The sequence below is a fragment of the Chionomys nivalis genome, chromosome 1 (genome assembly GCF_950005125.1).
Source record: "Chionomys nivalis chromosome 1, mChiNiv1.1, whole genome shotgun sequence".
Taxonomy (NCBI): Eukaryota; Metazoa; Chordata; class Mammalia; order Rodentia; family Cricetidae; genus Chionomys; species Chionomys nivalis.
Genome location: NC_080086.1, coordinates 55,560,606 through 55,704,784, shown reverse-complemented (window position 1 = coordinate 55,704,784; position 144,179 = coordinate 55,560,606). Strand labels below are relative to the sequence as shown.

At 41.4% G+C, this 144,179-nt stretch overlaps 1 protein-coding gene and 1 non-coding gene across 2 annotated transcripts; both read left to right on the top strand.

Moving 5' to 3' along the window:
• The first annotated feature begins 58,665 nt into the window (after positions 1-58,665).
• Positions 58,666-128,943, top strand: LOC130871955 (small nuclear ribonucleoprotein Sm D2-like). Its single transcript, XM_057765729.1, has 2 exons — positions 58,666-59,084; positions 128,729-128,943. Exons 1-2 carry the CDS (start codon positions 58,670-58,672, stop codon positions 128,941-128,943), a joined length of 630 nt encoding a protein of 209 aa, XP_057621712.1. The 5' UTR covers positions 58,666-58,669.
• Positions 84,148-84,220, top strand: Trnak-uuu (transfer RNA lysine (anticodon UUU)). The gene has a single exon. It is a non-coding gene; the product is annotated as a tRNA-Lys (tRNA).
• Positions 128,944-144,179: the final 15,236 nt, after the last annotated feature.

The following is a 144,179-nucleotide window of genomic DNA, read 5'->3' as shown; positions in this document are numbered from 1 at the left end:
GTATTCTGCTCTGCTTACCCTTCAGAGACTGCTAAGTACCCTGACAGCACCAGATGTGAACTCCAAAGGGAGTGGCATCTGGTCCAGCGCATGTGGGAGTAGGCATGGCTCTCCAGCGTGCCTCGAACATCTGCAGGGATCTTGGAAACTTTTAGGACAGGACCAGCAACTGGTGCTCCGTGAGCAGGGGCCCTCATGGGATGCCCTGTAACTTCAGAATGTCGCCAGAGGGACTGTGAACTGCTTCCTCTCCTAACCTTTATTAAAGCGGTGTCTTCCAAAGCTAGCACTGTGTCCTTGGGACCAGTGCGTGCTACCAGAGTAAAACTGGAGATCACAGCTAAGGTCCTACCACTGCCACATTTTCCAGGGAAGCAAGCACAGGTTAGAGGCTGTGGAGGCTTGAAGTTCTTCCCTTTATTGAAGCAGGGCTTCCTGCTGCACCTAAAACTCATCAATTGCAGCTAAGCTAACTAGCCAGATGCCTTGGGAATCCCCTACCTCTGCCTTCTGTGTTTTGGGTTATAGGCAGTTGCCTGGGTTCATAAGCCTGCCTGGCAGGTGCTTTATCCACTAAACCATTTCCCCAGCCCTCCTTTAGTGTTAAAGGAAATGTATACAATTAATTAATTTGCTGAGGAAACAAGGATCACAAAACTTTTCATATAATGGGCCACCATAAAACAACACTGAAAACGTCATTTGCCATTTTTATTCTTGTGAGTTTCTACTCTTGAGAGTGGAGTCTGTAAATTTATGCAGGGGGTAAATATGAGCAATTACTTCTTCAGAAAGTATTTACTGAGGACAAACTTGATATGAAAATGGCACTCGGGTTGTCCCTTATAATGGAGATACAAGAATAATGTAACTTTTGATGCTTAAAACATAATTTGGAGTAAGATAAACACAGAATAATGAAGATTCAAAGAAAATAAGTGATCACGAGTCAAATTAGAGGGACACACATCCCCACACCTTGCTGCCATTCTACCAGTTTTAGAACTAAAAGAGATTAACCAAAGAAGTATTGAAAAGGATCTTGTCCTGGACAGCTTGGCCCATCAGGAAGTCCTCTCATCTATAATTAGATGACCATTCCTGCACACACGTCTAAAGATTTCTTCACTCAGTAGCTTAGGTATTATGAAAGCACAGAACATAAAATACTATAAGAAATTACCTCATAGTTGACCATTTATTTAGGTAATATTGTTATTAATGCTTATTGATTTATTGATTTGTTGATTAATAAACTATTTCTATGATGGGTGTGATCTGTAAGCAACTGAATTATCTGGTTCTTGGCAATGTTGAGGTGGAATTCCTTCTTCCACAATTGATCTTAGTGATAAAATTTAGTTGATATTATGAATTTTTCTTTTTCTATATATAAATTTATGTATACAAAAATACATTTATACATATACAAGTGTGTGTGTGTGTTTCAGACTGGTCTTGAACTCATTGTGTACCTGAGAATGACCTTGTACTTTCGATACTCTTATTACTACCTCCTTAATGCTGGTATTAGAGATGTGAGCCACCATGCTTAGCTTATGCAGTCCTGGTGATTGAATCCAAGGCTTCACATATTCTAGACAAGCCCTCTACCATCTATCCCCAGCCCCTCCCTTTATAATTTTAATAATAAAATGGTAGCTACTAGATTTGACTCCACCACAATTTGCAGTTTAGATCACACACATTCCATTTCCCCCCACTCAAGATTGTCAGTCAACCCAGAGATACTGACAAGACCACTGCCACCCTGTGTGCCTCCCTTTCTCTAAACCAGGGAAGCAAATGAACCCTGATACCCAGATCAAACCGGACTTACTCTCTGATGATCCCAACAACTCCAGCAAGCACAGGGACATTTGTTCCACATCACCTGATCACCAGATCCAATGCGCCATCTTCGGCAGGCGTAGCTACATCACTTCAAAGAAAAGAACCATTCCTCGTCTTCTCTGCCCCCCTCCACCAGAGCTAACATCCTTTAAAATACAGTCACTGGCTACTGTTCAGAACAGATTCACATCATCTGTGACTTTAGCCTTCTCCAGGTAAACTGCATAGTTCTCATGTACAATATGAAAATCAGACACTAGTTACTAAAACCTAACCAGCATTAGTTATTCACCAGTCCTTACTCTGCGTTCAGTATGTCTCAGGTACTACTCCATGTCATTTTCATGGATTCCCTTATTTAGTTCTTCCTTGGATCCATGAGGGGTATACCTCTTGACTGACATTATTTTGGTGAGGAATGAGGTCCAGACAGGTAAAGGACTTACCTACAGGAGTCCAGCTAGGAACTGGTAGAGGGTGGATGAGAAGAAGTCCTGGCCTGTTATTACTATGCTGCAAGGCTGGTGACTTATTAGTATACAGTAGCCAAAAACAGGTTGGCCTCCTTGCATAATTTCCCCAACTGCTGTGTCGTTTATGGAATAGTGTAATAAAGGTTAAGGGAACAGGCTCCAGGGGCAGGCTGATTCTTACATACTACTTAATATTCATAAGGCCTTTAGAGTCATTTAACCTCTCTCAACTCAGTTTCCTCTTGTTTGGGGAAAACAATGGAATCTTCTTGCCGAAGTGTCGGTGAGAGTGAAACCTGGTGAAAGAGGGTACGTACTTAGGAAAGTGTCACATGCTTAATAACTGTCCCTGAGCATTCCAACAGTGAAATCATGGAGCATTAGTGAAGTAAGGCTGGGACACTCCGTTGTCATGGGAGGGACTGAGACATCAGCGGGTGAAGGCTTGGAAAGGAAGACAGGAGAAAGGGCGATTTGATGTACATAAAAAAAGAATTAGAGCCAAAGGCGAAGTGTTTAGAAACAGGTGCTGGAAGCAGGGGAATCTGAGTACCGTTTCCAGTCCTGGAATTGTGATGGGTTTGCCTCCCTATCGTGGATTTGCATCTGGATGTAATGCAGATTTTGTCAGAAGGAGGGGGCACAGAGCTGCTACAACAGAGGCCTTGGCTGCTGTTCAGGGCACTCAGGCTGTATGCCTCCTGAATTATTTATCCCAGGCATCTGTGTTACATTATTTTTATGTAACGTCATGGTGGAAATGGGAGAACGCATGCTCCTTTCTCATTTGTCCACTGACAGCGAATGCTCCCTGCAGTTTCCAGGTGTCTTTTCTGCTTCTCTACACTCACAGATATCTGCAGCTAGCTCCCTGTCAGCTGGAGCCCATGCCTTCTCCTTGGGGGAAGAGTGAAGTCAGCCTCCAGCTGGCTCAGGGATGACAGACAGCCCTCGATTTGCTCTGCTTAAAGATAAGAACAGTTACTTTTGCCAAGGGCTTAGCAACTCACCAACCCTGATTACCTAAGCGACCTACATTGGAACTGGTGGTTTTTGGACACCAACACTCAAATGTCCTCTGCATGGGAGCTGGAATCCCAGCCCAGGTCAAACTGGAAACACCTTGGATACTTCGAGCATTCTGAAAGGTATTTCAGGAGACTCTTTAAATTAGAGTTTCTAGCCGGGCGGTGGTGGCGCACACCTTTAATCCCAGCACTCGAAAGGCAGAGGCAGGCGGATCTCTGTGAGTTTGAGACCAGCCAGGTCTACAAGAGCTAGTTCCAGGACAGGCTCCAAAACCACAGAGAAACCCTGTCTCGAAAAAAACCAAAATAAATAAATAATAAATAAATAAATAAATAAATTAGAGTTTCTACAACAAATCCTGAAACTGCAATAACAGTTCGACAATGTAATGATCAGTTGTTTAATACTTATTAGAAACCAAATTATATACTTCACATTAACTCACATAAACTGAATCATAACCTTAAAAGACATTTTCTTATCTTCATTTTAAACAAGTGGGAGAAAATTAAGTTCTGGCCAGTTAAGCAACCTATCCAAGTTCACCACAGAGTGAGTAAATACAAGAGCTCAGATTAAATCTCAAAATTTCTCTGCTGCCTTATTTCTTTTAGCATGTGTGCATGTGGGGTGCACATACATGGGGGGGTTTATTTGGCTTATAGTTCCACATCACTGTTCACCACTGAAGCAAGTCGAGACAGGAACTCTAATAAGTCAGGAGATTGGAGGCAGGAGCTGATGCAGAGGTCATAGAGGGATGCTGCTTAACCAGTTGGATTTTTATATCTTTTAAGGATAAAAGTGTTAGGTGGATCTCTTATACAGAAAATACTTACCCAAGGAAGGATCAAGAGCCAGTTTAGTCTTAGGGAATCCATTAAGTGTTAACTTTACATAAACATCAGGGTTTGGAGATAGGCAATGCCATGGTTCAGCTTCAAGAGTGGTGGTAGCAAGAGTGGTGAAGACAGCAGTAGTAAATATCAGAAAATAGGAATCTGGTAAGGTCTAAGCATGGTGCTAAGATCTTTACAGGTTCTGACTTAGCTAACCCTATCCACCATATAAAGAAGTGACTATTTGTATTACTATACTCAGTCTTGGAACATGGAGAATTTAAATATCTTGTTCAAGGTCCAAGAGTTATCTGCTAGTCGAAGTGGGATTTTAGCCATGGGAGATTAATCTTAGAGTCTATACTCTTATTTTGAAACAAACATTTCTCCAAACTTACAAACCCCAGCATCTTAGGTTTCTCTTCTTTTGGCTTCAAAGAAGCCATACTTCACTTTCTTTCTGCCATTTGAATGGATCTCATTCCATCAGAGCCAAAGGCCTCAGTTTGTGGTTCACCATATTAGCCAGGACCTTCCACCAGTCTCTCTTGCTGAACGTGTATAAGGAATATGTAAAAATGGGTATATAGAGAGTTCTAGTTTGGGGTGTTTTCACAATGGGATAAATTTGAGTCTGAAAATTGGAAGTTCTGGTCCACATAGATATCCATAGCTCTTGAAGCTGGGTGATGTGGGAGTGTCCTCTGGATGCTGTGATTACCATTAATAAATCAAGAAACTGCCTTGTCTGTTGATAGGGCAGAACTTAGGTAGGCAGAGAAAACTAAATGGAATGCTGGGAGGACGAGGACAGAGTCAGAGAGATGCCATGGAGCCACCATTTGGCAGACATGCCAAATCTTTGCTACCTGGCGATATACAGATTAATAGAAATGGGTTAATTTAATATGAGTTAGCCAATAAGAAGCCAGAGCTAATGGGCCAAGCAGTGTTTTAATTCATATAGCTTCTGTGTGGTTATTTTCGTTCTGGGTGGTCAGGACGTACAAGCTGCTCTCCTCCTACAAATTAGCATAGCACCCACATGACCAACTAAGTCCATGTAAAACATGAGAGGGCTTAAAAAGGAATTCGAGACACATAAATACAGAGTTTAACACAGCTTCTTGCTGTTTGCTGGTGGTGTGTCACAGCTCCTTTAAGAGAGGTCTTACCAATTCAGTGGTAGCAGCCATACAGTTTCAAAACTGCAGCTTCCCAGCCATGGGCTGTGGTGCTAGCAGGACCTCTGGCTTTTCCAGGAGGTGGAACATTTGGATGGATGAACAAGAGGCTCTCCTTCTACAGCTGAGTCTTCTGGAGAGCAAAATCTTCAAAATAAGTGGATTTGTATAGCAAAGTTTAGTTCATCATATCTACAAAATAAGTGGATTTATACAGTAAGGTTCATCACAATAGGCACAATGTGAGAACTGTGCTTCAGCAGAAAACACAACCATATAAGACAAGGTTTTATTGATATAGAGGTATTGATTAAAACTGACAAGATTTTTGTTAGCATGACATTTTTTTCAGATGCTAAGCCTATATCATTATATTAAAAAGGAATATTTTCTTTTTATCATCGTAGCTTGCTATCCTGGAGGCTCTTGGGACATAAAAAAATGTGTGTTTTCTTTTGTTTGGGATCCAGTTTTCCAGAGCAAAAGTTCAAGTGTTCGGCATCCTGAGGACTCTGTAGAAACCTCTGATAGACAGACACTCTGTGATGATAAGAAGCTTACAGCTGTAGGCCATTTGCAGCTATCTATAGGGACATTCTGGGGTTTATAACATAGAGTGTGTACCAGGACTTACTTATGGGAAAGTTGCAGAATGACCTGAAATCTCATTCCCTTGGGCCACTGAAAGCCTGAAATTCAACTTAACAACATGTTCCTTGTGGTATTTTGAAAGAAAGTGGCCCTGAAGGGAGTGGCACTATTAGGAAGTATGGCCTTGTTGAAGGAAGTGTGTCACTATTGGGGTGGGCTTTGAGGTCTCTTTTGCTCAAGTTTTCCTCAATGTTTACAGTCAGTTGACTTCTTTTAGCCTGCAAGATGTAGGAATCCCAGCTCCAGCACATCTGCCTGCATGCTGCCTTGCTCCCTGCTACAATGATAATTGACTGAACCTCTGAATCTGTAAGTCAGCCACCCCAATTAAATGGTTTATTTTATAAGAGTTTCTGTGGTCATGGTGTCCCTTATTTAGAAACCCTAAATAAAACACTTCTCAAATTTCACTATTTGCAGGATCCTGCCTATAATGTCAGGTGACTTTTAGTCTCTAACAAGGCTGGCCTGCATTTGGAGATGCATGGCAAAGGAAGAATGGTATTCCATTTGACTGGTTGTGCATGTGGGCATTCTTTTCTACTTTATTCTTTTGTTGTTTGTTTTAATTTTGCTGATTGACAGTCAGTACCGTTGTTCCTCTGTTCCGGAACCTGAACAAATGTTGACACCATCCATCTACCAATGCTGTATTATCATATACTTAATTAAAATCTTATTAAATGTTTGGGCAAGGGAATAGACCATCTACAATGACTAGCTATCTGAACTTATAATATGAATTCCACTTGTCATTAGCAGACTACTTCACTATCTTTGATCTTATACCTTTCTATAATGTTAAATTGGGTGGAGAATAAATATACAATGATATTCACTGTGTTCTTCTTGCTCCCACAGACTATCATAGACCTCAGAATCATTTTATGAATTGAAAACTATGATTCTGATGTAATCCCTCCTGTTATGATAGAAATATGTATTGTAAAATATTGATGATGCATGATACAATATTTAAGCAAGCATGGTTGACCTCAAGATTAAGAAAAACCAATAAGGATCTTATACTTGGATGAGCAGTGTTCTGAACCTGGTACTCTTATCTTAGTGGTATCACATATCAAAAACTGTAAAAAAATAAAATAAAATAATAAATGTGTGTTTTCTGTTGTTTGGGATCCAGTTTCCCAGACCTTTTATGTAATTCCCATCAAACCTCCCATTTATGTATACACCCTTATGCTGCCACAGACATAGGACACAGACGCTACTACAAAGGGTAGGGTTGTTCTGAGGGCTAGAAATGCTTCAGGTAGAGTCTGACAGAACAACTTTATAACTTCCTTTCTCAGATTATAAGGAAGGATTGGGTCCTTTTATAATAAAGTCATTTTCTAATCAGAGTGAATACTCATTTCCTTGATTGTCTTAGGTCTCCAATTTCTAGCCTGGAAAGATCTGCAAATTAGTGTAGAGTTCATACCACTGTAGAGCTGATGAATATTTTCTAATGTTAAGTTGTAGAAGGAGCAGCAGGCTGCATTCCTGCCGCCCAGCTCCCAGCTTCCTGGCTAGCTTATGCCCCGAAATAACAACACACAAACTGTATTCATATAAACACTGCCTGGCCCATTATATATAGCCTCTTCTGGCTTACTCTCACATCTTGATTAACCCATTTCTAATAATCTGTGTAGCACCATGAGGTGGTGGCTTACCAGGAAAGATTCAGTGTGTCTGACTTGGTGGTTGGCTCGATGGCAGTCTGATCAGAGAGAAGAGGCATGGCAATTGCCTAATTTCCCTTCTTCCCAGCATTCTGTTCTGTTTACTCCACCCACCTATGTTCTGACCTATCAGGCCAAGCAGTTTCTTTATTAATTAACCAATAAAAGCAACAGATAGACAAATGACCTTCCAACATCATTAAGTTGCCCATATTTGCTGTGGAACAATGACCTGTATCCTGTCAATTATATTTTAAATAAATGTTGATTGGCTAGTAGCCAGGCAGAAAGTATAGGCACAGTGATAACGCAGGAAGTAGAGGTGGGGCAATGAGAATTCTGGGAAGAGGGAAGTTTGATTCTGCAGTCCTGATCCAGTCACAGAGCAAGCAAGATGTGACTGCCTCACTGAAAAAGGTACAAAGCCACATGGCTAACTCAAACAAGAATAATGGGCCAATATAAGTTCTAAGAGTTAATAAGAAGCCTGAGCTACTGGGCTAATCAGTTTATGATTAATAGACTTCTGTATGATTTGTTTGGGGTTTAACGACGGTGGGAACTGGGTAGGACAGAAAACTCAGTCAACAAATGGTGCCCACATGGACAATTGTATCCACATAAAGCCTGAGAGAGTTTGGGAATTAATTCTAGATGAAAAGAATAGAGTAAAGCATGGCTTATTGGTAGCAGCATTTTCTCAGGTGGGCTCTGCTTGCTAGAGGCAAATCCTTTCATTTAAGAGAGATTTCCTGATTCAGCTTTAGCTGAAAAACCTTGCAGCTCTTTTAAGAGGTCCTGTCACAAAACACTTAAATGGTGTTGATGAAAAGCTGACCACATGCTTCTGGTGGTGGCAGGAACCTTGAAACATCCTAGAGTTGTGGCAATAAACATGGATCCAGCCGGTACCTCTGCCATGAGGCTGGAATCTCAGAAAGCTAAAGAATGGGCTGAATTCAGCCATCAAAGTTAAAGATTTAAACCTACCCATATTGCTTAGCAAATTATAGACTTATGTGGTCGTAAAAAGAGAGATATACAGTAAAGATAGATTCAAAGATGAAAAAAAACTCTAAATAGTTTACAGTGTGTTAAAAGTATATGCAGGCTTGGGAGATAAATGAAAAAAGGATAAGTCCTTAAAATAAAAAAGAAAGAGAGTAGGTGCATGTGGTGGCACACACCTTTAATCTCAGCACTTGGGAGGCAGAAGTAGGCAGATCTCTGTGAGTTCAAGAACAGCCTGGTCTACAGAGTGAGTTTTAGGACAGAGATACATAGAGAAACCCTGTCTCAAAAGCTAAACGTAAAAGAAATAGAATTTAAAGTAAAGCCACATAAAGAGTAAAAATATAGAGAGTCTGGATACTGTATATTATCATGTTGCTTTTGAATTGCTTGACAGCTAAGGAAGGAGCAACAGCTGCTAAAAGACATTTAAATATAAATGCTGCTGGATTAATAATATTTATTAAAATTATTTTGTAAATACCTTGACTTCAAAATTGAAATCTAAAGATATGTTATTCTGGAGAATAGGTTTTGCTTTTGTTTCCACAGAAAATGAGAGGCTATGAATTTATTCTGAGTTAAGAAAAATCAGATTTTATCAAGGAAGACCACCTGAAAAATCTCCAGTAGGAAGAGATGGCCCAGATGTCTGAGTTCTACATCCAGAACAGATTCAAGATGCTGCCTGAGATGATGAAGCCTCACAGGATACTCCAGTCAGGACTTGATCATAATTCTAAATTTTCTTTAGGTCCCCATAAGACTATCAGTGCCCCCAACCAGCAGAAAGTAGCCTGGAAAACTCCACCGACATTCCCAAAAAATGGACTATGGATATTTTTCTTTGTTTAGAATGTTGGTTACAAGTTGTTATGGATAATGGTCAGGAGAAAAGTCAAACAAAGGATATTAGATTGAGAGTTCTTGCTTTTTTTTTAAAGGGGGGGGTGCTGTGGGACAATGGTCTGTACCCTGTCAATTCTATTTTAAATAAATGCTGATTGGACAGTAGCCAGGCTTGAAGTATAGGCGCAGTGACCATGCAGGAAGTAGAGACAGGGCAATGAGAATTCTCAGAAGAGGGAAATTTGATTCTGCAGTCCTGAGCCAGCCACAGAGCAAGCAAGATGTGACTGCCTCACTGAAAAAGGTATCAAGCCACGTGGCCAACTCAGATAGAATAATGGGCTAATATAAGTTATAAGAATTAATAATTAATACTTGCTTTGGATGGTGGCTATATGTAGTGACGAGGCGAGCAAGCCTGCTTTTTGTCCTGCTCGACTCCCGCATGGTATCTTTACACCTGAAATAACAACACACAAATTGTATTCATTTAAACACTGCCTGGCTCATTAGTTTCAGCCTCTTATTGGCTAATTCTCACATCTTGCTTTAACCCATATTTAGTAATCTGTGTAGCACCACGAGGTGGTGGCTTACCGGAAAAGATTCAGCATGTCTGACCTGGCAACTGGTTCCATTGCATCTGGCCCAGAAAGGAGAGGCATGGCGATTGCCTTACTTCCCTCTTCCTCCCAGCATTCTGTTCTGTCTACTCTACCCACCTAAGGGCTGGCCTATCAAACGGCCAAGGGAGTTTCTTTATTAACCAATAAAATCAACACAAAACAGAAGATCCTCCCACATCAGCTATACTCTGCCCAAGAGACACACACCATGAACTGTAACCTTGGCAAGAATTCTTCTTTCCTTACATTATTACTCTAACATCTATGAGACCAAGACAAAAGAATGGATAGAATGCCACACAGATTTTTTACAAACATATTTTTGTTATGTAAAATAAAAAGTGTATGTAAAGGCATTTTCTCTATATTGTTGTCATATCAAAGTTAACTGAAATTAATTTTTAACAATGTTATTGAAAGTATGTAACAACAGAAGAATTTTTATCATATTACTTATTTAAATATCACTATTTTAATACACAGAATAATAGTTAAAAACAAGTATCTCCAGTGTAGTTTCCTACATTTTATTCACTAAACTTTCTCTTAACATGAACAGTCTATTTTATGTTATCTTTGCATGCTTATGTGCATGTGTGTTCATGTTTGCATGTATGTGGGAAGATGTGTAGGAGCAGGTGTATATGCACATGTGTGTGCTGTGCATGTAGAGACCAGAGGTTGATATTAGATATCTCCTATCATCACTCTTCACTTTACATAGTTAGGGTCTCTCATTTGAAGCCCTGGAGCTCGCCAGTTCTGGCAAGTTTAAGACAGCTTGCTGTGGGCATCTGAACTCAAGGCCTCATGCCTGCAGACAGATACTCTGTTCACATCTTCCACCTCCAAAGCATGCTTTCTCTCTCTCTCTCTCTCTCTCTCTCTCTCTCTCTCTCTCTCTCTCTCTCTCTCTTTCTCTCTCTCTCTCTCTCTCTCCCTCCCTCTCCCTCTCTCTCTTTCTTTTTTCCTTCCTTCCTTCTTTTTTCTTCCCTCCCTCCCTCTCTCTCTCTTTCTTTTTTTCTTTTTTCCTTCCTTCCTTCTTTTTTCCTCTCTCTCTCTCTCTCTCTCTCTCTCTCTCTCTTTTTCTCTCTTCTGTCTTGACAGCTAAGACTTCGTTGGCATTGATTCACTTTCCCACAGACCTTGTCACACTGGAAGTATTTGGGGTTTGGGAAACTTCAAATTCATTTCTTTATATGCCACTTGTGAACATGGCTTGCACCTCTGTCCTGGGACTTGCACAGCCCCTCCCCCATCCACTCTCCTCATTGCCTGCTCTGTTGCTGACTCTCCAAATCAACCAGTCTCTGTCTCTTGTCAGAGCCTCTTCTCCTTAATTTCCCTTTTGTACTTCTGCCTCCTCTAACATCAAAATGCTCCTCTATTTTCCAGCTCTCCTGGGTGTTTTCTCTGCCTGGCACAAAGGCTTCCTGACACCCTGAATGATCTCATTATGTCTCTTGCCTTGGCAAAGGGCAAGGTAGGAGCAGCAGGGAGACTCCAAGCTTGTCATTCAGTGAAAAGATGTTGGTTACTATAGACTTAGGAAATTAAGTACCCAGAGTTTTTTTTTTTTTTAAATCAGCCTATGCACCTGTTTCTTTCACATGAAAGTTTGAGATGAGCATTGTGTGCAGGGCATGGAGAATTCCCACTATGCATAGGTCCTTATTCTGTTAGTGGGGTTACTATGTTAAGTCGTTTGAAATTACACACACACACACACACACACACATACACACGACTATTCCTGTGTAGATTCTTGCTTTTCTCTGAAGCAATTTATCCTTCACTCTTTCTAAGCAAGCAAACAACTTTTCTATTGTTTTGTGCTAAGAAATTTTGGATGTCCTAATAAGAAAATGGAAGGAGGTAACTCTGCTCCCTCCCTTTTTGGTAAAGGCTTGAGCAGATGAGACTATGGACTCTGAAAATACCCAGAGATGGGGAGAAAAGAGAGGAATTTTCCTTCTCTTAGATGGAGAGGTAGATGGATGCTCATACTCCCATGAGCACTGGGGACAATGTCCTTCTTCAGAGATGTTTCTCACAGATAAACTCAGGGACTTCAGAGAATGACTGTTTTGTAAGTTTAAGAATTTGAAATGCAGGCATTATAAGTGGAGTTTACTCACCTAACCTGCACAAAATCCTGGGATCTCTCCCTAGGGTGTCCAAACAGTATTTCCACACAGGATAACACAGTTATTTCTTCAACAAGTAAGTGTGTGTGTGTGTGTGTGTAGACACCACATATTAGTTTTTTAAAAAATCCGCATATATAAAAGCCAACAAACCAAGTGTTTTGGCAAATAGTGAGGATTCAGGGTACCCTGCTAATGACTGGGAGTTCATCTGCAGAGGGTTCAGTGGAATGACAGCTCCTGACTGCATACCAGATCTATCTAAAACTGACAACTTCAGAATAGTTTGTGAATCACTGAAAAATTGTAGAAGAAGAAGAAGAAGAAGAAGAAGAAGAAGAAGAAGAAGAAGAAGAAGAAGTAGTAGTAGTAGTAGTAGTAGTAGTAGTAGTAGTAGTATTGGAGAGAGTCCCACGTATACTTCACCAAACTTTTCAATTGCTCTAATCTACTACTGCTTAGGAAAACTTGTTAGGATAGGAAACCTATGCAGGCACATTGCTATCTAACAAGCCCCTACTTTACTTGTGTTTCTGTAGCTCTGCCTCTATTCCCCCTTCTGCGCAGGATAGAGTCCAGGCACTACCTTGCACTTAACTCTCACATTTTTTTTAGGCTCCTCTGTGACAGTGTCTTGGTTCTTCCCTAGTCTTGACAGTTCAGATTTGGAGAAAATTCCCCCAGTTTGTGTTTTCTGCTGGTTCCACCAGGTTAGACTAGTTTGGGGAGCAAATATCACTGAGAGAAGGGTCCTTCTCACTGAATGGTGGCACAGTTCTTACACTGTTCCTCGTGTTCACAAATGTGCATTTGTATGCATGTGTGTGCATGCATGTGTGCATGTGTGGGGGGTAGCATTTATGCTCATGTATATGGAGGCTGAGGTTAGTGCCAGATATCCTTTTCAGTTTCTTTCTACATTGTTTTTGAGACAAGGTCTCTTCCCTGAAGTTGGAGCTCGCCAATTCAGCTAGCCTGGGTGAACAGCAAGCCCCAAGGATCCTCCTGGTTTTGCCCTCCCCAGTGCTCAGGTTGTAATTGAATACTATGAAGTCTAACTTTTCTGTGTGTTCTGGGGATCAAAGGCAGTTCCTTGTGCTTGCACTGTACAGCCCTACACTAGCTATTCTTGCACAGTAACACAAGCAGGTTAGGATTCATGCTTGCTCTGCTTACGCTCATATACTCAAGGGTTTGCCCTGCTGCTGCTCGAGAGAATCATTACTTACGTTGGTCCAGGGAACTTCCACAGCTCTTGTGATTATTCCTGGCTTTCATCAAGATTTTCATCAAGATTCCTAACTTATCTTCTTGTGTGTGCCACTATGATCTGGGGACTGTTTAGATAAGGATCTATTTAATACTCAAATTCTATTGAAATTTGATAGAAATCCTTACTTTCTACATTATTCAATGTAGTGAATGAAGTGAGCTTTATTTGAATTCTCATGAAAAAAAAACCCAACTACATAAATCAAAACTGTACCTTGTATCAGGGGTTCAAATATTCTTTTCTTCCACTGTGGTTCCTAGAAGGCAGGGCCTCAAGCAAAAGGACATATCTAGATCAGGTTTTACTAGTGTGGAATAAGTTACCAAGGCTATTAAAAACAATTGTTCCTCACCTCATTCTCATTACAAGTTCCAGCCTTTGGCACCACCCAGGTCACCATGCAGGCATTAATCAAAATGTTTCCTCCAGCCTAGCTGGAAATTTTGACCCGTGGATAATGATTGATGGTCTCTTCTTAGAAATTAGATGGCTGTCCCCCAGAGAAGCTGAGCAGGGCAGATAGTGTTCGCCAGGCTGAGCATCTCTTCAGCAGCAGGTGCACAGCAGCTCTGGCAGGAAGACACTCTGCCATTCTTTGTCAGAGTGTCTCACTCCTAGGAGAAAGCTCCAGTGTGCTCACTAATTTCTCTCTTCTTGGAAATCCAGAAACTTTAATGGAACAGTTACTTTAAAATATTATTATTTCAATTTTTAAAAAATTATGTTTTTAATTATACCAATGAAGGTATGTGCACATGAGTGATGTAGGCAGAAGTGGGCATCAGGGAGGTACAGGTGGTTGAGAGTTGTCCATTATACATGGTGGAAACCAAACTTAGGTCTTCTCTGTGAGGGCATTTTGTGGTCTTACCTGCTCAGCCATTTCTCCAACTCCCATTATTACTATTATTAGTTCAAATAGATGTTTTCTATCAAACATATATCCTTCATGAAATAGGTAAATGAATTAAAGGGACAGTTCTCAAAAGAAGTATAAATACCCATAAATATAAAGGGAATAGTCTTTGACATTTTCAGTCATCAGGGTAAATGCTCAGCAAAACTATACTGAGACACATTTCAACCAAGTCTGAATGATCAACATCAAGAAAACAAACAAAAATAAGTGTTACAAGGATGTGGAAAAAGAAGGACCATTCTACTCTAACAGTAAAATTAGAAATGGATGCAATTTTCTTTGCTTATGGTCTGGCTGGGCAATACGTGTCTTCTATATGGAATAAAAAGACTTTCTTGATCTTAACACTATCCATCCATCCATCCACAAGTCCACCCACCTATCCATCCACCCATCACTCCATCTATCAATTCACCCATGCACCCATCCATGCATTCATTCACCCACTTACTGATCCAATCCATCCATGCATCATCCATCCACCCACCCATTCACTCATCCACCCATCCATCCATCCATCCATCCATCCATCCACCCATCCATCCATCCATCCATCCACCTACCTACCCACCCATTCACTCATCCACCCACCCACCTGTCCATCTATCCACCCATCCACTCATCCATCCATCTGTCCATCCATCTATCCACCCACCCATTCATACATGCATCCATTTATCCATCCATCCATCCACCCATCCACCCATCAATTCACTCATTCATACATCCATCCATCCATCCATCCATCCATCCATCCAATCATCCAATCACCATCCACCCATCTATTCATTCATTCATACACCCACTTCTCCATTCATCCATCCATCAACCCACCCACCCATTCACTCATCCATTCATCCATCCATCCACCTACCAATCTATCCACCTGTTCATTCACCCATCCACTCATCCACCCACCCATCTATCCATCCATCTTGATCCTGCTATCATGTTGAACTCTTAAACCCTGAAACTGTAAGCTAAAATAAACTCTTTCTTTCTTAATTTGCATTGATCATGATATTTCATCATAGCAACAGAAAAATAACTAATACTTATGTTTAATCTTATATTGGTACCTGCTTCTACCAGGACCTGGATAGAAACAAACACCAATTCCTTATATTTATACACATCACATATATGGATGCATATTCATATTTGACTCATTTTCAGCTGTAACCTACAACAATTTCTTGAGTAGTACATCTGTATACACATGATACTCAGATTTTATGCAACATGTTCCAAGCTCCCTCTAAAATGTACATGCCCATGTATAACTGTTTAGCTGGCATCTTTAATTGATGTCTCCATATTTAATATCCCATATCAAGCTACCACTTCTATTGCTTATTCTGTTTCAGCCATATTGGTTTTCTGCTGTTTCCCAAAATATCAGAAATAACTCTAACTTAGGGGATTTTCATGACCTCTTCCCACTGTCTGGATGTTCTTTACCTGACATTTTCATGACTTGGTTCTCTCCTTTAACCCCATCTCTGCTTCAAACTCTTTCTTCCAGGAAACTTACCCTACACTAACCACACTTCTTCTCAGAGACCCAACTATGAAACACTCTCTGCTCCTACCAGGTTCTGTTTCCTTCATGGTACTTACCACTAACTGACTTTTTTTCCAGCCTTGAGTGAAAGCAATAAAGAAGAAGAAATGAAGGATAATATCAAAACTGAATGGGGCTGATAATTTATCATAGGGCTAATTCAGTCAATTTTGGATTTATAGTAGATCTGCTTGTGCTGTGAAGGCGAAGGCATAAGTCACAAACAAATCCCACACCAGTTTGGAATTATGATTAATAGAATTGTTATTTATTTAAAGGGGAAAAAAACTTACAGATCACCGTCACAGATAACAGCCCTCTGCACAATCAGGAAGGGAGTCTAGTTGCTGGAAGCGGAGCAGGAAGTAAGAGAGAGCAAGGAGGGAAATGGCCGCTTTTTTAAAGGGAGAGAGACCACGCCCCAATGGGTTGGTATCTCAGTGGCTATTGGCTGGAGGAGCGGAAGGACCTCCCACAACACCTCTCCCTTTTGTTTAAGTAAAAGAGTTCTAAACCTACAATGAAATTATATACAATAAGTACAAATATCCTATTCTAACTAGCTTAGGTCTTGTATAATAAATAGCTTGGCCAAATCATGAGTGAAAAGTAACTACATTTATATAGTCTTCAACCCATCGAAGATCTGAGAAGGGAAATAATGTTACCTGAGTAATTAGGAAGTGCAATCAAACAACTTCCAAAACATGCAACAAATCACAGAGACAACTAGCTACCTGGGCAATCACCTAAGGTCACGTTTGCAGCGTTGAAGCAACCAACTTTGGCTAAGGCCTAACATTACTGACATACCATTTTCAAAGGGAAGAAACTTGTCAAAACTATCTTACCCTGTCTTGGCAGGATATGACAGTCCTGTTTTTTCCATTCACGGATACTCTGTATCTCTGTCAGTGGTTGAGGTATGGGCATTTCTTTGCCCAAAGGCCAGTTCAGCCAAGAAGAAAGGCTCCAGGTGGAGTGTCTTTGGTGCTCAACATTCTCTCGGGAATAGAGCAGTGTTGCCAGGAGCAATTGTGTCTCACTACCACAAAACTCTGAGTTAGATTAAAGGTCATTTTCTACAGCTCTTTGAAGAGGTTGAAGATTATCTATCTATATTGAGTATAAACTCTATGTATCTAAAGAACATGATTTATAAATGACAAACTTAGATTACTATTGATCTATATAATTCTCAATACCTATCTAACTTAAAGACTAAGACAATAAACGACTGTGAAACAAATGAGGACAATGACCTCCAAATATAAACAATGTACAAATATACATTGCAGTATGATAAATATATATCAATACACAAACAATATATAAGTATCTTAATCAGAGGTAGAAATGTACACTGCAATATGGTAAATATACAATATCAATACAATGTATATATCAATACATAAGAAATGTTTTAAACAGAGGTGGAAGCATGCATGCATACAATAGTCAATATAATTTAACTTTGTATCAATATATAAGAATCGATACCAATATATTTGTCTCAAAACAATAACTCACAAGTACCAACAAGTACCAATCTATTATCCCATCATCCCATTATCCCTCTCTCTTTTTTTTTTCAAATGATCCCTGAGCTTATAAAATTCCTCCCCCAACCCACAACTGTATACTAATTATAATCAACCCCTAAATGATGTCTCTAATCCCAAGGGCAAACTTTACTGGGAGAGGGGACGTCGTCCTCTAGAATTACTTCCAGCTGTCATGGGGGCAATGTTCTTTCTGGGGGATCCTGTGAAAGTAAAATGATGGTTAAATTTCAAGATCAATGTCTTTTAAAATTGCAGATAGTCTCTGAGCATTTTGTGCAGGTCTGGCCAAAATGTTGTATAAGATGTGCACCATTTTAGCTAACCAAGTTGGAACTGTCTTGTGCAGCTAGTACCGAAAACAGGTCTTGTAGTAGTGCTATCAGTATCATGATATCATATCAACCAGGTGGAGTTGTTGTGGGGCCCCATCTTCTTCCTGGAAACTTCAAATGTCACTTCAGGAAAAACTCATTGTTCATTGTGAAAAAATTAAACATTAATCATATAGACATATATAGACATATATATATATATATTCAATGAAAGGCATGATAGATATATTCAATGAAAAGTATGATAGATATGAAGAAAAGCAAAGATGTTTTCTAAACTCATTATTTCTTTCTGTCCCATATCATGGCTCTTGACATGAGACAGAAACTCCAGAAACTCTGGATTTTTCTCTTACCAACAGGCTTGGTGTTGCGGGAGGTCCTTCTGCTCCTCCAGCCAATAGTGCTGGGTAAGAACTGGGGATCTGGGAAACTCTGAGGACATTTCCTGTCTATGCCTCATCTCTAAAAGGATCAGAGCAGAGGTACTACCAATGTGGGTTATTGTATGGCATCTGACACTTACTGAAATACAAGGAATGGAATTGATGACAAAACCTCAAAAGTCAGGGCTAACATGCTACACAAGGTTGTAAGATATCCAACACAAACATTATTTAAATTTGTTTTCCACAGTAGCTAGGCTCTGTTGGTAAGTCTTGAGGGTTCCAGGGCAATGAACTATCCCATGCCCTGACATTCTTCTCAGAACCTGCATCCATAATAGAAATATAAAATACTTAGAAGTATTCCTATGCTTTGACATATTGATTTACCCATGGGTAAAAGTTTTGCTTAGGTAAGGAAAACTATGTAAATGAATGTCTTTTAGTCAAAGATTAGAAACTGTTTACCAATAAAGGACTAACTAAATACATTATAGTATATAAAACAAGAGAAATTACTATAGCTGATAAGAATTATGTAGATTTAAACTTTCTAATATAACAACTTGGGTATGGTTTATTACATAAAGTAGACATTATATTTTTGAAGTACATGCTACTATCAAACACACACACATATGTGTATGTATACAGACATAATTATTCATACATAAATACAGAAGAAAAAGTAAAAAATTATATTGCTTTGACTATTAATAGGCTTTCAAATGTGGAAGTTATGAGTGGTTCATAATGTTCTGTTTTCCTTTTCTGTGTTTTGTAAGTATTTTACAATAATAAGATAATTTTTTTAATAAGAAGGCAAGAATATATAGAACGTTCAGAAGTCATTGAATGTTTTCTAGTCAAAGCAAGACATCCATTTTACAGAAGAGAGCACTAAGTCCCAGAAGAGACGCTGACCTGTTAGAGATGCAGATTAAAGACACTTTCTCTGACTTCAACAGCCCAGTGGGAGCTTAATGAGTGTGTTGATTGATGTGATTGGCTGGAATTGATATGGTGGAGTCTTAGGGTGACCTCATTCCAATGTTGATTCATGATAGACAGCTCACAGTGGGAACAGAAAATGTTCAGCTCCCCCTCTGTACCAATTACACAAGCCCCTGCTTTCCATCGATTGGAACATACCTCCCACCCCACCCAATCACAAAGAAGCTGATCGAAATTGCCCACAGACATCCCTCTATGGGAATATAGTAAGCTACATCTTTACAACCACTGTCTAATTTCTAGTGTTCACTGAGGGAAACATTCACCCTAAAACTTATCTTACTTAGATCTTTTGAATTATTTTATATGAAATATATTTTGATAGAGGGGCCAGAGCTGCAATTAATGATAAAAAATATTCTAGAGCTAAATGTTATCATTTTAATCATCATAGTTGGTGTTGTTATACCAAATGATGCTGAGAAAAATGCACTGATGATAAACAAGGCAAAAATTATCTTTTAAGGAGTCCAAGAGTCTCAGATACTGTGTCCACTAAGTCTGCAAAGCACTTTTCTCATCTCTGGATGACAGGCTGGGGAAAGTGGAGAGTGTGTGTGGGGGGAAACAAGATTTGATACTTCTTAATTGCTAAATGGCCATTAAAATGTAAGTCTGAAATAGACCAGAATGCATGCACCCCTGTCTGTCTTTCCAGTCCAGCAGCTCGCTCGGTTATGACAGACATCAGTGGAGTCCTCTGTTGTCTCGACCAAGGATAGAAAGTCATACGATTCTGTATGTCCTTATCAAAGAATCAGCAGAGACCCACAGACGTCCTTCCTTGGTCACACCTTCAGCAGGACAGGACATGAGCAGAACTGTGCACTCACGAAAAGGAAAAGTCTAAGACTGTGGGAGGAATGAAAACTTGCCAATAGTTTATTGCTTGCAAAACTATTACTCGGAGGGGAAAGTTTTATATTTAATAGGTAAATCAGAGTCAACCCAGGAGGTGTGTGACAGGAGACATTTAATTTCCCCCACAGTGGGACATCTTATTTAATAGATGGTGGCTTAGTTGATGCTTTACCCACCGCCTTCTGCAGGAAAGTGGTGTGAACTCTAAATTGATTGCATTCGTGTCCAGAACTCTGAACTCAGCTGTTCTGAGGTTTTTTTTTTTTTTTTTCCTGTTTTCTTCCTTTCTTTTTTCTTTTAACCTTCTGTGAACAAGCTATCTCCTCGGGGGTATGACTCACATGTATCTTCCCTTTGCCTTCCAGGATGTTATCTAACTAGCACAAAACATTCCAGTACAAAACTGTTGGACTGAAAATATGGTCTAAATGGTTTCGCTCTCCGAAGATCATTTAAAATTGCTCAGTACGTCTAAGTGTCTCAAATGTATGCTGCTCTGATTTATACAGGAACACAGACACACATGAGTGGCAGGGCTGAATACAAAGTATTCTAATTGTCTTGCAAACAGCCTTCCTATATACTTTATAATATAGTTCTTTAATCTTTCATAGGAATATAATTACACAACTATGCAACAGAAAGATCCTTGTAAATGCAGACAAAAATCCAAGTCTTTGTCTGGGCTCCAATTCTAAATAACTGTGTAGTCTACCACCATACCACCACCCTGAAGACGTCTGATAGGTCTGTGAAGTCTGTAATCCTCCCCCCCTTTCTTCTCCCTTTCATTTCTTCATTCCTCCTTCCCTTCCTCCTTTCCTTTGGAATGAATACAGAGCCCATTTGGTAAAATAATTCCGACACAGAAGAACATCCATGTAAAATTCCATCTGCCCAAGCCTGGGAAGTGATAAGCTGCCCTGGGTTCAATCTCTGGTTTTGAAGGGCAGGAGTTGCCAACAGAGAATAGGAACAAATGCAGGGAGGGTGACAAGCAAGGAAGAGAAACCTCAGCCCCAGTTTGTTCTGAGGCTTAGATGCTGTCTGCATGTTACTGTTCCAGATACTTAGCCTAGCCTGGGACAGCAAGACATAGCCATTGGGTTTTCCTTGGCAATACATTCTCTTCATCACACCTTGCTATGCTTTGATTCCTACTGTGACAATGAATCTTGGTTTTCAGTTAGATCAAATCTGGAATGAATTAAAACACAAACCTCTGGTCACTCACTCCTGTGAGAGATTTTTTTTTCTTGATTTGATTATTTAAAATAAGACGACTCTCTCTAAATACGAGCTGCCCCTTCTGGTAGCAGTCCCATTAAAAAGACGTGGAAGAAGAACACTTTGCTCTTTTGCCTGCTTTCCTCACTCTCACTGGTAAGTTCACCTATCCTGCTGCTGCATTCCTTCACCAGTGTTAAAACCAACTTCTTTGGACTTTTAACGTAGACAGAAGATCAGCTGCTTGCTAGTAATCCTCTGAACCTTATTTTCTAGATGGGAAGGAATAAGATGCCTAGGCACAGGGGCTGAGCATCTATCAGATCTCAGATATCAAGAGTCTCAGGCTCTCCAGTATGAAACAGCTATTGTTGGACTACCTCCTGTAAGCCAACCTAATAAACAATATATATATATATTTATATATCCACATAAATACATATGTTCACTCTCTCAGTTCTCTTCCTTTAGCAAACCATGACTAATACACTACTGGTTTAGGGCATTATTTATGAAAGTATGAAGAATTAGTATATTGGATATGAACTACTTGATAACCAGTTGAGTATAACAAAGCAGGCATGGAACCATAAATGTACCTGCTCGTATTTACCTTCCTTTCTTTGTGCACTTTCAGCACAGGCATGTTATTATCTAATAAAGTAAATTTGAACTTAAAAAATAATGAGAATTACCTGTAAGATTGGTCATGATGGTGTACGCCTTCAATCCTGGAATTCAGGAGGCAGAACCAGACAAATCTCTGAGTTAAAGTTCGGCCTAGTCTATTAGGTGACTTTCAGGCAAGCTGGGGTTATAGAATAATTATTCACAAATCTCCCTATTTTTAAATATCCCTGTTTCTTCTAAGGATAAAGAAGAACATTCCCCTTTACCACCTAAAAGCTATCCTAAGTGGTTCTAGATGAGAAAATTAAAATTTTAAACCATAGGGTAGAGTCAAGCTGTGCTTCAGCTCAATATATGACAGGAACTACAAATTTCCTATAATCTAGAGTTTCTATTATCTTCTTTGCTTACACTGTGCTAGAAAAATTAATAATTAAACAATCTGCAGGATAAATTCATGGCTCTGCTTTACAAAGCCACAAAGTGGTATGTCAGTGTGATGAGACTATTGCCATTACAAGACATCCTTGCTTTGCAAATGACCATTCATTACACCCATAGGAATACTATTCTAAAGAAATCAACACCAGCTTCTAAAACCACTTAATTATTCAGGAAACCTCCTTAATTAGGGTGCTTAAAAACCTTAAACCACCATGAAAATGAGTTCTATTTTAGCCTCAGAGAACTTCCAATATTTGTTCAAAACCCCCTCTTTTAGCTGCTTCATATATTCCTGGGATTATGAAACTGATCTCTACATGACTGTAGTCATTATTACTATAGTCCCATAAGCTCACTAAGCATTTCTCATACAATTGTGTGTGGAGGAGGCTAAGGAGATAGCCCAGTCATTACAATGCTTGCCTTGCAAGAGTGAGGACCTGAAATAGAGCATTAGACCCCATGGTTTTTTAGATAGGGTTTCTCTGTGGATCTTCCTGTCCTGGAACTCACTCTGTAGACCAGGCTGGTCTCAAATGCACAGAGATCTGCCATCTGCCTACTTTTGCCTCCTGAGTACTGGGATTAAAGGCAAGGCCCCATGTGGTGTGGGAGGTTCTTCTGTCAATGTGTTGCTTTCATTGGTTAATGAATAAAGAAACTGCCTTGACCTGTTGATAGGGCAGAACTTAGGTAGGTGGGAAAGACAGAACTGAATGTTGGGTGAAGGAAAGAGTCAGAGAGAGATGCCATGGATCCACCTGAGACAGATGCTAGGAATTTTACCTGGTAAGCCACTACACGTGATGATACACAGATTAATAGAAATGGATTAAATTAAGATGTAAGAATTAGCCAATAAGAAGCTAATGCTAATGGGCCAAACAGAGATTTAATTAATACAGTTTCTGTGTGTTTATTTTTAGGCTAAGCTAGTCGGGTGACTGGGCTAAACAAGCGGGCCCACCTTGCAACACCCATGTTTTAAAAAAAGAGCAAAGTGTAGTGGTACAAACTTGTTATCTCAGTACTGCAGAGGGAGAGGTAAGATGTAGGATCCCTGAAGCTTTCTGGTTATTTGAACCTACTTTCTAATACAGGTCACTAAGAGGCCCTGTCTCAAAACACAAGGTAGATGGCACCTGAGAAATGACACCTGAGATTGTCCTCTTCTGGCATATGCATCCCCCAAAATACACATATATGCAAGAATAAATAAGTAAATAACAGGTAATGGCAAGAACCAAGTGGATGAGCTATTTAGAGTAGAATCAATGGATTATGTAGTTTGTATATTAGTTGAAAATTATTTTGACCTCCTGGCTCATATTCTCACTCCTTCCACTCTTCAACTGGACCTTGCAAGTTCAATGCACTGATGTGGTTCTCTGCCTCTGTTTCCATCTGTTGTTGGACGAAGGTTCTATGATGATATTTAAGATAATCATCAGTTTGACTACAGGCAAGGCCAGTTCAGGCACCCTCCCCTCTATTGCTTAGAGTCTTAGCTGGGGTCATCCTTTTGGATTCCTGGGAAATTTTCTAGGGCCAGGTTTCTTGCTAACCTCATAATGGCTCTCTCATTCAAGATATCTCTTCCCTTGCTCTCATATCTGTCCTTCCTCCATCTCGACTACCCCATTCCCTCAAGTTCTCCGCAACCCTTCCATTCTCCCCTTCCTTCTACCCCTCTCTGCCCCCATGCTCCCAATTTTGTTAGGTGATCTTGTCTGTTTCCAATTCCTAGGTGGATCTATATATGTTTCTCTTTGGATTCACCTTATTACTTAGCTTCTCTAGGATCATGAAATATAGGCTCAATGTCCTTTGTTTATGGCTAGTATCCATTTATGAGTGAGTACATACCATATTAATTTTTTGGAACTGGATTACCTCACTCAGGATAGTGGAGGTCAAGACCATGAGGGGTTCACCCACTGAGACAGTTTGCCTGAGCTAATGGGAGCTCACCAACTCCAACTGTTCTGAGAGTGAACGAGCATGGAATCAAACTAGTCCCTCGAATGTGGTTGACAGTTGGGGCAGACTGAGGGGCCAATGACAGTGACACTGAGATTTTTCTCTACTGCATGTACTGGCTTTTTGGGATCCTATTCGTTTTGGATGTATACCTTGCTCAACCTAGATGTAGTAGGGAGGGCCTTGGACTTGCACAGGTCAGGGTGCCTTGTCCTCTTTTAGGATTGGAGGGGGAGGGGTGAGAGGTGTGGGGATGGAGTGGGAGAAGGAGAAGGAGTGGGAATTTGGACTGGTATTTTTTTAAAGCAATAAAATAATAATAAAAAAGAAAATTGCTTGCATTCAATTATCCCTTTGATTTCTTTAAGCCAGTCATCCAGCATTGGTAATGTTTAGTTCAACATCTCACCTCTTAGTTTGTCAATAAAGCCAGTTTTCCATGTATCATTGGAAATGATCACACTTTAAAGGAGTAAGATAACATCGAGGGTGGGCCATGTGTGCAAGTTAAATGTAACTATAATTCAATATTTATTGCCTAATAATTTTGTGATACTGCTGATTAAAAAAATGCATTAAGTTCACTCCTATCTCTTCATGTTAGACTCTTCCTGTGACATATAATTCTTTCTTGATTCAGTTAAGCTTACATGTGTGCATTCAGATTTAAATACCATTCTTATCTCTATATAGCAAAGACCAGTATAGCTGGCTTGACAGTCAATTTCTTGACTCCATGCAAGAGATCAGGCATTAATTTGGATGGCTGGGCACTCTGGGATTTAGGTCAGTGATTAATGAGTCTTTAAATGACTGGCTGCTTGTGTGTAACTCTGAAACCCAGTACTATCATGTATATTTATTTATAGATGCATCTAAATAAGGCTATAAATTCTGCAGAGAGGCTTCTTAAGGAGAGAAAGCACATGCATAGGCCATTTAGAATATCAATGGGCCCACCCTATCCCAATATTCTCATAATAATAATTTAGTGGTACTTTAAAGGCTACAATATCAGGGTGCTTGGTAGACAGTGATTTTGGAAGCATTTCAATGCACAGAGGACCTCAAGATCTCAGAGGAGACAAGTGTTGGATGCTGGCCTTAAAGAAAAGGCAAGCTTTTGTTCTCTGTTCTTGTCACAATGTTACTTTATTTCTTTCTTGTAGTCTGTTCTGACCAAATGCTTTTTCCAAACCACCACATCCTGAATCATTCCCACTGAATCCTACAACACTACGCTTTGTAGATCATGTATAACTTTTCCAGACACATCCACAATTCACCCATTTTATCCTCTCAGCAGTCAATACAGTCATAATTTTTAAGCTCTATTTTTTATTTAAGTGTATGTTTGTATGTCAATGTATGTGCCTCTATGTATATGTCTATATGTGTGTGTTGTTTGCATGTCTCTGTGTATGTATGTGTGTGCATGTCTGTATTTGTGTGTTGTCTGTCTGGATGTGTCTGTGTGTCTGTTTGCATTTGTGTATCTGTATGTGTCTTTCTGAATGTGGATATATGTTTATTTGTCTGTGTGTCTGTGTCTGTCTGTGTGTCTATGTATGTATGTCTGTATGTGTTGACTGACTTTCTGTCACTCCCAGTCCCACAGCTGTTTATTCCAAAAAAAAATACATAAAGGTCTACATTAATTATAAACTGGTTGGACTATTAGCTAAGGTTTCTTATTAACTCTTATATCTTAAACTAGCCCCAAATTCTTGTCTGTGTTAGCCACATTGGTACCTTTTATCAGTGAAGTATTCTCATCTTGCTTCTTCTGTGTCTGGGTGACGACTACAGACTGAGCCTTTCCTCTTCCCAGAATTCTCCTCTTCTTGTCGCCTTGCCTATACTTTCTACCAGGCTACTAGCCAATTAGCATTTTATTAAATGACAACTGACAAAACTTTACAGGGTACAAAACCATTGTCCCACAGCATGTATGTATATGCCACATGAGGATGCAAAGAAGAAATATTTTGATTCCCTAGAGCTGGAGTTACAGGTGATTGTGAGCTGCTCAACATGGATGCTGGGAACTGAACTCTGAAAGAGAAGAAAGTGCTCTTAGCCACCGAGGCATCTCTCCAACCCTGATGTTCCTTATTTTATTGATACAAAATAAGACCTCACTGATCCACATTTACATTTCCACAGAAATGCAGCTGTGGCAGGAACTAGGATACAAACATCCTAGTTTCTGACTCCTCTCTCCTTTGGTAAGGCTGAGACCTGGTGCTGCTAACTTTTGGAATTTTGTCCTTCAAAATAGTTGAAAGAGAAGATTCTGAATGTTCTCACCACAAAGAAGCAAGAGGTAATGATGGGTATGTTAACCATTCTGATTTAACCACTGTGGAATGTACATGCATTAAAACATCACACCATACAAACCTGATGGGTATGTAAACTACTATATGTTGATAAAAATAAAAAAAAACAAGAAAAACACAAGGTTATTCAAGCATTGTATTGTGTTTCTGACTCTTTAATACCAGTTACCCGATCACAAGTTTGAGGACAGCCAGGACAATATGACAAAATACCAGTCTCAAACAAAAACAAAAACAAAACAAACATCAACAAAGAGTCTCTGAGTTTCTGAAGTTGCCACAGAAAATTTTATCAACATCTATGTAACAGTCAACTTGACTTTCCAACTTGGTGGTAGATTTAGTGAAAGCCATGCCCCTTACTTTTCATTGCTGTTCATTATAGTGTTTTTACAGTATAGTTTATTGGGAGAACCATTGGCTTGGTGCATATAAAGTATGCAAGTTGATGACTTTTAGCTTGCACATACACTTGTGATACTCAAACAATATAATGAAGATGAAAATATCTGTAAGTCCCCAAAGTTTCCTAGTAGCCCATTGTAATCAACATTATATATCAAATGGAGCTTTTCATTTCAAATTCTTAATGTGTCTCTCTATCTTAGATATCCCTGTTATAGTAAATATATTGGTCAATCACTGACCTCTTGGTAAACTTACTATCCTGCTTCTCTATAAATGCTGTCTGTCAGCTCTGAATCTTCCCATTTCTTTTAATATTGGCCACATTCCTAGGAGGTGCTATGGTTGTGTTGACACCATTGCTGAATAGTATGCACTATAGATATAGTATGTACACTGACATGTTAAAATACAAATCTGCACCAGGGAGTGGTGCCACATGCCTTTAATCCCAGTGCTTGGGAGACAGAGGCAGGTAGATCTCTATGAGGTCAAGACCAGCCTGGTGTATAGAGTCAGTTCTAGGACAAAGAAAAACCTTGTCTCTAAAAATCAAAGCAAAACTAAATAACAAATCTACCCTAGGTGGTTTTCTCATCAACTTTATACAAATTAAAATTATCCAGAAAGAGAATCCTTATTGAGGAACATGCCTCTATTGGATTGTCTATAGACAAGTCTGTAGAGCATATTTCTATTAATGATTGATGAGAAAGGGTCCAGCCCACTGCAAGTAGTGCCAGTCCTAGATAGATGATCCTGGTTAGCAAAAGAAGGCAATTTGAGCAAGCCATGGAGAGCAAAAAAGTAAGCATTGTTCTTCTATGGTCTCTGCTTTAGTTTTGACCTCCATGTTCCTGTAGTTCTGGTTCTGACTTCCCTTGATGATGATAAGCTGTAAAGTGAAGTAAATTCCTTCCACTTCAAGTTGCTCTTGATTATTGTGTTTTAGCACAACAATAGAAAGCAAATCAAGCAAAAATCCAATTAAGCCTCCTTGATGGCTTTCCTTGGAATACAAGACACACTCTTCATTGTGCCTTAAATGGTTAGCTGTGGGATTGCCACAAGCCCACGAGAAGTCTTCCTTCTACTTTTTCCTCTACCTTCCACCTCCTCCCATCTGCTGCACTGAACATGCTTCTGTGCCAGCCCTTCCTTCTACATGGGAAACTCATTTTTTACCTTTAACTGGCTTGTTCCTTGTTGTTCATTCTCAGTTCAAGAATCGTATCTGGAATAGGCCCCCAAGATCTCCCCACTTCTGGTCCCACTCTCACCACCATCCTCCTGTTCCATGCTGTCACAACATCTCTACCGCTTCTTCTCTGCTGTTCTTCTGAAATGTCACCTCTTGGGGAACTCTTGTCTACTCTGCCCTTCTATGCACAGAATGCTCTGGAGGTTTTCACACATCATCTCATCCTATCTGTACAATATTCCTATGGGGAAAAGACAGTTACAACTACTATTTTAAGTTGTGGAAGCAGTGGCTCAGAGAATTTAAATAATTTCTTAAGCTCATTTAGTTATGACATAGTGAGCCAATACTAGCTAGTTTTTTTGTGTCAACTTGACACAGTCTAGAGTCATCTGGGAAGAGGAGCCTATGCAGAATTATCTTAATTAGTGAGTAATGTAGGAGGGCTTGGCCCATTGTGTGTGATGCCAACCCTGGTATTTGGTTCGGGGTGTATAAAAAAGAAAGAGGAGCAAGCCATGAAGAACAAGCCAGTGAGCGCACTCCTACATGGCCTCTGCATCAGTTCCTGCCTTGGCTTCCCAGGATGGTGGACTACAAATTGTAAGATGAAATCAACTGTTTCCTCCTCAGATTGTTTCTGGTAGTGGTGTTTCATCACAGTAATACAATTTTAACAAACCTTCAAGAAATGTCACTTTAACCTGTATGCACATTGTCTAAGCAAATTAATTACTTTCTGACTCTTCTATTACATAATATTCCTGATATCTGCATTCAAATAATACTCGTATGGAAAATAAATAGGAAAATGAGAGATATGAAAAATGATTGACTTGGCTCTGTCCAATTTAGCATCTTCATCTGAAAAATATGGTTAATGTAGAATATAGCTGGTATTAACCACGAAGCTAGTTGACACACCAGTGGTCCTGACAATGTGGACCCTACCCAGCAGCAGCAGCATCTTAGCGAAAAAATTACAATGTGATCTCAACATCACTGCACAGTCAATGACTGCAAAACTCTAGGGATGGAGCCCTGAGATCTTCATTTTAATTCACCTTCCCGATGATTTTCATAAACTAACCTTGGAGAACCACTTGTAGGAAGATCTTACAGTCAGCTCTTGGTGCAGAGTAAGTGACCATCATGGGGTTGTCTATCAAGAAAAAAACCAGGCAAGCTGTCTGGTGTCTTCCTCACTGAGGACATGTTTGCCAGCAGGATAATCTTACATAAGATTGTTTCCATGTTTCAGTATGGTTAGCTTTCTTGGACCCTTGGTTCTAAATGTCAGTTGCAATGCTGACAAAGTTTTCTTTTAGAAAAATAATCTGTCAAAAAAAGAACAATAATCTGTCATCTATGCAGATGCAAAATCCACCTGTTGGGAAAAACTAGTTTAGTTCATTTCTGCCTTGGGAAGCATAAACAATTAATCAGAATGTTCTCCTATATGGTATCTTCTCTTGTTCCAAATAGACAAGGTGTGTGTATGTGTGTGTGTGTGTGTGTGTGTGTACATATGCCTGAGTAGTGAGTGTGTTCTACAAAAATAATTTAAAGTGTATTTGAACAGCCACATTTTTTAATCTGCTAAATCATCTATAAGGAGGGTCATTTTATTATACATTATGGGGAACACTAAGATGAGCCAGAAATGCTTCTGCCCTCAAGGAGATTTGGTATAATCAGAAGATTAAAGTCATTGCAAAATAATCATATTATACAAAATAATACTTTCCAACTAATATAGCATTTTTGAAAGACTGACCACTAGCTATGTAGGGAATAGGGATTTGAAAAAAGCTATATTTGTATCATTAATAAACACTTTTAGCCAAAAGCACCAAAACTTCCTCAGTTTGGCTTGAAGTAAATAATAGCAATGTCTGTCTATTTTTATATCCAAAAATGGCACATATGGGCATGGATAAAGATGAGACACAGAAGGATACAAATACAGTCTGGGGTATAGATGGTAGGGGAGGTTGAGTGCTTGCCTAAGAGATGCAAGATACTGAGTTTATTCCTCAATCCAGTAAAAATAAAAGAGAAAACAAACACAAGCACAAAACTTCAAAACAATGACACAACTCTGAAAGAAGAAAAACCACCTGGAACCAATGATTCAATGCCAAGGAGTGTACAACCAATCAGAAGGGGTTTCCTACTCATCCTAATACTTTTGTAACATAGCAAATACTCTGACAGAATCTTAACAATATGATGTGGGATTCTCATCTGTATGCTGTTAATGTATTTTATTGCTATAGGTTAATAAAGAAGCTGCTTTTGACCAATGACTTAATAGAGTAAAACCAGGCAGAAAAATCCAAACAGAGATGAACAGAGAGAGTAAGCAGAATCAGAGAGATACCATGTAGTCGCTGAAGGAGAAAGACGCCTGTGGCAGCCAATTGGAAACTTGCCAGTAGGCCATGACCTTGTGGTGATGCATAGATTAATAAAAAAATGGGTTAATTTAAGATATAAGAGATAGCTGGAAATATGCTAACGCTATGGACAAACAGTATTACAATTAATATAGTTTCTGAGTGATTATTTTGGGTCTGGGCAGCCAGGAACAAATGAGCAGTCACCCAATTCAGTTCCGAATAATTGTGCGCCCACTCAGGGTCGGGAGGAAAGTAGCTGAGACCATGCCCATGGCTCAGCACTCCATACCTGGGAAGGTGGTGGGATCTGGTCTACTAGGAGTGCACAGGCAGGAGAACATGGCAGATTCCCGCCACCATACACAGAGAGATTTCCAGGCCATGCAGTACGCTGCATGGCATATTTAGCTTTTACTCAGATAAAAAGGGTTTATTTGCTGCATGGTACTACCCAGATTTGAGGTGTTGAGGATGGCTCCCACCTGGCAGTTTCGGAGGCACTGAACAGACCTCTGCCATGTTGGATTGGGTGGAGCCAAAAGACAAAGCAGCCTTAGTCTTAGCCACTCCACTTAGCATTTTAAGAAGAGCAGTCCTGGTCAGAAAAGGATTACAGATATGCAATAAAGACAAATTCAGATTAAAAAGACATCTAAATGGGTCACAGTGTTGAATAAATGTACATAGGCTTGGGAGGAAGAAGAAAAAGAATATAGACAGTTATAAAAAGAAGTGTATTTTAAAAATAAAAGAAAGTCTTTAAAGAGACAGAGTACAGACAGCCATAGATTAAGGGAGTAAAGAAAAATAAGCCACATAAAGATGGAAAATACACAGAGAGTGTGGATTATGTATATTATTGTGTTTTCTTTTAATTTTTTGACTGTAAAAGAACTAAGTACAGAGAGATATTTCATTGGACAGGGTGCTAAGCTAAACTAATATATATACTTTAAAGGTATCTCGAATTAAAAATTTGGGTCTGGGGGCTGGAGAGATGGCTCAGTGGTTAAGAGCATTGCCTACCCTTCCAAAGGTCTTGAGTTCAGTTCCCGGCAACCACATAGTGGCTCACAACCATCTGTAATGAGGTCTGGTGCCCTCTTCTGGCCAGTAGACATATACACAGACAGAATATTATATACATAATAAATAAATATTTTAAAAAATTGGGTCTAAGGATATGCTGCTTTGGAAAAGAAGTTCTGCTCTTCTTTCCACAGAGGATGAAAACCTGTGGATTCCTTTCAGACTAATGTGGTTTGATCCAACAAGACTCACAAAAAAATGACTGCTGAACTTGTCTAAGGTAAGACATTTTTTCAGGACACAGAAAAAAGTGACTGAGAAACTACCAATATAGGTGAAACTGTCTTTGAAATGTCCTGCTTTATAGAAAAGGATGCCAGATACTATGAGCCTGTAGGATGAAGACAGATGCCCCAATGTTACAGAAAAACTTTGGGTGGCTCTCCAGACAGCAAGATGTCTTTGTCAATTCTAGAGTATAGTAGGAGGCCACTTGTTCATTTTTGGCTTCCCAGACCCAAAATAATTACTCAGAAATTATATTAATTAAATCATTTCTTGGCCTATTAGCTTATGCACATTTCTAGATAACTCTTACATCTTAAATTAACTCATTTCTATTCATCTGTGTATCACTACGTGGCTGTGACTTACTGGTGTGTTTGTCTCTGGTGGTGGCTACATGGCTTCTCCTGACTTCTCCTTTTTTCTCCCAGCATTTGGTTTAGTTTTCCCCACCTAGCTCTACTCTGCCCTACCACAGGCCAAGCCAGCTTTTTTATTCATTAATCGATAAAAGCAACACATATACAGAAAAACTTCTCACACCACTAGAGTTTTGGAAGTTGCTTACAATGCACTTCCTATTAATTTAGGTAATATTATATCCTTCTAGAGTCTTTGATAGAGTTGAAGAGTAGTTATAATTGTAGTTTTTCTTAGTTATGATAAAAAATAAAGTGGATCTAAATATTGCAACTATAATTTTGCTTGATGACTGTTTTGTTATATGTAATTTTACTATGTTAAAGTTAAAACCTTTCTCTTTTACCACTGAATAGTACTCTAATGTGTAAATGTACCAAATTTTCTTTATCCTTTTATCAGTTGAGGGGCAACTAGGTTGTTTTCAGGTTGTGGCTATTACAAATAATGCTGCTATGAACAGAGTTTAACAAATGCTTTTGTAGTACAATTGAGCATCTTTTGGGTATATGCCCAAGAGTGGTATTGCTAGATCCTGAGGTAGGCTGATTTCCAATTATCTGAAAAACCACCATACTGATTTACAAAGTGGCTGTACAAGTTTTCATTCCCATCAGCAATGGATGAGGGTTCCCCTTACTCCATATCCTCTCCAGCATAAGCTATCATTGGCGTTTTTTATCTTAGCCATTCTGACAGGTGTAAGATGGTATCTCAAAGTTGTTTTGATTTGCATTTCCCTGATGACTGAGGAGGTTGATCATTTCCTTAAATATCTTTTGGGCATTTGAGATTCTTCTGTTGAGAATTCTCTTTTTAGTTCTCTACCTTATTTTTCAATTAGGTTATTTAGAATTTTGATGTCTAATTTCTTGAGTTCTTTATCTATTTTGGAGGTCCCTTTGTCTGTTGTGGGGCTGGTGAAGATCTTTTCCCATTCAGTAGGTTGTCTTTTTGTCTTATTGACTGTATCCTTTGCTTTATAGAAGTTTCTCTGTTTCAGGAGGTCCCATTTATTTATTGTTGCTCTCAGTGTCTGTGCTACTGGGGTTATATTTATTTTGAATTTTGCATGCAAATGGATGGAATTAGAAAACACTATCCTGAGTGAGGTAACCCAGACCCAAAAAGATGAATATGGTATGCACTCACTCATAAGTCAATACTAGCTATAAACAAAAGATATTGAGCCTACAGTTCATGATTCTAGAGAAGCTAAGTAATAAGGTGAACCCTAAGAAAAACATTTATAGATCCACCTGGAAAGTGAAAGCAGACAAGATTGCCTGACAAAATTGGGAGTATGGGGGTGGGAGATAAGAGAGGATGGAAGCAGAAAAGGAGAGGAGAAGGGGAAGGGTGAGGAGAACTTGAGGGAATGAGATAGTCTAGAAGGAGGAAGGACAGAGATGAGAGTAAGGAAAGAGATATCTTGATTGAGGGAGCCATTATGGGGTTCGCAAGAAACCTGGATCTAGAGAAATTCCCAGGAATCCACAAGGATGACACTAGCTAAGACCCGAAGGAATAGAGGAGAGGGGGACCAATTTGACTTACCCTGTAGTCAGACTAATGAATACCTTAAATATCACCATAGAACCTAGATACTGATGGAAACAGAGGCAAAGACCTGCATCGGAGCACTGGCCTGAACTCCCAAAGTCCAGTTGAAGAGTGGAAAAAATGAGAATATGAGCAAAGGGGTCAAGACCATGATGGGTACACCCACTGAAATAGTCTACCTGAGCTAATGGAAACTCGCCAACTCCGGCTGGACTGGGAAGGAATAAGCATAGGACCAAACTGGTTCCTCTGAATTTGGTTGACAGTTGCATGGATGGGGCAGACTGGGGGACCACTGGAAGAAGCACCAGGACTTATCCCTAGTGCATGTACTGGCTTTTTGTGAACCTATTCTCTTTGGTTGATACCTTGCTTAAATTATATATAGTAGGGAGGGGCTTGGACCTTTCCCCAAGCAATGTGCCTTACCCTCTCTGAAGATTGGATGGAGTGGGGTGTGAGGGTATGTGGAGGGAATGGGAGGAGGTGGAAGAGTGGGAACTTGGATTGCTATGTATAATGAAAAAAGACAGTTTGTTTTTTTCTTTGAAAAATAAAAAAAGAAAATGGGAGCAAACCTTCCTTTTTAATTAAACAGAATAGGGGAGGTAATATAGGATTCCTCTCTGTATGATGTTAATATGTTTTATTGCCATTGGTTAATAAAGAGGCTGCTTTTGACCAATGACTTAATAGAGTAAAGTGAGGCAGAAAATCTAAATAGAGATGTACAGAGAGAGTAGGTGAAGTCAAAGAGGCATCATGTAGCTGCTGAAGGAGAAAGTGGCCCACAGGAGTCAGCTGGAACTTTGCTGGTAGGCCATGACTTCATTATGATGTACAAATTAATAAAGATGGGTTAATTTTAATATATAAGAGCTAGCTAGAAATATGCTTATCCTATTGGCAAAATAGTATTATAATTAATAAAGTTTCTGAGTGATTTATTTCGGATCTGGGCAGCCTGGAACAAATGAGCCCTTTTTGCCTACAACAAAAGAGAACCCCATGACTACTTATCATCTTACATACTTGCAAAGTTATAGTAGCCATAGAAATACTGATGCTTCAGTGAGATTTGGGTGCTGTGGAATAATCCTTCTGTACACTGTGAATATGTAGTGCTCTCATTGGTTAATAAAGAAAATGACGTAGAGCAAGTCACGATAAGATTAGGAAGGAAATCAAACTGAGGATACTGGGATAGAGAGAGAGGGAGAGAGAGACTCACTGGCAGATACAGAGAGAGAAAGATGGGCACACCATATTGAGAAAAGTTACTAAGGCACGTGGCAAAGCATACATAAGGAATTGGGTTAATTTGAGTGTAAGAGTTAGCTAGTAATGAGCCTGAGCTATTGACAGAGCATTTGTAATTAATATTAAGTCTCTGATTGCTTATTTGAGAGTGGCTGCAGGACAGGAAAACTCTGCCTATACTTGGGAAGAGATGTCCTTATACAATTTAAGGAGTTCAAAGATGAAATAAATGTTTTCAGTTTGTAAAATCCTCACATTTCCCTCCCAATTCCATAGAAATACTAAATAATGGGGCAGGAGGTGAGGGGCAAGGACACTCAGTGATGATTTTATGGGATGTTGTGGGGGGTTGACCTGGCAAACACTTGGGTGCTTGTAAAGGGCTGTGAAGCCACAGTTAGCAGGAGAGAACACTGTAAATATGTAGTAATAACCACCCCCAAAGTACTATTATCTTTGGTTCTGAATTGTCTCTAAAGGCCCAGGTGCTGAAATCAGTTCCTAGCCAACTGTGCCAGTGGGGACAGGTGGAGCCATTAAGAAGTAGGGCTTAGTAGACAGCTTTAGGTCACTGAAGGAAAATTCTCAAAGTGGATTATGAGACCCTGGTTTCTCTTTCACATCCTATCCATGAGGGTGAACTGATTTGATTAATCTATTATAACATGCTGCCCCTCTTTAGGCTCAAAAGAAACTGTGTCATGTGACTATGAATGCAAAAACTGTGTATCAGGATAAACCTCTTATCTCTTTTCTAAAATTTATTTTTTAATATATATGGGTTTTTTTGCTTGCATACATATAAATTTACCACATGTATGCAGTGTCAAAAGAGGATGTTAAATACTTCAAAATTGCAATGATAAATGACTGTGAGCTGCCATGGCGGTGCTGGGAACTGAATCCAGGTCCTCAGCAAGTGCTCTTAACCACTGAGTCATCTCTCCAGGCCCCCAAACCACGTCTCTTTAGTAGTTATCTTGAATACTTTGACCCTCTTGTTACAGAGAATAGCTACTGTTGTGGATATACACAGTCAAAGTAAAAATGAGTCTGTGTTATATTTGAGATGTTGATATATTTTTTGAAATATTTTAATTTTACTTAGACACACAAATCTGCAATACAGTTTTCCATGATTGCATGTTGACCTAGACAAGTTTCATTCTGAACTAGACGAGAAGCAATTGGTTGCATTTTGTTCAAACTCTCTAGGAGAATGTAGGTCTGAACCAGCTAATAGAGGGGTGGCCCCAGTCATTCTCAGGTAGTTTCAGGGTCTCTGAACATGGATTCACCAGGACACTGAAGGTAAGACATGCCATCTGTCATGGCCAGCCTCCAAAGTTATGCAATATCATTTTTTAAAAAAGAAGAAAGGCAAGTGTTTCTCCTGCAGAATTTACATCACACTGAGGATGAGTGGAGAGACAAATAACATGTACATCTGCAGGCAACATACTGTTGGCAATGATGTGTGTAGGGAATAGTAAGAAAATAGAATAGCAGGTTCGGGGTGCTTCCTTAGACCAGTTCTGTCAGGACAGGCCTGCCTTTGTCAGAGAAAGTGAGGAAAAGGGAGGTTATGTGAGTATCTGTCAGGGAGGGAGTGGACGTTTTAGGAAGTAGGGGGAGTAAATCATGGTGGGGAATTCATAGCGGCAGGAGCTCGAGACAGCTGGCTACACTGCATCCACAGTCAGGAAGCAGAGGGAGATGAACGCTGATGCTCAGCTCACGTTCTCCTTTTTGTTCAGTCTTGTCATCCATGTGTTCAGTGTAGGTCTCCCTACGTCAGTTAAAGTCATCTGAAAACATGTAGACATGCCTAGAGGTGTGTCTTTGAGTTAGTTCTAAATCCTGTCAATAATATTAACCATCACAAGAAAAAGCAGCGTATATGTGGGAGGAATTTATTGGACTGGCTCATCCAGTTGGAAGTTGAGGAACCCAGCAATGACTATCTGCATCCTGGAAGATACAGTGAACCCCAAAACTGTTTATTTCATAATGCTGGAAGCTTCAAAACAAGGTAGACAATTGACACAATTTCACTCCAATATCGAAGGCCGAGAATCTTCACAGAGCCACTGTTTGTGGGGCTGCGTGGAGAGGCTGAAGGAGCTGTCATCGTGTGGTGCCCATGGTGACACCAGCAGCATTAGACACACTTGCTCATAAAGAAAAGGACTTGTGCGAACTTACTGACTTTCCTTTAGCTTCTTTTATTCCATGTAGTCCCTCAACCTACTGGAATGGCGTATGCACATTCAGGGTAGGTCTCTCTGCTCAGATACTTTCATACATGTTACTCTCTGGTAACACCCCAGAGACACACCCAACAGTTGCAAGAATGCAAGCATCAAACTCTGCTTATTCACTTTTGGTGTCTCCATTGCCCAGGTTCTGCCTAACAGGTACTTGGAATTCCACCAAGGTCCATTGGCTAGAGAAAGACTGGATGGCATCACAACTAAGTCACCATGTACCTACTTTCAGAGGTCAGCTCCACATAGTGAGGATGTTGTCCATGGTGACAGAGTGATTGACATTTCACTTCAAATCTTTGGTTTAAGTTGGCTCTGCTACTAGACTCTATCTTTTGCTACCTAAATGAAGATACATAATACGGAGCTAATTATAACATGCCTTACCCCACTCTTGAATAATTAAATATTTTATTATGATGTTACAACTCGAATTTATTATCCTTTACCGAGGAACAAAATGAAACATAATGAGAGCTGTTAGTCTCTTCTCAGCTCTACCATATCCTGCACCGTCTATCATTTTTACCATTTTGATTAATGGGTTTAATTTACTTTCCCTGGGATACGCAGGAATTGGTAGGGAGGAGGAGAGACTGTTAAAATCCTTTTAATTAGACTAATAATGCCAAATCTGCATGTGTTAACAAGGGTGCTCTGTTAATTAGCTTTTGTAGGTGATTTCTGGGAAGGTAGACCAGACATTGTGAACTGCTGTTGACACCAGGAGATTCATTAGATGGACAAACAGAGCATAGTGTTACACATTGCCTTAATGTAGAACACCAGCCTCTTGAGATACCGAGAGCTGCATATTGTGGACAGATGCATCCCTAACCTGAAGGGGCTGCCTTGTCTTTTGTTTTTCCGTCCTGGCCCTCACCTGCCCCCGTGTTCAGTCTGATTTCTGCCCTAGTACTGATCTGCTTGAAACATGCAGTCTGACATTTGCTGCCATTTGGCCAGTGGCAGGCAGTCCCAACAAAAAACCAGAGGATGGTAGTCTGCTCACTTCTCCAAAGCGGATATGGTCCAGGAGTCCCTGGTAGATGCTTGAGGCCTCACAGTACAGAACTATTATGGCATAGACAATCACACTGTGATTCCCAAGTTTGTACTTGTGTTTATTAAATAAAATCAACCTTGAGTCAGGCCAAGTTAGTGACTAGTTGGCAGAAAGTAATCATAGAGAAGACAGCAGTTTGAACAGAGAAGATGCCCAGGATGGGAAGGGAGGGGACAAGAGTTTGAGCTTCCTTTTGGTTCTGGGAAGACAAAAGAGATATGTCTCTTGCAATGTCTCCGGCCAAAAACACGGTCAGCTATTTGCTACTCAACCTCCTTGAGCTAGGAGGTGTACACTCCAGTCTTTCATTCCTGAGCCTTATTGAGAAACAGAATAATAGAGACTTCATTTAAAGCTACCTATCAAGGCTGCAGCAAAGCTGGGGCTGCAGGACAGAAGGCATCACAGGCCGTAGCCTGAGTGTCCTAGGCTCTGACTGTGGGGACATGGGGGTCACAGACAATAATTAAATTATCAGTAAATTCATGTGCAGCTGCTAAGCTGACAGGAAAACATCACAGAACTATACAGCTTCATCCCCTTTCCATGTCCACTGAGCACATACGTGTGCTGTGAACCTGTCATTTGAGCACTGATGACAAAATTGGCATGAATTTCTCTGGTTCTACAAGCAGAAGACTTCTTAATCACAGATCTTAGCAACTTCTGGTATAATTTGTATCTTTCCAAAGTTGAGATTGGCTGCTTTTCTCTAAAATGAAGCACACAGACTTCTCTTGGATCGACCCAAACTGCCAACACCACTGCTCTCACGCTTCAGGTCTTTTATTTGAAAAACAACTTGAAGACAAACACTGACACGTCTGAAAACCAGGACAGATACTAAGTTACTGTTGAGAAGGTATTATATATAGGGTTGGCACACCGAAGTGAGGGGTGATTCACAGCCTAAACAGGATGGAGCAGAATGGCACTGGATTTCATTATGCTGATGAGAAGGCTTTCAGAATGTATGAATAGTATACTGATTCAGATGAGAATGTCTCCCATAGGCTCAGATTTTTGAATACTTGTTCCCCAGTTGGCATTGTTTTGGAAAGTTTAGGAGCTACGGCCTTGTTAGAAGAAGTTACTGAGGGCAGACTTGGAAAACTTCCCAACATTCTTAGAACAGGCTCTTTGCATCCTGCTTGCTGTTCAAGACGTGAGCCCCCAGTTTGCCACTGCAGCCACCATGCCTGCTACTTCCCTAATATGCCTCTTATCTTCCCTGGAACTGTAAACCCAGAGAAATGTTCCTTCTATAAGTTTACATCCTCATACTGTTTCTTTTTCTTTTTATCACAGCAATAGAAAAGTAACCAATTCTTCCATTTACTATTTTGGAGTTACATTTGACAATGTGTCACTAAAATAGTGCAAACTCATATTTCAGACAAGGGGTGGGGTGAGTGTATTTATTCTCTGGCTTCTCATATTTCAAGGTCACCCAGTTTATGTATTTGAAATTGACTGTGTCCTTTGTCTTAAAGTCACTGTTGTAGAGATAAGTTTGCCTTCGCATGTCTCTCCTATTGACTTTGCTGACAATTCTCAACATTTTAAAGCAAGGACTGTGTGTATGTGTGTGTATTTGTGTGTGCATGCATGCGCATGTGTGTACATGCCACACATAGTCATAAGTGAAGGTGATAGGACAATTTTCAGGGATTGATTTTTTCCTACTGTGTTGACACAAGATTTCTTTTGTTTCGCTGCTGTGCTATGTGTGTTTGCAGGCTTTTAATTGATTCCCCTGTCTCTGCCTTTCATAGCCTCTCATCTCAAAAGGCTGGGATTACAAACAGGAACCATCGCATCCAGCTGTTATGGACAGAACTCAGGTTGTCAGGTTGATCCCTCTTGCCAGCCTCACATCCCTCTGCCTTTGTCTTGTTCAGGCTCCAGCACTTGGCCCACACCTGCTATGGCTCTATGTTCTTTGCTCATTCCAAAGGGGGGAAAAAATCCTTTTAAAATAAAACCTTTTAAAATGCATTTAATAAATTTCTCAATGTAATCAACAAGTTTGCTCCCTGGTCACTTTTTTTTTTTAAGCTACACTGGTTATTCTCTAAGAGCAATGTACCTACAAGGAATAGGGGTTAGAAATCTTTGCTGATACAAAAGCCATGTACTTTGTGTATGCACATAAAATGCAACCTGAGGTGTCTGAGTAGACAGCAGAGATGTGTTGGAACATAGCAGCGACGTCTGAATGTCAGCCGCGGTATAGTGTTTAAGTGTGTTACAGTGAGGTAGCACCAGTGACTCTGTAGGGAGGGTGAGGAGGCATTCCCATTCCCACACACCTTTCACCCCTGAGTAGTCTCTACATTCTCCGAGTGTCTCCGCTAGGAGTCAAGGGGCTTTCTAGTCTACCCCTTACACAGCTTTCACTTCATTTGCTAACAGATTTCATTTGAAAAATTTGGTCACTGAGAGGTACACATGTTGCTTGACAGAGTTTATGGAAAATAGGCTTTTTAAATGTACATTTCCCCTCACATTGGTTACTCTTCACCACTATGACAAGATAGTAGAGTAAGACCACGTAAGGAAGGGAGGGTTCGCCTTGGCTCACAGTTTAAGAATATAGTTCATCACGGTGGGGAAAGCAAGGCAGCAGGCACTTGAAGCATTGGTCAGATTGTATCCACAGACAGAAAGCAGAGAGCGAAGAATCTGAGGTTCAGCTCCCTTCTTGCTTATATGCAGTCTGAGATTCCAGCCCATGGAATGGTGGCTTTTACCTTCAGGGTGGGTCTTCCCATCTCAGTTGACCCAATCTAGGTACTCTTCCATGGGCATGCCCAGAGCTGACCTGATATAGACAAGCCCTTACGGTTATGCCCAGAGGCTGACCTCATCTAGACGAGCCTTTACAATGATGCCCAGAGGCTGACCTCATCTAGACAAGCCCTTTCAACGATGCTCAGAGGCTCATTCTTACACAGTTCTATTACCTGTCAAGTTGATAATCATTATTGACTATCATACCCCTTATATTCCCTCTTCTGACTGGATTTGACAGATAAATTCTAGGGGACATATTATAATTATGGTCTGGTAAGTAAAAAGCTATACATACTGGAACAGAAAGGGCTGATAAAAGAAAATGCTGGGGCACTCCTAATGCCTTGGACCTGTGGCAGTAGCTGTCTGCTGATCCTCTGCTATGGGAGAATAAAAACAACCATCTTTCCTGTTAAGCTAGCTATCACTTACCACTAAATGAGATTTCTAAGTAATAGCCAGGTTAAACTGCCCCGAGGCCCATTTGTGCCATTCTTGAGAGGAGACTGTTTGATTGCACGACAAAAGGAAAATTCTGACGTCTTAGTTCAGTTTTTTCTCTAAAATTTGAGGATGTAGACACAACCTTCCTTTTGTGCCTCCACCCTTGCATTAGTGTAGAGCCGCGGTTCTCAACCTTCCTGATGCTGCAATCCTTTAATACAGTTCCTCATGTTGTGGGGACCCCCCCCCAACCATAACATTATTTTTGTTGCTACTTCATAACCATAATTTTGCTACTGTTATTAATTGTAATGTAAATATCTGATATTCAGGATCTTATATGTGACCCCTGTGAGGGGTTCATTCAACCCCCTAAAGGGGTCATGACCACAGGTTTAGAACTGCTGATCTAGAAGCTTTCTCCATTCCTAGAACCTTCCCTGTTGTCCAAACAGCACGCACTTTCTTTGTAAACTTTTAAAACTGATTTTACTAGGAATAGGTATGAGGTTGGGCACAGAATGGGCTATGTTTCAATGCCCAGAGTACTCCTTTCACTTCACGTTTTAATCTTTTTCTATTATTGTTATTGACAGGATCTTGTATTTCCAAAGTTGGCCATGTACTCACACACAGTTAAGGACAGCTTTGAACTTCTGATCCTCCTGTTTCAGGTTCCCAGTGCTGGGATAACAGATTGCCACCACATCAGATTTTATGTAGTTTTGGCGATTGCATGCCAGGAAAGTGCAGGTCCCTTGAATTTCTTCTCTATACTGATGACTCTGTTTCAAAATAACAGTTTTCAGTAGCTTTATTAAATCAGACATCTGCTTTGAATTCTGTATAAATGTGTTTAACACCATGGATCCATGACAGCGGTCTACACTTTGCTTCCCAAATACCTAGCGTGATGGGTCAACTATAGAAGAGCAGTGTAACAAATAAAAATTAACTAAAGTATAAAGGCCTCAAAAGTACCAAAAGGATGGGAAATATGCAAGAGAAATTCATTTTGAGGAAAGAAGGGGGTGGAGGTTGTGATGGAAGAGATGACAAACTGGACCCCTTGTGCATGTAAGTTAGAGGGGCAGCAATTTCAGACAAGGAGACCATGCCTGATCTCTATTCAGAAGCCAAATTTTGACAAAGTCACCAGATAAGGAGTAGTAACCTTGTCAACCCAAAGCTATTCTGTAAAACTTAGTTCCAGAGTATTTACTTCCTCGATGATGAATCACATTTTGTGACTACCCTTCAACCAACCAATAGCTCCAGTCTGCCTACGATAGCAGTGGGAACCTGGGTGATAGTTTCTGTGCCTTCCACCTTGGACACTCAGAGCTTCTCTGCTGGAATTTGCAAGTTCTCTTCAACAGGGAACTCCCAAACCAAGGACTTAGGAGACAACTAGAGACTTCCCCACACCCTCACCAGTAAAGAATCTATGTGATCACAAGAGCCTGGGCCGAGAACAGACCCACAAAAACCCTGGCTACTATGACTAAAGTTTTCGGCTCTTGCAGAAGTCAGCAAATTTCTGGGTCTGCCAGAGGCTTGATGTCCTCATGTGCATTTTATTCAAATCTTTCCCCAGGAGACAGATGAGCCTGCGCACATGAAGCAGCCATCTGTGTTTCCCTCATTTTATACAACCTGTCTGTAGTAACATCCCATGATATGTTTCCCATGGAGTTTAGTGCTCTCCAGCTCCATGAACTTATACATAACTCCCTCTTTACTGGAATTCAAAGCAACCCTATGATCTGTGTGGATCCATTTTACTATCAGATAATAATACAGATCTGTGAATGACCAAGGGTTTTCTCTTCTCGGAGTAACTTTGCACCCTCCACCCGTGCTTTCTTGTGTTGCCTGTCAGTGAGATGATGCCTACGGCGGACTTCAGGGAAACCTTTGAGAAGGGTGTTGATTTAAACTTGGGGACATCTGTTCTGGGGCTGCCATCAGACTCATGATGCTGTGATCAGACTCCTGGTCCATGGAGAAACCCTCTCAGACCTCATGATTCAATGCTGTCCCCAGCCAGTGGCTTCGGGGATAGAAAGTCACTCTATGAGTTATATGGTTTGAGGTCAGAGTACACGCACATTGGGAGGTAGAATGGCCTATGGAACAAACTAAATGCCCAATTAAAACTGTTTCTAATTATTTTCAGGTTAAAGTACTATCTATCATATCAATACCATCCTATTTAAATAATGATCGCTTTGGTCCTAACATCTAATTAATTTTGAAATGTTTTCTCCTTTTGTACAACCATCCTAACACAGCCAGAGACTGTCCAGGATGTTTCTGAGTCTCACACCAGTCTTGCTTCTCATTGGCCTCTAAGGAGCTGTCCTTTGCTCTGATGGCCCCTGGCCATCCCATGCCAGTGTCTGGTGCTAGCTTCAGCCTGCCTTTACTGCTAAAGGCCACATTCCCTTCCTCATTCTTCTCCTGGTATTATTCAACACTGAAATTTCCATTACACCTGTGAACATTAGTGATAAATTTAGACACTGTCTTCTTCTGGCATAGAAAAGCTTTTGACATTCAAAATAAAATGGTTCTTTTTTGGAGATTATTAACAATTCATGGCTACACATTCTGGCTCATTTGCATAACAACACCTTAGTCTTATACTTTATGATATATGAACTTACGCACAAGAGAGGGTGTGTTATTTTCTCAAAGTCGGGGCATTTAGATTCATAAACTATTATTAGAAAATAATAAAATGTATATGTTTTAATAAAGTGTTTAAATATGTAAACATGTTAATATTAATAAACAGCACAGTATGTTGATCTCTATGTAACAGAGATAATTACTATTATAATTATTATCACTGTTGAACATAAATAGACTAAGACTTCAAACAAAAATATGAGGAACTCTAGTCCTATTTCTTAATCATCTTGATTTACAAGGAAAAATATTTCATTCATGCAGTCAGTGATTTCATACTTAACTTTATTTTTATACATTACAAAGAATGTATTCTGTAGCATAGAAAACAGGATCTCATCTCATACGGAACAACTGTGTGCTGGGTGGGCACACATACATGGAACTGTGCATTGGATTGTTTACATGACTGGTGTGCTTGCGGGGGTGCAGAATACTTTGAAGAAAGACTCAGAATTTCAGTAAGTCAAATCTTGCCCACTCCCACTTTTGAAAACAGAAAGCAGAGGGCTAAATAATCCAACCCAAGAGCAATAATCTAAAAATGAATCAACAACAACAACAAAACAGGAAAAATTTAGCTATGGAATGTTAAACATCTGGGCCCCCTCCAGATACGTTTCACATACATTTCTATTTAAATTACTTTGAATACACAGTGAGGGGCATGCTAAGTTATGTAAGAAGAAGTCTGGAATAAGACAAATTAGATTGAAAATCAAATCCACATATAATTTTATTTTTCGTTACTTTTTAACTTCTAGGCCAACCTATTATTAAAACAACCACTTTCATCTTATTACTCTTGAGGAAATTTTTAGATCAAAGTGACTCATAAGTTAACAGCTACAAAACACAGCAAATGCCAGGACTGAGTTCATCAGTCTATTCCCATAATCACTGCACTAATTTATTCCACAAGTCCATCAAACTTGATAATTTGGGTTGGCCTCAAATGACTGATAGCATTTCTGTTACAGTTAGGTTGTTTGTTTGCTAGACATAGGCTCTCTTCCTTTGTCATCTGATCTATCAGAAGGGCGTGGGACAAGTGATTGATGGAGCTTGATTGAAAGAAGCGATCAAACCACACACAAAAATCCAAAGCACCGTGTCCTATCCACTGCTAACTGAACCTCATCTGTTTCTGGACTGTCACTGTTCTCCTGTGAGTACGGCAGTGACAGTTAGGACTGTGTGGGAGAAACAGAACTGAAATACTGACACAAATACCCTACATTATTACATTTTAGGAAATAAGACTTTGAGCAAGGCATAAAAAATAGAAATAATGATTTTCAGCAAGAAGGCCAGGCAGACCATTTACTTTAAGTAAATAAACACGGTGTAAATTGTGACCTACCAATGCCTTTCACTTCAGCCTTGTTTTACGACTCCCCACAAGAACTAAATGCGGTTCAGAAACCTTGCAGTCGACACTGGCTGGTGATTAAGGGTTACACACTTCAGATAGATGAAACCTGGTGCCCCAGCACACAGTTCACAACTATATCTTTCCTTCTTCATCCCAAATGTTCAAAACCACAATAGATCAGATTTATAATGTCTAAAAAAACCACAAATACCAGACACACTTCATTTTCCCAGAGACCACTTCTCCTAGTGTTCTCCTTGATCCAATATGTTTACCTGCTTATTCTACCATGCAGTTTCTTTCTTCTTCACAAATTATTTGTCTTGATCTCTCCATTACATTCTAAGTCAGTGGTTCTCAACCTGTGGGTCATCATTCTCAAACCTATGGGGGCTGCACATATCATATGTCCTGCATACCAAGTATCTAAGTTATGATTTATAATAGTAGCAAAATACAGTTATGTAGTAGCAACAAAATAATTTTATGATGGGGGGTCAACATAACATGAGGAACTGTATTAAAGGTTGCATTAGGAACTGTATTAAAGGTGGCAGCATTAGGAAGGTTGAGAACCACTGTTCTAAACAATATGAAATTAGGGATCGATTCTTCCCCTCATCGATGGCTCAGCATTTGGGTCAGAGCCCACAGAATCTACGGGTCTTGATCTGGTACCCCTTTTCTGCCAGTTAAAGAACTAAAATGCAGGAAGGTTCTTGAGCCTGACAAGTAGCAGTGGGGAACTCTTAGACACAATAGACAGAATCAGCCAGTGAAGAAAGGTGTTGTTTGGGGTGAGGAAACAGCACCTGGCAAGGCACACAGAGAGGAAGAACACCTGCAAAGCAGATGGGTGCTCAGAAGCGTGGCATCCAGCTTCTCTTTGAGGACCAGCTATTTTCAGTGTCTTCAAGGAGTCATTCTTCCCTAATTGAGGGTTTGCCAGTTTGAACAGGGATAGGGAAGTCAGTATGAGGTAAACATGTTCTGGTCTAGCCTTGAACTTATCCAAGCAGTCCACAGGCAGAAAGGTCTACTGGAGGAAGAAAAAGCCCACCAGGCCTTTAGGTTTTTGTCTCTCCATAAGAGTGAGGAAGAAGGTGGAGGTTAGCCATCTTGATTATGTATCTGTGGCCCTGTTTTCTATCTGTCTATCAACTAGGGATATGTCTCTCTCTTAGTCCCCCACACATGCATTTCAGTAACTGCTTGGATTTGAAATTTCCCTACAATTTGCATGGATGTGAACATACATAACAGCCACTGAAAGTATTTGCCATTAAAGAAATTGGATAGCCAAATGGTCAATTAAGAACTGTCTGAGTTCAAGCCTGGTCCTATCACTAATTAACTAGCTATTTAACTACTTGTTCCTATGGACAATTGTTTTTATATTCCAGCATCCTCGTCAATAAAACTGTAGCCATGAGACAGGGTGTAGGGGGAGTACATTACTATATGTAAAATGCCTGGAAAGGCACCTATTACATACACGTAACAAAGTATTGCCTTTTATTGTTACCCAATTAAAGAAAATTAACTGTCTGTAAAACCTGCCTTTGGTTCAAGTTCAAAGGTAATGGAAGATAATTTAAAAGTACATCTGTCACACAAAGGATAGCTGTCTATAAGAGAGCATAGATGAATATCTACACCCTTTGAAGTTCACTTATTTCCCAGGTGAGAAATCCTGCAGGGGATTGGCTGTCAGTTAGCTAGGGACTCATAGACAATGTCTCAGTGAGGAACCTGGAGCTATCTGTGGGTGAGGCATAAGGCTGCTACAGGAGCTGGATTCTAGAATTAGTTCTTACTGTTTAGATGGTCCAGTTTAGCAGAACCCTAGGAGCCAGTTTCCTGCATACTATGGAACTCATCACTACCTGGATTCATTGGCTCTGGGGACTGAATCAGAATTTTGAAATATCTCAGCTCAATTGCTAGTATGAGGACTACACTCTCCTACTAACTCATCCCCCTCCTTCAAGGCAGTGATCACAGTCCACATAGGAGTATCACTGCCTCAATTATTGTTTATTGCTCAAAGACAAGAACCAAAACCTAACAAAGCCTGTGGGGTACAGCTCAGTTGCTAAAGTGTTCATCTTGCCCATGCAAGGACCTGAGTTTGGCCCCTCTTAATATGTGAAAAATGCCAGACATGGTGGTGCACCTGTAATCTCAGTTCTGGGTAGCCTAGTCTACTTGGTACCTTCCAGTCTGGTGAAATGAGATGGCCACTGAGGAAGGACACTGGAGCAACCTCCCCAGGTACCCCTATGAGACTCCCTACATGTAAACACACACACACACACACACACACACCAGGTGGAAACAAAAGATGTGAGAGACATGAGAGCCAGAGGCTGTTGCTAATTTGAATGATGCTTTTTCCATAATTCCATAAATACAATCCAGGACAAATCCTTCAACAGTGTCACCTCAAAGTGAAGAAAGGGAGTCCGGCATAAGAAAGAAGCGGAAGTCAGGAGGTGATTTTTGTGACAATAAACTTCTTTTCCTCCTTGCTTTTAATATAGCCTTTCAGTCTTAACCTTTTACTCTCATTTAACAGCTGTATTTTTTTCTAAGTATAGGCATAGACTTACTGGCATAGGAGACTTACACACAAAAGGTCTAACACGTTTATTCCACGTTGCTTCTTCCAACCGGGGCTGGGAAGTTGGGCCAGGAAGTGTTTTGCCTCTAAGTTTCTTGGAGTAGCACACCCACTGGCTTCTTGAAGCATTTCTAAATGAGGTAATTTTATTTTACACAGCATTTCTTGTAAAAATTATTGTATTTCTGTACATCTAATTAAAATAAAGATGTAATAAAGAATTTACTGTTTTAATTAGGGCATAGATCTTAAAGCAATTATGCCATCATTAATAATTCTTTAACAGACTTTCTAGCAGAAGATGAACAAAAAGATTTTTAATCTGTGAAAAATCAATACACATTACTCATTTACATTAACGAAGCCACACAAAGTAATCTGAGGCCTCATTAAATTATTTGCCTGTACACCAGAGGAGTTCAGAGCCATTACCTATTTATAACTTAGTGGAACTTTACTTAAAAAGCAGAAATCTTATCTATGACTGAGTACTTGGGTCAGTGTCATTTAGATGAAGAACCAGATATTAGTCATATGTGAGGGAGTTGAATTAAACGGAGAGAATGCTTAAAGGGAACTTGGTGATAAAAGACAGCTACCACCGTTATGGTATAACAAGCACATCTCAACACTCTATTTGGAAGATGAGAATTTTACAGGTTTTCTTTATAGGCTGTAACTAAGATCCCTCTCTCTGCCATACACATGCACACATGGACTTTCAACTGAATTAGTATCCAGGAGACAATAGGACCAATGACTTCAAAAGGCAATCTCTGGCAACTGGACTGTCCTTCAGCCAAGCATTGTTGACTTTTTGCAAGCCCTCATGGAGGAGTAGTGACGGTCAGAAGACCCTCATCCGAGTACACAACATCCCTACTATCCTACATGCAGCACTGCCTTAATTGCATATGGACTTGGGGAGGGGGTAGAGTACATAGATCAAGAGAGACTAGGGGAGGTAGCTCTATCTATTTAGCTATGGGGAAGCCCTCATCCCTGTTGGATGAAAGCTTTTTGGAGGAGGCATATTAAACGGAGAAGCTCCCCCATCCCTGTAAGTAATCCCTCACTTATGTTTTTTAAGGGACCCCAATAAAATCATTGCTTTCCCCAGAGTGGACTTTGGTGGATTTGTCCCCTGGTTTGTCATTGGGACTTTTGGAGAAGGTCCTGTCCCTGGAGCTAGCCTCTCGGTAAGCAAGATCATAGGCTTCCATGGCAACAGAGGACTTGCAAAAAAACATCATGATGACCATGGTTTACACAGTTAAAGAGGTATTTTTACTAGTGAGGAAATCTGGAGTCTGTAGCCAAGTTTCCCCACTTCTTACTTTGGAGCTTCTGAGTTTTGATTGGTAAGGCTTTTTTTCTCTATTTCCTAAGATTTTCTGAAAAAAAGATAAACTATCTAAGTATTCCCTCAGAACTGCTTGGCTACCTTTTTATAATTGCAAATTTTATCCACATGGCATAAGTGGCTTTGCAGCTGTTTCTACAGTAGCTGAGTATGTCCATAACTTCTACTAAACACATCCTCCTTGGTTCTCAAGAGTTTGCTCACTATTCTCTATTGTCCTCATGACTATTATATAATAGAAGCAGGTGGATTTATATTTCTCAGAAAAAAACCACAAATAATGAATAAACATGTAGAACGATTTTTGTAGTAATGCAGGGATAGAGAGATGGTTCCTTCTTTGCAGGCATAAGGACCAAGCTCAGATCCCAGTAACCACCAACACAGTGAGTGTCAGGCTGAGTGATTTTTGTTTTCAAGGGAATAAAATTGAGAATGATAGAGAAAAACATTTTGCTTCTTCTTTTGGCCTACATGTGGATTCACTCATCTGAACACATGCATGTGCATGTGCACACATACACACACACGGACACTCATTCACACACTCATGACAAAACTATTTTGCTTACTGAGAGAGAGATTTTATTTTTAAAGACAAGTGTAAAGTACTTCTGGAAAGCAATTTTGCTATGTGTTATTAAAACACATACATACAAGTTTCTGATCTCTAGTCTAGTCATTCTATTTTAAGATATCTTAATAGAATTCGTTTAATGTTTTGACAAAGAAGTTCAAAGATACTCATTTCAGAAGTATTCTTGTCAGTGAAATATAATTTTAAGAAGCATAGATATTTTTTATTAGAAACCTCGATTAAATTATGGCATACTATTCTCCAGAGTATTGCATAAAGATTACAATAGCGGTGTTCAAGAATTTTTAATAAAATGCATTAGAATTTACAATGTTACAATGAGTGGAAAATAATACATATGCTTTAATTTCAAGAAGGCATCAAAAACTCCTCAAAGGAGGTATACAATACTGTCAGTTACATCCTTGAAAGTGGTGTTATAATTACTATTTCAATTTTGACACAACAAGAATGAATTTTTACTGTAATCCTGAGCGATTAAAATCATAATTTAAAATTAAATCATGGTTACAGGTTGTAAATTGAACAAAACCAGAAGTATGGTGTTGCAGGAGCTCCTTCTGCTCCTTCAGCCAATAGCTGCAGAGATACCAGCCCACTGGGGTGTGGTCTCTCTCCCTTTAAAAAAGCAGCCGCTTCCCTCAATGCTCGCTCTCTGGCTTCCGGCTCCTCTTCCGGCGACTAGGCTCCCTTCCTGATTGAGCAGAGGGCTATTGTCTGGGACGGTGACCTGTAAGTTTTTTCTCTTTAAATAAATAGCTTCTCTATTGGTCATAATTCCAAACTGTTGTGGGATTGTTTGTGACTTATGCCTTCAGTATGGTATTTCCAAAAATGAGTTTAGCCAAAATTACTATAGCAAAGAAGAAGGTTGGGGAGTAGAAATACATAAGAAACACTCTGTTGTATTGCCACAAAGTTGAGAGATCTGTGACTTCAAAGGGGTCGAAGGGTGGAAAGGTAAGCAAAAAAGATGAGCTACCATCTTAGGGTTTCTATTGCTGTGAAGAAGCATCATGACCATGGTAACTCTTATAAAGGAAAACATGTAATTGGGGCTGTCATACCAGTTCAGAGGTTTATCATGGCAGAAAGCATGGCAGCATACAAGCAGACATGGTGCTGGAAAAATAGTCAAAAGTTCTATATCTGAAGTGGTAGGCAACAGGAAGAGAGAGTGACACTGGGTCTGGCTTGAAGTTTTGAAACCCCAAATCCTACCCTCAGTGACACACTTCCTCCAACAATGGCCACATCTTCTAATCCCTGTCAAGTAGCACCATGCCCTAATGACAGAGCCCATGGGGCCATTCTTATTCAAATCACCACAGATAAAATACAATAAAGAACCATTGAGCTGTACTTCTTCTCCTTCTTCTATCCCTATTATTCTTAGGTTTGGTCTTTTTATTGTGTCCCAGATTTCCTGAATGTTTTGTGATGAGAATTTGTTGGTTATGCTGTTTTCTTTGATGAGAGTGTTTATTTTCTCTGTGGTATCTTCAGTGTCTGAGATTCTTTCTTCTATCTCTTGTAATCTGTTGGTGGTACTTGTCTCTGTAGTTCCTGTTCATTTATTCAAATTTTCCATCTCCATCCTTCCCTCGGTTTGTGTTTTCTTTATTACTTCCACTTCATTCTTCAGGTCTTGAACCGTTTCCCTTACCTGTTTGATTACTTTTTCTTGTTTCTCTTGGTTTTCTTGGGTATCTTTGAGATATTTATTCATTTCCTCTAACTTTTTGTTTGTAATCTCTAATTGATTATGGCAGTTTTTCACCTCCTGTTTAAGGTCCTCTATTATTTTCATATAATTCACTTTTGAGTCGAATTCTTCTAATTCTTCTGGATTAGGGTGTATACTTCTCATTTCGGGATTCCTGGATTCTGGTGATGTCACGTTGCCTTTCAAGTTGTTGGGGGAATTCTTGCATTGGCGCCTGCCCATCTTTTCCTTCAAATGGAGCCAGGAGAGGCCTGGTGTCTTGGACCAGTCTTTGCTGTGACTAACTCTCTAGGTGTATCTCCTCAGTGTAGGGGCAGGAACCGTTCCCTTCCAGATGAACTCCTCAACACCAAAACAGGGATGCCTGGTATTCCAATGACCTGCGGAAAGAAGGCCGAATGCAAGGGGTAGGGCGGGGTTGAGTAGAACACAGGCGACACTGCAGTACAAGCTGGAGATGACTGTGCTCCCTTTCAGGGGTTGCTGAGGCCTGCCCGCTAGGCAGGCACTCACTGCTCTGGTTGGGTAGCCTTAGTGTAGGGGGGTTTGTGCTCTCTACCGGGACAGTCCGCCCCAGGATAGCACACACTCACCCGTCCAGATGAAACTTCTCGGCACCTACACAGGATCTCCTGGTAGCCCCAATGAGCCAGGGACCAAGGGATGCAGGGGGCAGGCAGAGCAGGGCCAAGGGAGCACAGCAGACACTGCAGCCCCAGCAGCAGGGGCCCGCGTTCCCTGGCGGGGACCTTGAGCCCTGCCCTCTAGTCAGGCACTCACTGCTCTGGGTTGGTAGCCTTAGTGAAAGGGCAGGAAACTGTTCCACAGCAAAGGACCTTGCAGACAAGGCAGGCTTGGGGGTGGGGGTGGGGGCGCGTGTGTAGGAAAGAAAGCCCTGCAGCAGGAGCTGGGTGAGGGGCATTTGTGCTCTCTACCGGGACAGTGCGCCCCAGGATAGCACACACTCACCCGTCCAGATTGGACTTCTCAGCACCTACACAGGGACTCCTGGTAGCCCCAATGAGCCAGGAACCAAGGGATGCAGGGGGCAGGCAGAGCAGGTCCAGGACAGCACATGAGTGAGATTGGCCTGTAGTTCTCTTTCTTGGTTGTGTCTTTGTGTGGTTTTGGTATCAGAGTAACTTCAGCTTCATAAAAGGAATTTGGCAATGACTTCTCTGTTTCAATATTGTGAAATACATATAAATAAACTGAAAGAAAAAAACCATATGATCATTTCATTAGATGCTGAAAAAGCATTTGACAAAATTCAACATCCCTTTATGATAAAGGTCTTAGAGAGATTAGGAATACAAGGGTCGTTCCTAAGTATAATAAAAGCTATTTATAGCAAGCCGTCAGCTAACATCAAATTAAATGGAGAGAAACTCAAAGCTATTCCACTAAAATCAGGAACACGACAAGGTTGTCCACTCTCTCCATACCTCTTTAATATAGTGTTTGAAATTATAGCAATAGCAATAAGACAACATAAGGGGATCAAAGGGATTCAAATTGGAAAGGAAGAAGTTAAACTTTCATTATTTGCAGACGATATGATAGTGTACATAAGTGACCCCAAAAACTCCAGCAAAGAACTCCTTCAGCTGATAAACACCTTTAGTAGCGTTGCAGGATACAAGATCAATTCCAAAAAATCAGTTGCCCTCCTATACACAAAAGATAAGGAAGCAGAGATGGAAATCAGAGAAGCATCACCCTTCACGATAGCCACAAATAGCATAAAATATCTTGGGGTAACTCTAACCAAGGAAGTAAAGGATCTATTTGACAAGAACTTTAAGTCAATGAAGAAAGAAATTGAGGAGGATACTAGAAAATGGAAGGATCTCCCTTGCTCTTGGATTGGGAGGATCAACATAGTAAAAATGGCAATTCTACCAAGGGCAATTTATAGATTCAATGCAATCCCCATTAAAATCCCATCAAAATTCTTCACAGATCTTGAGAGGACAATAATCAACTTTATATGGAGAAACAAAAAACCCAGGATAGCCAAAACAATCTTATATAATAAAGGATCGTCTGGAGGCGTTACCATCCCGGACCTCAAACTCTATTACAGAGCCTCAGTATTGAAAACAGCTTGGTATTGGCATAAAAACAGAGAAGTTGATCAATGGAACCGAGTAGAAGACCCTGATTTTAACCCACAAACTTATGAACACCTAATTTTTGATAAAGGAGCTAAAAGTATTTAATGGAAAAAAGAGAGCATCTTCAACAAATGGTGCTGGTAGAACTGGTTGTCAACGTGTAGAAGAATGAAAATAGATCCATATCTATCACCATGCACAAAACTCAAGTCCAAATGGATTAAAGACCTCAATATTAGTCTGAACACACTGAACCTGATAGAAGAAAAAGTGGGAAGTACTCTACAACATATTGGTACAGGAGATCACTTCCTACGTTTATCCCCAGCAGCACAGACATTAAGGACAATATTGAATAAATGGGACCTCCTGAAACTGAGTAGCTTCTGTAAAGCAAAGGACACTGTCACTAAGACAAAAAGGCAACCCACTGACTGGGAGAAGATCTTCACCAACCCTGCAACAGACAAAGGTCTGATCTCCAAAATATATAAAGAACTCAAGAAACTAGACTTTAAAATGCTAATGAACCCAATAAAAAAATGGGGCACTGATCTGAACAGAGAATTCTCAACAGAAGAAATTCAAATGGCCAAAAGACACTTAAGGTCATGCTCAACCTCCTTAGCGATAAGGGAAATGCAAATTAAAACAACTTTGAGATACCATCTTACACCTGTCAGAATGGCTAAAATCAAAAACATCAATGATAGCCTTTGCTGGAGAGGTTGTGGAGAAAGAGGCACACTCATTCATTGCTGGTGGGAATGCAAACTTGTGCAACCACTTTGGAAATCAGTGTGGCGATTTCTCAGGAAATTTGGGATCTACCTACCCCAAGATCCAGTAATACCACTATTGGGAATATACCCAAGAGATGCCCCATCAAATGACAAAAGTATCTGTTCAACTTTGTTCATAGCAGCATTGTTTGTAATAGCCAAAACCTGGAAACAACCTAGATGCCCTTAAATGGAGGAATGGATGAAGAAAGTGTGGAATATATACATATTAGAGTACTACTCAGCGGTAAAAAACAATGACTTCTCGAATTTTGCGTGCAAATGGATGGAAATGGAAAACACTATCCTGAGTGAGGCATCCCAGACCCAAAAAGAGGAACATGGGATGTCCTCATTCATAATCAGTTTCTAGCCATAAATAAAAGACATTGAGCATATAATTTGTGATCCTAGAGAAGTTTAATAAGAAAGTGAACCCAAAGAAAATCATATAGTCATCCGCCTGGAGAGGGGAAGTAGACAAGATTGCAGGGCAAAAACTGGGAACTTGCGGGTGAGGTGGCATGTGGCAAAGGGGAAATGGGATGAGAAACATGAGAAGGGGAGGATGGGAGGAGCTCGGGGGATTGGGATGGTTGGGATATAGGAAGGGAGGATATGGGATCAGCGAAGTATATATCCTATCTAAGGGAGCCATCTTAGGGTTGGCAAGAAACTTGACTCTAGAGGGGTTCGCAGGTGTCCAGGGAGATGTCCCCAGCTGGTACCTTGGGCAACTAAGGAGAGGGAACCTGAAATGACCCTATCCTATACTGATGAATATCTTGCATATCACCTTAGAACCTTCATCTGGCGATGGATCGAGGTAGAGACAGAGTCTCAATTTGGAGCAACGGTCTGAGCTCTTAAGGTCCAAATGAGGAGCAGAAGGAGGGAGAACATGAGCAAGGAAATCAGGACCACGAGGGATGCGCCCACCCACTGTGACAGTGGAACTGATTTATTGGGAGCCCACCAAGGCCAGCTGGTCTGGGACTGAATAAGCAGGGGTTGAAACTGGACTCTCTGAGCATGGCGGACAATGAAGGCTGATGAGAAGCCAAGGACAATGGCACTAGGTTTCGATCCTAATACATGAACTGGCTTTGTGGGAGCTTAGCTTGTTTAGACGCTCACCTTCCTGGACATAGATAGAAGACCTTCGTCTTCCCGCAGTGCAGAGAATTTGGACTGCTCTTCAGTATCGAGAAGGAGGGGGAATGGGGTGGGGGGAGGAGAAGAGGAGTGGGGATAGGGGGAGGGTAGTGGGGGGAGGGGGCAATATTTGGGAGGAGGGGAGGGAAATGGGAAACGGGGAGCAGGTGGAAATTTTAATTAAAAAAGAATAAAAAAATACAATAAAGAAAAATAATGGAAAGAGACTAGCCTACTGCTCTAAACAAACTGTGAGGGAAGTGGGGGGAACCAGGCTTCTCTTTGTGTCCCAGACAAAAGAGAGAAGGAAAATGCACTAGGAAGAATGACACAAAACCAAAAATTTTGAATGACAGAGCATGAAGCAGAGGCTAGGAAAGCTCCAGCACCAGCCTCACTACCTATAGTTCTGAGACATGTGTGAAATAAAACTGCCCTTCCAAGAGGAGTAGAATATCCTACAACCATGTCTTTAAACTCCAAAATTCCCCAACCCAGTCTCAGAGAGTCCAAGACCTGGAGAGTCATGTGGTACCTCATGGGCGCTAAGCAGAACTGAATCTCAGTGGCACATACGTATTCACATCAAGCTCTGGTACTGAGGCTGCTCCATACCTCTAAGACAAGTATATTTGTCTACAAGGATGAACATGAGCAACCATGAGCTTTGGACAATGAAATTGGAAAAAGTACATTTCAGTCACAAATCTGGTGAGATACAGTTCACTTCATATTGACTAAGGGCACAAATACCAGTGGATCTAACAGTTCTAAATACATATACTCTGGACATCGATGCATCCAATTCCATAAAATAAATACTACTGGATATAAAAATCCAAGCTGATCTTAATACAATAGTAGGTGACATCAATATTTCATTCTCATTAGTAGACATTTTATCCAGGCCAGAAATGAACAACAGCAACAACAACAATTCACAGTTAGATGTCAGTGAGGTCAATTGATCTTAACAGATACTTACAGACTATTCTTCCCAAACACTGTAGAATATACATTCTTCTAGGTAGTCCCAATTTCTAGACTAGTCTCTAAAATACACCACATTTTAAGATATGAAACAAGTCATAATAATTACAAGAACATTGTATCTTGTATTTTGTGTGATTGATCACAATAATCTCTATTTCCTACTCTGTACAAAAATTAGTTCCATTTGGACCAAAGACCTTAATGTAAGATGTGAAACAATTGAAAGAAAATACAGACAAAACATTTTATGGTAAAGCATTAGCTGTGGCACTCTGAAAAGGGCTCTAATCACTGAGGAAATAAAACTAAAAACTGGCAAATGGAATTGCAGGAAATCAAAAATCTTCTGCACAGCAAGGCAACAAACGATTAAATAGAAGGCCTACAGAACTACAGAGAAAATCTTTACTAGCTATGCGTCTGACAGGATTACTGTCTAGAATACATAGCAAACTTCAAAACTAAACACCAGGACTGACTCTATGGCTCAGTGGGTAAAGGTACTGCTTACCAAGCTGGGTGGCCTGAGTTAAGTCTACAAATCCCACACAGTGAAAGTGAAAACTGTCTCCTGAAAGCTGTCATCTGACACATGTGCACATACAGACACACATGCACACACACATACAAACTCATGTGCAGATATACACACATGCATGCTTGATTGCACACATGATAAATAAATAAATAAAATAAAAATGCAAGCCCTAATTAGCAAAAATATCACTTCAATCAATCAATCAACGAGCTAATAAAATGAAGAGATTGTTCTCAAAAGATGAAATATAAATGATCAATACATATACAAAAAATGCTTAGTATTAGTTATAAGGAAAATGTTAATTGAGCTACATTGATATTTCAACTCACTCTGGATATAATGTCTATCAGTACGAACAAAAATTGAAAACCAAAAGAGGATCTTGTAATAGCTGTAATGTAAACTAACCAATATGGAGGTTCCTCAAAAAACTGAAATAGAACTACCATAAAATGCAGATGTATTACTCTTGGGATTATACTCAAAGGATTATAAGTCAATATAGTACACTGATACTTGCATATATATCTTTATAGCAACACTATTGGCAATAAGCAAGTATGAAGTCAGTTTGGTGCTCATCAACGGTTGAGTGGAAAGAGAACACACATTAGCTACTCTGGAGATCTGAGCAACGCGTTGGCAGTGGGAGCGATCTGCAAGAGAAACCTCCACCATGAGTCTCCTCAATAAACCCAAGAGTGAGATGACCCCAGAGGAGCTGCAGAAGCGGGAGAAGGAGGAATTTAACACAGGCCCCCTCTCGGTGCTCACGCAGTCAGTCAAAAACAACACACAAGTGCTCATTATCTGTCGCAACAACAAGAAGCTCCTGGGGCCGGTGAAGGCCTTTGACAGGCACTGCAACATGGTGCTGGAGAATATGAAGATGTTGACTGAGGTCCCCAAGAGCGGCAAGGGCAAGAAGAAGTCCAAGCCTGTCAACAAGGACCGCTACATCTCTAAGATGTTCCTGCGCGGGGACTCAGTCATCGTGGTGCTACGGAACCCGCTCATCGCCTCTTCCTTCCATGAGAGCCTGCTCCCTGCCCTGTCGAGCCCCGCCCAATGGAATGGAAATAAAACCCTGTGTTTGTTGTTGTTGTTGTTTTAAAAAGAACACACACAGAGTAAAGCTGTAAAGAATTAAATATCACGTTTAGGAAAACAAGCATAACTGAAGATCACATTAACTAAAATAAATCAAATTCATAAAAACAAATATTAAAGTGGGAAGCTAAACCAGTCCTTTATATGTTTGTCATGCAAACATGAAGACTTGAGCTCAATGACCTAGAACCCTCATAAAAAACAAACAAACAAAAAAACCAACAAAACAAGCCACCCCCTCCCCCCAAAAGATCAAAGAACCAGACATGGTGGTGCAGGCTTTTAATTCCAGCGTGACACTTGTACATCAGTATAGACAAGCTGGTACCTGACCAATGAGAGAGTCCCCTGTCTCAAAACAAAAACAAAACAACCAAAACTAAAACAGCAACAAAATCAACACCAAGGTGGGTGGCAACTGAGTAACAATCTAGATTATTCCCTGGCCTCTACATGCATATACATGTACAAGATGCCACACACACACACACACACACACACACACAAAGGGGGAGTAGTAGAAGTGAGGCTGCCTGGGGGAAGAAAGGGGACCAGCATAGGGGAGAAGATGCATGAATCAACATGGTCAAAGGACATGGTGCACTTGTGTGCAACCATCTTTATGAAATCTGCCACCATGAACAAATATATGTCAACACATGTAAAACAGTTAAAAAGTACCATAGCTTAAATGTTGTAGAGAAACTTCAGAAGGAAAGCAGTGTCCACACAGACTCACAGTCTTCTCCCTAAATTTTAATTAGTTCTTCTCTCTAGTTTGTTCATTTATTTATTTACCTGAGACAGGCTCTCATAGACCAGCACTAAGGCCAGCATGTGGTCATCTGATACTGAAGACTCATGGTGTCCTGGGCACTAAAGAATAACTTAGACATGTTGAATTTAAAACTTTTTTTTCACTTTTTAAAATTGTTTTTAGTGAGCTATATATTTTTCGCTGCTTCCATCTTTTACTCTGCCCTCCCCTTCTGTCCTCTCCCATGGTCCCCATGCTCCTAATTTACTCAGTAGATCTTGTCTTTTTCTACTTCCCATGTAGATTAGATCCATGTGTCTCTCTTAGAGTCCTTATTGTTGCCTAGGTTCTCTGGGATTGTGGTTTATGGGTTGGTTTTCTTTGCTTTATGTTTAAAAGCCACTTATGAGTGAGTATGTATTATATTTGTCTTTCTGGTTCTGGGTTATCTCACTCAATATGTTTTCTAGATTCACCCATTTGCCTGCAAATTTCATAATGTCATTATTTTTTTCACTGTGTAGTACTCCATTGTGTAAATATGCCGCATTTTCTTTATTCATTCTTCGGTCGAGGGGCATTTAAGTTGTTTCCAGGTTCTGGCTATGACAAACAGTGCTGCTATGAACATAGTTGAGGGCATGTCCTTGTGGTATGATTGAGCATCCTTTGGGTATATACTCAAAAGTGGTATTGCTGTGTCTTGCAGTAGGTTGTTTTCTAATTTTCTTAGAAATCACCATACTGATTTCCAAAGTGGCTGTACCAGTTTGTGCTCCCACCAGCAGTGGAGGAGTGTAAGATGGTAAATTAGAAAGACTTTCCTTTACTTTATTCCTAGAGGAGAACTTAAGAGAAAGTGAAAACCATATTTTTCTTAGAACAAGTTTCAGTTTCCTTCTTTTGTCTTCTTGTCCCCTTTCCATTTCTTGTTTTTCCTTCTTTTTCTTCCCCTCCCTCTCTTCTCCCTGACCTCCCTCCCTCTTTCCCTTCCATTTTTTTCTCCCTCCTTCCCTTTCTTCTTCTTGACAGAACCTCACTACATACCTCAGGCTGGCTGTAACCCAGTCTTTCTGTTGTAGCCTCCTACTGGGGTTGTAGACACATGTAGCATGCTTACTTCTGATTTTAACCTGACATGTGTCTATTACTGGCTCTCAAATAAATTATTATGTCATTTACATAACAAAAAAGAATAACTCAGGCACATTAGAGTGGTTTTACCCAAGTTTAACCTGAAATTTCAAACCTGCAGGAACACAGACATGTTATTCTGGTTAATTCCAGATTTAAATAAGTTACAAACCTAAAAAATATTTTAAATGTCTTTAAGGCACGTTCAGTGGTTAATTAATAGAAATATTCCTTATAGAAATATTTATGTTGAAAACAAAAACATTTAAGTCTATTAACAGTTGAGACTTTTTTATATAACTCATGTTTCTGTACAATAAAATCTCTTCACATTATCTTAGAGTAGGTTGTCACAACATTTAATGACAGATAGTTTAGCAATAAATAAAAATATGGTTACAGGATTGAAGACTTTTAAAATACAAAGTTCTGGTCATAAATGTACAAAACCTGGAAAAATTTTGCACCCAAATAATTAAAAAAATTTTATTCTCTTTAGTTTGTCAATTTCTTATGACATTCAAAGGATTTTCCAAAATATTGCCAATTTACACACCTATGAGCCATCCAACAAATTACATTAATAATGAAGACAGGCTTGTTAAATATGCATTGAAAATGTTGTGATGGTTGGAAAGAAGGGGCAGTGGGTAAAAGGTTTGCCATACAAACCTCATGACCTAAGTTTGAATCCCCAGAACCTCATAAGGGTCAGACCTTTTAGAGCACATACTTGCTATCCCAGTGCATCCCCAAGGGAGATGGGAGCCAAACAGGAGAGTCTGGAAGCTTCAGCTGGTGGTTGCAGCAGCAAACATTAAGAAATGCAGTCTTAGGCAAGCTGGAAGGTAAGGACGAACACCAAGTTTGTCTTTCGGCTGCCACATACATGCTGTGCCACACACATGCCCATACTCACTCACACACACACACACACACACACGACACAGAGTGAGTCATACACAAAAGATATTTTACAAAGCCATATGTCTCAATGGCTGAGTTATTCATTTACAGAAGCAGAGGCAAAAATGCCATTGTTAATTGTCTAGCTGGGTTTGCTGTTGTTTTTGCTAATGGTAGTATATAATATATAAACTATATATTACATACACACACAGGACTTCCAAGAAAGTCAAGTCTTCAGAGGGACTACTGTTTGAACATATGCTGGGTAAGTGTTCCACCGCCAAGCAGTGCCTGCCCCAGGAGACTTCTGATAATGCAAAGGTAAAAGCTCGTTGCTGACTGGGACTTGAACTGAAACTTGCGGAAGCTTGTCTGCTGTGATGCGTGTGGTATATTGTGTCGAGCTGCCCTTGGGTTCTTCTTAGCTGAGACATTAAAACAGAATCAGGGAGATGGTGAGAGGGGGCTGGCTTTCTTTCTCCCTTGGCTGAACCAGGGATAGCAGAACCGTTGCCTTGGAGACTGAGGACACTTAGATTTCAAATATGCTGAGCAGACTTAAGGGTGTTACAAGTGAAACGGATGACCAGAAAATCTTGGCCTTCCAAGTTCCTTGAGCTTTGTATCTGCTTTGAAATTTAAGACAGAGTAATTGCAAACAGGGTAAGCTATGCTCCTTGTCAACAAATATTAGGGAGCTAAGATTGCAGAGGCCTGATGATAGAAATATCACTTGGAGGATTAAAATGTATTTAATATTCACTTTAATTTAGAGGGCAGTGTAGAAGCTGGTTGAATGTCAGCTGACCTAATTTCCTACATCAGACTGGCATGCATTTCTCTTTGATAAAGAGCAAATCCAAATAATAGTGGTCAAAGCATTGGAACATGTTACAACATTGGATAACAAGGTAGCCCTTGACTGTTGTCGGGGTTTCTGCCCTGCCTGGTCCCCACAGTTGTTACGTCCCAAAGAAATCACACAGAGGTCTACATTAGTTATAAACTGATTGGCCCATTAGCTTAGGCTTCTTATTAACTCTCAACAACTTATATTAGCCCATTATTCTTATCTGTGTTAGCCACATGGCTTGGTACCTTATTTGGCAGGGCAGTCACATCTTCTGTGGATGGGTCACAACTGGAGACAGAGCTTCCTCTTCCCAGAATTCTCTGTTCTCATTGACCTGCCTCTACTTCCTGTCTGTTTGTCCTACCTATACTTCCTGCATGGCTACTGGCCAATCAGCATTTATTTAAAATATAATTGACAGAATATAGACATTTGTCTCACATCACCTGACCTTAGCTTTTCTGACAACTATGCAGAGACCTAATCTGTTCTTTCTAATTCTGCTTACCATGACAGATAGGAATTTTGTCCTATAGCACCAAATCACAACACTGTATTTGCTTTCAAAGGCAGAATGAAAAGGAAGAGATAGGTGTGGTTGATGTGTTTAGAGAGAAAGCAAACAGTACTACATAGGCCTCCCCTATGAAAACATAATAACTAGACATAACATTTTCTATTCTCTCTCTCTCTCTCCTTCATGTGTGTGTGTATACACATAAAAAGACTATGTCATGCCTCAAACCTTTTGTTGTTGGTACTCAAGGATGATACTGCCCTCCTGACTGGAGAATGTGTGGTTTTCCATGAATACTACCAGAGGATGGATAAAAGCTGGGATTTGAGAAGGCATTCTGAAGCAACCCTTGAAGAATAAAAACAACTTCATATGGAGAGGAAGAAAGAAAAGCACCAGGTATTCTGAGGGTGTGGGGGATGAAGATGGGGAGGTAGGAGACTGTTAGGAACATCAGTGAATGAAGAAGAGAGCAGTACAAACGGAGCCACAAGAGTGGAGAATAGAGAGACACATTTCTCCCAGCACCATTTCCCTGGTTGTCCTAGAGCACACTGCAGTCACAGAGGATACATGCTACCAAATGGCAAATTCCAGCAGGAGGATGCAATTATGGAGCTATAGTGGTTGGCATAAGGAATGGTACCCCATTCAACCAGTTTTCTATTTTTATTTTTTTACTTCTCAAAGGTTAAACTAAGTCTACCCAAACAAGCTTTATGAGTTCAAGTAAGAATCCCACTAGGTTCCTACCATAAAAAACAACCTAAGTCACAAGGAGCAACAGTGACTAGATAGACACCCGGCATGTCACATGACTGGGTGTAGCTCAGCTAGTAGAACACTTGTCCAGTACTCATTAAGCCCTGAGTTCAGCCTTCATCCCTGTCTAAATCAGGGGTTAAGGTCCACACCTGCCACTGCAGCACTCAGAGGTGAGGGCAGGAGGATTAGAAGCCCAAGGCCATCCTCTGCTACAGAGTGAGTTTGAGGCAAACCTGAGATCTCAAAAGAAAGAAAAGAAAGAAGAAAGTTGGAGACCTACAAGTAAAATAAAAAAATGACTGAGTCAGGAAAAGATTGTGGAAATAATCAAAAGGCACCTTTCACCACCGTGAATTCTGCTGCATGGAAAAACACCCAGGAACTTCGGCATTGATACAAGCTGCTTTGGGCTTTGCTTTTCCCCATAATGTTCATAATTAATTTTGTTGACATAAATCCACAAGAGTGTACAGAGGAATGGCACTGTGCTGGTGAGAAGACAAACTCATGCTTGCCTAATCCCCGGGAGAAATACACCCAGATCACTCACCCATGTGAGAACAATGCTTCTGTGCCTCAAGGTCAGAACTTCTGGTTAAAAACAAATGAGAAGCCAGTGCAAGATGCAAATACAGGAAGGTCACATTATGCATTCAGTTCGACCAACACCTCAGACAAAATCACATTTAAAAAATAGATGTGAAACTCAAAGAACTCTTTCATTTGTTCTCTCTAGTTAGAACTACTTCATCCTCTGGAGAAAGTCCAGCTTTGAGAAAAGTGCATAATTTTCTTTGTACACACACACACACACACACACACACACACACACACACACACACTGGAAAGATGAGATGATTTCAAGAGGTCCATGTTAAAATCAAGAGCTTGAGCGATAACTCAGTGGTTTAGAGCACTAACTCTCCTTTAAGAGGCCCTAAGTTCAAGTTCAGAACAATCATGTTGGGTGGCTTACAAATGCCTACAAATTCAGCTTCTGATGTCCTCTACTGGATTCTGAGAGTACTATACTACATACACACACAGATACACACACACACATACAAACACAAGTGCACACACTCTAAAATTATGTTTGAAAAGCTATCTACATCTTGGGAATCCACAAGTTAACACATTCCAAATAGATTTTGTGTTTGAAATAAAAGCCCAATAAATCAAAAATGAGGATATTTTGGCCAATATTTCCATTGAAATTTTGACTCTTTTAAAAGAAATTCTGAGATATTTTATGGGATCAGTTCTTTTTTATTTGTTCTAGGAAAGTCTTCTATGTAAGGACAGCATTACTCAAAGCCCAGTGGCCCCAGCCCCACCTTATTAAATAGACCATGGAAACTAATTGAAGGACATATAGTATCATCGTACGATATGAACAGAAGTCAAGATATGTAGACACAGGGAGGTCAAATTTCCTCTGAGGGGATTCCCTGAATTCGTTCTGGGATCTAGGAGTTCATCTGAATAAAAGGCTCCCATAGTAAAACGGGTGGACTCTGAATGAAGCCTCCAGGCCAATTAACAGTAAGATATCAGCGTATCTTCTTTCTGATGAATGTACCTTGGCTATATGAGACATTTCCACTGTAAAGGAAACAACGAACAATGTGTGGGAGTCACTGTCTATGTGCACAACTCTCCCTGAAAATCGAGCTAATCTCAGACAACAAGCTTACTTGAATAGCTTCTCCCTAGTTCATTGGCTTTAGAGGATGTCTGGGCCATGCCCTTTACAGAATGTATGTGTCACCATCCTATTGGGTTTACCAGGAATACTTTTTTTTTGGAAGCATTTAATCAGTGCTTGCTGAATTTGATTCTAGGACCAGCACAGCACAGGTGCCCTGGTTGGAAGTCTTGCGATTTGATTTGTTGCTGCTGAGATCTTAGGTACGGTGCTTGACCTGTCAGTGTTTGTCTTTCTTTCTCTCTACTTCAATGCCTCCTTGGAGGGGGGCACCATCTTGATCATCTCTAGTGTTTTCACTGGGGCATGGTAGAGGAGCTGCAGGTAGGCCTGCTTTTCGTCCCACCCAGCTCCTGCTCGGCTAGCTTAGCCCCAGAAATAACAACACACACATTGTATTCATTTAAACACTGCTTGGCCCATTAGCTCTAGTCTCTTACTGGCTAACTCTCATATCTTGCTTTAACCCATATCTAATAATCTGTGTAGCACCACGAGGTGGTGGCTTACCAGGAAGATTCTAGTGTATGTCCATCTTGGGCTGGAGCTTCATCGTGTCTGACCCACTTCCCTTCTTCCCAGCATTCTGTTCTGTCTGCTCCACCCATCTAAGGGCTGGCCTATCAAATGGGCCAAGGCAGTTTCTTTATTAACCAATGAAATCAACACAAACAGATTGACTGATAACAATACTACATCAGGGAATCCAAAGGGAGCCTGGGAGGAGTGAGTGTGTCTGGGCAAGGATTTGATGCTGCCTCATCTCAGCCTCTTCATCTGCAGAAAGACCTGTGGGATGGTTAAAGGGGACTGTGCTGCAGTACTTCTCAGGGCATAAGCACAGCTGGGGGCTTAGCCTGCATCTTCTTTAAGCACATCTCACATGATATTGTGTTTAATTTCAGCCTTGAAATACTTTCCAAATACTTATCATATATAATACCCAATTCTAGATATTTCTCAGTAGTAACTCATTGGATTACCAGGACCCAATTAATTGCTATTTTACCCCTATTTTACAAATGAGAAATAAAGATACAAATAATTTGCCAATTTGAAATAGTTACCAAGGGGAAGAACCTGGGATTTGTAGCCTTACAGTCCTGTGCAATGGTCTATATTCTAGTAACAAACTGTATAAGAGCAGATACAATGCTTGCCGTGTCTAGTGAGCTTTCCTGGGTGTATTTAGCACACAGAAGGTTCTCACTCACATTCTGACTGACTAAATATATGTAAATGGTATCGCTTTGTGGACATATGCTGGCTTGAATATCTGCCATGTGATCTCCAAGAAGCCCTGGCAATGCAGAAGGGAACTAGCATTCTCTAGAGTTTCCTGTGTTTTAGTTCCTGTGTCTGAAACTTTTGACTCTCATCTAGGCCTTCAAATCATCTTGTAAAGTGTACAGTGACGTTTCCTTTCCCTAGAGTTGTCAAAACCCAGAGAGGATGCTTGACTTTCCCAAGTCACAGAACTCATCAGAAGCCCAGCAGGACCAGACTCCTGTTTCCAGAGGTCAGAATTTTCCCTGATATTTCTAGCATTCTTCATGTGCTCAGTACTAGGAATGTACCAAAGAGGGTCTTTTTGCCTTGGACATGAGTTAACTCTTCCCGAGTGCTCCTGTACTCTCGCACAATAGTCCCTGGCTAGCATTTCCCACTATAGTCCCTGGCTAGCATTTCCCTCTGCCATAATCTTTTCACTGCATTAATCATTTTTGCTATCATACTACACTTGACTGCTTGCTGACTGTGCATTCACCAAGTGGTAAGTCCTGTGGAGTAAGGGACTTCGTCTGCCTTGGTGGCTACTGTACTGCAGGTACCACCACAGATTAACATTACTCATGACAGCACAGGTATTCAGAAAATCATTCCTGCATAAGTGAATGGGCATGCAGACCTTCCAGCAATAGTTTAGTATTACCAACCTTATAATGTATGATAAATGAGAATAGTCCCATAGGCATAGGTTTGAATTCTTGGTCCTGTTTGGGAAGGATTAGGAGGTGTGGCCTTTTTGGAAAAGGCACATCACTGGGGAAACGCTTTAAGTTCTCACACACCCATACTATTCTGTTAGCTCTCCTTGCCTGTGCTTGTGAATCAAGATGTAAACTACTGCTATAATTTGATGCTTCCTTGACTTCTGCCATGCTTCCTGCCATGATGGGCATGGACTCTAACCCTCTGGGATCATGAGACCCAAATTAAATACCCTTTATAAGTAGCCTTGGTCATAGCATTTTGTCACAGCAATTGAAAAGTAATCTATAACACAATGGTTATCAGTGTACTCTTTTATCAGCAGGGGGCTAGGCACAAAGTTTTAGCTATTCAATAAGGTAACATGGAGGAAAACTGAACCAACAATGTTGGTTCCAGCTAGAGCAAAGCAGGACAGCCAAGGGTCAGCACCGGCCAGATACTTGGGAAAAGAATGTCCTTCAAGTAGGCCAAATAGCACCACCATCGAAGGCTAAACAGAGCGCTGGTACTCACTCCTAAATCTTTCACAAGCTTAGAAACATCCCCCTGCTCTTGATCACAGGCTGCCATAATTTACCTCTCATTTTTCTATCAGGAAACAATTGACCTTGATTTATTTTTATCACTTTATTTATACATCTCCTGCAAGACTGAAGCATTGATTTTCCTGAGCGTTAATGTTAATAGGATCAATAAACCACAGCAAACATGCATCAAAGTGTTATTTCTTCACTCTAACCTGGGGCAGGCAGCACTGCCGGCAGACGGATTGGTGAAATCCACTTGTGAGGCCGACTGGGGAGGTGGTAGGAAGCATCTCTCCTTGTAAATCATGAGTGAGCTTGAGCACACTGCTGACAGGGAAAACACACCAACCGCAGAACACTGAGGGCTTTGTATAGTCAGATTTGAATGATGTCTGCTTCTTTTTGTCTATGTATGTATACATGCAGGTATTGTATTGTATGTGTGTGTCCATGTGTGTGTGTGTGTGCATGCTCATGCATGAGGAGGCAAGACTTGGTCAACCTTGAGTATCATCTCTAATCGCTTTCCACCTTATTTTTTGAGACAGGGTTGCTCACCTGCCTGGGACTCACCAATTCACTTAGGCTACCTGAGTCCCAGAGATCCACACATCTCTGCCTTCCAGCACTGGGATTAGAAGTGTGTGCCACCATGAGGAGCTTTTTATGTGGATTCTGTGGTTTCAAACTCAATAAGGTCAAGTATTTACTTACTGAACCATCTCCCTTGTCCTGAAAAGTATGTTGAATAAGAGCCACTAAGGCTGGAACACCGGACAAAGACACAGAGATGCACGTCATTGGCACAGAGATGCACGTCATTGGCACAGAGATGCATGCCATTGGAAGAACTAGTTCCTTCCTTTGTTGGAATCTTATTTTGAGTGATGGGGGAGAATTGGAACAAACCAATTTCCAGGTAGCCTCAGCTTTCATCTACTTTTGGAAGCTTCTGGTCCCAGTCTGACTGTCACAGGCAACCAAAAGAGAAACAGAGAGTCCACCACCTAATGGCAAAGTGAAGTAGGTTTTGTAGACCCCTCCCAGTATAAATAGGTTTTCTTTCTTCCTTTCTCTAGACTCAAATGCTACCTAAGCTAGAAGACCTGCTATAACAAAGACACACAGAGCAAATCCTTCACACTGTTGATGTTGGCAGAGTCTCTCTCTGACTACCTTAGGGCACTAAGCCCTTCAATCACAAGGCAAACATCCTTAGAAGCACATAAGAAGAACACATGTGCTAGAACAGAGGGCCACCTTCCCATGTGTTGTACAGCAGTTTCCTCTGAGACTAAAATCTTCCCTCTTGGAAGGAAATCTTTTAAGACATAGGATCTGAACAGAGAGGTGAAACATCAGAATGTTCTCAGGTGATCCGAGATGCTCCATCCTGCAGGGAAGAGTTCCTGAAACTAACCAGATTAACTAGGTCCCTTTCCCCAATAGCATCTAAACAGTAAGAACTGCTGAGATCCACTCTCAGAAGATCCAAGTTGCTAGAAAGACTCTCAGGAAAGCCCACCTGCCTCAAAGAGTCTCAGAGCAACTGAGCTAGCAGGAAAATTCCAGACTAAATAATAGGAGAAAGAAGAGCCTAGGGCTGGAGAGATGGCTCAGCGGTTAAGATCACCGGCTGTTCTTCCAGAGGTCCTAAGTTCAATTCCCAGCAACCACATGGTGGCTCACAACCATCCATATAATGAGATCTGGTGCTCTCTTCTGCCATGCAGGTGTACATGCAGACACTGTATAATAATAAATAAATAAATATTTTTTTTTTAAAAAAAGAAGAGCCTAACATATAACTTTCCCTGCTTCTTGACTATGGGCACAGCATGGCCAGCCACCACTCACTCCTGCCCCCATACTTCTTCCTCTGTAATGGACAGTATTTGCTCAAGCTGTAACTCAAAACATGCACTTCCCTCAGTCACTTTTTGACTTGCATTTTTATCTCAGTGATGAGGAAAGTAACACATTCATTAGTGTATTCTGGGGTGGCTACTACTTGTGTGACCGTTAAGTAGTGCTACTATGAACAACAAAGCATGAATCCCTCTCTAAGATGCCAGTTTCAATTCTTTCTAGATATTATCCTGCTATAGTTTGGACATGAAACACCTCAAATGTTCATGTGTTTAAGGCTTGGTCCCTTACTGGTGGCACTATTAAGAAGTGAGTGGGAAAAAAGCTGGGTGGTGATGGCACAAGCCTTTAATCCCAGCACTCTAGAGACAAACTCACAGAGATTGAGGCCAGCCTGGTCTACAGAGCAAGTTCCAGGACAGACATCAAAGCTACACAGGGAAACCCTGTCACAAAAAATAAACTGAAACAAAAAATTGAGCAGATTATGAGGTCTCTGAAAAGATCATTGGGTTGATTAGGTATTAAAATTTCAAGAGATTCACAAAACATTACAGGTTATTGCTGCTGCCCTTGGCTTCCTTCAAGATCGGTTGTTATCAAGCTTTCTAAAGCTACAAATCTTTCACACAGTTCCTCATGTTGTGTTGACTTCCAACCTTAAAATTATTTTCACTGGTACTTCATAACTGTAATTTTGACACTGTTATAAATTATAATGTATATATCTGATATTCAGGGTATCTGATAACATAGATACATAGTCACAGTTCTCTGTGAAAAGCTTTTTGACCTCTCCCAAAGGGGGTCACGGCCCACAGATTGAGAACCATTGTTCAAGAGGCTGAAGATAAGTTCCTATTGTCAAAGACACCACATTCTTCATACTCAGGATCTGGAGGAGCTGAGCTGGATCTGATGTAAAAGTTTCCTCCCTGAGGGCTAGCTCTCATAGTAGTAGAAAGTGCCATACAAGTTCCCAAGGGAGGGAAGCAATCAGTCATCCTATGCAGCTCTTATGCTTATGGACTACACTAACAAGCAGAATGGCACACACACACTTTGGCAGTAGCCAACAGGTCTCTAATTGAACTCAAGGTATGTACACCAAGACGAAACCATGTCTGGTATTGGAAACCTAGCCAAACATCCAGGTTTAATGTCATCATAGATCTTGAATGAGAATCTACAACCTCCCCTTTATTAAGCCAGAATGATTCCCAACTACACTCTAAATATTTATCCTTATACCTACAGATAAATATAAGTCTCAACTCTCAAAAAAGAAACATGTATTTGCATTGTAGACTAATATAAGAAACCACAACTAACAAAATGCTGAGAACAAGTGATAATGTTCTCAACTGATATAGCTACAATAAAACACCTGCACCTAAGGCTCAGGGATCATAGCAGAAAAGGGGCAGAAGAATTTTAAAATTCAGAGGAACAGAACATTTGCTGTGAGATTGTGACTCCTAGAAATGTCAGAGGAGCTATGTCCATAAATTTTCACCACCATGACTGCTTAAATAAGACCCGAACAAAGGTGACCCTAATAATTATGTTAATATGGAATGGGTTAATTTCATAGGGCCCAACACTAGACAAAGAACAATAGGCAACTAAGGAATGCTGAGAGCAGGGGAAATAGTTTTCTCCAGGGAGGAACACACCAATTGGTTATCAAATACCAAGTGACCATCATTGAAAACATTGACACATAAATAATATTATATAAACTGAGCAGGTTATATTAATATATTTAGGTATATGCAACAAATTTAAAGAAAAAGAGGTCATAAATTTGAAAGCTAGGGGGTACATAGGAAGGAGTAGGAGAAGAAAAAGTGTGGTGGTTTGAATAGGTATGACCCCCATAGACTCATGTGTTTGAATTCTTGGCCTACAGGGAGTGGCACTATTAGGAGGTATGTCCTCGTTGGAGTAGGTATAGCCTTGTTGGAGTAAGGGTGTCACTGGGGGTGAGCTTTCAGGTCTCAGATGCTCAAGTTGTGCCCAGTGTGAGAGTCTTTGGGTCCAGATATAGAACTCTGAAGTCTTTCTCCAGTGCCAAGTCTACCTGTACACCTCCATGTCCTGCCATGCTGATAATAAACTATACCTCTGAAACTGTAAGCCACCCAGCTAAATGTTTTCATTTATAAGAGCAGCTGTGGTTACGATGTCTCTTCACAGCAATAGGAACCCAAGACAGAAGTAAAGGGAGAAGTGACAGTAATATTTTAATTCCATTTTTTTTTTCAGTTTTGATGGCCTTATTGGGAGACAGTAGAAATTAAGAGATGGAATGTCATTAGAGGAGGTAGAACAGAGGGGGGCATACCTTTGGGCATGTCATGTTCCTAGACCCTTCTTACTATTTACTCTCTCTCTCTGCTTCTTAGATACCATGGGGTGAGCAACTCGGCCCCACCACACTTTCACCACCACCAGGCTCCTACCTTGTCATAGGCCTCTACAAGCAAGGCCTGAGAGCTTTGGCCTGAGGGCCAAATAATTATTTCTTTTGTTAAGTTGATTTTTCAGATATTTTGGCATAGATGTAAAACTGATTCATACACAAAAATGAAAGAACTGGCTAGTATGGTGGTGTAGTAGGTTCTTCTGTTTATGTGTTGCTTTCATTGGTTGAATAAAGAAACTGCATTGGCCTAGTTGATAGGACAGAACTCAGGTAGGCAGGGAAGGCAGAACAGAATTATGGGAGGAAGAAAGCAGAGACTGACAGATGCCATGAATCTCCAACCTGAGACAGATGTAGGTTAGAATCTTGCCAGTAAGCCACAGTCATGTGGTGATACACAGATTTCATAGAAATGGGTTAATCAAGATGTGAGAGTTAGCCAATAAGAGGTTAGAGCTAATGGGCCAGGCAGTAATTCAATTAATACAATTTCTGTGTGGTTATTTCGGGTATAAGCTAGCTGGGCAGCTGGGATGAAAAGCAGGCCCACTCCTCCTACTACAGTATGGTGGTTATATTTTAATTTTTCCCAGGAACTAGTTTATTGTCTTCCACAGCAACTGTACCACTAAAAACCAAGAGTGTCTTGAATGAATACTTTACATTGGTATGGACTTCGGTTTATTGATACAAATTTAAGGTAAATTTTGTTTTATGTATATTTCTATTCTTATTTAAGATATTATATTTATATAGCTCATTAAACATGTAATATATAATTAAAATTACAGACTAATAGTGAGTCATCTATAACAGTTAAACTTGTAGTCATGTTAGTTAGCTTTTCTAGATATACAGAGATATATTTCAAATGGATAGGTATTCTTCAAACCTTTCAAAGACCTACAGAATATGGTGTTTAAAATGTTTTAATAACTTAGACTTTTCTCAACAGTGAGACATATCTGCTTCTGGCAGCACCAATTACTTAAGAGAGATTGATGGATATTGAAAAAATTCATTATGGAATTTGCCTTCAATGTAGCAAGGAGAGCCATTTAGGTTAAAAACTTCTCTTGCCTGGTCTATTTGATAATATGCTGTGTGAACTGAACATGCAGGACCCACAGAAAAGTGACTGCTAAACTTTCCAAAAGATGGGATGGTTTTTCAGGGTTCCTGTTTCATAGAAGAAACGGCAAGCCATTCTGCAGTACAAAGAAGAAAGCAATTGATGAACTTTGCCAGTACAAGGCAGAACAGATCTTCAAATTTCCTGCTTCACTGAAAACTCTGCCAGATATTATAGGCCTATAGGCTGAAGATGGATTCCCCAATGTTACAAAAGAAATTTCGGTGACTATCCAAGCAATGAAATATCTCTATCATTTCTAGAACTTTGGAAGTTGCTTACAATATACTTTCTGCTTACTTAGGTAATATTAAATCCTTCTGGGGTCTTTGATGGAGTTGAAGACTAGATACTTATAATTATATTTTTCCTTAGTTATGATAAAAGATAAATTAGATATAAAATTTTAGATTCACAAAGATAGGTTAGATGATAAAATCTTTTCCTTAATTTGCCAAATGTAAATGGACTAAATATTGTAACTGTAATTCTTGCATGATAACTGTTTTGTATATGTAATTTTACTATATTAAAGTTAAAACCTTCCTTTTTAATTAAATAGAAAAGGAGATGATGTAGGATGTCCTTCTGAATATGTGTTTCTTTATTGGTTGATGAATAAAGCTGTTTTGGCCAATGGCTTAGCAGAGTAAAGCCAGGTGAGAAATCTGAACAGAGATAAAGAGAGAGAGTAGGTAGAGTCAAGGAGATGTCATGTAGTTGCTGAAGGAGAAAGATGGTAGAACATTACCAGTAAGCCATAGTGTCATGGCTATACACAAATGAATAGAAATGGATTAATTTAAGATGTAAGAGATAGCTAGGAATATACCTCTGCCATTGGCCAAACAGTGTTGTAATTAATACAGTTTCTGTGTGATTATTTGGGTCTGGGCAGCTGGGAAACAAAAGTGAAGTCCCTATCAAAAGTACAATGGTTTACAAAGTCTCTGCAACCTTGCCAACACTCATTAATTTCCAGTTTATATTGTAACCTTCTAATGTGTGTGAGGTAATAATTCATTGTGGTTTTCAGCTTATTCTTATTTTCCTAGCTTGCTTGAACATCTTTTCTTCCCACAGATTAAACCTTTGCATATATATGTTATTTGGACATTAAAATATCTTGTGGTGTTCTAAACTTTTGCTTTAATGTCTGCATTTTCAGAGACAAACAAACAGACAAATAAAAAAACCCAAAAAATTCAGGATGTGTATACATTCCTCCTTCCAAGAATATAACTTAATAATCAACAAAATACTGCTAGATTCTAATTGATAAACTAGATGGTTTTATGTATTTGCCTTGTTACTATTTACTAATCTGAAAAGGAAGGTGAATAATAACTAATGCTTCATTTGAGGAAGCTGTTGAATGAAAGTGCTTAGTGTATGAACATATATTGTTCAATGTAAAGCTCTGCAATGGGAAATCATTACCTCAACTCATCAACATCTGCACTAAAAGCCCTGTACTTTCTGAAGCAGCATGTCAATGAACAGAAATAGAGTTTTAGGGTTAGAGTCCCTCACTGTTAGGGCTGTGTGACCTTGGAAGATGCATTAAGGTCTTCATCTCAGTCTACAACACAGATAACAACTGAGGTTTTCATCACCTGTGTCATGGTGCATGGTGATCACTTGAATGTTGCCTCTGATGATCACTCACTCTGATTGTGTGACTTTTGCACATCTTGACTGTGGACTCTCAGCAATGGACATCAGTGGAATGAGAACAATAAGATGTCCAGAGAACAGTTGCTCAAAATTGCCCAGTTCTTTCTGACTGAGAATCTTTTCTAGTTTCTATTAGTATATACCAATCCCTCCTTCTGTAGTCAACATGATCATCATGGAGGACTGAAAATGTTGTCTGCCCATCACTGATGAGGACCAACTACTGAAATAAGACAACAAGGTCAGATTTAGACCTAAGATCAGAACTAGCCAGTGACCAAGCTAAAGAGTGGTGTCATGTGTGCTGTGCCTCTGAAGATCAAAAGGGCAATATGTTTGCCTGTACTGAACAAGGACAGCCCTTTGCATGTACTGACCCAGTGTTTCTCAATTGGAGGAAGAAGTGACCTATTACCCAAGTTATCTCTCTGTCCCTCAACATTAAGTAAATACTGTTTTCATTTTAATTATAAACAAAACATGGGAATATATCATCACTCTAAAAATTGAAATGCGTAGAAAGTGGCATATAGAAAGAGTGAAAACTCTCTTCACACATGTCACCTTTTTGTTTTTTTTTTGAGACAGGGCTTCTATGTGTGCCCCTGGAACTCACTCTATAGACCAGGCTGGCCTCAAACTCACAGAGATTCGCCTGTCTCTGCTTTCTGAGTGCTGGGATTAAAAGCCTATACTACTACTGCCTGGCCTGCCTCCTTATTCTTAACCCACTCCACTCCTCTTTCCAGTTACCACAAGGAAAGTTTCATCATTCCTTATTGCATCTTTATAGTTATTCATATAGATATGGTTTTAATACATGAAAAATATTCATACTATACTTTTGGTTCTTCAATTTACTCATTTTAGTATAATACTTAAAAATAAGAAATAAAACCTCCTTCTGTCTCTGCACCTGAAGATATTCATACTATACTTTTGGTTCTTCAATTTACTCATTTTAGTATAATACTTAAAAATAAGAAATAAAACCTCCTTCTGTCTCTGCACCTGAAGATTCTAGTTGCAGCTGATATGCAATGTCTACCATGTGCAGGGGACATCAGTGCTTGATGTGAGTTAATTAATCTAATGCTCAAAATAACTGATGGAATGTGGTATAAATGGAAGACTCAGCAACCCACCCAAAATGTTCAGTGACTTGCTAGAGCTTGAAAGTTATTAAATAGCATCACTTGTGACTATAGTTGATTTGGGATGACCTTGTCCTTGGCAGTCATTTATTGGTCACTATCATCCCTGCATTACTGATCCCGCAGATTGTTTAATAATATACTCATTATGCTCATTTCCGAATGGGGAGACTTACCCATCTCTACACTTTACAAACATCTTTTCTGACTGATATAGGAGAGGTCCTTACTCAAATATTTACATTGTTGATGCAATATTCTTCCTAAGATATTCTAGAACTTTTGCATGGGTTCATAAATAAATAATGTTGCTCAGCCCCCTTTTAAGCCTATCGTGTAGCTCATTATCAGTTAAATTATGATGCCTGTTTTAGAAGATATTTAAGACCTTACTTTCTCATTGATGTGAACTCTTTCCTTCATATGCAAAAAACAATGAATTTGTTGTTTCAAGAAATATAAAAATCAATGAGAAAGATTTAAAGGAGCAATTAATGAGATAATGTCTAGAAAGCAGTTTGAACCCCTGGGAAGAAACCTTTTACATCCATAGAATGTTCTTACCCTTCTGTTTGCTCAGGAGCCATAAATATGGTTGAATTCTTCTGTGAAACAAGCATGTGGAGGTTGGGACAAAGGAAGAATGAATATTTTGTCTTCAGGTGTCATGGAGTTGTTTGTTTGTATCCATTTGAATATTTATTTATAGTTACATTAGTCTGTTAGATTCTGTTAGAAAGGTGTTTGAGAATTCCTAGGTTTAAAGAAAATAGCTTCTAGCTGTCACCTTCTTTGTCATCCCTGAGACTGAAAACTTTCCTATTGTTCTAAAATTAGATCATCATATTTAGGTTGACTTTAAGTCATTTCTCAAGAGTTCTTTACTTGTACCACACATTCCTTTATTGACTTTGTGATTTATTTAATGGGCACAGGATTTCCTTATGCCATCCATCCTCCTGTCTAGGACACTGTCCCTAAGTTACAGACAGATGCAGAAAAACCAAACAAGATACAAAATTCAGAGTCAACTTGCCTGTTGATTTATCTTTATTTATATCTATCTATTTATATTTGGCTACATTTATCCATTATTCTTTATCTGCCCCAAACAAAGCAAGGACAACAAAGAATTGTGTTAATAGCACCCTTCTAACTGTGGAAAATTCTCCTCTGTAGACAAACCCTAATGATGGATAGGTTGAACTATAGTCAAGAGCAGAGATTCTCTGGTTTTAACGTTCACACCAGCCATCTAAGGGGCTCATTAAGCATGTGAATGAGATTCAGTATGTCATGGAGGAACTGGGAATATCACACTTCTAACCATCTCTCAGGAGAAGCTAAAGCCATGGATTCATATGGCAGACCTCAAAATGCAAGCATCTAGTAATGCGTAAAATGTTTAGATGAAAAACATCATTGTTTGAATTGAGCTCTATGGTTGGAGAAAACGAAGGTGTCCAGAATACACAAAGTTCACCTCATAAGTTAGAATACGCTCCAGAGGAACTTTCCAGAGTGCGGCAATTAGAGCAGTCAGCTTGCCAGATCAGCTGTCTGAACATGCAATGTGGCTGTGAAGCTTAGGTGACAGTGGAAGGAGAATTTTTTGCTGCAGAACTCAATGCAAATATTTCAATGGCCTTCACAGCCATTGTGAAGTGTATCACAGGCTTTATAGGGAACAAAAGTAACTGCTGACTATGCAAGCATTTTGTAAACAATCTCCACCAATCCGTAGTTACTGCTGTTTCGAAAAAAGATTCCAGGACCTCCTTTTAGCAGGTAAAGAAATATTCAGACGTCTGAGGCACCTGGTTACATTTCGAGCAATCTGAAACTTCTTGAAGTTGAGGAGTATTTTGATTTGAACCTACCAATTAAGAAGTCTCACCCAGTAAAGGCCGTGGATGAACTCCATATTTCCAACACCCTGAGACCTAAAACACCCTGGTCCTTAGCATTTTAGATGAGGGGTACTCAGCCTGTAACAAGGGATGTAAAAATAAATCAGAAAACATGGAAAATGAAAGAAGGAAAAATCATTCCTAATGAAAGGCACCTTCTGTGTGATTGTTATTATTCTGTTCAATCTACTTATTTTTTTTATATAGCAGGTACTACATACAGCAATCTATTAAAAATTGACAACTTTTTAAGGCTGTACCTTAAATAGTCTACATATTTTATAACTTTTTATCTTAAGTGTTCTTTACAATCAATATTATTTGAAAGTATTTGTAGCATCAGGGTAGTTCACACAGAATTTTGAGTGTTCCTTTTGTTATAATGGCCACATTTTCTGAGCTGTCCTGCAGTTGTCATTAAATGATCGACAGTTATAACCTTTGACATATATTGACAAATTGCTTTCCTAGAGGGCTGAACCAATTTTTATGTCACTAGCAGCATGTGACAGCACCAGTTTTAAACTCAAATGTCATTTCGCTGTGTTCTTTTAGGGGCCGCTAATCTAGCCCTCCCCACTCTCTCTCCACTACATACCACTTTAGGTCTTGAATGACTTGTATGGCATCTGAAATTGTCTTACTTGATGTGTAAACTTGTGCTATGTCTCTCTCTCTCCCCTTCTAGAAAGTTCCCTAGCAGTAACAGTTATTGACGGACAGATATGCTCACTTCAGCGGGAGGGAGGTGTGCTTGATTCTTCCCATGTAATTTGTTTTCAATACTTCTGTTAGTTACCCATCAGTTCCCATTCCCCTTTGTGAATTGTTTAAGGCAAGGCATATGCGAATCTTAGAGTAAACCGTAATATAACCGATACTAGCCACAGTGTCCTGTGAGACATTGACTTGGTATGTTCTTGATATGCAGTGTGCCTATACTGAAGACATGCATGCCTACCAGGGAGACTAGGGGTCGTGAAGAAAGATGGATGAAATGAGGAAGGTGGAAGAAGAGCTATGTTTAGAAAGAGCTTGAAAAGCTGGGCAGTGGTGGCGCACTCCTTTAATCCCAGCCCATTGGAGACAGAGGCAGGCGGATCTCTGTGAGTTCGAGGCCAGTCTGGTCTACAGAGCGAGTTCCAGGACATCCAGGGATACACAGAGAAACCCTCTCTTAAAATACTAAAAAAAATTTTTTAGAAGTTGAACACATGTTGGTTAGGGGAAAGAAAGGCAGGTGATATTGTCTCTCGGGGAGCATTTGACCATGGTCAGCAGATACTTTTACTGGAAGAGAGAGGCTATTCATTAGGTATAAGCCAGAGACAGTTCTCAACAACACACTCCTTTGGTCCAGAGTGGAACACAGGCTTCATATTGCTGATAAATCCCACATGTGGCTCATATAAAGTGCATTCATGATTGAGAACCACCAGAACTTGTGAGAAATTATTCTTAAATAAACATTGGCTAAAAATAACTTGGAACATTTGAAAACATAGTCTTATTCTCTGATCCTTAAATTATACCCCCCCCCCGACTACAATTTCTTCATTTAAATACATTGAACTGCTGAAGCTGGCACCATTGATTAAGAGCGTTAGTGATTGTGTGTGTGTGTGTGTGTGTGTGTGTGTGTGTGGTGAGACTACTCCTGGGGAGTGTGAACAAACATCTGCTCACCCCAGACAGCAAACTGACCACAGGGCAAGGTACAGATACCACCAAAGTTCAACTGGTGAACCAGTGAGTTGTTTTATTTTTAAAAAACTTTTTATTTATTCTTTGTGGTTAACACATCATGCATCTTGATCACACTCATTTCCCCATTACTTCAGATCCACCCCTCTGCTGTGCCTCCCCCCACAAAAAATAAGATTTAAGAGAAAAGAAAAAACAGAGAAACAAAGAAATAGAAATTTCTCATTGTGGCAGCCGTAGTGTGACACATGAGCCACACCACACCCTTTAGTCCGTTTACCATTGCCTGCAAGTATCATTGCAAAGAGTCACTGCTCTGGTTTGAGGCCTCTGGTTTCTGCTGCACTATCAATACTGGGCCCTCACTGGGAATCCTCTTGGATAGTCTGCTGTTCCTGGTATCATGGAGATCCTGCAGCTTTGGATCTGTGTGGCCAATGCCTTCACTTGCTCTAGAAGATTATAGATGAGGTGACTTGGGGATGGGCCATCTCATAGCCCTGGTTCTGGGCTGGGTGGTTGCAGGGTTGATCAGCCTGCCAGCTGTCCCCCATCCTCACATCAGCTCTCCAGTACTGTCCCAGCTAGTTTACCCTATGCAACAGGGAGCAAAGGGTAGGGCTAGTTTGCCTGCTTTCACGTCCTCAGAGCCGACTCACCCACACTTACACCACCAGGGCCAGCTCTGCTGTGCTGCCCAGGCAAGAGGTTGGGGCTTCTCTCCCTAGTACTGCTGCTGGTAAGAGGCAGGGACAGCTTTCCCATGCTCATGACCTCAGGGCCGCCTTGCCCACCTGCCACAGGTGGTGAGGAGGCCTCTCCCTTGCCCATGCCACCTTATGGCAGATGAGAGACAAGGACAGATTTCTCATACTCATATTCTCAGGGCAGACTCACCCTAGGCAAGCTTGTGGGTCTCCTTCTCCTGCTCAGCCTGGAATCAGTGAGTTTAATTGGGGTTACTTACAGGAACAGACATGACTCAAAGACAGCTGTATCACCAAAGCCTACCCACATGGCTTCCAAAGGGCTAGGAACTAGGAGCACACTGCACAGTCTGCAATAATAAAAGATTGCTCAGCATTAGACACTTAGCAAAGAGTAGAACAAGATAATTTGCTTGTTCCTGGTTTACATCCACTTTAAATAGATGTTCCTGAAACAAGTAGAAGATTTCCTATATGAATTAGGTAGTAGATGATACTGTGGAATTATTGTTAATTGTACAGAAGGAATGGGGGAATTTTTAATTCTATTTTAGCATCTATAGTTTAGATGTGTTCAGTACAATTGGAAGCTGCAGAATGATGGATCTGGGATTTGTACATCCAACTTGGGTTTGGTAGCTAGGTCCATGAAGCAAGCATGTCAAAGCCTGAATGATGATAATGATGATGGAATTTTTAAAGATTATCTAGTATACGTGAGGAGAATGAGTTAGAATGGCTGGTTAGCTTTCCATTGCTGTGACAATATAACTGAGTTCATCACTGACAGTGAGGAAAGGTCTGTTTAAACACATGCTTTCAGGGCCGCGTCGTGGTTAGCAACCCCTCCATTGTGGACCCGTGATGAGCCAGAGCAAGACAGTGGAAAGCACAGGCTGCATTTTCTCTACAGAACCACTCAGTATGATAGATTTACCTCACACACTGTAGCTTGTGCCCTCCAGAGAATTCGCTGAGGGGAGACTTTGAGAATTTGCTTTTTCAAGCAAGATTCATGAGCTCTGAATTCCTTTTAGGCTTCCATAGAGAAAGAGTGATTCTTTAATTGAGTCTACTTCATTAATTGTGGCATAATAGCTCCTCAGTTCCTTCAGAAAAAAAACAGTGAGTGAGTGTGTGTGTGTGTGTGTGTGTGTGTGTGTGTGTGAGCCCCGAGTGGTTACAGGGGTAAAGGGACATGTGTACTAATTTAGACTAAATGAAATCAAATTAAGATTGTTTTTCTGATTAAAATTAGAAATGGCTGAAGGACTCATGCTAGTAATTGGAGGACAATCTCATTGAGCATGTTTATTGTCAGCATCATCACTTATCATGTGTGAAGGGGAAACATGGAACTTGTCTCAATTAATAAAGAAGCTAAGTTTCTACAAGGAAGAATGTAGCTTTAGTGAAGTTCTTTCCCTATCATGTGCTAATATTAATGGAATATTGCCTATTTAGTGACATTGGTCAGAAAAGTTAAATCACTCAAAATCTTTTTACTTTCAAACTCTTAAAGAATTCAATCCTTCAAAAGACAAAGTGCAAGGGACTGGGGAGATGGCTCATTGGGTAAAGCACTTATTCTGCAAGCCTGGGGAACTGAATTTGAATCCATGGAGTCCACATAAAGACAAGAGCATAGTATACATGTTGCAACCTCAGTGCTCTTGTGGTGACATGGTGATCATGGGCAAGAGAACACCCCTGGAAGTTCACAGCCCCCTTAGCCTAGTACATGCAGTGATGAACAACAAAAAAGAGATTATGTCTCATACTCGGTGAAAAATTATCAATGATACCCAAGATTATCCTCTGGCCTCTGCATGTTACACATGTACATTCAAACACACACACACACACACACACACACACTGCATACACACACTGCACACACACACACTGCACAATATACTGAACAAACATACATACTACACACACCATGTGCACGTACACACACACTGTACACACAGACTGTTGTGGAATGATCTTTCTGTACCATTGTGAATATATATGTGCTGTGAATATGTATTCTTCTCATTGAGGCAGGATAAGGTTAGGTGGAACAATTAAACTGAGAACTTGGATGAGGAGGGGTGGAGTCAGGGAGATGTCAGTCAGCTGACAGAGGAACAAGATGTATTAGAGCACAGGTAAAGCCATGAGACATGTTGCAAAACACAGATGAATAGAAATGGGTTAATTTAGAAGTAAAATCTAGTTAGTAATAAACTTAAGCTGTTTGTCCAAACATTTTGTAATTAATATTAAACCCCTGAGTGATGATTTAAAAGCAGCTGAGGGATGGAGTAGGACAGAGAAACCCCCATTTACACACACAGCACACATTCACACACACACACACACAAAAATATTTATACTCACAACTTTTAAACATGTACCTTCAAGTTTTATATTAGTCAGTATTTCTGTTGCTTTGACAAGTATCTGACAGCAAGCAATTTAAGAGAAGGGAGTTATTTTGGCTCACAGTTCAAGGTACTCACTCCATCCATCATGGAGGGGAAGGCATGTCAGCCATGTGAGGCTGCTGGTCACAGTCAGTAATCAGAGAGTAGACAGGAAGCAGGTGGGCTTCTAAGCCTTAATTAAGGATTGACCAGATAACTCACTTCCTTTGCAAGGCTCCACCTTCTAAAGGCTCCATAGCCTCCCCATCAGTGCCACTCACTGCAGACCAAGTGCTCCATGAGCCTATGGAGGACAATTTTCACTCAATCTACAAGTATTCAATCATTCTGTCTCTGTGAGTATTCTGTTTTAGATTCTATTTGATTTTTTTTTTTATATTTGTGCTTGATGTATGCCCTGGTTTGAGTATGACTTATCACATCAAAGTCCAAGCTTAGGTTAGTTACTCAAGACTACAGTCATTTGGAAGAAAGTTCAGAAGGTGTTTGGGTCATGAGAAAGGACTTAAACTTAAAACCCGATTTCTAGCCGGGCTGTGGTGGTGCATATCTTTAATCTCAGCACTTGGGAGACAGAGGCAGGCAGAACTCTGTGAGTTTGCAGTCAAGCCTGGTGTATAAGAGTTAGTTCCAACAGCTAGGGCTGTTTTTATACAGATAATACCTGTCTCAAAACAAACAAACAAACAAACCTTATTTCTAGAAAAAGTGTTCTCAGGATTGATTTGATCACCACAAAGCATGCTATTATAAAACAAGGTTGCTCCTCCACTCATGTCATGTTCTTTAGGGCATGACTGCTTGCCCTTTACATGTTTGTAGAAGGAGCAGCGGACTGCATTCCTGCCATCCAGCTCCCGGCTGCCCGACTAGCTCAGTCGGGAGAGCATGAGACTTTTAATCTCAGGGTCATGGGTTCAAGCCCCACGTTGGGTACCATTTGTAGAACCCCATTTGTAGAAGGAGCTGTGGGCTGCATTCCTGCCGCCTGGCTCCGGGGTGCCTGGCTAGCTTATTCCCCGAAATAACAACACACAAATTGTATTCATGCAAACACTGCCTGGCCCATTATATCTAGCCTCTTCTTGGCTAACTCTCACATCTTGCTTAACCCATATTTAGTAATCTGTGTAGCACCACAAAGCAGTAGCTTACCGGGAAGGATTCTAGCCTACGTCCATCTTGGGCCAGAGCTTCATCACGTCTGCCCTCACTTCCTTCTACCCAGCATTCTGTTCTGTCTACTCCACCTACCTAAGGGCCAGCCTATCAGGCCAAGCAGTTTTCTTTATTAATTAACCAATGAAACAACAGATAGATAGAAGAGCCATGTACATCACTGAATAGTAGAAGATACCCAAACCCAAGACTCTGCTATGGCCTCTATGTATGTTTCAAGTGATCCATGCACTCACGTGCATGTACCCACCCACCCCTATACTCCACAAAAACCACATACGAGAGAGAGAGAGAGAGAGACAGACAGACAGACAGACAGACAGACAGACAGACAGACAGACTAAGGAGGTAGGCTACTGGCTTGTGCCTGCTATTACTACATCCTATAGTTTCATCTACTTGGGAATTTGAGGCAGGAAGGAGGGCTGCAAGATTGACATAGCCAAGTAAGTCTTCCCTCTTCCACCTAAACATTTGTCACTGCTGAATCTGGTGTGACTATGGGGAACCATATCAGTAAAGATTTTTAAAGACCACATTATGTAAAATATTTTTCTTTTCTAAATTAACTTTGTTACCAGTGCTAGTCTTGTTTGTTTGTTGCAATGCTGGGAACTAAACCCAAAGTTCTTGAAATGAATTATTTCTTAGTTAAAATGGCGAGAACACTTTGAGTCCATTTCTATTTTGCATTCTTCAATGAAATGGATTGCCGAATTGAGAAATAAGTTTCATCCTAACCAGATAGTGATAGAGCACACCTTTAATCCTGGCACTCTGGAGGCAGAGGTAAACAGATTTCTGTGAATTTGAGGCCAGTCTAGTCTACAGTGTGAGTTCCAAGACAGCCACAACTGGTACACAGAGAAACCCTGTTTCAAAAAAACAAAAACAAGCAAACAAAAGATTTCATTCTGTAGGATCATAATCCTTTATGTTCTGATTTTTTTTAACTAAACTTTTCAATAAATAAACATACAATCACAATGTGGTCTACTATATGCCTGTGTGTGGCTATTAGCTTCACAACCTTTATTCATTCATTTATTCATACTGTACCCCCTGTGCTGCATAAATGATACATAAACACAAAGGCAGATAATGATATTGATGAGAATGGAAAGCTTGTAATTCACAGACAAGAAGACATCTAGTTTGATTTCCTTTTTTAAAAAAAAAACAAAAAAAAAACAACAAAAACAAAACAAAACAGGGTTTCTCTGTAGATTTGAAGACTGTCCTGGAAATAGCTCTTGTGGACAAGGCTAACCTCAAACTCACAGAGATTCGCCTGCCTCTGCCTCCAGAGTGATGGGATTAAAGGTGTGCACTACCACTGCCCAGCTAAAATGTGTAGCTGAGGCTGACCTTGAACTCTGCCTCTGCCTCCTTCAGCAAATCTTACTGGCAGGCACCACCACAACCGGCTTGCTTTTCAAAGAACGTACGATACAGCTAAAATCATACACTCTTGTTTTCAGAAAAACATAAATGTCACAGCATCCTGAGCAGAGAATGTAGGAAGGGGTAGAAATACACTATCAGGAGCACTGGCATTCTGTGTCAAGACATTCTCCTCTGACAATGTAGGGTGGATCCAATGGAAGTCATAGGATTAGAAGCATATAAATTGTTATGTATTTCTCCAACACAATGACCTTCTCACCAGAGAACCCACAAGGGAGGGTGTACCAGCCTAGAGAAGAAGAATGCGGTGAGCCAGAGAAGGATGCGTTGGCTGGTGATAATGAATAATATAATAGTTTAAACATGTTCCCCAGAGCTGAGCACCTGACAAGCACAAAGGCAGGTATGAGCCAAGAAAGACATTCTGAGGAGTTGGCAGAGTCCCTCTGGGGAAATTTTGATCAAAGTAATGATTAAAGGGACTGCTAAGGGTCAAACTTATAAAAATCACCCAATTCAGACATTTTTGTACAAGGAAATGTTAGCAATTAAATATGTATTTGCCTAGCTCAGTAGGAATAATTCCCTCTTAACCTTCTACACTCAGCATTCAGGCTGTTTGAAGTCATAAGATGTCACTAAGAATAAACTTCATGGAGCTCTCATGAGCAAGCCTCCCCTCCCATCACAGACTGCAGCATTGACAGAAACGAGGCAGAGTACAGTTTCACAGCTGCTGTACACATCCGTGCTCAGCACTCGTGCATGAGAGCAAAGCTGACCTGAGCACAGCATTCACATCATTTGGCCTAGTGCCCTGCATTTTCAAGCAGGAAATTTGAGAGCAAAAAGCCAATCATGTTATCCCAGTTTCTAGGGTAAAGTTCCAGCAACCTCAACAGGCTAGACTTAGCCACCTGTCCCCCTGTGTCAATTATACAAATAGGGGCGAAGAGCAGAGAAAGAGAATCATTCAATGTAATCACACTGAGAAGGTGAGCAGATAAAGGGGTCCAGCCACTTTCAACCCCATCTTCAGGGGTTTATGCTTAAGTAGAGGCAAAAGGCATACATATCTGAGCAGTTTGGTCAATGTGTGGTTCTGCCCAATGTCTACTCATCACTGACTCAGTCCTGTCTCTCCTGCAAGAGTCAACATATCTGATATGGTGATATGTTCTTGGAAGTGTGTGGCATCCCTTGGGAGGCAAGTTCCTCTGGGGCACAAAATTTTAGCTTTTCCCTTCCACCCAGCATGGAATTCCCAAGGAAATTTTAATTTTTTTGGTCTCTACGAATTCCCTTTCCTTGTGGGCACTGGTTTCTCATCACATCTTACCTTTCCCAAATCAAGATCAGAAGCTGAGGACCATTAACTGAAGATTCATACAGCTCTTAAAGCCCTGTCTCGAACCCCAAGTGGCCACCCTGCCTTCCTAGCTGACTGACCTTGTTTGAGCCCCTTCAATCTCAGAACATTTCTAGTACTAGAAAAAGTATTACGTTCTCGTACCATTAGCTTCACTTTGTGAGTGCCAGGATCATAACAATGCAACGGTTCAGATCATGAGGTTGTGTTTTGTTCATCATTCTTCTCCTATTGCAGTGCTAACTTTGGGTGCAGTGTGGAAGGCAGATGGATGCGGAAGTTACTTCCAGGTAAGACAAGACCTTCCTGTCTGGTGACATCCAGAAGGAGGCCAGACTCTGCTGGGAACTCCACCCTGCTCACACTGACCACAGAGGATGGGGCAAGGATTAAGGCAGGCAAAGTAAGAAGGACTAGATATATGCCATGTCAAAATATTGGAATTTTTCTTTTTCAGTAATGTGAAGCCACTGATTGCATTGGATTTACATGAGGATAAGAGGTGGCACCAAATTTCTCCAAAAGGCAGAGATAGCTAGTTTATCTCAGAAAAGAGAACTCCATAGCTCATCAGCTTGGTGAATCAGACAAGGATGAGGTTTGATTATGAGAGCTCTGCAATCCATGCTTCCGTCATGCCAGCCACCATGTGGTGCTGTACACTGATTCTCAAGAAGCTGTCCCCGCTGGCCCTGGTGCGTAATCACAATGATTACAGTCCATCAGTTGCTCAAGGACAAGCCTAGTAACCTTGAGTTACTGGGTTTCTACACCAGGGCCCAGCTGGCATCTGAAGAGAAGTAGCTGTCAAGGACAGAAACACAATCCTAATACAAGCCACCTCTTGGTGAATGCTGACCAGGTCCAAGGAAACAGGCTTAACATTTTCCAGAAATTAGCACATGTAAACCTCAAGGAGCTCTTAGGAGACAGAGCCAAAACTGTTCTAGTTTAGATGGTAGACAAGTGAGATTTGGGGACCTTGAGTATTTTGCCCCAAGTCACAGAGCTAGTAAGAGAGTGAATAGAAACTGGAATCCACTGCCAGCTGCCTTCCTTCAAAGCCTGTGAGTACAGATTCGTCTCAGCAAATGAGGGAGCCTTTATTTGGACAGCATACAGACACTCACCTTGAGCCTCAGTATTATTTTCCCAGCCCAGAAGTGACCTGGAGACGGGGAAGGCCTATATGTGGGTAGTCTCCGGCAAGCTAAGATTTGTGTTGGAAAATATCATGTGACTTTAGTCAGAGGTGGGATAATGGTTGAGATGTCTCCCCCAAGTCTCCTGTGGTGAAAGTCATGTCTCTGGGTGACAGTGTTGTGTGGGACTTAGAATTTAAACTGAAGCCACACTCTCCAAAGGGGTTCAGGTGTTCCTTACAGGAGCTTAGTAAGAAGATGATAAAACAAACAAACAAACAAACAAAAAAAAACTGAGCTTGCCCTCTTCTCAAGCCTCTTGTTTCTTTATTGATGATTCACTTCTCTTCATCATAAATACCATGTCTCAGGTAATTTGTTACCAGAACAAAAACCAGGCAAGGAAAACAGTTTGTTCAACTCAGTTTTGTAACTTTTTGGCTAGACGTCCCTAAAGAGTGATTAGCCTCTTCTGGACCTCAATTCTCTCACTTACAGAATGGAAAGAATGCAGTGTCTACCCCCAAGGAGAGGCTAAGCGACACAATTCATGCACCAACCCCAAACCTCAGCCATATGCTGTATGCTAGATTTTAGTTGCAATGCCCTCAGTCAACGAGTGATAACAACTCTGAGGTCAAAATGACTTAGCTTCAATTCAGTCCTATCCAACTCAATTTATTTTAGCTACTGATTCTTAGGTATCCAATATGCTACACATTCTAAGGACATTTAGATAAACTCAATGACTTGTGCATTTCTCATTAAACTCCCTAACTTACCCATCACTGAAACCCACTGTCTTTCATGGAGGCAAACAGCTGATAGCACCAACATCCTACTTATCCCTTGGTGACATCTACAGTCGCCCAAAAGTCCTTTTTCCTTGCTGAAGTTTCTCTTCATCAGCATCCTCCTCATGAGCAATGCCCCACTTCCCATTCCTCCTCTTTCTATCTATGGAATCACACCCAGGATGCCACGGCTGTCTAGGAGAGCCTTTCATAACCCTGGTACAAAACCACTCGAACTAGAAATCAGTGACCCTTGTGATTCTCATTCCAAGGAGTACAGCCTTTTGAAAGCTTGAAGATGGAAGAGCTGGGACTATGGCTATCCACGAGGGAATGGGAGTAGATGGCAGCTAAAAATGAGTCTGAGCATTGCTGGACACTCTCACTTTCGGCCCTGATAACTCAGGACAAGATGTGCTGTGAAACATCCCCCAGAGAATGATAGCAGAGCTGTTCACTGGGCTCTCTAGCTAAAAGCCTTCCACTTGAGTGCTCTGGTTTGTCCAAGTTTGTTTAAGATGCATAATTCATAAAGGGTACATAGCACTATCCTTGAATAACTTTTCATTCTCCACCTGCTCAGAGGATTAGCTGGAGGGACTGAAAGTCACAATAAAATCACTCTGGAGAGCTGGCATTAGCACATTTATGGTCTCCACAGGGCCCCCGGCTGCTCATCTATGTATTGTCTTGGCTTCCTGGGATTCCCAACAGACACTTTTAAATGTGTATATTCTCTGGCAGTTAATGTTCTTTATTCCTTGCACATACTTAAAAGAGCCTAAGACAACAAGGACAGCTCAGGATCCATGACTTGTTCACAGCTCGGGACTCATGGCTTGTTCTCAAACTGACTCTTCTTGCAGGGGCACAGAAACTAACTCCCTGCAATGCTCTCATTTTTGTGAAAGAGGCAAGGGCTTATAAAGACAGGACATCAATTCAGCACTGCTCTTAAGTACCTCTATATGGGTTGACACTAGCAAGAAAACTTTCTGCTTCGAATCCGTAAGGTTAGCCCAGGTTATTTGTCATCCCCATGCCCATGATGACATAATAGTCAATTTACAGTGATTTGTGGTGCTCCTGTTAGGACTGGTAAGGAATAGCAGCACAGTGGGGGTGACTGGGGCAAAGCACTCTTGAAGCTCTAACATGCCCCAAACATCCTTCCCTTGGTACACATTGGTGATTTTTCCCAGTGTGACAATAATAGCCCTCTTAAAAACCATCCATCAACTGCACCTAGAAGATGAACATGAATTCCTGCCTTGTAAACCTTTATATCCTCCTCAGCCACTGGCTCTTTCTACTGCCCAACTGTGGTAGTTTTTCTACTTGCTCATTTTATTTAATATAGAATGGAGTCCTGGTCTTCATCCCCTGGTCAAACATTTAAAAATGTAATTGGCAATGATGAAAAGGTAGCATTACGTCATTCATGATCACCTACTGTGTGTCCATTAACTGAAAGAGCTGAATGCAGTATCCATCTAGAAGTTTCCTAAGGCAACTCTGTATCTAGGCACCACTACCACCATCATCATGGCAACTGTCATCATCATCATTATCTTTCAGACAAGGAAGTTAAAGAGTCAGGGAGGATAAGTAATATATAAGAAGCTAGTAAACTGCAGAAAGAATTTGCTGCAGATTTGACACCCCATCAATCCAAGCCAGACATTCAGTAGATCTGTGACCCCATCTATGCAGACCAGACTTTCAGCATGTTTGGGACTCAGTCTATGTAGACCAGACCTTCAGCAGGTCTGAGACTCGATCTATGCAAACCAGACCTTCAGCAGATCTGCGACCTCATCTATACAGGCCAGACTTTCAGCATGTCTGGGACTCAGTCTATGCAAACCAGACCTTCAACAGATCTGAAATACTCATCTTTGCAAACCAGATCTTGAGCAGGTCTGACACCTCATCTATGCAAACTAGACCCTCATCCACCTAGAGGGCTCTTAAGAAAAAGAGAAATCTTAACCAAAATGCAAGTGGCAGAAAACACTTTAAAGGAGACACCTTGAAGTGGAGGTTTTATTTACTGACAAGTGGCAAGTAACCAGTGGCTTCTTATTTGACATTATTATTATTTTTTTAACTTGAAGAAGAAAGGTTTAATTGGGCTTACAGTTCCAGAGGGACAGAGTCCGCCATGGGTGGGAGGGGGCGGCAGGCAGCAGAGATCACCCCACAGAGTCTGCCATGGGTGGGAAGGGATGGCAGGCAGCAGAGATCACACCACAGTGTCCGCTATGGGTGGGAGGGGGGCGGCAGGCAGCAGAGATGACCCCACATGTTACACAGAGAGCGGAATGACGAAGGCCCTGGCTGATGCTTTTGGTGCTATTACAAGGTAGGTTCTCCTCTTGGCTCGGTTTCCAGGCTGTCCTTTGGCAGTGTGTAGAGATGCACCTGACTGGGGATGTGGTCCATCCATCTTGCAGCTTTCTCACGTGACTCATCAGCTCGTAGTTTGTTGTTTCTGCAAGCAACTTCCAGTCGCAGCCTGCAAAGATTTACATTAATAGTGGCTTGACCTCCATCAATGCCTGACCTGTGTTGGGCCCTAATCTTAAAGGAACACACAAAAGGAGTTATTTTGCCTCTTAGCAACCAAGTAGAGACTCTTTCTCTCTCTCTCTCTCTCTCTCTCTCTCTCTCTCTCTCTCTCTCTCCCTCCCTCCCTCTCTCCCTCCCTCCCTCTCTCCCTCCCTCCCTCCCTCCCTCTTTCTCTGTGTGTGTATGTGTGTGTTTGCCTGTTTTCTGTTGGACTAGGTTTTCCCCAGTTGCTCTGAGTTGCCTGCACAGCTGACACTTACCGTGTCCTTGCTCATTGACAGGCTGTCTGCACTTAGAAACACTCTGTATATCTTGTCTTATTTGATCCTTAAGGCATCCCTGAGAGACGCATTCCCTTATTGTTACTGCTTTTGCACTTTTCAAGACCCTGTGTTCTTTTTTCCAAGATTTGTTTTTTAAATCTCATAAATTCTAAACGTGTGCTTACTTGTGTGAGCTGAGCAATGACCTCCCATCTCCCATGGCTTCCACAGGGAGCAAAGTGAAAGGAGAATCAGCTGAGAACAAACCTTTGTGGTCCCACAGATCTTTAGGCTGGTTTCACCAAATTACATCATGTAGAAAACGATTACAAACTCTTAGATTCTATTTCTCTTTGGTCTAAACTGACCCAAGTATAGCCTCATCCTTTTTTTTCTGAATAGTTTGGGAACACAGTGATCACAGACTCTAAGATAAACTCACTTCAGCCTGCCGGTGCCTCCGCCGCCTGGGCCTGCCTGTGCGCCGGTGTTTCCGCCGCCTGGGCCTGCCTGCCAGTGCCTCCGCTGCCTGGGCCTGCCTGCGCGAACCAAAGGAGGAGCAGAAGGAGAGTGAGCACGAGCAAGGAACTCAGGACCGTGAGGGGTGCACCCACACACTGAGGCAATGGGGATGTTCTATCGGGAACTCACCAAGGCCAGCTGGCCGGGGTCTGAAAAAGCATGGGACAAAACCGGTCTCGCTGAACATAACGGACAATGAGGACTACTGAGAACTGAAGAACAATGGCAATGGGTTCTTGATCCTATTGCACTTAATGGCTTTGTGGGAGCCCAGGTAGTTTGGATGCTCACCTTAATAGACCTGGATGGAGGTGGGTGGTCCTTGGACCTCCCACAGGGCAGAGAAACCTGCTTGCTCTTTGGGCTGAGAAGGGAGGAAGACTTGATTGGGGGAGGGGGAGGGAATGGGAGGTGGTGGCGGGGAAGAGGCAGAAATCTTTAATAATTAAATAAATTAATTAATAAAAAGTAAAAAAAAAAAAACTCACTTCAGTCAGTAGACACTTTGCTCCTCCTCAGCATCTTGTCTTCAGCTTTCTCATCTGTGAAGTGGGATTGTTCTGATGGCCACTGCAATAGTGCTGTGTATATACGTGCTTGTGTGTTACATGTGTGTGCACATTGGTAGAGGCCAGAGGTCAAGGTTGGTGATCTTCCTTAATCATTTACTGCCTTATTTTTGGACAAAGGGTCTCTCATGAATCTGGAGTTCACCAATCTGGCTAGACTGACTAGCCAGTAATCCCTAAGAACCCTCTTGAGATTATAAACATGCTCTGTATCTGACTTTTATGTCGTGCTGGGGATTGAAGCCAGGCACCCATGCTTGCCCCACAAGCACACTCCTAACTGAGCTGTTTTCTTTAGGTCCTGCTGAAATACTTGGAGTGCTTTCTCTGTGTTTCTTACTTGCTGTCCCTACTGAAATTTCACAAAGGTGATATCATCAAGGCCTGTGTCTGTAAATGAAGGAAGAAAGAGAAGTATGGTGGTTAGAGCTAGGGTCAGTCTAAACTGAAAACTGAGGGCCTGGGAACTCAAAGTCCAGTCTCTTTTGTTCATAACCTGTGTCCTATTCAGAATCACTTGGTGCACTGGTCCCAATGCATAAACCGACTCCATCCAAGATCTTTATTACATATGTACGATTTCAATAAAGGTAAGGGCTTGTCACCAAGTTTGCAAGCCTCATAGAAACAAACATGAATTCAACTGAAGAAGCAGGCTCGCTAGAGTTCAAAGCTGTGGCTTTCCTAATGGGATTAAATAAATGAGTGTCCCTCTTGCTGCACCTTACAAGTAAGCTAACTGAAATTCAGACTCATACATCTCTTAGTTTGAACCATATCCTCCAAGCTTGGGAATCTGGCCTCTGTCTGATGCTTTATGTTAAAAAAAAAAAAAAAAAACGGCATAATTTTACCTTCAGGAAGAAATATGGTTTTTGATACTGGGCCTCTCTGCTAATAACTGGTATTTAACCCAATCCTATTGGGATACCTTCCCACTAAGATAAGCCTAGTAACACCATATGTGTGAATCACGAGTATTTACGTGTTTTTCTGTAGGGACCACCCTCTCCTTGGTCTGGGCTAGGTTGACTGTGTTTCTCAGCCTCCCAGTGCTGGGATTATAAATGCAGTACTCCACACCTGACTTTTTTATGTGGGTTCTAGGGGATTGAACTCGGGTCTTTATGCATACAGGGTTAGTAGCACTTTACCTATTGATGCAAACCTGCACATAGCGGATTAGTAAGAACAACAGTAATAGCTAATTTGAATCACACCCTGATTAAAAGCCTCCTTCAATACAGTAGGCACTTCTCAATATTTCATCAATTAATGATCTAATATCTCCTGGTAAAATATAAGAAAGCTGGCCCTCTACCTATGCATCTTTAAAGATAATACACACTAAAGCTAAATGTTCAAGGTCTTCCAAAGTGGCCCAGCGTTCTTCCCTGCTCCACAGAAGCGATATTCATCAGGAATGACAGGTAATAGTTAAAATTCAATTTTTTTTTGCCCTTTCCCTTTGTTAAAGCATTTCACATGTGACCACTTTCCTTGAACTGGTATTGGGTGGTGGTATTTATGTGCTATAAATTATGTCTATTTGGAAGCTGACTGATCCCCCTAGAAGCAGGCAGTATCATTTAAATGTACAAATTAGGCTCTGTCCAAATGGATGCTCTCAGGTCTTAGCATTCTTCTGTGACTCTCTCTCTCTCTCTCTCTCTCTCTCTCTCTCTCTCTCTCTCTCTCTCTCCTCTCTCCCTCCCTCTTTCTGTGTGTGTGTGTGTATTTGAGAAAAATCAAGTCACCTGATAAAACAATTATGGTGAGCAGTTTTACAGTTTCCAATCCATAATTGGATGATTGCTTAGCCCCATGGCTTTGGAGTTGTGGCAGCACACAATAGCAAGAGAATGTGGTGAGACTAAGGGTTTACTTATTGGCTGACAAACAAGCAAAAGGATTGAGAAACTATCATATTGGGTACCACAATCCCATTTAAGGGCCTGGCACGCTTGACGTATCTCAACCAGGCCCTATCGCCCACTCCCAACAGCTCCATTCAGAAGATCCAGCTCTCAGCACAAGGGCCCCTGGAGGACATGCAGTAGGTATGCAATCATCCTTTTCAAGATCTGTTCCATCTTAACTGGATTTTTATTAATTACAACTAGGAAAGCCTGAGTAATAAACACTCTAGACAAATTCATGGACAATAAACACTAAATGAAAACAAGCAGAATTCCCCAAAATTTGCTGAAGGGAAAACAATTGCCTTGTTTTGTCTTTTACTTCAGATCTTTAAATGTTTGATTGGAAACGAAATGCCATATTTTATAACATGAAAGGTCAACAAAGATTTTGGGTTTGTTATCTTCCTCTAAGACAAAGAACTGAATACAAGTTCCTTTTCTTGAGAGGTGACACGAGGAGACATCAGTGAGAACAGGAAGGGAGACAAGGAAGAGAAGGAAGCCAATGCAACATATGCTACTGAGCCAGTTACCTTCAATCAGGGAATTAACTTTTCTGGGAAACATAGGGTTAGTGTAGAGCTCGTAGCTCAAAAACATCTCATGCAACAGGTGCAGGAGCTGGGCTCACCTGGACCGGGACGATACTTATGCTTTGTTGTGCCAGGTGTCTCTCCATCAAGATCTCATTCATCCAGTTCCCCATACCCTTAACCAGCTTGCGGTCCTTGGTGGCTCTTAATCTATGTGGTCATATACCATCTATCATGGATGCCTCCTATGTAAATTTTCCTATGTGTACACCTAGTCATTCTGTTAGACGGTGGTTAGTGTAGGGTCGGGTTGGAAGTAGGAGAAGTACACAGAAAAGATTAAAACAATTCAGTTATTTTGTATATTTTTTTTCAGTTTTTGGCTTCATAGTCTATAAAACACTATGGTGTTCAAGCAAGACTTGGATGCCAGAATCAATCTGAATCTTAACTAAATGTGTTTATAGCTTTAGGTTTATTTGTTGTTGGGAAGACTTTCTGGACCTAAGAGTTTGGTGTAGTTAGTATTCAGGAAATACTGAATGAATGAATGAATGAATGAATGAATGAATGAATGAATAGATGAATGAGAGAATAGATGAGTGGGGTAGACTATGATGTTTCTTACATGTTGAGAGTTCAAGGAGCATGCTTAACCATTAAAGTCTGAAGCCCAGGATAAGAATTCAGGTGACAGTTCACTGTGGCTCCATCCAACACTGTCATAGTCTTACATAGATAGGTATATGGACTTCAGTCTGAATATCTATGCCCTACCAACAGCAACCTCCAGTCGATAGCTTGAGCAAGTCTATGTCATCTTTGGGAAATGAATCTGGGGGTGAATGCTGTCAAGCAGGGCCTGGAAGTGAGTTCCTTACCACTTGGGCAGAAGCAGCTTTTGAGTACTAGGAGAGGCTTGTGTGTAGCGGGTGTATCTGCTCCATAGCTTCCCTTACTGAGCAGAGGGTGCAATGGGAAGAGGGCCAAGTGATGCCACCAAAGTCAGGTTCATTCACTTTGTGACCTCTCCCTAGGCAGCTCTCTGCTTTCATTTGTTCTGTATTTTGACAAAGGTTAAGCAGGAAGGAAGTAAAACAAGCGGTAAATATTAACAGTTGAGGTATCCAGACAGTAGAGCTAAGAACATACCTGATAATTTGGTTCTTATTTTTGTTTTAGGGTCTCACTATGCATCCCTGGTTGGCCTAGAACTTGCTATATAGACAAATTGTTCCTTAAACTCACTGAGATCTCCCTGCCTCTGCCTCACTAGTGCTGTAATGAAAGATGTGTGTTGCCACACCAGGCTAATTTTTCATTGATCTATATTCATTGTGTATAATGAGGTGTTTCATAACAACAATCTATTAATAGTGCATCATATACTTTGACCAAATTCATCCTTGTACCTTCCTCTTTCTCTCCTCCCCTCCTTCACCTCTCCTGCTAGTGTTCCTTCTCCCCAAGTCTCTTATTTGCTTTTATATCATGTATTAATGTTTTATGTATCTACATAGTAAAAGTGGTTATATTACCAAATGATTTATTGATTCAATGCAACTCCAATACTAATTGGGATTATCTAATGATACTCTTCACAGAAATAAAAAAAAAATCCTAAAATTCATAAGGAAGCACAAAGGACCACAGATTTCCAAAGCAGAAGGAGCAAAGCTGGTGGCATCACCATACCTGATTTCCAGTTATACTACAGAGCCATATGAGCAAAAGCTGGCATGGTGCTCACTCAAAAACAGACACACAGATCAATGAACAGTTGTAATGATAAACAATTGGAAAGATTACAACAGTGGTAAGTGGTCTATGATCTCTGAGACCACAGATATTACAACAAGAGAATGTGTCCTAGAGAAAGGAGATGATTAACTACCAAACCACTGGGAAACTTAGTGGGAATTAGTAAGAATGCCAAATGAGCCAATTCCCTGTGGTTTCATGACTTGCAGCTCTGTGGATGGTCACTTCATCAGCCATTATAGGAACTAGAAGGAGATGTGTTTCACCAAGAAGGTCCATGTCCAAAACAGGACCCTTGACTTAGTAAGAAGTGCAGCCTACATTCTCTTTAGGCAGCAGCCTTGTCTGAAAGGGGAAAGTAAGAAGTTGATGAAGGAGGAGGAGAGAAGGGATTTTGCAGGCAGAGGGGTTAACATCTTCCCCCATCCTGGGAGGAGTGTGAGCATGAGAACATTACAACTAGGCAAGCCTGTTATAACTTAAATACAAAGGAATAGAAGGTCTTTCTTTGTGCAGTCTAAGGCTGGAAAGAGCATAAATAAAACACGTGAAATAAAATTCTGCAATAATGCCTTGCAACATGCAGCATACAGGATGGGTAAACCAGAAGCACTATAAATTCCTGGTACACAGTCACACATGAAAGGCTAAGCTCTGCCACTGGCTAACTATTGCTTGGAGCTTAATTTGTCTAAGCTTTCTTGCCCTCATCTCATATATCAGGGAAATATTACCTCTGCGATTAAACCATTAGCTGAGATTTGTCGCATAAATATGTTACCATGATATGTAACAAGATTACACTGTATTTATCATCACGGTTATTATTGTGCCCACCATTATTCCTTGCAGCATTTAGACATGTGGCACCATTTGTATTGTTATAACATGACACATGACACACTATGAGGTAGGTATTTATCTGAGTATTTTATTCACTAACTCGTTTGATTCTCATTACTGTACCCATTGTATCGATCATTGATGGGGAAGCTCAGCCAATCACATCTGGCTTGGGTGTGACCAGGTAGGTAAACGGGGGGGGGGGGGGGGGGGACGAGGATTTAGGTGCGCGTGCTCTCTGCGCGGTGCTCGCCTGACCCATTTGGACATCGAAACTTGTACTCCGGTCACGTGAGTTTCCCCGTTTTCAATTATTAATTTATATCTGTTGTTTTGAGCTGGTCTGATTATTTTAGCGTACCTATCGAATACGCCTTCACTTACAGATCATGGGACTGAAGATTGTTTAGTGTTTAGTCAACATCACACATTTAGAATATGGCTAAGCCATCATGTGAACCAGGCACCGAAGTAGCCAGACCAGAGTTTTCCCTTTACAAACAGGGCAGGAAGGAAGAATGGGCAAGTATAGAAGCCAGGAGCCTAAAGGATCTCTTGCACATCACAACAGCTCCCAGGCATAAGCTGTGGAAAGGAAGCATCATGCCAGTCACTCAGTTATGAGCATCGTTTGTGTGTATAAATCCTAGGGGCAAAAATTTTGCTTTGGATCTAATCCTGCCCACTCATCTCAACCCTAAAGCAAAACTGAGCTGAGAGAAAAATGAAATCAGCTCTTTGAGACCACAGCATCAGTTTTTCACCAGCACTGCTACTGAATGTCAGCATTGCAGAGCCTTGGGAAGTCCTGATCCATTGTGGGCTCCTTGGAGGACATAGGCTGTGGAATGAGCTCAGGGTTTCAGAGCATGAATCCATGTGAACTGATGGTTTTTCCTTACCAAGTGCTCCTCCTCGTCATCTTCTCCCTCCATCCTGCATTTCCTTAAGGACCATTCAGCTGTACTGTATCCTTTTTCCTTTGAACTGCCCTCCAATGGACCCTTACCAGATTCTGAATACTGTGGTACTCCAATTCAAACACATACACCTGAAGATTTAAATCTAGAATCCAGCCATGTGTGAGGGAGAACAGGCAGCATTTGTCTTTCTAGGTCTGGATTACCTCACAATGATTATTTCCAACTTTATCTATTTACCTGAAATGTTCATAATTTCATTTTTCTTTATAGTTAAGTACCATGCCATTGACGTGTGCACCACATATTATCCATTCAGAAAATGGATATCTGGGCTCCTTCCATTATTATTGTGTCGAATGCTGCAATGGAAAGGGATGAGCAAGTATCTCTGTAGTAGGATATAGAGAGAATTGGGACTACGCCCAGGAGCGAGATAGCTTGGTCATGGGGCAGATCTATTTCCACACTGATTTCCACAGTGGCTGCCCAGTTTTCATTCCCACCACCGAGGAATACATTTCTGCTTCCCCCATATCTAAGCCAGCATTTGTTGTCTTAAAAATAACCTTAGCCATTCTGACTGGAATTTAAAAACTCTCAAAGGAGTCTTAGTTTGCATCTTCCCAATGTTTAAGAAGGTGAACAATTTTTAAAGATACTTTTTCAGCCATTTGTAATTCTTTTTGAAGAACTCTGCTTAGTTCCATGCTCTAATTTTTAATTGAATTGTTTGTTTTCTTGGTTCTTTGTATATTATAGACATTAACCCACCGTCAGATGCATAATTGGTAAAGATTTCTTTTCCATCCTGAAAGGTGCCTCTTCACTTTAATAATGTGACCTTTGTTCTCAGAAGATTTTTAGCTTCCTGGGGTCCCATTTGTCAAGTGTAGATCTAACTCCTGCACTGTCAGGCCCTATTCAGAAAGGTTTTTCCTGCACCTATAATTTGAAATGCAGCCCCTACTCTCTCCTCAAGGTTTGGTGTAGTTAGTATTAAAGAAACGTCTGGTGAATGAGTGAAGGAATAAAAGAATGAATGAGTGAAGTAGAATATAATGTCCCTTAAGTGCTGAGAATTTAAGAAGCATGGTTACCTTTAATGTCTAGAACCCAGTGCACGAGTTCAGATGACTGTTATCTGTGACTCCATCCTACTATGTTGTCAGAGTCTTGCTTCTATGGACCTCAGCCTAAATATCCACACCCTGCCAAACACCACCTCTGGGCCACAGTGATCCTCAGGAATGGGATACACCTATTATCTACATGTAGATGGAAGTTTCTGTCCCTCCTGGTCCCACAGCCATTCAGTCCCAAAGAAACACACAGAGTCTTATATTAATTATAAATTGTTTGGCCTATTAGTTCAGGTTTATTATTAATTAGCTCTTACAATTTAAATTAACCCATAATTCTTGTCTATGTTTAGGCATGTGGTTTGGTACCTTCTTTCAGTGAGACATTCTCATTTTGCTTACTCTGCATCTGGCTGGTGACTGTGTCTCTCCTTTCCTCTTCCCAGAATTCTCTAAGTCTGGTTGCCCTGCCTATACTTTCTGCCTGGATATTGACCAATCCATGTTTTATTTAAACAATATGAGTGACAAATCTTTACAGAGTATAAAAGCATTATCCCACGGCAGCTACAGTCATGTGTGACCTGAGGATGCCTGGGAGCTGGGCTATCCAGGTTGCTCAGTAACCATGAAAGACTGAAACCCAGAATGGAACTTCTTCTTACCTCCTCTCTATCTTTTCAGGATCATTCCAGTCCCCTGCTGTGATAACATTTCACATTCTGCCAGACAGTTGGGAGAAATGTCTACAGGATTCAGCAAGCATATCACAAAAGGCAGTGAGCAGAACTTATTGGAGCTGAGAAAAAAATCAAGTGTTAACAGGAACCTGCATGTATCTAAAGCTTCTGGGTCATTCATAATATTTAGCACTGTGAGCCAGTGAGACGGTTCAACTGATAAAAGTGATTGTTGTTATAAGCCTGGTGTCCAAAGCTTGATCTTCAGGTCATAACTCAAACAAATTGTCACCTGACCTCTACATAGTCATTGGGTGGCATGTAGAGGCCCACACACCTACACATGATAAATAAATGTTAAAAAAAATAGCACTCTATGACACATTTCTTTTGAGAATACCTCTGTTTATTCTGCCTTTTTTTTTTAAAGTAATAGAGATTCCTGGTAGCTATGTGGATTGTATGTTCCTTCCTTCCTTCCTCTGGCACCATTGCACTTAAATCTTGCAAGTGTGTATGAGAGATGATGTATACAACTGATATTCAAGGAAAGAGCCCTATAAATTTCACAAAACCAAGAGTTTCATTCAGTATATGTTCTGCCGGTACCATGCTTTATACACAGGAGACATTGCCAAATATCTGGTGAATGACTGAGAGAATGAGCCAATGAATCCTGCTTGGCTATGCTGTGGGATGTCCTGTGCTACAAAAGTAAACAACTCTGGAAGCTACCCTGCTAGTTTGAAAACCAGTGATTGTTAATACAGAGGGAGAAACTTGATGCATCATGGGTTGGAAACCCCAGAGTTATTATTTTCTAGAGATGAGACTAGATGCCTCTGTCTTAGCCTGGCAAAGTGTCTCCTGGCTGGCTTGCAGGTTCCACACTCCTCTCTGCTTGGCATGAGCTAAAGCATGACTCCCCCAAAGCTGTACCAATTTCCATATCGCAGATATTCTCACAACTCTAGCCTCTGAATCTTTCTCATCAAGGTGGCTCCTAAACTTTGCTTCCCAAGAAATACTTTAATTAGGCAGTGTAACACTGGCATGAGCCAATGTGGATAGGCACAAAGAATTGGTCCGAGAACCCAGAAATAGCATGTAAGTCATCAAATGATTTCAGGCAAAGATGGAGGGGTAAGTCCAAGCACAAGTTCAACCCATCACGATTCTCAGGTTTAGAGTTGAAATTATAGAATATTTATAAGAAGACAAGAAAATCATTGCAGCTTTATGTTAGGCAAAGAGCTGTTAAATATAATACCAAAACCACAATCTACAAATGAAAATCAGGAGAAACAGGAATTTGTCAAAACTCCAAACCCTTTGTGTTTCAGAGACTATCACTGGGAAAAATGGACAGAAAATGAGATAACACCTAAAAGATAAATATCTGGCAAAAATATATCCAGAATACATGAAGAACTCTTACACCCAAAAAGCACCAAGATAAGCAAAAGATATGAACAGATAGTTTACCATGTAAGATACATAAATGACTAATGGACACGTGAAAAATGTTCAACACCATTAGGCACTAGGGAGGTGACCATCTAAACACAGCTACGAGGACAATAGTCACAAAAGTGGACCACAGTGAGTGTTGATGGAGATGGAGAGGGGTTCTTCATGTGTGGCTGGTAGGAGGAGAACTTGGTGTTCACCGTTGAAAACCATTTGGTGAGTTCTTAAAGAAAAGCACACTGCTGCCCTGTGACTTGGCAAATCCAGGCTTAGACAGCATGCATGCATGAGGAAAGGCTTCTATGTGAATACTCAAAGTCAGTAGTGAGTAGATAGACGAGAGGAACACAGACACAACAGAATCCATCAAAATACAGTTGAATTAATAAAGTACTAATGCATGCTGCAACATGGATTAAATCCCCAAAATATTGTAAGTTAAAAAGACAGTCAGCCATGAAAACAACATAGTTGTATGATTGCACTTCTCTGTAGTGTCCAGAAAAAGGAATCTGTAGAGAAATAATGTCAGTAATTACCTGAAGTTGAGGAAGGGAACAAAGGTGAGTTACAACATAAGTGCAAGGGATGTGGAACAACAGAAACGTTTTAAGATAAGACTGTAGTGATGGTGTGGATACAATAAAATCTTTTGATTGCTCAAATGAAATATAGACTGAAGTGGGTGGGATTGTCAGCTGTGGTTAATGCACGCCTTTGATCCCAGCACTTGAGGGAGGGGAAGGGGCAGAGACAGATAGATTTCTGTGAGTTCAAGATCTGTCTGGTCTACAAAGTGAGTTCCAGGATAACAAGGGCTGTTACACAGAGAAACTCTGCCTCAAAAAAACAAACAAAAAAAACCAAACAAACAATAACAACAACAACAACAAAAAACCCTAAAGCCAAAATAAGATGGAACCAATGAGAAATGAATCCTAAATGTTTTCCTCCCATTAAAAGGATACTTTCAGCTGGTAGAGCTCTGGTACCCAAGGGCTGGAGCTTTGATGCATGAATGAACTTGCTAACACATAGAAACAACTCAACAAGAGGAATTACAATTGCAAGAGAAGCGTTTAATATCATTGTCTACTTCATGGGAACCCAGAGCTGAGGGAAAGCATCACAACACTTGTCGTCTCGGGACTTACACTTTGCTGTTGGAAATAGCCATTTACCAACCATAGAGAGGTTGGCCAGCTTTGCACGTCACATGCTACCTCTCCTCTTTCCTATGTTCACTTACCTTTACTTCTCTAGTAGTTTCTCTGACTAGTAGGGGAAGCCTGGGTCCTGATAATATCAGACCTGGGGCCCAGTGCAGGTCCCCCTAACTGCTACCCATCCTGCTGAGAGGGGTCTGATTTCATCTGGGTTACACTCTAGCCGATGCAGAGAGCATTTGTCTATTGAAAATGGTTCCTATCTTTTACCCATTGAAATGTTCTCAGGTCGGATACCATTGTGGACAACAGGAGCTTACTAAACTATGAGCTTGTGTGCACTTAGGAGTACTTGTGTGTACTTATGTGTACCATGTACAGAACAAAATTCAGAGAATTGTACCTATGGGGAGCAAAGAAACTAGCATTTTCTACTAGTCTCCTGCCTTTCTCTGGCTGAAGGCTGCTTTTGGAGTCATTAACCCACAGGACTTGTTGTTGTCAAGTATTGTCCTTTAGTTGGGAAGGAGATAGGAAGGGACAGAGAATTGCTCGTGTTTCAAATTGAGCAACTTTCCATAGAAAGGTGGGAAAATGAGCGCTGGCTGACCTGGACATGGGACTGTCCTTCTTAGGGGGTCAATGAAGCTTAGAAAACTGAGGAATTCTTATCCAGAGAGGTTCTGGTGAATCAGAATAAGCAAGTTTGCTTCCAAGAGGCCAGGTGAGTAGCTGAAGACCTGGAGAGACAGAAAATTGAATTAAATGGAAATGACATTTCATTTGCCTGACCATCTACTCTGATGGCCACCTACTAGAGTTCTAAAAAAGTTGGTTAGTGAACCAGACCCAAACCTACCTAATAAATAATGTTGCAATTTAGCAGATGTGGCCAGAATCCTTATTTCAGGAATGTGCTTGTGGATATGTAGCATAGCATATGGGGGTAGAGAGGTGAAACAATCCACTTTGAGGCTATACTGGGAACCAGGACCCAATCTGCTGATAGCCAGTTACTGCCCAGATCAAAATCAGCAGAGCTGTCCTGTCATTTCAGTGTGGCAGTCTTCCAGTTAAGGTCTTCGGTGGCAAATCAAATATTCTATTACATTATTTTCCAATTTCAGGCATTTCCCCAGTTGGGCTCTCAAGAGGTATTTTTTCCAAAGTTCAGTATCATTGTCTGACTCACCATCTGCCTCAATGGCCTGACATATTGGACACTGACTTGAGCACCAACATATATGTGGCCCAAGGACACCATCCAGCCTTTGGTTGATGGCACCTGAGGGACAGGGAAAACACAGAAGGCTCAACCCAGAGATGAACACCCCCACCCCGGGATCCATGAGAATGCCCTCTCCAGAATTGCTGGTGTTTCTTCAGTATTTGCTGGGTGAATGCAAATGACATTCACCTGAGAAATTTCACTGTCTCCCATTCTCCGATGAGTAATAAGACAATTTGGCCTTTTCCAATCTGGTTCTGCAGCATCTATAAGGTACTGAAGGCACTTACACATGGCATTTTAGTACCATTCAATCTGATTAGCTGTGCTGTCAATGATTGGGCCTTGAATCCTAAGCAGGTGGTTTGTTTCCTGTTCTAGCTTTCTCCCTAGCTCTCTTGTGAATCATTACCTAAATTTTAGGGAGTCAAATTTAAGAATAATTTATGTTCTTTAAAAGGTGCAACAAGGAAGGGACACAGCTGGAGCCAGACTTTTGCAGCTGTCTTAGGATCTAGCCTAGAATAGTTGAAATGTAATTGAGCTAAATATTCTGCACCCGTTAGCCAGGGTGATGGAATGTGATTAGCACTTAGCAAAACCATGGCAACCTTCAAATTCTAGTAAGTTCCTGATCCCAGCTCCCCGTGAACTTGCTCAGTTCCAGCTTTTCTCAACAACTCATGTCACTAATTGATGACACAATCCATCTCCATCAGATACTGAACCTTGTTCCTGCAGTCCCTTGATTGGTTCCTGGAGAGGTAGAGCTGGGTGTACAACAGACAAAGGAGAAAGAAAAGGGGAGGCAAGATGAAGATGTAGCTCAGCTCATCATTTTGGGAGATACAAGATGGGCTTCTGAGCATACTGAGTGTCATTGGGACCTGCATAGGCCCAAAAAGTGGGGATTAGCCAAATTGAAAGAAAGTATTTGGGATTGGTAGAAACCGGCCATTGTTGGAGAAGCTGTTTGTTCATTCCTGGCCGCCCAGATTCCCCAAATAATCACACAAAAATCTTTTAATTGCAATACTGTTTGGTCAATAGCTTAAGTGTATTTCTGGCTAACTCATATCTTAAATTAACCCATTTCTATTAATCTTTGTATTGCCACGTGGCTGTGGTTTACCAGCAAGGTTCTGACTGGTGGCTCACATCTTTCTCCTCTGGCAGCTACATGGCTTCTCCTTGACTCTGCCTTCTTTCACCCAGCATTCAGTTTATTTTTCCCACCTAGCACTATTCTGCTAAGCCATTGGGTTGAAACAACTTTATTTATTAGCAACACATCTACAGAAGGACTTCCCACACCAGGCCATCAGTGCAGTTCTCATCCTGGTGAAGAGATGTGGTTAGGCACTGTCTCACAGCATCCTAGAACTAAAGGCTGGAGGCTGACCTGGTACATTTCTCTTCTCAGCCTAGAGCTACCTCTCCATCTCAGGACAGAAAGCTGGCTCTGCTGCTTCTTTAAGCAAAGGTGCTATGTTCAACCACTGTAAGGGGCAGGAAGTCAGTGGAGCCATGTCTGAAACAGAAGATAGTTGGGGCCGATGAAAACCAAGGTGTAAATGCCCAGCTTTGTAGCTCCAGTCAGTGTGTGTGTGTCTGTGTGTGTGTGTGTGTGTGTTTTGTAAATTCAGCTTTAATAACAAGAATCCAAAGAGTACCGAATGGATGAACCATCTCCATCTCTGTGAAAGCTTCTAGAGCTACCAGTTTGCAGTCTTGGTTGACGTGATGGTAGGTCACCTGATATGAGTCACATGGCTTCCCCACTGAATTCATTGCTTTTCAAGTCACCCTGCACTATTGGTCCCATTCATTTATTTCTGTAACTATTTATGTATTTATTTTTCTTTTCCCCCTTTTATTGAAAATAGATTTTTTTCTCACATAATAATTTTTTATTACAGCTTCCTCTCCCTCTACGACTCCAGTGCCTCCCCACATTCCCTTCTTAGCTGGATCCACCCCCTTTCTGTTTTTCATTAGAAAACAAATAGGCTTTTAAAGGAAAATAAAATAAAACAAAAGTAAACACATAAGAGTAGGACAAAACAAACGAATGGAAGGGGAAGAGTCAAAGGAAAGGCACAAGAAATAGACTCAGATACACACCTGTTTGCACACTGAGAAATCCCATAAAAACACCAAACTGGGAACCATCATATATATGCAAAGGACCTGTAAGGTAAAAGGAGAGAATGTTTATGTGTGTGTGTATTAAAATAAAAAAAAAAGTTTCTTTTTTAAGAAAGGGAAAATCTGTGACATGACGTTATAAGACAAAAAACCTCCAAAGATGCCACTGAGTTCATTTTCTGTTGACCATCTATGGCTGGACATGGAGTCTACCCTTGCCCACCCTTAAGAGTGGTTTGTTTGCCCAGTGTGACCCCTCTTGGAGAAAACTAAGTTTTCATTTGTAAATGGTTCTGGACTAGGGATGGAGGCGTGTGTCTACTTCTTTTAGCTCTAGGACCTTCCTGGTGTAGACCCGGGCAGGCCCTGTGCATGCTGCCTCAGTCTCTGTGAGTTCATGTTTGCATCAGTCCTGTTGATTCAGAGGCCTTACATCCTTGGAGTCCTCCATCACCTCTGGCTCTTACACTCTTTGTGCCTCCTCTCCTGAAGGGTTTCCTGAGCCCTGCAGGAGGGATTTGATGGAGACATCCCATTTAGGGCTGAGTGTTGGCTCTCTGCGTAGTGCCTGACTGTGAGTCCTCCACTCTCCCCTGCATAGTGCCTGACTGTGAGTTTTCTGCTCTCCCCTGCATAGTGCCTGACTGTGAGTCCTGTACTCTCCCCTGCATAGTGTCTGTGAGTCCTGTACTCTCCCCTGCATAGTGCCTGACTGTGAGTCCTGTACTCTCCCCTGCATAGTGTCTGTGAGTCCTGTACTCTCCCCTGCATAGTGTCTGTGAGTCCTCTACTCTCCCCTGCATAGTGCCTGACTGTGAGTCCTCTACTCTCCCCTGCATAGTGCCTGACTGTGAGTCCTGCACTCACCCCTGCATAGTGCCTGACTGTGAGAGTCTGTACTCTCCCCTGCATAGTTCCTGACTGTGGCTTCCTGTAGTCTCCCCTGCATAATCCCTGACGGTGAGTCCTGTACTCTCCCCTGCTTCGGCAGGAAGCTTCTCTGATGATGCCTGAGCAAGGCTCTAATTTACTTCCCTAGCTGGAGTCCATATTTATTTATTTTACAAACTCCAACCATTTGAATTGAGTGCCCACTATGCCCATTGTGCTCTTCTCAACAAGGGGCACAAGGAATCCCCTGGGAGAACCCAGAGACCACTTTCCTTGTAGACAGCTCATTTTATCTATTACAGGACAAGTCCCCTGTCTGTACCCCCAGAGTCTCCTCTGTGAGGATTAAACAGCTCCATCCTCTCCCTGCAAAAAGTCAGGGCCTTCCTTTTTTTTTTTTTTTGTTTTCAGTTTGTTAATGTCCCTCTTTAAAATGTGGTAAGACAAGTATAAACTATAAGTTATGAAGCCTAATTCTGAACATGTTCCAATTCATAAATTCTGTCAAATAATTTGCTGAGCATATGTAAACGCACCGCTGTTCAGTATATCTGCTGCCTTTTATGGTTTATCTGGGTTTCGGTGGAGACATACATCTTCATTGCTTAGGATCCCAGGAAATAAAGAGCTTCACAGAAATCTCTGCACAGAGCAAGTACAATTTATTTTCATACTCTTCGTCATTTAATGAAGCCCTGTAGCCACATAGCCAGGCTTCTTTGCTGCTCTTGGGCATGCATCTCCAAAGGTCACCGATTCCATGTGAAGGGCTACATGATAGAGGTCCTGCCAGCAGCCCTTGAGGAAAATAACATTAATTGCCTGAAACTTTAATTGGCTATATGACAGTAGTCAGGCTAGTGGCTGGGAAAAAGACACCCCAGCTGTCAAATACACAACCTGGCAGGATGGTATCAAATGCCAACAGCCCTTCCCACCCAGAGCTGATATTTGAGAGGCACACAGACCCAGAGATCAGAAAAATCTCCCTCCACCTAGTGATATTTCATATCTGCTTGATTTTCACTGGTGCATGCAAAACATGTAGCTTTCGTTAGGACAGGACACAGCTGTGTTTGGAGTAGCCACACCCCCGAACTGGTAGTCAGTAAGTGAGAGTTTAGAAATGTGCCCACTGATTAGGACACAATTATATTATCTGTTTTGCTAGGTTTGGATTTTTGTAATTAGGGACAATTTGGCGAGGACCAAGTGAAAACCAACAACCAACATCTGCCAAGAACACTAAGCCATTATGCTGCGGTCCTGGAGCGAGGGCCCTGGTTTTCCCTTTCTGAATAGTCAGTCATCTATAATTGGGTCCCAGTTCTGTCTGCTGTACTTCTTGATTATAAGAGACGAAACCATGCAGGCCTGAGAGGACTACAAACAGCAGCGGCTAGTCATTACTGCTGACGGTTTGTGGAGATAAAGAAGAAGCAAGTGGAGAACTGGAAGTTAGGAGTCTGCTCTGGGATGGTATTGCTTGGTATTGGCAAGTAATCGACCCATCAATCAACATGATCTTCAGGTAAAGTCAGGAACATGTAAACAAGTAGGGACAAAAATACAAAGCCCTGTGCCAAGCGTCGAGGGGCCGTCGCTGTAGTTCTATTTCCAAGAAGCCTTTGCTCTAAGACCATAAACAATTACAGCCTCTCTCCCATGGTTCTCCTCTGCCTAGAACTTCACAGCCGGTTTGAGCTGTTCCCATTTCCTCACTGTTTTCCACAGGTGCTCAGTGTAGATCAATGGGGCAGACAACCCCGCACAGCTGTTTTATTTGGCATGCAACTTTTTTTTTTTTTTGGTTTTGTTTTGCTTTGTTTTTTAACTTCCCTTGCTTGTCAATATTTTAAACAGGAGCTGTTTCATGTAAGTACTTCCATGCCAAATCCAGATCCCCTCAAAAAATGAGAGGACCTGGCAATCTTGGCTCGACTCAGTCACAGCTGCAGTTGCTGGAGCGGAGAAGCAGCTGCCGGGAGCACACACTCTCTCCACCCCCTCCCGACCCTGTGCCCACCTGGTCTGACTCTCCCAGTGCAGTTTCTGACTAAACCCACAGACATTTGGATTTCAATTCTAGTGTGTTCTTTTCTTCTCTCCAACAAAGAAAGCACTCTGAACTATGAGACAGGATGGACGCCAAGAACACTGACGAGGCTCAAGAGACTGAACAGCCTGCGTGCTGGATGTTTGGAAATAGAACAGTTACCCGGAGAAGCAGTGGGGCAGAATCGTCAAAAGCATAAAAGAAACATGATGCTGTAGGCAGTCATGGCTCCAGCCTTTACTCATCTAGACGATTTTGAGCTTTCTGGGCCACTGTTTCTTCATTCAGAATATACGTTTAGTGGCTGGTGGTAGGACTTATTAAGTAAGCATTTTTAAACAACCACCGTGCCCCGGAGATGCTTGTGAACATTGGTGAAAGAACAATAATCCAAACAAAGCCTGAACTTGTATGGCTTATATGAAGTGACACCTTGTCAAACAGAACAATGTCTGACGCATAATAAAACTCAATACATGGCAGCTATTATTATTCATAATCTGTTTTCTCCTCAGAAGTGACTACTTGTGTTGGAAGTCATAAATCCACGTAAGCCTGTGTTTTACTTCCTGGTATTGTGGACAGAAAGTCAACATTTGGAATGATCCTGAGGCTTGTTCAGACTTAGCAGAGACGAACATGGTGACCAGTTACTGATATCTGCCCAAGCTTGAGTTATGTGCACTGCACTATGTCTGGAGGATTGGTCCATGCTGTTTAGAAGATGCTTTTATTTCTGGAAAATATACAGAATGTGTCGTTCATTTTCAAAAATATCTAGAATATGCCCTTGTGAATATTCTTAATCTTTCTGAGCTTTGTTGTTCGGGGTAGAACAAAAACCGCCATGCCCCAGATTGTTCCTTTTAGCAAACAACTCAGAAAGGCAAAATCATGTTCTACAGTTTAGGCACCAGCAGAAGCCCAAAACCTAGAACCTAGGAAGGCCTGTGACCTAGACAGGTTTGAGAGAATGTCCCAGCAGCTAGCTGGATAGGTGACCCTTGAAGAACTGCAAATACAACTTAACAGCCCCGAAATGCTTGCCAGCGATGATTAAATAGCTCAAAGGAAAACACCACAGCTCCAACCAAAGCATATAAGCCCAGAGATCACCGTAATGTGGTCTCTTTAAGAGACAAGCCACGCCCACTCCCTGCAGCCTCTCTCCCTTCCTCTCCATCTTTGCTCTCTCTCTCGGTCTCCCTTTCCCCCTTCTCTCTCTCTCTCTCTCTCTCTCTCTCTCTCTCTCTCTCTCTCTCCCCCTTCTCCCCTTTTTCCTTCCCCTCTATAACCCAACTAATAAATATCCAATTCTATTCTGTATGATGTGCCTGCCTGTGTGCCTTCCACCCACCGCCTGCCCATACTGCTCTCTGGGGACCAGCCAGCCATCACATGGCTGGCGACCAGTCACCTTGGTTTGTGGACCTGCTGCATGGTCTCGACCCTGCAGCAGGTGACTGGGGACCTGCAGCAAATCCATAACAATCACCCCAGGTAAGTTCTGAGGCTGGAATTCTTTCTACCAGTGTCTATCCACCTTGGTATCTCTCAGACCCTGCTTCTCCTTGCTTGCCTCATCCCATAGGTCTTTGGTCTGTTCACAATTCTAGGCCTGACAGGAGTGGAAAGGCCCTACATATTTTCTCCTTCAAAAATGGTGCCCAAATATTCACCCTCTGCAAGTTGCTCAGGAGCTGATGTGAAATTAAACCCTTCCCAGCAATGTTAAATGGAAGCCTCCACCTGCAGCTCCAGGCTGGGGCCTTCTCCATTGACATCATGTGTGGTCACTCATGGGAAAGCAAACAGCTTTGGTAGAGATGGCCCTTCCGTGCTGGAAGAGAGGAAGCCTGCTGTAGCCTATACCTTACAGGTAGACAGGCAAGATGGCACGCTGTTATAAAAACTGCAGGTACCTGTGCCGAGCCTGGGATGTGGGCTTGTGTGCCAGTTCAGCACCATGTACCCTGGAGGCTGCACCTGGTAAATTACCCTTGCCCTGCCTCCCATTCATGTACTGCCTTCCATCCATCCCAAGCTCCAAACTACTCTTTCCAGGCAAAACAAACCCTGAATTACACTGAAGCAGATGCCTTTCTGAAAGATGTGAGGACACAAAGGTGCCTTGGTTTCCCACGTGACATGCTGGCATTTATTTCTTGCTGAAAGCTCTCGGGAACCTGCCAGTCAGTCTCCCTGAACCAACCATTTGCACTTTGAGTAGACACAGACTGGATCCACTGGCCTTCACTCTGTCCCTGTGTTTTAGCTCAGAGTGCCATAAACTTTTCCAGAAGGGCCAAATAACAAATATATTTGTCTCTGTAGGCCACAAAACTTCTTGACCCTGATGTTGCAATGGGAGAGTAGAGATTGCAAAATGTAAACAAGTGAGCTCAGCTGTGAGCCAATAAAATTTTATTTACAAAATAATGGGTTTGGCCTTGCTGGCTGATGACTGAAATGCCCCTAAGTAGCTATGACTGTCATCCAACATAGAATCACAGATGTAATTAAAATATTATGACATACTTTTGCAAATGTTTTTAATGATTGGATTTCTTGGTGCTCCATCATGAGCTTTGAGGATGACAACACTCCCTCTTGAGGTTGAAAGTTGGACACCCCAGTCCCCCACATGGCTTGTTACCCCTGATCTAGCCACTGCATCATTACCAAATCTACATTTAGAATTAAATAGAAAGGCTGAGTCTCAACAAGGACTGAAAGCAAAAAAATGGTGTACCATGTTAGCAGCCAGGATGAGTACACACACCCTGCTTTGGGGCACAGACAGTAAATCCAACAGCAGGAACCATGACATTTTTCAGAACCCTTGGTGTAGAAGGTCCTTCTCTCTATGTATTGCTTTCATTGGTTAATAAAGAAACCTCCTTGGCCTTTTGATAGAGCAGAACTTAGGTAGGTGGGGAAAACTGGACTGAATGCTGGGAGAAAGAAGGGTGGAGGGAGGAGATGACATGGATTCGCTGGAGACAGACACTGGGAATTTTACCCGGTAAACCACTGCCACGTGGTGAAACTCAGATTAATAGAAATGGGTTAAACTGAGATGTAAAGTTAGCCAATGAGAAGTTAGAGCTAATGGGCCAAGCAGTGATTTCATTAATACAGTTTCTGTGTGGTTATTTCAGGGCTAAGCTAGCCCGGTGGCCGGGATGAACAAACCCTGACCATGCAAACACTCCCTGGGATTTCCCTAAAATCCCAAGGAAAGTGGAAGTTCCCACATGCCATGACGAGCTTTCCCAAGCTCTATTCCAGTGACAGATTTTATGTGGTCTCTTGGGGCATCCAATATGTACTTTTATTGTGTCCTGGTGAAATGCTGGTGAGTAGCCCCTAGTGCACCAGGAGACAGACACCAGAACCAAGTCTCACTTGCAAAGGAGATAGAACCTCTGACAATTTAAACTCCAAATTCAAAGACAGCATTAGTTGAACAAGAAAATCTAGAAAAATCATCCTGTCTTGAATGTGCTCAATTTTCATTTTGTTTCAAATGTTTATGAAACTCTTGAAACTGAGTTGAGTGGTCTTTGGCCTCTAACTGCACCATCAGTCTATTTAGCTAGAACACCAAAGTTAGCAGACACCTTGCCCCCAAAGTGTATTAAGTAAGATTGCTTTGGGATACTTCATCTAAAAATTGCTGGGGGAAAAAAGAAGAAAGGGTCCCCCTCATACTATTAGGCATCAAGCTTGAAAAATCAAATGAGATAACATAGATGGTTGCTTACAAAATCAGCAAAAACTGTTTATGCAATTAATCTTCATCACAGTCCTTCAGTCATGACATTAATGGCAAACAAATGTGAAAATAAATGTAAATTGTAGGTGGAAATGAATTCACCCCATGCATTCCACAGCAATTCCATTTGCCTGCATGTACACACTTGATATCTCCTTGAGGCCTAGGGTTTTCAGAAAAATTCAAGCTTGCAAACTGATCAGAGTTAAAAAGCAGTGACAAAATACCAATACCCAAACACCATCAGCATTAGGAAACATGAACTGGGAAGGGGCCAGTTGGCAGTCCTCACCCTAGGGGAAATGAAAACCTGGCTACATGCTCCTTGCCATTAAACTCTAACACTATGGGATGGGGCTATTTGAGTGGGGCCCCAGTTTAAAAAAAAATGAGTGCAGATTGGCTTCTGATGCTAATTTCTCACTCCTTGGAATTGGAAATGTCTCCCAGGACATTTCATGTTGAAATGCACCTGCATGTGTGCAGTGCTCTGAGGACCAGGAAAAGTGTCTCAGAAAGTGTCTCAGAAAGTTGGGACCAGGAGAGTGACATCGTGTGCATGTGTGTAATGTAGGTGCCTTTACCTGCATACTCATACTTCATGTTTGCCTTTCTGACTTGGCTCCACTAGATGGAAGAAAAGGGTTGTTTGGCCTCTGTCAAAAGCTTAAGCTTGGTCTCTGCTGCAAGTGGAACTTGAATATGTGAGAAGGGTTGATTAGGTTCATCCTTCGGTCCTTCCTAGTGTCCCACGGGGACATCAACACTGGCTCTCTCCCAGTGTAGGACTCAAAGGATAATTCTTGTAGCCAGAGCCTTATGAGTAAAGTGTTCAGGGGAGCAGTGTTCTGAGTTCCCCCTTCTCTCCTCCCCTTCACTTCTCTCCACTCCTACTTCTTTTTCTTTTTAAATTTACTTTTTGTATGTAAATATGCATGTGTGAATGCAGGTGTCTTTGCATTTGTGTGGATGTCATAAGTCAGCCTCAGGTACTGTTCCTCAAGACCCACGCACCTTGTTTTTGGAGACAGGGTCTTGGTACTCATTGATTAAGCAAGGCTGACTGGCCAGGGAGTCCCCTGGGAGTCCCCCTGTCTCTGCCTCCTCAGAACTAGGATGACAGATACAGTACCATCCTCAGGTTTTTGTTTGTTTGGGGTTTGTTTACTTGTTTGTTCCTCTAATAGGATCTGGGGATTGACCCGAAGTCCTATATTTGCACAGCAAGCACTTTGCCTCCTCAGATCCCTATGTTTTCTACAGAAAAAGATGTCAGAGAGTGATGTGGAAAGGTCATCTGTCTATCTGTTGCTTTCATTGGTTAATTAATAAAGAAACTGCTTGGCCTGATAGGTCAGAACATAGGTGGGTAGAGTAGACAGAACAGAATGTTGGGAAGAAGCGAAGTGAGACAGATTCAATGGAGCCAGCCACCAGGTCAGACATGCTGAATCCTTTCCGGTAAGCCACCACTTCGTGGTGCTACACAGATTATTAGAAATGGATTAGTCAAGATGTGAGAGTTAGCCAAGAAGAGGATAGAGCTAATGGGCCAGGCAGTGTTTAAATGAATACAATTTGTTCAGCGAGTCTGATTTTATCCTATACTTTTTCAGACCCAGTCCAGCTGGCCTGGGTGAGTTCCTGAAAGATCATCCCCATTGTTTCAGTATGTGGGTGCACCCCTCGTGGTCCTGAGTTCCTTGCTCATGCTCTCTCTCCTTCTGCTCCTGATTTGGACCTTGGGATTTCAGTCCGGTGCTCCAATGTGGGTCTCTGTCTCTGTCTCCTTGCATCGTCTGATGAAGGTTAATATCCAGGAGGATGACTATATGTTTTTCTTTGGGTTCACCTTCTTATTTAGCTTCTCTAGGATCACGAATTATAGGCTCAATGTCCTTTATTTATGGCTAGAAACCAATTATGAGTGAGTACATCCCATGTTCCTCTTTTTGGGTCTGGCTTACCTCACTCAGGATAGTGTTTTCTATTTCCACTGAACATAGCAGACAATGAGGACTGCTGAGAAGTCAAGAACAATGGCACTGGGTTTTGATCCTACTGTACGTACTGGCTTTGTGGGAGCCTAGGTAGTTTGGATGCTCACCTTACTAGACCTGGAAGGGGGTGGGAGGTCCTTGGACTTCCCAAAGGGCAGGGAACCATGACTGCTCTTTGGGCTGATGAGGGAGGGGGACTTGATCGGGGGAGGGGGAGGGAAATGGGAGGTGGTGGAGGGGAGGAGGCAGCAATCTTTAATAAATAAATAAATAAATAACCAAAAAAATACAATTTGTGTGTTGTTATTTCGGGGCATAAGCTAGCCAAGCAGCTGGGTGCTGGGCGGGAATGCAGCCCACTGCTCCTTCTACAAGAGAGAGAGAGAGAGAACCACATATGTATTAGGACTCAGATATGCAAAGGTAACGGAAAGAATCTCCTGTTGGCACTTATAACTGAACTCAGATTTAGATAAATGCAACCAAGACTGATTTGACTCTCCCTGGCTGGCAAAGCAAACTGAAAGCCAGGTGACTTCTTCCTATATGAAAACGGTTTGCAGAGGAAGAGAAACTGTTTTCGGAGTGTGATGGTACAGTACACTCTAGCTATGTGACCTAAGCAGAGACTCCGTGCCTCCTCATTTGCCATCTTGGACTAAGAGGTGACAATACTTGATGACTGTGCTATGTGAGAGGAAATATTTCCCCTCCCCTCATATGGGCTTTTCTTGTTGTTTTGTTAACTTTTTAGCCTAGAATATAAGTCATGAATGCTTTAGCTTGATTTTAAAGATGGTTGGTGTCGCTTCAATCACTTTTTATAAAAGCATTAGGTAAACTTGACACCACACCTGTAAAGTCATCCCCCAAAAGATGCTCCAAGATTTCCTGTCACTCCAGTGCTGACTAGAGGCCCCAAGAGGGGCCAACAGGTAAGTCCAAAGAATTTAGGGTTAACACACAAACCGTTCTGCTTCTCTAGGTAACTTTAAGTCTTGGAAGTTGGGTTTTCCTGAGTTCTAACACTATGTGCAGTTCAGATATGATACAGAAGAAGTCCCCATCATCTCTCTACATCAAGCACAGATTTCAAAGCTTCACTTTCATGGCTGCCACTGCTATTCATCTGTCCAGGAAACTCAGACTTATCCCAGATATAGAAGAAGCAGTAAGGTCCATTAGATGGCGTGCTCTTGGTTTCATGTTTTTCAGTCCTCCACAAGCTTTGCCAGGAGCTTTTAAGTCTTGAAGGCCACTGTCTCCCTTGTCTTGTGCCTCATTCTCCTAAGTGAGTGTAATTATTAACATCTGCATTAATTAATCCCCTGCCCTTGCACTTACACTCTTGGGAGAGGTGGATTGCAACTATTACAAACATATGGTTTTTTTTTCACATTTTAACTTAGAATCCGAGGGAAATCAAATATAATTTGTGAAATCAAATCTGATGTGGAAGGTTCCTGTTTGTTTCCTAGTTCTTTCCCTTAGTGTTTACTCATGAAACATGCTCAAATTTCTTAGACTTCTCTTCTAACCTATAGTCGGGTAAACACCAATAGTAGCTACAATGCCTACTACATAAGACTCATGAAAACTAAGTATGATTGATGAAAACTTTTATCAGATTATAACACATTCACTATCATTAATTACCATAATATTTAATTCCCATTTGTTGTTATCAGACCCAAGCTGTTGTTTGAATTCAGAAAGTCATAATGATAGCAGAAAATGTAGGTATGCTCACTACACAGCAGGTATTGTTCTGAGCTCGTTAAGTGCAGTGATATGTTTGAACCACCCAGCAACTCGAATGTATCATTCCCATTATTTGGATGAGCAATATGAGACACAGAAAGGAAAGTGGATTTGCCTAGTAAATGAATTCAAATCCAAGTCCTCAGGGAAGGCTCTACCACTATGATACAAGTCTTATGAGCATACTCTGCATTGGGAGTACCAATAAGGAATCCACCACCAAGTAATTGCCAATTCAACTAAATGAAGTAGGGCTTTTTTTTTTTTTTTTTTTTTTTTGGTGGGCAGACTCCTCCCATGCTATGACTAGCACTGTGATTCTCCTATGAGGTTTGGTGGATGGCACCTCCAGGACCCAACTTATACATACTTGTTTTACATGAATCATAAAGCAGAGTCGTATTCTAAAGAAATCATTTGGGCAAATGCTGGAATAGAAGGTATGATTTGAAATAGCAATATATCCTTGGAGGTAAGAAAGATAAATATAAAAACATACACTAACTTGATTCATTCATGATCTCTCGTTTGTGTTCTCCCAACCGCATCAAATTGTTACCCCAAAGTAAAAATGTGGTGAGCCCACAGTCCCTTTTTCAAAAGGCATGTGGAAAAAAAGGATGCTTTTGTTTTAAAGGAGCAGCAAGAGATGAGTTTTCCTCCCCCAGGAAAGTAGTCTGACATTGGCATCTGGAGAAGAAAGGTCTCCAAGAAGAACTGAGCCTCCCACCCTGCTCCAGCGAGATGCTGTAGATCACAGTAGGGCAGGGCAGGGCTGGAAGAACTGTAGGACCAGCTGTCTGCAAGTGATTAATGACAGCACCATGACCCGCTCACCTCTCCCAGGCACTTCTCCACCTGGGCATCTGGAATTATCTGCAGGACATATGGCGAGAGAAGGAGACGAGTTTCAAATCACCTAGGGCCAGCAGACACCTTAACAGAGACCCCTCCCCCAAAGTCAATGAGTCCCTCCCTGCTTGTTGAATTCCCTCCTTTCTCTTAGGAACACCAATGAAGCCCTTCTCCAAACATCTCCCCCCTGCACACACTGTTCCCAGCTGGGAAGGAATCACAGCCAAGCCTTTGCTACTCCAGGTACTGTGAAGGCTTGAAGAAAAGGGATCTAATTGACTTAACTGGTTATCACCAAGGGAATAGGTTGTGGAAAACACCAAATCTTAGAAACTCCAGGCCTTGAAACACTGGCTGGGGTACACTAGGATGTTAACTCTCCCTGGGACCATGACTAACATCCTCTTGTAAGACACATACCTGCTGGTTTGTGCATGCTGTAGTCACAGCAATGTTAGGATATTACTACCTGAGTAAGATTCCAAATTCTAAGTTTGGAGGCTTGCATGAAATGGTCCGTGATATTTTGGACACATTAGGTCACTCCTCTGAGCAATGCAAATGATTTAAGGATTGATTCAGCTATTGTAATCTTTATTATTTTCTCTAATTATAGTAATTGAGGTGTTTATTGGCTTGGACATAACTCACTCTGTCTTGTCATTCATTCTCTGCCTCGGTTCATGAAACCTTCACTCACAGTCACAAGTGACAAAGGCACAGACAGAGTCCAAACTCTCAAATGCTTCCATTTGCAATCAGCCTGATGAAAATTCTGCTTCCCCTTGTGTGACCTCTCCTGGAACAGAGACAGATGGGCACCCTGTGGAACAGGCACCTTGTGGAAGTGGTGAACTCTTTCCTTGCAGTGCTTTGGGAGATGGTAGTGGCACCTGTTTCCAGTGGTACTGGGTTCAATCAGATGGGCACTATGGTAGCTGAAGAGTACTAGGCATTGGGTTCACTGACATTAGACGTTGACAGAGATTTCTGTCCCGTCCTCCCCCTTCCAGTCCCACAGCCAATCAGTCCCAAAGAAATACACAGAGGTCTACATAAATTATAAACTGGGTGGCCTATTAGCTCAGGCTTCTTATTAACTCTTATATCTTACATTAACCCATAATTCTTGTCTGTGTTAACCACATGGCTTGTACCTTTTTTCAGTGAGGCATTCTCAGCTTGCTTCCTCTCTCTCTAAGTGACGACTGCAGACTAAGTCTTTCCTCTTCCCAGAATTCTGTTCTGGTTGCCCCACCTATACTTCCTGCCTGGCTACTAGCCAATCAGCATTTTATTAAACCGATACAAGTGGCAAATCTTTACAGGGTACACGACCATTGTCCCACAGCACCTACGGATGAATCTATTAGATAGATTGGTTCATAAGTTGAAATAAAATCGAATTCCTATGTTGAAACAAAATCTTCATCTTTAAAACATGTGTTTATTGTGTGTGTGTTTGTATGTGTGTGTGTGTGTGTGTGTGTGTGTGTGTGTGTGTGAGAGAGAGAGAGAGAGAGAGAGAGAGAGAGAGAGAGAGAGGGAGAGAGAGAGAGAGAAAGGTGGGTGGGTGGGTGGGAAGGGGCATGGAGGCCAGAGAGCAGTTTAATGGAGTCGGTTCTCTCCTTCAGCCTTTAGGTGGGATCCGGACAGTAAAAACACATGCTCAAGCTTGCATGGCAAACACCGTACTGGAAATTTGTTCATCTTTATGGAAGGGTGACAGAAGCAGCCTGGAGTATGGAATGAGATCAGAATTGACATTTTCTGTTAAGTCTGGTATCTGTTTGCTCCTCTGGGAAGCATATGGTTAGCCTGGGTTAGAGGAACAGAAGCTGATCAGGAAATAAGCTGAGAGAGAAATGGAAGAAACCGAAGGCAGAGGAAGTGGACGTTGACGACCCTTCAGAAGAGTCCTGCTTTGGGGCAGGAAGGTTAACCCATGACCACTATGTTGTTCAGTTGTTGAGTAGAGAAAGAGGGTGACCTTGACTAAAAACTAGGGGGGCCCAGAAGGAGGTGACAGATGGAGACCATCACCTAGCTGTACATCACACCTTGCCACTTTCTTCAGAGAGTTCTGAGCCTCACCAGGATGCCTGGACCCTCAGTCTGCCCTTAGTTCCTCCCTCCTGGTGAAACAGATGTGACAGGCTTTCAGCAGTGAAACCCTCACTCATGCAAATGGCCATAAATACAAACAGACATGCACACCATACCAACAACACATTAAAGATGGCCACAAAGGTATTAGTGGTCTCTTGGAATTGCAAATAGAACAACAACAACAAAAAAAAAAAAACAACTGTAGCTACTTGCAAGTAGAAGAACTTTCTAGATATAGCCTATGGATTCTGAAAAATATTAATTCACTCTAAATCAATAATGTTGTAGGGTAAATTAACTGAAACAATAACTGTCACCTTCAAAAACCAAGATCAGGAAATGGGATATGAGATGGGTAGGTTAGATCAATGAAGAAAGTCCAAAGGAAGAAGGTGGTGAAGAGCATCATCGGGAGACAGTTTTATCACCTTTCCTCTGGACACTAATAAATCAAGCTGACAAAATGATTAAAAGAAATAAAAGATCCAAGCATAATAAGAAGTTTAACTTTTTTGCTTCTGTAGACACTAACCATAAAGAACTACAAATATGGTAATCTGTGAATCCATCACCTTCTGGCTCCTGTGGTGGACAGGTGCACAGGTGTCCTCTCCTTCAGGCTCGTCCCAGATGTGTCACAGATCTTGCAGCCTATAGACTAGTTACACTCATGCACATGTCACACACAGGTATGTCACAGCAGCACTGCCTGTGGTTGAGTAGCAGTGCCCTTACCCAAGTCACAGCTATGACAGAGGACACAGCTAACTTAGTATTCCTAAGTATGACAATTCCATGTCTGATTACTTGAGTTCTGGGAGGCTCTAGGACACTTCTCTGTGTGCTTTTTTCTCAAGTCCTGACCCATGTACATTAACCTCTGAACTTGACCAACTCCTTAGAACCCAACTGTCCACCGTCCCTATTCTCCTTTCACCATAGCTTATACTCTCTGTTGTTGGGGACCAGGACTGGGGTGGGGAGACGGATTTACAATTTCCAATGTAGATCACTGCATTTCCTGAGAGAATTTTTGTGTTCTAGGAACACTACAAATTGAGGTTTCTTTAAGGATATCTCTTATCATGACTACTAGTTATTCTCATTTAAATTAATAAAGACAAGGATTAATATAATCCATATAGAAATATGCACTTTACATAAAGTCTATTGGTTGTTTTTAAACACTCAGGGATCATTTCTAAAGATGAACCATACTTCTAAATCACAAATCATAAAAATATTTTTTGAGAAACTCAAAGAAATAGTGCCCTACGGATCACATGCTCCTAATAATTGAAAAAGGTATCAATCATAAATGTTTAATTAAAATGTCCATACAGACACATTAGTAAGAATATTAGGCTCACAATGGGTAGAAGGTGGTTAATTTAAATCTGAATTATCTAGGAAAACTTTATTGGGAGGCTCTTTATAAATTGTGGGCAGACATAGGGAGACCTCAAAGGGTAGTTTAGACCCTCTGAGAATGGATGTAGTTACTACTCCAAGATGTAGTTACTACTCCAAGAGAAGCATGCTGAGGATGAGAAGAAAGGAGTCTTGTGGGAAAGGACCAAAGGACCAGGCTGAGGGCATAGGCCTTAAGCTCTAAAGAATCAGCCACATTGAATATTTCTGACCCATTGGCAGCCACTTCACCAACTAAACCACAAACATGCAACGGAAAACCGTGGTTCTTTGGAAGTCTAGAGAAGGCTATCACCTTCTATTACCTTCTCAGTAGGTTTTGGCAGACAATGCGAATGTAAACTTTTTTGTTTTTTATTATTTATTTATTATTATTATTAAAAATTTCCACCTCCTCCCCTCCTCCCATTCCCCCTCCCCTCTCCCTGCCCCCCTACGAATGTAAACTTAATTGTGTTCTCATCTCATCTCTCTCTCTTTCTCTCAGTTTCTCTCCCTTCCTTCCTCCCTCTTCTCTCCCTCCCTCCTTCCCTCTTCTTTCCAGCAAACAGAGGGGCATTTTCTGACACCTGGAAAGTTTGATAAGGACAGTTTAAAATAATGGTTCTTAACCTGTAAATATTGGATATTTACAGTACAATTCATAACAGTAGCAAAATTGCAGCTATGACTTCAACAGAATAATTTGTGGTTGGGGCTCATGCCAAGGTGAGGGACTGTGTTAGAGGGCTGCAGCTTTAGGAAGCACGAGAACCATGGCTCTAGGGGAACAAAGCTGCTACAGTTCTCTTGGCCAACTGCATCTAGGGCAGACACATGTTGGCATCTGGATTTAGGGTAAATACTTGGCTTTAGATTCCCCCTTCCAGGGTAAGATAGTTTGAATCATTTCTATTTTATCTTGAAGGAAAGTTCTCTTCCAGTCCTCTCCTACAAAACCCTGAACAGTCAAGTCAGACCATGAGACTCTTTTTCCTTTGTCTTCAAACCTTCCACATTTCCAGATTCAGCTAAACACTGACTCCTAGGGCAGCAGTAGCTTGGATATGCCACAGAGAACCTACATTCAAGTCATACAGGGACAGAAGTTGCTATAAACTACAGTAGGCAGCTGGGGAGGCGGCTCAGTCAATAAAGTGCTCCCATGCGAGCATTGGTCTGGATCCATAGTCCCCACATAGAAAGATAAGCATGGCACTCACCTGTAACCCCAGCAAGGAGGAGGCAGAGACCGGAGGATCCACTGGGCTTGCTGGCCAGCCAACCTTGTCAACTGTTGAGTTCTGGCTTCAGTGAAAGACCCTCTCAAGCAATAAAGTGGGAGTGGTTTTTTATTCTGTTTTTTATTTTAGTGTGTGGCTGTTTTGCCTGTGTGTATGTCCATGTACCACATGTGTGCTTAGTGCCCAAGAAAGCCAAATGAGAATGCCTGTTTTAGACATACAAGTTTTAGCATTCATTTATAGCTTTGTCTCAGAGGTCTAATGAAAAACAAGAGAAACATTAAATCAAGAAAAAAGTTCTAAAGAAAATCAAGAAAAATATTCCAACAGAGACAGATGAGAGAGAAACTCTCCGTACCTCACATTACTTTTGTTGTTTCAGATATCAAAAAGATCATGAAATTATGGGGGGGAAAAGGTTGTAGGATAGGGAGAGGAGCAAATTGAATTACATTTTCTAGGTTTCAGGAACAGAGAGAAAACTGCCAGGAGTCTGACTTGGTCATGGTGGAAGAATTGCTGAGTCAGCTACTCAGGCCACCGCAGCAGCCCTTAACAACAGGCACCCTCCTGAGGACCCGAGCCACCAGGTCCTCAGGTGCCAAGTCCTTCAGGTGCCAGGGTTGCTCACCTGGGGAAGTGAGTTTGACTTCACAGAGAGTGTTGGTGGCTGCATATCCTGCTGTCCACCTCTTCTCTGCCTCCTGTCTGGGATTCTGAGAGCCTGGATGCAGGTTTGTGCTGTAAAACCTCCCAAGCCTCTGTGGGTCAAAGAGCCAGCCAGCCAGGTGAGAAGTGTTTGTGGAAGACACAAGATATCAACCTCTGGCTTCCACACACACATTCATATGCATTTACACATACACACACACACACACACACACACACACACAAACACATAAACCCCTTGAACAAACAAAAAATAAAAATCCATAGTCAACTTTTCCATTGTAACTTCCAGGCATTCATATAGCGCCATTGTTTCCACTTCACCCAGCCACACTGACTCTCTGCAACTCCAGAAGCAGCCTCCTAGTGCACAGCAGCTTGGAACATTCAGTACTAATTTTTTGCGTTGTACTTAGCAGCAGAAAATCTTGACTCTTGGCAGCAAGAAGTAAATTATTCTTAGAGCACTATACTTAGATGCTTTGAGTTTAATTACCTTGTAAGTTTCAGGTCATGTTATTACCATGAAGTTGCATGATTTTGCAAATTTATTTACAGCCTATAAATGGAAAATTACTTTGGAGATGAACGCTGCTAAATTGGTCCCTTGTAAGCAGCTCTTTAGTTAGAAAGAAAGGAAGGAAGGACGGAAGGAAGAAATATTTTTCCAATAAGACAATGTGAGTTATTCAAATGCCCATGGTCTTAAAAGTTAAGAGTCAGAATATTGAGTTAAATATGTGTCCCCCATCTTTTACAGTCAAGAAGACCAGCAGTATTCTAAAAATAAGACATCTTTATTAAGGGACAAAGCTGCAACAGCAGCTTATTCTAGCAGAACATCTTCCTGCCCATCTAACAGCTAAAAACCTGAATCTTAATCCACATTCAAAATGGCTTTACCAACGACCAGAACTTCACCATTTTCTGACAAACTAAAAGGAATTCTGATGTTATGAACTTTGGCAATTTTAAATTTTCCATAATCTTTTAAGAATGCAAACTCTACATTTAATATACCACTATGTATTAATAGAAGAGTTTTCAAGGATTTAAAAAACATTATGGAATCCAAATGTTGCCAGGTAGCAATTCAAAGCAAGTAAGTGTTTTGACAAACTGCTTTATTTACATTGTTCTGCAGTCCGAAACTGCAGTCAGTCACTCAGTCCACAGATTCAAGGCTGGAACCAAGCAGGCATGGCGTAGCTAACAGTTTAGTGTTTTATTAAAGCTGGTCCCGCTTGTGGGGACTTGGTTAACTGAAGCTATACCTCAACTCGCTACAAAGTCTGCACACAGCTCTACAGCACTGGAGGCTAAAGAGCCATCCTGTGAATCTCCAGCTGTGAGCAGCGGTTATTTAACTCTTGCTACCCTTCAGGCTAGAATTTCATTTGGGAGCTAAGTTTTATTCATGGCTGTTCATAGACTTTGCAAATCTCTCTGCTTCTGAAAATGAACTCCCAATAAGACCAAGATTGTGTTTTACTTGACAAAAGGGTAAATTCACTGCATACACATTCATTTTGATAATTGATGTCCTCAGAGGTAGTGTGGCAAAGACAAGTCTGTACACTGAAGGAGAGGAATTTTGAGTGGGGCCCCTGAGGACTGAAGAGGGAGCTTATCAGCAGCAAGGAGAGCTGTCCCAACTGTGAATGCCTTGTGGCCTGTTCTCTTACACTTAACCCCTTTAAAGAGAGCTATGTGTGTAATCGTTAAGTTCAGACACTGAACCCTTTTACAATACACACCAAGGAACTACAAGTGCAAGCCACTTTTCCTAGGGAGCCTTGGGGGGTATAGCATTATCTGTTGTTAATGGTTAATGAAACACCTCACAAAAGACGTAAGGTTTAGGTTGAGTCATAAAGATTAGAGAGTGTCAGATGAAGAGAAATGACATGTTTATATCATGCACAAAACAAGGTAAAAAGGATGAATGTGAACAAAATTCATATTGTGAGGGTATTCTATTAGAAAAGTAAATGACCCTTCCCAGGACAGGGTTCCTTTTAGAGGATTTGCAATGAGACACAGCTTCCAAAAGTGGCAACACTGCGCCTACTCCCTGCTCCATGTTTGCTGGATGGATCAAGAATGGGTAACTGTCCTTTTAAAGTCTAGTTTCTTGAGTTCTTTATATATTTTGGAGATCAGACCTTTGTCTGTAGCGGGGTTGGTGAAGATCTTCTCCCAGTCAGTAGGCTGCCTTTTTGTCTTAATGACAGTGTCCTTTGCTTTACAGAAGCTTCTCAGTTTCAGGAGGTCCCATTTATTCAATGTTGCCCTTAATGTCTGTGCTGCTGGGGTTATACATAGGAAGCGATCTCCTGTGGGAGCAGGGAAACTCATACCTTAGTTAAGGGAGCCACCTAAGGGTTGGCAAGAGACTTGAACCTGGAATGGCTACCAGAAGCCCAGGGCAATGTCCCCAGTTAGTTCATTGGGGCACCTGAGGATAGGGAACCTGAAATGAATCTATCCTATAATCATACTGATGAATATCTTGCATATTGCCATAGAACCTTCATCTAGCGATGGATGGAGATAGAGACAGAGACCCACACTGGAGCACCGGACTGAGCTCCCAAGGTTATAATGAGGAGCAGAAGGAGAGAGAACATGAACAAGGAAGTCAGGACCATGAGGGGTGCACCCAACCACTGAGACAGGGGGGCCGATCTATTGGGAGCTCACCAAGGCCAGCTGGACTGCTACTGAAAAAAAAATGGGATAAAACCGGACTCTCTGAATGTGGTGGACAATGAGAGCTGACAAGAGGCCAAGGAGAATGGCACAGGAACTTTCATCTGGCGATGGATCGAGAGAGAGACAGAGACCCAATTTGGATCAACCGTCTGAGCTCTTAAGGTCCAAATGAGGAGCAGAAGGAGGGAGAACATGAGCAAGGAAATCAGGACCATGAGGCGTGCACCCACCCACTGTGACAGTGGAACTGATCTATTGGGAGCTCTCCAAGGCCAGCTGGACTGGGACTGAATAAGCATGGGTTGAAACTGGACTCTCTGAACAAGGCGGACAATGAAGGCTGATGAGAAGCCAAGGACAATGGCACTAGGTTTCGATCCTAATACATGAACTGGCTTTGTGGGAGCGTAGCCTGTTTGGATGCTCACCTTCCGGGACCTAGATAGAAGTGGGAGGACCTTGGTCTTCCTGTAGAGCAGGGAATTTGGACTGCTCTTCAGTATCGAGAGGGAGGGGGAGTGGACTAGGGGGAGGAGAAGTGGAGTGGGGATAGGGGGAGGGGAGTGGGGGGAGGGGGCAATATGTGGGAGGAGGGGGAGGGAAATGGGAAACGGGGAGCAGTTGGAAATTTTAAGTAAAAAAGAATAAAAAAAAAAGAATGGGTAACTGACCTACTGTATTGGTTATTAATGAGCCAATGAGATTGTCTTGAGAGAATTTGCACTGACAAAGCTGAAGGGTCTTTGGCTGAATATTGGAGACCAGCAGGGCCACTATGAGCCACCTGCAGTGGCTGTGTTAGGACATACTCAGAATAACCAAATAGGAGAAGCTGAACCAGGAATAAACAGGACCTTACCAGATTCACTCCAAGGATCATGAAGAAAGAGACCATCTGCACTCTCTTGCCTGACAGGCTGTTGAATTAAACACAGTTCATCAAGATACACTGTATATGGGATGGTAAACTGTGGTCCAGGGGAAGATCCAGCCTGAGGCTGGTTTGTGCTCATCCTGCGTGAAGGATTATTCACACAAACTTAAGAGTCACAGATGAGGAGGGCCAGAGACCAACACATCCTTCAAAGCTATTACAGAGAGAGGATACCAAGGGCTGGCTGTAGTTACAGCTACCACTAGTGTTGGTACTTTCTTTTCCCCCATTACTTCATTATGGCGTCAGATCTCAGGTTCAAGTTGAGTTGACTCAAAGTTCACGTTGAGTTGACTTTTGTGTATTATACAAAAGAAGGCCCAATCTCCTCCCCTACTAAGCACAGAGATGCCTACCCTTCCCCAAGTACTTCAGTAAATCGCCTTTCCCTGTCCAACTCTGTGTTCTTGACTCTTGCGAAACTCTTCTTAATGTGGCAGAACACCTGACTGAAGCACTACAGGGAAGCAAAGATGTCTGAGGGGAAGAGTCCATCAGAGCAGGAAGATGAAAGCGGGTGCTCGGCTGGCTTTATCCCACCTTGTTCAGTCTGGGACCACAGTCCACAAGATGGTGCCGCTCGCCATCAGGGTGGGTCTTCACTCCTCAGTCAAACCTCTTTGGAACTTCCTCAGACACCGGGGATGTGTCTCCTAGGTGACTCTAAACAAGGTAATAGTCATGAGGGTGGTTAGGTGCCACAGCAGCTCTGTCACACAGTGAGTCATATGTGTTATTTCTGGATGCTCCCTTCTGTCCTGGTGGTTTGCATGGGTCTTCAGGCCAGTAGCAGAATGTTTCCACTCCTGAAGGTTTGAACAAAGTCGTATTCCAGCTTTGTTTTTCCTATTCAAGATAGCTTTAGTTACACGTTTCCATAGGAGTTTTCAGATGTTTCTATATCTGTTAAAAAAAAAAAAAACTCTGCAAATTAATATGCAAATTATTGGGACTAAAACAAAAACTAAGAAGTGGGACCACATTGAACTAAAGTTTCTGTACAGCAGAGGAAGCAGTGAGCAAAATGAAAAAGCAATCAATGAAATGGTAAAAGGTAGTCGTGGGTCATGTACCGGGTAAGGAGTAATCTTTGGAAAATCTGACGAACTTGTGCCATGCAGCAACCAAGTGGCCACAGTGGGTAAAGCACCTTGTGTAACCATATCTTTCCTGGGAAGTCACACCATGACCAGAAGCATATGAAAACATGTGTACCTTGCAAGTCAAAACCACAAGGAGGGGTCACCTCACCTTTCCTGGGGTGACCATTATGGAAACATCAAGAAGAAATCAGCTTCACTAAAAGCACGGAGGAAAGGGAACCCTGGTACTCTGTTGGCAGAACTGTAAACTGGTACTGCCATTATGGAAAACCATATGGATGTTTCTCAAAAAGCTAAAAACAGAACCATCACATGCTCCAGCAATCTCATTCCTCATTATAAATCCAAAGGGAATAAAGTCACTGTTTTGAAGAGGGATCTGTCGTCCCATGTTCTTAGCAGCTCTATTCACAAGACCCAGGTTCTGAAGAGACCCGAGTATCTGTTGGCAGACAGAGCAGTAAAGGAGTGTGATGTCAATGGAGAAGCAGACACATCCAGAGATGGGGAGGAGAGGGATAGCTTTAACAAGAAGGCTTACATGGGAAATCCAAAGCAGGGTTGAACCCACAACAACAGGGGAATGGTGGTTACCTAGGGATAGGTTTGAAGTGCAAATGTTAGTCAAAGGTACAAACCTTTAGTTATAAGAGGGATAAGTCATGGAGATGCAATCCAGAGACTAGTGGTGCTGGGTAAAGTGGTGTTCTATGTACCTGAAATTATGCATGAAATATATATATATACACAAACATGTACCACACATACACACACATCACACATATATCCCACATACAGGTACAGTACACACACACTGTATGCATATACTGCATGCACACACATATATACGCATGTTCATATGTACGCATACACATATATATTTGCACACAGTTAACTATGAGAATAATAAATACCTTAATTTGATTGAGGTAAAACCTTATAGCATGTAGGCATTTATAAGAATACCACGTTGTGTACCCCAAATATAAAAAAAAATGTTCATCAATCATACCTCAATAAGTCCCCAGGGAAAAGCAACTATGATTGAATCTTAGCAACTTATGGCTCACAGGGGAAAGGCTCCTGTGTTACTCACATGCCTCTCACCTTCAGGCTTTTCCTGCCTCCTCAGCAAGGAGACTAAGAGTAGCCAGCTGCCATGCTCACACTGTCAGCCCTCACCACAAGCAAAGGTCTCTAGAAGGCCCTGCACCAGGAACAAGATGCAGCAGTTGACATTCATCATTGGAACTCTTCACACAGCCTGCCAACAGCACAGAGGGATGACAGACCCACCAAGCCAGCAAGGCACAGGAGCCGACACACTTGGCAGACAAGGCTTAGTACCGAAAGACATGCTAAAAACATGTGTCTGCACTGACCAAACCCAAACAAGGTTCTGTTCCAAAGAATTGCAAAGACCTTTGAATGGAGGAAGACTATAGAAGAGGACTGGAAGAGAAGACTCGATTAAGCTTTGTTAAGATTTCCTGCTAAAGAGCTTCCTTTAGAAGTTTTAACAGACTGCACCTGATAGGAAAACTGACTTCTATAGATTTTACCAGTGTCACACAATCAGACCAGCATTTAATCTAGCTGCCACATGGACATGTAGATGGAAAACTTGTTGAATCGAGAACGTCCCAAAGTCGGGAGGTCAGTAAGAAAGCTACAGCAGAGGACAGGGTGTAAACCGTGCACTTAAATGAAGTGATGCTCTTTGGAATCAGCAAGCCAAGTTAGGTGTATGGAAAGTGCCTAAAGAGAACTCTCAGGAGCTGGTGTGAGAGAAAGCATGAGGCAAAGGAGGTCAGGAAAGCCTGTGATCCACAGTGCAGCAGCCAAGTGATGGCTGAGATCTGTAAGCTAGAGGGTAGAGGAGAAAGTGTGCAGTCTGGGATAACTCCTGGGTCAGCTTGTGATTGACAACTTGATGACATTCCTCCTTCTAACCCAGAGAGAAATAAACATCATGTTTTTGTATCCAGGTAGTCTTTGAGCCTTCAGAAGCGCTTCTGACATTATTTTCCTATTCCAGGTGATGTCACTTCTTGATTTCCATGCTACAGGCTGGCATTTTGAAGTGGAGCAGAATTCCGTCTGGCTTATTTCCTTCACTCAGGCTGGGGACCAGGGCCTGAATAGCTTGCCGTGATTTCAGGCATGTGACCGTGGAAGTTTGCTCTGCCATAATTCCTCCCTGATTTCTCTCTGTGCTAAATTTGATTTCCAAGAGTACATAATTAAGTAAGTTAACAGAAAGAAATGTTCTTTATAGACTTAACACTTTCAAAAATATACCTTTTAAAAAAACTTATTTATTTTTATTTTATCTGTATGGGCGTTTTGCCTGTCTATATGTCTGTGTACTGTTATGTATGCCTAGGGCCTGAAAAAGACAGAAACAAGTGCCAGATTCCCAGGAACTGTAGCTCCAGATGGGTGTGAGCCACAGTAAGGGCGATGGAAATTGAACTTGGGTCCTCTGGAAAAGCAGCTAGTCTCTTAACCACTGAGCGACCTCTCTAGCCCAACACACACACATACACACAACCAGATACACATATAAATACACACACACAGTCACACAGAGAGACATACACAGAGACATACATGTGGTGACAGTCAAATGTCTCAAAAGTTCCAAAGTTATTTATCACCCCATACCCTCTGTGCCCTCCACACTCTCCACACCCTCCATGCCCACCAACAGTATCTCCAGTAGTGAAAGCTGGAATAGTTTGGGCATCTGAAACATTAGTGCTTTCTATTGCAAGAGAAATGGGAATGTGGAAATGGGCCACTTTTCCAAAGCGGTCAACCCACTCACTTCCAACTTGCATGACAAAGAAAATGGAAATGGCAACCTAATCCACGCCATAGTGCATACAGACCCTGTCCTGAAACTCGCTCTGTAGACCACGCTGGCCTCGAGCTCAAAGATCTGCGTGCCTCTGCCTCCCTAGTGCTAGGATTAAAACCACTGTTTGTGGTGAAGTTCCTCAGTGAGTTGAGTTTGTGAAATCAGATATGCTCCTTTAATAAAGACAGCCCAAATCGTTATGGAGCATTCTCATATGAAAATGTTTTTATAGATCCTCCCCCCCACCACTATCCACGCAGCTGTGTCAGGGGCTTTGTTTCTTGCATTCATTGTCTCCACCACTACTGGACTCCGACATCCTCGCTTTCCTTGCTCCCTCTGGACGATCGCTCCTTTAGCTCACTCTCTTTCTGAGCAGCTTATCTCTAGAACTCTTGTCTGTCACAGCATCAGGCTTCTGGGCTAGATCTGCCTCTAGGCTTGAAGATCTTTCTAGGTGTGACCCTTCCTCCTCTCCTGCCCCTGCAGACCTGTCAGGCATCATAGCATCTTATACTCATTAAACTCTCCAGTTATCTCCCTGTTCTGTTGCCATTGTTCAGCTCTTCTGGCGTCTCTGCAATTACATCCTCCTGATAACCCACCTCTATAGAGCCACAGAAAGATGATCCATAGCCTGTAAAATGTTGAGGCCAAGGGTAGGAAGGGACAAGAGTTTCAAGTTGGGCTAGAGTGGGGACAAAATGTGAATCTGAGTGAATAGCTCAGAAGAAAGGCAAGAGGGGGCCTGGGCAGGCTGTTCAGCCTCTCCCTAACCAAGTCCTCTCCCACTTTTTGACCTTGTCAAAGTCTCAAGAAAAAAACGGCCAAAATATCACATCACATCTCTATGTCCTCACATAGAGTCTATGATAGGAGAGAACTTGAATGCTTCTTCTGAGCACAAAACCGAGAAAAGAGAGACAGTTGTGGATAATAAATTATTGAGCTCTAAGTCAGGAAGTCAACAGCATCCTGTCGGAGTGATCTGTTGATGCCTCTTGTAGGACTGTAAAATAAGCATTACCTAATCTGGGTTAAGTTGCCTGGCTCTGGCGGATGTTTGGTTTTAATCTTTTATTTTTCCTCAAGAGGGGAGAATAACACCTTTGCTAAATTCAAAGGTCTCAGTGCAGCCAGCCAGTGGGAAGGCAGGACAGGAGCAGAAGCTGCTGTCTGGAAGTTGACCTTACTGTCTTGCAAATCCAACGTGACTTCCTGCATAGTTGTAGAAATCTATAGTAGTAATATTCGCAAAGCTATGTTAGAAAACTGTGGCCCACTCTCAGCAAGTCCTGAGTAGATAAAAGCATGCTGCAGAAGTGTGAAAGTTTGGTGTACTTGACCCATCCATTCAAATGAAGGACTCTGTTCAATGATAGGATGTTGAGCCACAGGCCTTGCAATTTGGAACCAAAGGTCTAGACTTTAAAAGAGTAACACCCGGGAGATTTGCATGCATTTAGATCAAAGATCCCACTGTGGGCAACTCTTCCATTTTTACCTTATTTCTTTACCTAATTGTCAGAGCTCCTTGGAATCCATTCTCTTGTCCTGTCAGCAAAGTATCTGAGTTTTCAAGCTGTGATCTTAATGCATCTGTCAACCAAAGCAACGGTAAGCACCTCAGTCAACCCAGACACCAGGAGTTGCTAGAGCCACTCACTGGCCATATAGCTCCATAGAAGTCTCCTAGACACTGGGAACCTTGCTTTCTTCATGTAAAATATGAAAAAAAGTAAGTGTTTGCCCTTATCTACCTCCCAGGCTGCTAACAGGATCAGAGGAGTGAAGACCGGCCCAGGTGTTCCCTCCATAAGCTTCTTTTCATTGTCACCTCCCATTGGCTGAACTTAGGTAGAACCAGTTCACAAAGGAGCTGGGAGTATAGCACTCAGCGATACAGAGCAGAATGGGAAAAGTTAGTTATGGATCTGAGGGCAGCCAAGTAGCAAAGGGAAATAACCTCTGAGTGACATCACAATGCTTACAGAGGAGCCAGAAATCTGGAAACAGAATATGCATAAGCCCGGTTTGCAGATATGTCATTACACTTGCATACATGTCCATTGAATATGTTCAGGACCTTGCCCCTGTTTAGTAGCTCAATGCCCTGTGGGAAGTGCCATGATAATTGTGAATGAATGGATTCCTTCAGTCTTTGTACAGGCACCTGAAAAGTATTGTTTACTATGATCTGAGACTCTGCTTTAATATTGCATCCCATCAGTGTGTGTGTGTGTGTGTGTGTGTGTGTGTGTGTGTGTGTGTGTAAAACAATAAAATGATGGAACAATAAAGGGGCATGGGTGAATGTCAGAACACTTAAGAGGTTCCTAAGATAGCCCTTTCCATAAAGTGAATACACACAGTGAACTAGAAAGATGTGAAACCCTCCTCACTAAAAAGGAGTTAGAGTAACTGAGAACTAGGTATCTCTTGCATTTGTCTAGAGAGAGCAGGAAGCAAGCTTGATAACTACCTGCATGAACAATCATCAAATCCTCTTTACTCAGTAGACTGTACCCTGGATTCCATATTGTAAATTCTTTGGTAATTCTGGAGTGAGCAGAAGTAGAAGACCCATATCAGGTTACGTGGTGAGGCAAAGGGTCTGAATGCAGGCTTCAAGAGTTTGGCAGGTGTTTTTAGTATTAGTTTTTAAATTAGTTGAACTGTAAATATTTGGTAAAATAAAAGCTTTTTGCATTTTTTTTTTTTTTAGTACTGAAGACTGAAACCTGGGTTTCACATGATAGGCAAGTACTTAGGAGACAACACTTGCATAATATTATGTCTGATATATGTCTTATACTAATACTATGCGAATCACTCATAAAATTCAATAAGAAAGCAAACAGCTCAGTTTAAAATGGGTGAAACAGTTAACTATATCCTGTCACTAAATAATGTACATGAATAGTGAACAAATGAGAAAATCAATATCAGACATGATTAAGGAACTATAATTTAAAGCAGCCATGAGATGTGACCACAACTTGACAAGAATGACAGAAAACCCTGACATGAGTCCCCATGGATGATGGGCACATCAGGGAAACCTGGCCATTGGCCATATGGATCGGGATGCAGGAGGTCATGAGCACGTGGGGTGACAGCCCAGCCCTTTTTCTTTTAAATTCTACACAGTCTTAGCAAACACCCCAGTTCTCACAGCCCTGAAGTACATGACTTCAAAACGCATGGCAGAACAAAACTTAGACCTGGATGTTTATAGAATGCTCCCATGTCCAATCTTCAACTGCCAGCAACTGAAAAGAACTGGGAAGTCCTTCAGTCCGTGAATGGATACAGAAACTGTGGTAGGTCCACGCAGCACAGCAATGTTCCTCGACAAAAATAGAAAAGATATCAAGCCCCCCAAAGATGTGGAGAGCTCTTAAGTTCATGTTACTGAGTGCAATGATTAACTTTATGGGTTAACCTGAATATAGGCACGAAGTCCAGAGACTTCATCATTATTCTAGATATTTATTAAGTGCTACTTAAATGAAATTCACAGTTAGGTCAGTAGATTTTGGTTGAAGCAGGGTTACCCTCCATATTACGAGTGGAGCCCATCTAAGCAGTGGAAGGACAGAAAAGCAGACTGTCTCTGTACTGGAACTGCTCACCCGCCCCGTCCACCCTCCAACAGGTCTCCAGCCTCTCAGGCTACTGTGAATGACTGCTAATGGAAAGGGGGTTTGAAAAAAACCAAGACTGCAGGCAGTAGAGCTATGAGAAGCAGTAGAGATATCAGAAGTTGCCAGTTCTTTCAGGAATGGGGCCAGGAATGACGAGATGAAGACAGGGTATTTTTAGGGTGATGAGAATAGTCTATATTATGCTTTAATTGTGGATTCATGAATCCCCAAAAGTACACAGCACTGAACCTTAATGTAAAATCAGGACACAGGTTAACAGTGACGTGTTAGAAGTACCTCACCAGCCACAGGCGTACGGACACAGCCGTTACTGAGAGGAGGGACAAGTGGGAAGAGGTTAGACAAGGCGTTTCTACTCAATTTCCTGTTAAACTAAAATTCCCTGAAGTCTTTTTTTTTTTTGTCAAAAGCAAAAGGAAAAAAATATAGAACAATTATTACTACCTCTTGAGAAGGTTTACTTCTTGTGTTATGGGGCAAACGGGCTGGTGAGGTGAGAAAATGGTGAAGTCTCCTTCATGCTGTAAGAAAAGGACTTGCAATGTGGAAACTCTATCTGCCATCTGAACGGCTACGGAGTCTTACATAGGTTAAGATCTGGGTTTGTATTCTCTCAGAGCTAGAAATAGCAAAACAAGACTCTAAGGGTTGGTATGCAAATTAAATGAGAGACTATGAGGAAGGTTCCAGTGGTTGAAAAAAGCCCCAATCAACCAAACAGCATGACAGATAAGTGTACAAGGGATGCCTAAGGAGTGGGGCAGGGATAAACAAACAGGGGGAGGACACATGAGGGTTACAAAAGGAATATTGCAGACGTTCGTTATTCCAATTACTATCATTGGAACCTCTACCTAACAATCTGGGGTCAAGCACAACCCTACAGGTTGGAAAAAGTGACAGCAAATTAAGCCATGGTGGCGGGTGAATCCTGTTGAAATCCCTCCCTTCTCATCATAAAGACAAAGGGAAGGGGAAAAATCAAAGCCCCACCTAAGCCGCCATAAGAAGGAAAAAATAAAATAAGGGGAGACGTTGATGAGTGTCTCGGTTTCCAACTTCACTTTAAACCGCTCTAAAGAAGAGTTAGAGTCCAGCCCAAACTGGGTACTTTAGAAAGAATTACGATGTCAGCAAAGTTTTACTTGATTCTCTCACAGCTTATTTTCCTCCCTGATGCTCAAACTCTGTCAAACAGAAGCAGAGGAGCCAGGTAGATGGCCCAGTTTCCTCAACAAAGGCGAAGGCACTTTAATTGTCTTATGCGGAGTCTTGTGGCCCGGATCTACTGGCGGGCCTCTATTTTAAGCAGCTCCCCTTATTATTCTGTTGCAGAAACTTTTGCAAAGCTCTGATTTTGCCCAAATGCCAAACTATAGGAAGCCATATGACTGGGAGCTGAAGTTTCAGCATCAGGTTTTGTATTTAAAATGCTGCTGAAGACTTGGCATCTTCGTAGAGAAAACTTGGAACTGCATTACCTCATTTGACTTGGGGACAGAGGTGTTCTGATTTGCTCTGATCCTACTGGGACTGTGTCCTAGGGGAGAGTTTGGCACTGATTCAGGTGACTACAGACATTTTATTTTCTTTATTTTTTAGAGAGAGCCGCATGCGTCAAACTTGGTAGGTAGTTAAAGATGTATAGTTGGACCTTTCCATTGAGACTGCCGGCTCCCCAGTAACAACATAGAGATTTATTGTTAATTATAAAAGATAGGTCGATAGCTGAGACTTGCTTTTAAATTAGCTCTTATAACTTAAATTAACCCATATCTATTCATTTACTTTCTGCCTCGTGGCTTTATTGCCTTTGCTTGGTACTGCCCAAGTTGCTTCCTCTGATTCCTGGTATTTCCTTGCAACTCCACCCTTCTTTTCCCAACATTCTCTCTGCTCCCCAAACCCTGCCTAGCTATTGGCCATTTAGCATTTTATTAAACCAATCACAACAAAACATCTCCACATAGTGTAAAGGAATGTGCTACAGCAAGGTTGACCTTGAGCTTCTGATCTTCCTGATTCCACTTCCCAAACACTGAGCTTCCAGGCATAACCACTTTGCTCCACTGGTGATCTCACTTTGAGCCTTCTCTCTCACTTTTGTGTTCTTGAATCTCAGTACCCCTGTAATCCTATTACCAAGATGAATCCGAGTCTAATGGAAAGAATCGACTTACAGGGAACCCCTTCTTGGTTCAAAACCATCGAGAACACCAAAGAGTCTGAAATTTCCACTCCCATGTAGCTCCCACAACTTCCCAGTGGCCACTGTGAAGTGGCATTTCCAGTGCTCCCTTCTCCCAGGATGAAGGACATTTGTCCCCCACTTGGCTCAGCTGCACAAGCACACATCTGTGGGCCTACATCTTTTCTCTTTCCATTTGACTCTCCGTTCCCACTCACCTCCTGGCCAAGTCTAGTCACCAAACTCTCTATGAAGGCTCAAAGAGCCAGTTTTGTGATATTAGACATTTCTCATGCAGAAGGAGAGAAGCACTGAGCATTATTCAATCACAAATCAAATATCAAGATTCTGCCTTTTTCACACGGGAGCCAGCTCCCAAGTCAGGTGATCCATGTTGCTTCCTCTTGAATATCTCATGCACAGCTGACATCTGCTGCCCTGGGTCCTGTTTCAAGGGACAACTTTCTGTCTTAATATATTTTGTGAGAGGGTTGTGGCCCCTCAGAAGTCTAGAAAACTCAGTTCCTAAAAATGACCTCTGAGTTTCCACTATGTTAGGCTCGGCTTTTCCAACCCACTGTGATGAAATACATCCCATCTCCACATACTCTTCATAGAACACTGTTCCTCCATCAGAAAGAGAGATACTCTCTCTCCCCTTGAACCTGGCTGGACTTTAATTGCCTCAACCAATAGAATATAGAAAGCAGAATTGACCTTGAAACTAGACCATAAAATCCCTGCAACTTTTTCCTTCCTGGTGGAGCCAGGTAGAATCTGGGGAATCCACAAGGAACTCCCATGCATCTCCATGAGAAGATGTGACACCCAAGCAGCTCTGGGAAGAGATGTGGAGACCCCAGCTGAGAACTGGCTCCATGTTGCTAGGCAAGTGAATGTGCCATTTTGGAAACAGAACTTTCCATGGCAATCCAGTCTCTGGATAGCTGTCCCGGCTATCCCCACATGCACCATAATGCAGGACTGCAACTGCACAAGGATGCAAATGAGAACAGCACACAAGGTCCCCTCTTAATTCTTTTAACAGAGAAGCGCAATGTGTCACTATTGCTATTTTGAGTCAGTTAAGTTGGGGTGATCATCTGTAAACATCTATTCTTAAATCAGTCCCAGCATTGTGGGGGGCCACCCCAATAATGTTAATGTGCCTTTGGGAAAGAAAGCAGTTCTGAATGGTTAAGGTCAGAATAGGGAGTGGGTTGTCTCATTGTCCCATTGGAAATGGCATTGACAGCAAAGAAACCTTCTTTAAAAACATGATTTCTGAAAATACTTCTCAGTCCTGTCTAAGGGATTGTCTGAGTTATCTAGGTTGGCATCAAATCTCCATCCTGTGGATCAAAAACAAAGGGGCAAAGAGGCTGATCATTGAGATCTTTTCATTAGAGGCCTGAATGGGTTTAGCATCAATCAGGAATCATGCCCATCCATACTCTATGATTCCCTTCTGTATGGAAGAGGGATTGCCAAGCCCTTTGTAGTTGGAATTTTCTTTGGGCCACCAACTAGCTCCCCAATAAAGACACAGAGACTTATTATTAATTATGAATGCTCGGCCTTAGTTTATCTTTGTCCTACTAGCTTTTATAACTTAATTTAACCTGTTTCTTCTATTCATCTACATTTTGCCTTGGGAGGTTGCCTTTCTTTCATTCTATATGTCCTACTTTCCCTCTTCTTCTATATCTGACTGGCTGACCTCTGACATCTCCCTTGCATCCCTTTTTCTTTCTTCTTCCCCCACTCCACCCAACCTAAATTCCTTCTCCTACTTATTCTCCCTGCCCAGAAGTCCCACCTATACCTCCTCACTCTCTATTGGCTGTTCAGCTTTTCATTAGACCAATCAGATTCCTTAGGCAAACAAGGTAAAACAGCAACATATCTTTACATAATTAAACAAGTGCAACACATCTTTACATAGTTAAACAAATATTCGATGACATAAACAAATACAACATATCTTTACATAATTAAACAAATGCAACATATCTTTTCATAGTTAAATCCACAACATCTCCTTTATTTGGAAGCAGAAAACATTTGTTTGGGCAAAGACTCATTTTGAAATATGTTTCTGGGCCAGTTTCATCCTTTTGTTTTCTTCCTGCCATCAATGAAGGACCACCCAAGATTCCTTAAGCTATTGGTGGCTGTTACAAAAATCAATATGGATATTAGTATGGTGGCTTAATAGGTACAGTTTGGGTTCTAGACTCAAAGATACAAGAACCATCACATGCCTTTATTTCCATTGAGTAAATCTTTAAAATTCATCCCTAGATGCTCAGGACATGTGCTTCCTGTAAGATTTGGCTCCCAGTGGTTAGCACACAGTTCTCACTTGCTACACACGCACTTGTTGCCATGGTGCTGGATGGATGCATGTGCTCCCTACCCCTAATCCTAGTGACGAGCAGCCAGAACTGGTTCATAAGACTTTAACCTCAACCTTTAGGAGTCTGACTTTTTGACAGAAACGTACCCAGAATGTCTGATGAGAGTGTTCAATCTGTCCCAGATACCAGTGCTTAGAGATTGACTCAGCTACAGAAAAGCTGAAAATAATAATTAAACTCCAAACCTACTTCTTGTTATTTCCCTGCCCAGGGGAATTGCTTCCTGCTTCCCTTTTTGATGAGCGCTGTCATTGGAGCAATCAAATGCTATGAGACTTGCTTTAGAAGGCATATTCACTTAACTCTCTCTTCCCACAGAAGGATCTCAACTTTTTGTTTATGAACAGCCTTATAACCTGTTATCATGAGAAAAATGAAAATTAAGTCTGACTTTGTGGGGTGACAGGCTGCTTGGTGCAAGTAATCTTCACTAGGCTTGTTGCATGGAGCTTTCCCAGTAGGCTGCCCAACTCTTGCCTAGAAAGTGGTAGGGCAGGTCTCTCTCTGACTTGCCTTGCTGGTAACTTGTAAGGAAGCAACTTCACTGAAGTAGGAGACTGGTGTTCCCGCTATAGTAAAGGTTATCCTATGCGAGAGAATTTCAATCTGTTGAGCACATTTAAGGAGCGTAACTTAAGGAAAAGGGATGACCCCTGTTGGAATGGCCCAGTAGATGGGATCTCTGAAATGCCTTTCTATGTGGTTCTGGCAAGTTCAATAAAACCATGCCAGGTCAGTATCCAGAGTCAAATTCCCAATGGTGCCTTGGTAAGAAAACTCCCTGCCTGAAAAGGAAGACTGAATGAAAACAAGCCTTCAGAGGGTGCATAAAAAGAAAACAAAAGGGCTAAGTGACTTTGGTGCTGAAGGAACCTATTTCATAGATTAAAGCTTATTACCTTAAAGAATCAGTAAGCCAAGGGGACAATAGGAACTAAAAGCAAAGGGATGCTTTATAAAGTGTGGTGCATGAACCCACTATCAGTAACATCAACCGGAAGCTTGTTCATGGTAAACTTTGCTGTTTTAATCAAAGGAAAACTTGGAGCTGTTATTACAGCAGCATTCTAGACCACACTGATGGAGACAAGATGAGATCAAAACCAGTGCAGGCAGGAAGTTCATGGCGTTTGGTGTTCGTGTAACAAAATGAGAGATGCTTCGCTATCTAGGAACTAAACAAATAACTGAAGGAATTAGTAAACAAACAAGCAAAACAGAACACTGCAGACAAATTCAAAGAAAGGACATTTCAAGCAAAGTAAAACCAAAACAACAACAACAAAAACGGCAGGAAAACAGAAATGATCTATGAGACCAAAAGTCTGGCCTCTGAAAGGATGAGTAAGGACAAGGGAAGATGGCTCACTAAGTAAAATGCTCACTGTGAAACACATGGACCAGACTTTGATCCTCAGAACTCATGGGAAAAGCCATGGTAAACTATCACGTGTATTCCGAGTCCTGAGAAAACAGGGAGAGACAGCTCTCTAGACCTACTGCCCAGCCAGTCTCGCTGAATTGGTCAGTTCTAGATTCAGTGAGACACCATGTTTCAAAAATTATTGTGAAGAACGAACTGAAGAAGACACCTGACATTAACCTCTGGCCTCCACATCTATGCATTCACATGTATATATACCTGAACACACACACACACACACACACGGGAGAATTGTCTATATCCTGTCTATCATATTTTAAATAAACGCTGATTGGCCAGGTAGGAAATATAGGCAGGAAAACCAGACAGGAAGTAAAAATGATGTAATGAGAACAGGAGAATTCTGGAAAGAAGGAAGTTGATTCCTCCCACTCCTGCCCAGACCAGTGAAGCAGCAGGATGTAATCTGCCCCACTGAAAAAAGGTACTGAGCCACATGGCTAACATAGATCAGAAAAATGGGTTAATCAAGATGTGAGAGTTAACCAGTGAGAGGCTAGAGCTAATGGGCCAATTAGCTTATAATTTATGGAGACCTATGTGTGATTTTCTTTGGGGCTAAACAGCTGTGGGGTACCGGGCAGGACAAAAACACCAACAAACAGGACCCCCTTCATGTTACACACACACACACAAACACACACACACAATCAATCTATCTCTATCTCTGCAAATCCAGAGAAGAAGAGGGGATGCACAAATACGGAGGGTAAAAATCATTTGGGATAGAAAAAAACCTGTGTTGATAAAGCTAACACAAACTAGATGCTCAAAACAACCCAACTCACAGTGGCCTCAGAATATGCTGTGACAATCCAGTCAAGGCCAGTTAACTCCAGCTTGGCTTGGAACTCTGTATTCCCACCCCAGCTTCTAGCCAACTCACTTACAGATCAGTGATCATCATTTCATTTACCTGGGAAGAAAAATCATTTGCCTTTTATGAGTTGAAATGTTTGGGGTCACCTGCACTGATTGTAATGGGGAGGTGCTGCAGTTATGAAAAATAAAATTCACAGAAGTATTCATAACATACTATTATATAGATTAAAGGCAATCAAAATGAATATGCTATTTACATTTACACAAGAGAATAATAATATTTTGTGAAATGCAGGGGAATAATAAATTTAAAAAATTCAGAGTAGATAACTCTAAGGCCATATGGAGATGAATTCAAGGGCCTTTGTATCCTATAGGGTTTTTTTATTGTTTTCCCGACTCAGGCTTATTTGTTTACATAGCATAGGACACAAAGCCAAGCATATGGCAGTCACGGAGTCACACTGGCCTTTGGTCCTTATGCTGGCTTGCAGAAGTCTTTCCAGTGGGGCACTCCCTGGTGCCTGGCTGCATTTGGAAGTTCAAGCTAGCGATAGAGCTGAATCTGTAGTTGTGCCCAATCTCTCACACTTAGCACCTATGAAGTGGGAATTAAAAGATAAATTCTACCTACTTGTGAAGAGAGTACAAAGGATGTTAGAATCAGAATCCCCCTCCCTACCAGTACCCAAAGGTCCCTTCTGCACCCAGTCGGATCTCCCACCTGTTGCTTCTGTGAGTCTCCTTGACCATCTGTATCCAAACCTTCTCCCCGGTCTACCAGATCCAGCCTGGGTCCCACATCCAGTGCCCCAGTGTAATCTGCCCCCAACCCTCCTGAGCTAAAACCTACCCCTAGGATTCTGCCAGGACCCTCCCTAACGGCCACCACCCACAGATCTCTTCTGTGTTGCACCAAACCTCAATAGATCTCCCACATCCTTGTCCAGGGTCTATTCTGGGAAGTCTCCTTAATCCTTCTTCTCGTGTACTTCTGGGTCCACAGGGGTCGCATAAAGATGGGGACAGACCACCAAAGTCTAATAAACCATAAGCAAACTTTATTCCAGGAAAAAAATTAAAAATTAAAAAAATAAGTTTCCATGGGGCACAAGAAGCTTATCAGCCAGCTGAGACCACAGCCAGACATGGATTTGTAAGGCTGTGGCAAAGGACTAGCTTTCAAACTCCACATTTAATTAGGCAATAACAAAGGAACTTTTACAATCTTTTATTTATTTATTTATTTATTTATTTATTTATTAAAAATTTCCACCTCCTCCCCTCCTCCCATTTCCCTTCCACTTCCCTCACCCCCCCTCCCTCTCTACTCCCTCTCTAGTCCTAAGAGCAGTCAGGGTTCCCTGCCCTGTGGGAAGTCCAAGGTCCTCCCCCCTTCATCCATGTCTAGGAAGGTGAGCATCTAAACAGATTAGTCTCCCACAAGGCCAGTTCATGCAGTAGAATCAAAACCCAGTGCCATTGTCCTTGGCTTCTCAGTCAGCCCTCATTGTCAGCCACATTCAGAGTGTCCGCTTTGATCACATGCTCCATCAGTCCCAGTCCAGCTGGCCTTGGTGAGCTCCCATTAGATCAGCCCCACCATCTCCGTGGGTGGGCGCACCCCTCGCGGTCCTGACTTCCTTGCTCATGTTCTCCCTCCTTCTGCTCCTCATTTGGACCTTGGGAGCTCAGTCCAGTGCTCCAATGTGGGTCTCTGTGAACTTTTACAATCTTGAGGTGAAACTTAGACACAAATTGTACTTCTTTGCAATTTTTAGTGACAGGGTTGTTTAGTTAAACTAGTGTTTGTATTTAGTCCTTTGTTTCCTAGTATTCCTTAACAGTGTTTATCAAGGCTCTGCACCTCCCCCGACACTGCCAGTTTCACATGGCAGGGAAGGGTATGTGAAAAATGCACAACCAAAAAGTCAAAAGTCACATTCTTTACATCATTTAAAAGTTAACCCAGCTCACATCAATTGCTGGTCATGAATGGCCAGGGGAGCGGGTATCTAAAAGCTGATTCTCAGTTTGCAGAGTGACCCTCAGTTTGCAGAGGGCCACTTCAGCCTCGCAAATAGAGCTATGGGTTGTGAAGTAGAGTAACCCACTGTTAATATTAATCCTTAAGCTACTGAGAAAGCTGCAGACAGTCTGCTCTCATTCTCCTAAGCTTACAACTTTATATTTATTTATTTCTACATCCTTATTTCTGGAATCTACATTTTTTATTTTTATTCTTAGATTCCTCAGTACCATTTCCAACCCATGAGATCTAGCCTGGGTCCCACATCCAGTGCCCCAGCCTAGTTTAGCCAACCCTGCCTGAACTGCACCCAATCTCCAAGCCTTTGCCAGGACCAACCCTACCTATCACCAGTCCACCAGCCCCT

Coding starts and splice junctions, on each gene's coding strand:
- LOC130871955 (XM_057765729.1), top strand. CDS start 58,670: ATGAGTCTCCTCAATAAACCCAAGAGTGAGATGACCCCAGAGGAGCTG. Junction 59,085..128,728: donor GAATGGAAATAAAACCCTGT/GTTTGTTGTTGT, acceptor ATAAATCCAAAG/GGAATAAAGTCACTGTTTTG.